The sequence below is a fragment of the Siniperca chuatsi genome, linkage group LG4 (assembly GCF_020085105.1).
Source record: "Siniperca chuatsi isolate FFG_IHB_CAS linkage group LG4, ASM2008510v1, whole genome shotgun sequence".
Lineage (NCBI taxonomy): Eukaryota > Metazoa > Chordata > Actinopteri > Centrarchiformes > Sinipercidae > Siniperca > Siniperca chuatsi.
In genome coordinates this window covers 30,651,909-30,796,087 of record NC_058045.1, presented here as the reverse complement: position 1 = coordinate 30,796,087, position 144,179 = coordinate 30,651,909, and the positions used below count along the sequence as shown (strand labels likewise).

Here is a 144,179-nt window from a genome sequence, read left to right as displayed (position 1 = left end):
GGGACCGCTTGTATAGCGACAAGGGCTGTCACTTGTCATTTTTTTATTCTAAATTTGAACTATAGTTCGAAGGTAGGAAAACATTAAATATTCAATGTGTAATGATCTGTTTGAATTAAAAAATTCAAACAGGCCGTGCCCTTATACACTGTCCGTCTGACCCACTGCAATGTTAGCGCAAAATGGAGAACACTTAGCAGATAATCATGACACCAAACCATCTGAGGAGTAATGTGAGGAAATATTTTGGGTTTGAAACCACGGATGGAAAAACTGTGGATTAAGGAAAGGCTGTAAGCAGACTTTCCAATAACGTCAGCTTGTCTCTCGGTCGGCGGAGGTACCACAAATGAAGAGAACAGCATCAATTCTACAGCGAATCGAAGTATTAGGTTAAGTGGGCTGCGTTCCAGCGGTGGAATGAAACTAAGTACATTTACGTGCAAAATGAGGTACTTGTACTTTACTTGAGTATTTCAGTGTTATGCACCTGTATACTTCTACTCCGCTACATCCCAGAGGGAAATATTGTACTTTTTACTGCACTACATTTAGGACGGTGTCGTCCCTCATTCGTCCAGGAGTGTTCCATCGTAGAAAAGGTTTCAGTCGTAGTCATCTGGACACAGACCGGACACATCTGGCCTTATCAGTAATCAGGCCTATTGTTTTTATTGTTTATGCAGATGCATGATAGATGCAGCCAGAAAACAATAGGCCTGATTACTGATCACTGGGCCATCTTGGAAACTATTAGGTCAGTTTCAGGTGAAACTAGCTATTAACAGATACTCAGGTAGACTCCTTCCTGAGGGCGGGGCTTATGTAACTCAGAGTAGCTTAAATTTCCAGTTCCTGTCCAATTTTTTCACAATTGAGAATGACTTCCGGATGGGAGCCGAAACGTCTTGATTCTGAAAACAGTGTCCAGATGACTACGACTGAAACCTTTTCTACGATGCACTACATTTACTTTTCAGATTACAAACCTTCGTACGCTTCCTGTCCATACGTTTCCTTCATGTGCTGAGGAAACTCCTCCTCCTCCTGAAGCTGAATAAACTCTTTAACCCCCCCTCGAATCAGCTGGGAAACGTATCGTCACGAAGCTGAAAACAGGCTGTTTTTCTCTTGAAAAGTCGATTTTGTAGAGATACGTGGTTCTCCCAGGACAGCGACGCTACAAACATATGATGATCTTATAGACCATGATGCATTGCTGCAGATTAAACTACCCAACAGTATATAAAGTAGTTAAAATGAGCTCAACCTTAAACCTCTGCAGCAGTAAAATGCAACAGACACTGACAGGGAACATATTGCTGATAATACTCACATACTTTTACTTCAGTGAGGTTTTGAATGCAGGACTTTTACTTGCAGTGAAGTATTTTCAGTGTGGTATTAGTACTTTCACTGAAGTATCTGAATACTTGTTCCACCACTGTTGCGTTAGTTTGAATGAATTCTATCTTGACTTTTTGTAAAAGTGACAGCCATGGTGGCTACAGACTTTGAGGTTTTGGATTGAACATGTGTTTTGAACTCTACATATTTACTTTTTGGATTACAATATTAAAAATAATGACACAAATCCTGATGTGGGGTTTACTAGTAGCCTAAGGGTTTCACAATAGAGAGCTTTGTTGCATGTCATCCCTTCTCTCTCTCCCCTCTATCTGTCTCTACTGAACTAAAGTCAGAAAATGCCCCAAAAATACTTTAAAACATCATAATCTGAATTCACATCAGTGACTCTGTGTTAATGTGGTCTGCTGAAACCCCTCCTCCAGTCCTGATGGTGGTTTTTCCTGGTCAGTGACTCAGCCGGGTCAGAAGCTCGTTTTGTTTGTGTATCTGAATTCCCAGCTGGCTCTGAAGTATCAACTCCGTAAAGCCAAACAGAGGAAATGGTCAGAAAGGTCGTGACCTTTCAGCCGTCGGGTTCATGTCCAATCAGAAGGTCACGGACACCGAGGAGAGATTCCGTGTTTCCGAGTCCGTCGATTAACTAGTCTGTTAGTGAGTTAAAAAAACCTTAAACTCAATAGAGTCAAACAAGCATGGTGGCATTTTATAACAGCAAGTGACGTCAGTATCTAAACCCAATATCCGAGAGCTGAAACAGTCGGTTGATTAATTGTTTGACTGGTTGTTCTGATTAGTTTGTCGATTCAATCTTTACAATGATACAATACGATTCAAGTACACACACTGAAATAACTTTAAAGTGAATGCCTTTGGGGGGGTTTTGGACTGTTGGTCAGACTTAACCTATTTGAAGACATGAGTTTGGGCTAATGATGATGGGTGTTTCTCATTATTTTGATATTGCACAAACAAATCAGTGCTCCTCAATTATCACATTTCAAAAAGTATTCAGTTCAGTTTCACCTTTTTTGACATTTGAATATTTGACATTTGAATCCTAAAATAATCAAGTCATGAAACCATTAAGATGTCGAACAGCCGGTGATTCGATGGTACAATGAATTTACAAAATGAAGGTTGAGATGCAAAGGTCAAAATTCACTTTTAGGCATACATTTTGCAGTTGTTAAAAGTAAAAACAATCCTGTTATCGGTTGCTTTCATTCTCAACATTTGTTTCAGTGTTAAAATCCTATTATTATTTTCTAAACAAAAAAACGTGATGAAAGCTAACTCTGCAGCTGCAGCCTGCCTCGTTTGGTGAGATCAGGCCCTGAAAATCTTCCAAAATCAGTTTTGAGAGCCGTTCTCCCGAGTTGGTACGAAGCTGTAAACACCACATTGAGAGTTATTTGCTGCTGGTGTGTTTTGGCATTGAACTTGGCGTCCTCCTGCACGTCTCTAGTCCACTGTTTGACACTAAACTATCACATTTCCAAAACAGCGGCGACTCTCCGCGCGGCCGATGAAATATTCAATGATTCTTGGGTTTCAGATCTTCACCGGCCTGAATCCTGCGGCTCGTACTGCGGCGTCCCCCGGGTGCCCCGCCCGCCGGAGCCAGCAGCCACCTCAGCAGAGTTTGGACCTCGTCAGTCGGAAGCGGGCCCCTGGGAGCCATTTATAACCCGACCCCGAGCTCGCGGGGCAGCACTCGTTCTCCTGCACTTCTCTGCCAAGTGTTAAAAGAAAGATTCTTAAAAATGGAGCAGCCATATGTACCGCACCCCGGAGCTTTAAATGAGCTTTTCATCGAGGAGGGGGTTGGGTTTTCTCCTCTTACAGCCCAAAGCACTCAGAGCCAAGGCCAGCCGCCTGCTGACAGGTCGGCCATCTTGGAGGATTTTTCTGTGGTGGTGTTAGAAAGTTACCAATCCACTGGATGTTCATTTTACCGTTGTTGTTTTTAAATAGGTTCAACGTTAAGTTAATTTGTGAAGCATACCGCGTCACACTAAAGGTGTGCTGGTATACTGGTTTTACTACTATATATATATATATATATGGTGAAACAAAGTGATGGTAACAACACCGCCAACAATTTTCAATTATGGTCATTACCATAACTACCATCCTTTTCAGAGGGCACCATGAACACATCAGCTCTCCTGCCTTCAATAGCAGTTTTACTTTGATTAGCCATAAAGATGCGCCTTTCTACCGGTCAAACAGAGGCAGAGCAGCCACAGTAGGACCAGCAAACCAGGCTCCTGGCACTCACTACTGTGGCCATCTTGATATGCAAACATTAGCTAGTCGACCTACAGAAGCGAGGCTCGTTTATGGGTGCTGAGTTGAAACGTTAAGTGACTGACGAAAAGGAAACTTGCTGCCTCAAGATAATACACATTACACTCAGCTTCAGTTCTGCTGTCAGTAGTGGAGTGGAGGTAGTGTTCTTAGAGTCCAATATAATTGCGCCACTAGCATGTCCTGTGCACATTTAAAAATAACTAACTATTAACACTCAAAAGAAATCAGAGCATGTAAGAAAACATGAATGGGTGCATCGAATCTAAGAGAAACAAAGTGTATTTAATGTAATTCCGGTCAACTGTCTTAAAACCAACCTGGTTTTGTTTATGTTGTTTTAAGTGAATTTGATGGTAGTTCAAAGACCAGTGTGTAACATTTAGGAGGAGCTATTGGCAGAAATAGAGCACAGGTCGTTTTTATCTACAGAGGGAGCGGGTCCCCTCTCCACGGAAGTCGCCATGTTGCACCGCCATGTTTCTACAGAAACCAAACATTCGCGTTTTCGCAAGTTTCGCGGCCACCGTAGTTTCTCCTACACGCTTGGAAGGGGAGGGTGAGGTGAGCGGTATTCAAATGGTTGCAATCTACAATTTCACCACTAGATGCCACTAAATCCTACGCACTGCTCCTTTATTAGTCCGAGAAAGTTGCAGTATACGGTTAATTGTTTTTGGTGTATTTTAGCATCAATAGTAATATTTCAGGAACGTTCACAGCATGGTTGTGAGTAAAACCCTTTCAGATTCAAAAGACTGCAAGTGACACAGACTATGACTGAGTTGAAAACATGCAAACCTCATTCATTTTAGCAAAAAGAAATACAGCTGTGTGAAGTGAAGCTGTAAACAAACCTAATGACTATGTCCACCAACATACACAGATTTTTTTAGTCTTGAAGAAGCATATTGAAAGACAGAGTAAATACAGAGGATGACGAACTGAACGACAATTAGACTACGATTAGAGCTGCATCAGTAAGAAACCCCTGAAATCCAGTGAGACGGTGAATTCCCGCATGTGACTGTACCAAAGCAGAAATCGCCATTTATCAAAAAAAAAAATAAATCAGTTAGCGTTCCTCATTTATGCTGCTATTTGTGTGGCAACGGTGAAGAAACAGAGTTACAAAAAAATAAAAATCTAGCTTTGTATGAAAATGGAGGTAACACAGACTGCAGGTGAGTGAACTCTGTAAGAGCCAGATGAACTGACACCTGTGTCTGCTGGCTCGGTAGTAAACTATTTTCAGTGGTGAAAGTGGACTGCAGCTGGTTGTATCATAAGGTTTGGTGGATACTCAAACACATATTGTACATACAGTACATATAGGCAATATAATAACACACAAGCTAAACGCTAACGCTGACAATAAATGTTGCTGTAGTTACACTGTGAACCTGCCAGACTATCTGATCAGGGTGAAGGCAGGTGGAGCTACGATGGGAGTTAGAGGTGACAGAAGTGTCCTGGCTCTTACGCTACCAGCAGCCAACTGCTACTAGTCAAACTATCAACCGTCAACGGTCAAGTTTCCATCCAAACGTACAGCAAATTTTAACCGATTTTCTAGAAAAGCAGCAAAAAAAATGTGAATATTAGGAGTTGGTGCATGGATATAAACAGTTGGTGACAGTCGGGTGCCATTAAACCATTGCAGAAGAAGGAGTAAGTAAAAGAGTGCCAGTCAAAGCTTAAACGATGTAAAAAAAAAAAAAATTTAATAAACACGATGGAAATATGGCATTTGTGTTTGGACACACCTATGAAAATAAGACCCAAGCTGTAATAAACCAGAATCATCCTTTAAGAATAGCTGAATTATTATTTGCAGCCTGTACAGCACTAAGCTTAATATTAACCAACGATAAATGACATAACAACAGGAAGTGTGGGAGAGTTGCTTCACTGAAACAAGAGTCAGAGCGCTGCAACGAGGAGTCGTGTGTTCCCAAAATAAAGCCTGAAGACTTGAGCGCCTCTGGTCGGGAATGCGAGTTATGGACGCTCTCTAAGCCCCTGGACCAGATTCCATCTTAAAATAGCGTCCTGGGTGAAGAGAGACGTCCTGAGGCCCCGGAGCTGCTTTCTGCAGGAATTTACACTTCAGTTAATTGGCGTTTTCTTCATAGCATCGGTGGACCGGATGGAGACCCAGGAATATCTAAATATCTGTGCTATCTGTAAAAGGCGGTGAGGCTCTGACCTTTGACCTGCTTACTGTTGGACCCTCATAACGTTGGTGATGGTGTCGCTTTACCTGCAGGAGTTTGATGGCTTAATAGACTCGGTTGTAAAATTTGCATCACAAAAGCAACAGAAGACTGTTTTAATTTGGCTCTTTTGTCTATAAAATGAAGATTTTGTCCAGGCGGGAGGTGCAAGTGTCTTGTAGCTAACTGTACTACAGTCCATCACTGTTTGGGTCTGTATGTGTTTAAAAGCGTTCAGGCTTTTAAATAAGATATAAAAACTGAAAATTAGAAACTTTGATGTACTGTCAGTAAGTTACCTTGCTTGAAAACGACCAGTCACATCACAGAATGGACGGCCCACTTCTTAGACACAGCGGAGTTGGCTGAGTTAGCTGAACGCACCACATGCTATTGTTATGCTAGCAAACGGACAGAACGATGGAACAGAAACTTCCGGTGTCGGCACAGAAAACGACAGCTCAACAGTCACAACAGCCTGAAACGTAATGAACTGTTGTGGATAAACGAGGTAGCAGCACGTCGGTGGCAATGGCGACACTTTGGCTACCTAAAGCCGCGTAAGCACATAAAGTGGACGAGAGAGTCCCAAACAGGGCTTCGGCTACTTAAAGTCAAACAGGCTGGTGATGTATACTGTTTGCTAAGCCGGAAAACCTGTCGACAGGAACAGGAAACGCCAGCACACCAAGTATATCACCTGAAGCAACACCATCTAATAAAGCACACACAGTGCAAACGTTTACAGTCTCAAACACCAGCAATTAGACCCATCCCACCCATGGATCAAGCAGCAGACCCCAGCAACGATGCACAGTGGGAAAAAAGCATTTAACCTTTTAAATAATCTGTGATAAAAACATTTCTCTTAAAGTTATTTACTCTGTGGTGGTTCAAGTATGAAAAAAAAAGCTAAATTTGATGGAAAACATGCGTATAGAGGTATAGAGGAGCGGCTAAACAGGAGAAAATTAAGTGGCCAGAAAGTGGTGGCATTACGTATTTCTTCACAATTTTCCAAAATCAACCGGAATATCCATGGAAAAAGGGCACTGTCACGACTGTACGGTGGGCAGCCTCCCACTGCGGAAGGATTAATACTGACAAATGTTTTGTTTATTAAAGAAATAAAACAAAAATAGATTTTCTGTTAGCTCATACAATCCTTATTTGTAAGGTTAGGAACCCATTGCCATAACATTGTAGGTTTAAAAGGAAACAGAAATAGTGACTTTATATTGTGATAAATAACAATACCCAACTGATATGAAAAAAAAATTACCATGATAACATGTTTTGCCACATCACCCAGCCTTACATGGCCTTTCAACAACAATCCTGGTCAACTGTCCTAAATTTCTAACAACCAACCCCGCTCATGTTTTTAAATGTGTACTTTATGTTAATGCTTTTGCAATATACTGTCCCCTATTCAGAGTTCGCTGGGTTTGATCAAATCCAAGGCAACCGTGGTGTGAAGAGGTTTTACTGTATTTTAGCTGTAATAGCAGCATTTCAGGTTCAAGATAAAGCCTGAACCTGAAGCCCGTGGCACTGTGATGATTGGGGGAATTACAGCTGTTACTCACAGAAAGGGCTGGGGGGGGGCACAGGAAGTAACCTGTAACTTAAGGTCCAACCCCCCCCCCACCCCTCCCGTTAGCCTGAAACAGCAGAGACAAAACATCATCAATGTATGATTTATAACGCTGAATTTGTCCGTGTGGAAACGCTGCGTCTCAGCGATGAAGACGAATGAGTCGTGGTAAGAGACGTCACTTTAAACAGGGGAGTGATTTAACCGGAGGATCATTAGAGGAGCTCCACACGCTTCTCACGAGAGAAACTTATACACTGGAGTTCAACAAAAACACTGACTAATAAAACTAGACAACCTGAAAAATGTATCTGCGATACCTGAAAACTACAAAACTGTATTCAACCTATACTCCGATACAAGGTGCAAATCACTAGTGAATACAGACACGCAATCATTCATTCAGTTAAAAGCTCACGTTCACATCACAAATATCAAATACATGGCATACACACTCCTTTTATCCATATGCTTAGCATGCAAAAATGGCCGACAAGTAAGCACAGCGGAAAGGCAGCTGCTCCCTCGAAAGAATATAAAATTTTCCCCTTTTTTCAATTCTTTTGTTTTTGTCTAAAAAGTGAACTTAAACAAGGTTAATTCATAGTCAAAATAACTGATAATTGTAACTGTTAAAATGCATTTCATCAAAATAAACAACCCCAGTTTTGGTTGGTAGCCGAAAGCTCGTCGGAGCGTCGGAGAAAGAAAGTTTGGCTGCATTAGCTAAGTGTTAGATTATATGAAAGAAATGTTTCAGCGCTCCGCCTGATGTGTGGCTGTGGTTCGAGTTGTGCACATTCAGTAATGCATTTGAATTTCTTTGTGTAGTTTCTGCATAGTGTTGTGTCTAACAGCACTCAGCGCTGTACGGCTGTCTGTACAGTCTAACAGCGAGGCATTTAATACACAATCAATCTTGCATGCTCAGAGGAAAAACACCACGTCAGTGTACGTCGCATAAAAACACACAACTCTTTACAATTCTTTGTAAATTTAGTTATTTATTTAGCACTTTCTGTTACTAATTCAGCTCTTTTTGGCTCCATCAGCCACAATTATCAGCCGTTGCTTCCGCCTAATAAAACCTACAGTAATCCACTTGCATATTATTTTAAAAAAGTACAACAGAACAACACATAACGACAACAAACTAAAGAAATCTTACTGGAACTAGATGACCTTCGGAACAGGCAAACAAACAAACAAATCACAAACTCCACACTGTCAAAAACAGAAATTACAAAATTACATTGAAGGATCAGACAAGCTCAGTACAACCTCCATAACCAGTGGTGGAAAGTAACTACATTTACTCAAGTACTGTACTTAAGTACAATTATGAGGTTCTTATACTGAGTAATACTATTTTCTGTTACTTTGTACTTCGACTCCACTACATTTATTTTAAAGCGTTGGTTACTTTACAGATTTAGATTAATAATACAAAATATAAAATCAACAAATAAATTACAATGTATTATTATTGATTAAACTACCCAGCTGTATAATAAAGTAGTTACAATTAGCCCCACTTTTACTGGCTGCAACATTAAAGTGATGTAGTTTCACATCATTAATTATAAACCAGTTCTGAAATGAGCCAATCTGCATAATGAGTACTTAAAAGTATATTTTGATGCTAAAATTGTGTTTTACTTGTAACAGAGTGTTTCTACACTGTGGTATTGCCACTGACATCAGCTACCACACAGCCGGTAAGTAGACGGAGCCAGTAAATAGACGGAGCCAATAAGTAGACGTAGACGGAGCCAGCAAGTAGACGGAGCCAGCAAGTAGACGGAGCCAGTAAATAGACGGAGCCAGTAAGTAGACGAAGCCAGTAAGTAGACAGATCCGTGGCGGGACATTTAACCAGCAGGAAAGAAACCAGCCATCAAAGAGGCAGAAACAGACAGACAGAGGCTTGTATTTGACTCACCTTCTCCTCCCCCTCATGGAGGTTTTCTGGCCCGCATCCACATCATAATGTCCCGCTGAACTTGCTGCTTTTCGGCGGTTGGAGCTCCAGTTGCTGCTAGTCTTCCTAGCTAGCTAAAGCGCATAGCTGATGTTAGCTAGCTAGTTAACTCTCCCGGTTGTTTTATTTGATAACTTGCTAGAGTTTGTTTGTTTGTTTGTTTGTTGTAAGGCTATACTGCAGCAGCGACCACATCCTACTTGTTTTATTAATCAACTGACGTCAACTTCACCTGGCTTCTTGTCCAATAATCTGGACTTGATTATACACCTGAACCGGAGGAGTGCACTACCCTTTTTTGACCGCTCACATTGACCGACGTTTACCAGCCGTTACAACCCAGAGAGGCGCTGTTTCACCCACTTGAAGAACTCGGTGAAAAGTGGGGAAGAGATGGAAACAACTGTTAATTGACAAAGCAAGCAAATATTTAAAAATCATTTGTGTTACCAACAGTGGTGGAAGAAATACTGAGATGTTTTACTTAAGTAAAAGTAGCAATATAACCTCATAAAAATACTCCATTATAAGTAAAAGCCCTGCATTCAAACATGTAAGAAGCACTGTTGTCAATGTGGAGGTTATTTTAACAACCTTTTTGGCTGTTGGGTAACTTTTCTATAACAATGCATCATATTTTATAAACTAGTCTTGTGTTTTATTTGTAAAATCTTCATCTAAAGTGCAACTAGTAACTACAGCTGTGAAATAAATGTAGTGGAGTAAAATATTTCCCTACTGAAATGTAGTGGAGGAGAAGTATAAAGTAGCATAAAATCTATATAGTAAAGTATAAGTACCTCAAATATGTAGTTAAGTACAGTACTTGAGTAAATGTACTTAGTTACATTCCACCACTGGTTACCAATAACTGATCTAATTTAATTTGATGATCCCTTAATGACGACAGATAATAAACGATCATATTGCAGATTAAATGAGTCATATACTTGTTTTATTATTATCTTAACAAGTGGACTTTTCCAGTTTCCCATATTCTCTGCTGTAATATCAAATACATTATCAGGTATTATTTAAGATACCTAACATTTAATAACGAGGCTGCAACTAACAATAATGTTTTATTAATCTGTTATATTCGATTACTTGACAAATCGTTGAAAATGCCCACTGCAATGTCCCGGAGCCCGAGGTGACATATTTAAATTTCTTGTTTTGTCTGATCCGCAGTCCAAAATAATAAAATATTATTCAGTTTTATAATCACAGAAGACTAAGAAAACCAGCAAGTATTTGAGACGCTGGAACCAGAGGAATTTTGGCATTTTTGCTTTACAACATTAATCTATTATCAAAATTGTTGCAGATTAATTTTTTGTTGGTTTAATCATTTTAGCACTATTTAATACAGTAAAGTGAATCTTTACTGTCTTTTTGACATAAAGTAGACATTATTTAGCATGTTGCTTTACGCCATAAAGTTTAGTGAGGACGACATTGTTGCTTACTTTGACCCCTGTTCCAAAAGTTAATTTGATTATATTTTTGGGCAATATGTTGTTGTTTTTTGTATGAATTATTATAAATTCATTAACTGAAAGCAATAACCAGTAAATACAAAATTAAAAAAGGAAAATGTCTCAATAGCATTCAACTTTATTTATGTATTTAGTCATTTATTTATCTTTTTTTATTCATTCATTTATTGTCTTGTAATATTTTGCTTGTATCATTATATGTATTTGTAATCACTACAGTAATATGTAATTGCCTGTGATGTGTGATGGTTGTACATCAGTTTTGTTAGTAAAATGTTTTTTAAGTGTTAAATATTCTTCATAAAATAACAAAGAGGAAAGGCTACTACATATCTATCTATCTATCTATCGATCGATCGATCGAGCTATCAGGAAGAGTTGAGGCTGTAAACAGTAAAGGAGTGCTTCCTGAGCTCAGAGTGGATCCGAGCTGTTATGTCTTTCACAGATGGACAGACACCTGTCGCACTGAGACAATGACCCCCAGTCAGCAGGTCAAAGGTCACAGGGAAGCACAAACACCGGCCTACTTCAGAAAAGTATAGACAGAGAGATCATGTAGACTTGCATCCGTTTGATACACCCAGAACACAAATACACTTACAGATAGTTCACTCACTTTTCAGTTGAAGTTTGACTTTCTCCACATCAACATGATGCAAGAGGACAACACTAACATTAACGATAATAGACACAGAGGAAAATGTTAACTATACAGGCATACACTAAGCATTTTGTCATCAATTATTAATTTGAGGGAACGGATTTAGTTTGAAGATTAATCAGCATCAGTTCTGATAGTCCGTTAAACAGTTCAACTTTATTCATATAATGAAGCAAGAAAACAGTATTAAAACAGAGCAGCACTAAAAGAAAAACGATTCAAAACAAAAATGATAAAACAAGGAAAAATTGTATATACACATACAGTATATACATACATAGACGAGTACATACACAAACTGTGTTTATTATAAATGTAGCCTACACATACACACGCACATATACACATACAGACATACTGTATATACATATATGCATATAATATATATATATTTCTATATTATATAACATATATATATATATATATATATATATATATATATATATATATATATATATATATATATATATATATATATATATATACCATTTTAAACTGAACATCTGTGGGTTTTTGGACGGTTGGTCAAACAAACAAATCATCTGAAAACAACACCTTGGGTTCTTATTTTAACTATTTTCTGACATTTTATTAAGTAAACGATTCATCAGTTCGTCAAAAAATAATAATCAACAGCTTAATAGATAATTTAAAAAGTGTTGGTTGCAGCCGTAACATACACGTACGGACTGTTTACACATGTATACACATCATAGACTGTATATAAAGATGGACGACATGACAGCTCCCCAAAAGTAAGTGAAGCCACAACATCTGGATCGGCCCCTGGTGGCTGGCTGCAGTATAGGTCATAAACCCCGCCCCCTCCATGTTAGCGGATGCGACATGAGCCAAACTAAAATCTCAAAGTACACGTCAAATACATTTTTCCCAAAGATGGTTTCTGTCGGTTTAGGTAGTTCTTACCACGCTGATGTTTGTTCAAGTGTTTGTTTTTCTGATAAGTTTGGTTTTAATTAATTACTTATACCGACCTGATACTTAATTTATTTTCTGACCTGTTTTTATAGTGTTTTATAGTGCATCATATTGTTTGCTAGTACTTTCTCCTGTGTGCACTGACGTAAAGGCGAGCTACTGTAACAAAGAGTTTCCCTTCGGGGATCAATAAAGTATTTCTGATTCTGATTCTGATTTGATGCTATAAAAAAGGGGGTTTCACGTCATGCCAGGTGTGTGGGCGGGACCTCGATACCGCGGCTCCACCCCCGATCACTACTGGCTCCAAATGACGTCACCAGCGCAAGATGGCTGCTCCCGTATCCGGGACATTTTGGCTTCATTACAGTCTACAGGGAGGAAGTGGAGACGCGTCGTCCATCTGTACATACAGTCTATGATACACATGCAGACACAGTGACGCACATACAGTGTGTTGTAACTTTACAGGAATTTAAATGTTTTTATTAAAAACTGCCGCTGCTGTTGATAACCTTTACAGGAAGTGCATTTCAGAGGTTGGAGGTCGTGACAGCCTGATCCCCTCTGGTTATTAAGTTGGACTGTTGAGACCATGATCTGGCTCGTAGTTTGTTAAGAGGTAATTTATTGGTCAAAAACACCAAATATTCTCTGGCTTCAGTTTCTAAAATGTGAGGGTTTGGTGTTTTATATCAGTGTAAACTGAACATCTTTGGGTTTCAGACTGTTTGGTGACGTCACTTTGGGCTCTGGGAAATAGTGACGGGCTATTTTCACAGTTTTATGGATTTAACAATTGCTTGATTGAAAAAAACAATCAAGAAATTAATTGATGATGAAAGTAACTACGAGGTGCAGCCCAGGTATGTCATTACATGAAGCTACATCAAAACCAAACAACACCAGAGAATCTAAAAAGGTCCAGATGAGAACAGGTGACCGCAGGATAAAAATAAAAAGGTGAATGATGACGTCCTGAAGTCGAACCAGCACAATAAACCGTAAATCGTGGACTTAAGTGCACACATACAGACCGGAGCTGCAGTGTCAGCAGTCCAAACACCGATGGAGCATCTGGAAACTTCATCCACTTCCACCTCTGACACTGCTTCCACCCTCCACCCCCCCCGCCCGCTGCAGGCTGGGACACTGCAGGGTCGAGGACCCGGAGGGGACAGCAGCCACCCTGAGGACCTGAGGGAAGTGTCCGGGGGGGAAGCTCCCACGGGGGACAAACGATCCTGCCATGTTACCGAACGGGACGCCGCGACCTGGAAGTCTTGTTTTCTACATCAGACTCAATATGGTAGACCAATCTCTCCACGGCCGCCCTGGGAACCCAAAACACTGGCAAAGTACGAGAGAAAGTGCGTGAGTGCTGCTGGGTAAAAACCACTGCAGAGACTGGGGAAAAGCTCCAGTTTTATACTTTAATGATGTTGACATGAAATGAACACTAAATTGAAAACTAGAATCAGAAAATTTACACTAAACTTGGAAAATAAAAATCTTAAAAAACGCAACGTAAACGAGAACACAATAATGGGTCAAAAGAGACAATGATTATAAAACAATTAAAATGACGTTAAACGAGGGAACAAGTGGGAGAAACCGATCCATCGCATGCGAGAAATCAAACGCTCCTACGCCTGTTTTAAGAGACTGGATGGACAACGCATCGCTGCACCTTTGTTCCTGAGTCTGGACTCGCAACATAACCTGCAGCAAACATCGAGCTATCGCGTACTGATCGGTCTGAGAGTGGTTTGATGTTGTTTCTACTGTTTTTTAAAAACAAATATGTGCAAAGAAAGCCGAGCACGAGAGCATGATGATTGTTGCTGTGAAAAAATTAGCTGTTTGTGTCCTTCTTGCTTTGAGTCATTTATATGAAACACTTCTTTTCCCTCTTCTTTGTCTGCTGGTAAAGTTTTACTACCTCCCCCCTGCTAAGACATTAATAAATGTCCAGCCCATCCATCACCATGTCATATCTGGCCAAGCATCTAAACTACTATCTTTATGCCCCTACATGTTGTTAAGATGCTCCACATTAATGGAGTGTTGCCATGTCAGTTCCCATTACATATCGTCAGTAAGGTCTTTTCATTTCCCGAAGCTCGTGACTGCAGGTGAGGGTTGGACTGGAGTTTCTCCTTCAGGCTCAGCTGCCTGTTCACAGTCAAGTGCATCGGCTGCATCGCCGCTGTGTCACAAAGAGACACTTTAACTGCGGCTTCGATCTGACTAACAGCCACATTTCAGGACGGCATCTACATTCATATGTTGCACAAAGCGGTCCAGTCCTTGAACACCGTAAGTAAATTTACCATGAATTCTGGGTGAATTAAGACTTTTTTCAAACTAAAAAACATGGCTGACTGCGCAGGTCTTCTTATGCACATTACCATACCATTTGCACTACCCTCATTCCCACTACTACCTAGTTTTTTTGCACTAAAACTTGTATATTACACAGATATTCTAAACATTGTACTTTTTTTTTGTGCGTATACACATAACTGTATACCTTCCTTGTGAATAAATTTAGTTTTCCTTTTTATTCCTTCCTTTAGCGCGACTTTTCCATACTTTGTTCTATTTTATTGCCTATTTTATGGTTTTATCATATTCTAATTTTAAATATTTGAATATTTGTTTATACATTTTCTGTGTGCAACCCTGTGTTGTATAATGACATTAAAGCTGAACCTTGAATTCAACAGTTACAAGGACGTTTTACTGTGAACATTTTGAGAGAGAGAGAGAGGGTAACAATACAAAAAATCTCAACACAGTGCAGAGCTGTGCTAACTGCTAACTGCTAACTCCTCCGTCAGATGTTAGCTGTATATTTCCAACAGGTTACTGCCGTCTCTAAAAACTCTTTCCCTTCTCATAACTTACTCCATAACAAACTAACCACTCACTATTGTTACTATGGAAACATGGCTCTCAGTTCAGAGGCAGCCTCAGGGTAGGGTGGCTAACTTTTTACGCTTAAAACAAATCCGTCTTTATTTTTATGAAATTGTCTAACTTGCATCAGACTAATCTAAGACTGGCCTAACTGTGCGTTCAGACCGCCGCCGGCGAGAGCTTCAAAGTTCGCTCTGGCTGTCCTGCCAACAACGCCGTAAAAAGATTTGTGGATGCTCTGCCGTAGGTGAAATAGGTGGCCAAGTTTGTTCGAATGCTTGGTGACAAAATACAAGTGCAGGACTTCTGAATTCTGATTGGTTGCCGCCGAACCGCGTCATAGCCCATTACCATAAAGTTGCCCAGACTTCAACTTCCTCTTGACGCCGACACCGCCCAGTAACACTACAGAGCAGTCCAAAATATCTTTGTGAAATCGGCACCTGAACTATGTCTGAGGTGTTGTGTTACACGTTTTCAACACCTGCCAGCCGGCCAATTAGAAATTTGTATTTTTTCTGTGGCCATGGAGTAAACTCTTCAATTTCCCTCTGAAATGTAACAGACTAAAATATGAAGTTTGACAAAATGGCCACTCAAGTAACGCTTCAGCCCACATACACATGTAAGCAGGATAAACTAATTCTTGGAGAAGTACGTTGTTTTCTTCTGTGCTGCCACAAACTGCTCTTTATCAGAACATTAGTGAGTGTTATTCTTCCTGTTTGAAGGTAAAAATCTTCATATTGAGGAGAAACCTGAATCAGCTTTGCTCCCGGTCTAAACCACACCTGCGCATGCAGCCTGATTCTCCACGCCCGCTCAGGTTACCCACCATGTGCCCTGCGGCCCCACCCGGCCCGCGGCTCCCCGAGGTGCAGTGAACGTGAGCTTCAGCAGGTTTGATATTAAACCTGATATCGGCTGGTGGTCGTAACATCCAGTGTATATATAAAACGACTAGCAGAACCAAGGCTGCGAAAGACATCAAGCTCTCAGGCTGCTGCAGCTCAAAGTCCACCTACTAACAGAGGAGAGAGGATTTCCTTCTCTCAGGCTGTAGTTTATGTACATGTACAATGTTCTGAGCAGGTTTGGGTCAGTGAAGGTGTTTGGAGGTTGATACCAGCTTATTCATACTTTTTATCAGCCTTTATTTAACCAGAATTAATGTTTTTTTTGAGATTTCTACTTTCCTTCTTTCTTCTGAGTTGTCGCCAAAATGGCCACATCATTATGTTGTACCAATGCAACCGATGCAGAACAAACTTTTACTGAGGGAAGAAACATAAAGAGAGTAGGAAAACGTAAAAAAGGCACTGAACCTAATTAAAAACAGAAAAGCAGGAAAAACACCGTTTCCACCAAAACAACACCAAAATTTAATGTATGTGTTAAAACACCCATTTAAGTCGTTAAAGGTCCAGTCTGCAGGATTTAGTGGCATCTAATTGCAGTTTGTAACCATTTGAATACTGCTCGCCTCACCCTCCCCTTCCAAGTGTGTAGGAGAAACTATGGTGGCCGCGAAACTTGCGAAAGGCCCAATCTAGTGCCAGTGTTTGGTTTGTCCGCTCTGGGCTACTGTAGAAACATGGCGGTGCAACATGGCGGCCTCCGTGGAAGGGGACCCGCTCCCTCTGTAGATATAAACGGCTTATTCTAAGGTAACACAAACACAACGATTCTTATTTTCAGGTGATTATACACTAATGAAAACATACTTATAAATATTATATTCCATTTCTGCCGACAGCTGCTCCTGAATGTTACACAATGGAGCTTTAAAACGTTTACTTTGATTGAAACCTCTGTTGATATTTGGTGCCAATATTCATGTTTATGTCCAACAATCTTCATGCAAAGATTCACATAAACGATTCAGTATTTTCATCACAGTTACTACAATAAGCTCAGACCATAGAAAACTCTGCCCTGAAACTACCTTGACTGTCACAAGGGAAACCTTTTCATTTTAAAACAAGATTCACAAATGAATCAGTTGTTCAGCTTTAATCATGGAGCCAACTATCACTCAGTTCGAACACGGCTGTCCACACACTTTTGTGTACTTTTGATCTCAAATGAAGGCAAATCTTAATGCTGCAGCACACAATTATATTTCAGACAACAGTGTTCTTCCAACTTTGAGTCAGCATTTTGCTTGTTCCTTTCCTGTTTCAACACGATAATGGCCCCGTGCACAAAGCCAGCTCTTTAAAGAAATGGTTTTCCCAGTTTGGTGTAGAGGAACTTGACTGGTCTGCACAGAGCTCTGACCTCAACCCCGTCCAACACCTTTGGGATGAACTGGAGCACCGACTGTGAGCCAGACCTCATCGCCCAACATCAGTTTAGCCCTCACTGATGCTCTTGTGTCCGAATGGGAGCAAATCCCAGCAGCCAGGCTCCAACGTCTGGTGGTGGAAAAGACTGAAAGCAGAAGAGTGGAGTCTGTTATAGCAGCACATTAATGCACCTGGCTATTACACACAGGTGCAATGTTCAGCTGTCCACATACTTATGGCTATGAACTGTATAAGATAACAATGTAGCATGAAGCATTTAGAGCTACAATCTATTAGTGACTTATGGATGATCCTGAATTCTTAGTTGTCCAAATATTCCTAAAACTTTCTGTATTCCAGCAGTCGGGCCAGTTCTCACAGCTTCTTCTTCTCTGTCATCATTTGGACCCCACACTGCTCTCTCTCTCTCTTGAACACACACTTACACACTCTCATATAACCTGATGGGTTTGTTCCTGCTGTTCCTGGTTGGTTCGAGCCGGGGACCCCCCACCCTGCCCTGGCTGAGTGCCGGGCTGCAGAGGGCAGGACGGCGCCTCCACTACTTAGAGGGCGAAATTCGCCGGGTTCACAGCTTCGTCTGTGAGTGGAAAATGGGATTATATCCTGCGGTTTGTCTAAATCCACTGGCCAGGGGAAAAGAAAAGCTCTCACTGCGGTTTTCTGAGGCTGATGTCTGATTAAGAGCCTGAAACACCATTACAGAACATTTGAGGTATTCAGCTGGCCAGAGAGCAGAGCGACAGCCACTGACTGCAGCAGGTGGAGCTTTATGAGGCAGAAACTCAAACGTTTTAATCATATAAACAGTTGAAAGTATCAATGAACTGAAGTCTGAAAAGATTTCACTGATAAAATAATAAAGCAGAAGCACTCTTTAATTTAAAAAATTCAAAAACGCTTGAATTGATAAAACGTGTTCAGTATTAAGCTACAGCATTGCAACAGCAATATTGAACATGTTGTTGTATCATGCTAACATGTAGCATTTTAGCTTGCTACTGTGTGTTAGCATGTTTAGCTGCTTGCATTTTGACACCTTGTGTCTTTGTTGTTCAGAGCTGAAAGGTGAGCAGAAGAAACCATCATGGCACTGTGATGTCCTTCCTGTCCAGCCATGTTACTGTCTCTGCTGTTTACACATTTATTACAAAAAAACAACTGGAAAACTAAGAGGAAAGGTTCTTGAGCTTCACATACATCAGAATTGTATCTTTGAATCATCACAATTTCATCTATTAGGTCCAACATAAGATTAAAAGCCACCAAGAGTTGCATCAAGATAATATTTAGGTTCTGTTCATTTGTGCAGGTTGTTAGTAGACATGATATCACTGTGTGAAAAAGCTTCCTGAGTCCCGACGCTCAAGGCTCCAGCAGAAAGTTGATGCCGTCAGGCGACACACCGTGTCGATCAATACGTGCAAGTGCACATGTTTGGATCGTATTTATCTTCTCGACTGTACGTGAAACTACGCGCCTCCACCACTGCATCGCTTTTTTTAAAAATGGGCTGCTGTGTTTTGATACCTGATCCACTGTTTAATACATCCTTTAGGTCTGCTGCTAATAAGCAGAATGGAGGAAAAGATGATTGTGTATGTGATGCTGTATAAGCAGGAGAAAATGTCAAAGAGCCACATCAGACTGCAACTGATACGTTTTTCTTTGTTACATGGATGATGGTATCAGCAAATGCCGTCGGCTTCACCAGCTAAGTGATGGACAGCTGCCGATTTTGAGATTGCCTAGCAAGAGCGACAGGAAGTAACCAGTTTTTGCCTGTGTAGCATGGCCAAAAACGCAGGCTGGTAATGTCAGTCGGTCATTAAACATTGTACAGACATTCCTGGTGCAGAGAGACTAAATAATCCTGACCTTGGGGATCCCCTGATTTTTCCCCCTAGCGCCACCTTAGGGTTAATGTTTGACTTTCGGTCAAATGTCTCCAAAACTATTCGATGGATTGCCGCGAAAGTTTTACAGACATTCGTGGTTCCCAAACGATATATCCTACTGACTCTGGTGATCCTCTGACTTTTCATCTAGCGCCACCAGCAGTTCAAAATTTCAGTTGTCTGATACTGTGACCAATGGTTTATAAAACTAATGACATTCCCAGCAGCCTCAGCTGTACTTTGTGTTTAGTGCTAATTAGCTAATGTTAGCATGCTAACACGCTAACCTAAGATGGTGAACATGGTGAACATTATACCTGTTTATCAGCATGTTGGCATTGACATTTTGAGAATGTTAGCATACTGACATTAGCATTTAGCTTAAAGCAGCACTGTGCCTAAGTACAGCCTCACAGAGATGCTAGCATGGCTGTCTATTGCAGCTTACACAGAGATATACACCACTTTTACGAACTTTAATTTCTTGTTGCTTTGAATGTGCTTACAGACTTGCTGGAACATTCTCCCTGTAACACAAGATGTGCTGCTGAAGTACATTTCCTGTGCGATGCACCTTGCAGTAGTTTAAGTGCAGTGTCTGCAGCCCCCGGTGGGAATCAAACCCTCGACCTCAGTGCCTTGCTCTGCCTGTCGCGCTGCACATGACACTCGATCCAAGTCATATCGGAGGGTTTAAATGGGTTTAAATGAGGGCTCAGGGGAGTGGTGAGGGGGTGAGGAGGGGTTTTGGGGGGGGGGGTGAGAGAGGGGATGAATGGCTGCCGTTGGGAACAACAGAGGGGCATTCTGGGAACTGGTCATGCTGAGGCCTTCCTTATGGCTCTCTATGAGAAATGGAGAGCGTGTGACAGGAGCCAAATGGAGCTGACAGCCAACTGGTTTGACTTCCTCTGCCATCCACGCACACACACACACACACACACACACACACACACACACACAGGGCCTCATCGCATCACATCTCTCTATTTTTTTTTTTTACTCTTCCATAATTTTGTTTTGGAAAAACACGAGCTCGTGTTTCGTCTCTCTGAGAGCCACCAGCGCTCTCGAACTTTCATGTGTCCACCCTGCTCCAACCCTCCGCTACTTAAAGACCTTTGTTTGGCCGCCGAGGGGCCAAAGGCAGATTTTGGCAGGCAGGCAGGTGCTGATAGGGACAAACTCCATAACGCAGAATGAACCGTGTGCCAAGAGGCTAATGGCAGCCTGAAAAAAAACAAAAAAAGCCAGAGGAACAGAGTGTGTTTGAGCGTTGGTTCTGGTGAGTCTGCCAGTGGAAAATATCCTCTGGACGCCGTTGTTCTTCAGAAGACTGATGAGCTCATGTGGGAGTTTCCTCTCTGGACAGCAGTCACAGGTTAAAACCAGAATAATGAAGCGTTACAGTCTCTCTGAGGGCTGTTATTACCGTGTGCTAACTCTGTGAACTGTGTCATATCAGCTTTCACTGTACAGAACATCATCACAGAACTTATATTAGAGATATCAAGGCATATCGGTTTGTTTACAACTCTCTCTCTGGGTGCATTTGGGTCAGAATATGTAAAGTTGTAAACTGAACGCGCTCCTCACTGTAGAAACTGCCTTTTATAATTACTCTAAAGCAAGCGGTGACCTGTGATGACCTTGGAGAACAGCGGCCACTGTGGCCACAAGTGGTAATTACAGCATGATGGCACACTGATTAAAGCAGGGCTGTCAAACTCAAATACACAGCGGGCCGAAATGTAAAACTTGAACAAAGTCGCTGGCCAACATTGAACAAATTAACCTTTTAATATGGATCCAAACAAGTTTTGCTTTAACATTGAATATGGAGCAAGCAACGCTTATTACCACACAATATACAGTCCCCGACAACATTATAGGGAAATGAAAATATTTGACATTTGCTTTGAACCAAATTTCAACGTAAAATATATTTATTTTTGATATTATTTTTATGTGTTTTTTAGTTTTCTATATGACGCAATTTCTTTTATAAAAAGATAAAAAATCCGACAAAAATATAGGGAAATTAATAATTTATTGACTTTCCGTGCCCAAGAATTACATCTGAACACCCATCTGGCACGCTAAAAGCAACACTTTTCACTGAAACTCACCGTTTCATAGTGTCGTCTAATGTTGTGCTCCTTAGTTAAAGCCACGTTGGCTCCACATACGAGACAAACAGATATTCTGCCGCCCACCTGTCCCAAAAGCTCCTGTTTCCTTTCTTTTCGCCATTTTTGGGAAGGGATAGCACGGTGACAGTTGTAGCATGAGGTCGCTATGACTGCTGTCACAGAGGAGAGGGCGTTTCTGGGTCCTGTCTATGATTGACGCGCCAAAACAAACAGCAGAGCATTATGGGATTTGTAGTATTAGCGCTGTATAATACCGGCGGGCCAGCTAGGTATTGCCTCGCGGGCCAAATATAATTACACTGCGGGCCAAATTTGGCCCGCGGGCCAGAGTTTGACACCTTAAAGAGTAACACTAAATTCACTTAAGTAAATTACACGTAGCCTACTGTCACTGTTTATTGCAAAAGCAGTTCTTTGATGTTCTTTGCATGTTATCATGCCCCCCCCCAGTTTGCATGTTATCATGCCCCCGCTTTGCATGTTATTATGCCCCCGTTTGCATGTTATCATGCCCCCAGTTTGCATGTTATCATGGCGCCCCAGTTTGCATGTTATCATGCCCCCTAGTTTGCATGTTATTATGGCGCCCCAGTTTGCATGTTATCATGGCGCCCCCGTTTGCATGTTATTATGCCCCCTAGTTTGCATGTTATTATGGCGCCCCAGTTTGCATGTTATCATGCCCCCAGTTTGCATGTTATTATGGCGCCCCAGTTTGCATGTTATCATGGCGCCCCCCGTTTGCATGTTATTATGCCCCTAGTTTGCATGTTATTATGGCGCCCCAGTTTGCATGTTATCATGCCCCGTTTGCATGTTATTATGGCGCCCCCAGTTTGCATGTTATTATGATGCCCCCAGTTTGCATGTTATTATGCCCCTAGTTTGCATGTTATTATGACGCGCCCCAGTTTGCATGTTATTATGCCCCCAGTTTGCATGTTATTATGGCGCCCCAGTTTGCATGTTATTATGCCCCCAGTTTGCATGTTATTATGCCCCCAGTTTGCATGTTATTATGCCCCCTAGTTTGCATGTTATTATGACGCCCCCAGTTTGCATGTTATCATGGCGCCCCAGTTTGCATGTTATTATGATGCCCCCAGTTTGCATGTTATTATGCCCCCTAGTTTGCATGTTATTATGACGCCCCCGTTTGCATGTTATCATGGCGCCCCAGTTTGCATGTTATTATGACGCCCCCAGTTTGCATGTTATCATGCCCCCAGTTTGCATGTTATCATGGCTCCCAGTTTGCATGTAATCATGCAGCTATAATCTTGACCATTTACATAATCACAGTTTGCATGTTATTATGGCGCCCCCAGTTTGCATGTTATCATGGCTCCCCAGTTTGCATGTTATGATGGCTCCCAGTTTGCATGTAATCATGCAGCTATAATCTTGACCATTTACATAATCACAGTTTGGATGATCACTGAATCCATCGCTGCAGGTGCCGCCTCCTCCTAAATAAATCCAGTCACTTCATTTTCAGAAAGTTTTTAAAATTCCTGCCCATTCCTTCTGCCGCTGGTTTATTTGCTGCTAACAGCAGTTTGTGTCTCCATTTGTGAACCTCGGGATGTAAAATTCTTCATGGTGCGCTGAAACCTGATCGCTGTTGGTTCCTGGGGGCCTCCCTCGCCCTCACCGCTCAGCGTTTATGGCCAGCGTGCTACAGTTACAGCGCTCAGGCCGAGGGCCAGACGGCTCTTTACTGCGGCCAACCCCAGCATTCCTCTGCTTTTGTCACAGCCACGCTCCACGCTGCTGCTCCACGCTGACCGAGGAAACAGAAGAAGAAGAAGAGGGCAGGAAGCTGGAGGATTTCAGGAGCTGGATCAGACTCGGGTTCAGTTTCCATGACTGAGGACATTCTCCAGCCGTGTAAAAGATTATAAACAGCTCTGCTGACTCGCACGTCCAGCTCACTGAGCGATGAGAGCAACATGTCGGCCTGCAGATGATCACGTTTTACATTTTAGGCAGCATGTTGTGCAGCCAAGCATTATTTAAACTCACAGAACTTTATTTGTTATTCCAGTGGAGGTCAATACGTTTCCAGAGATACTAAATGTGTCAGGCTGAATGTTGGGGAAATGTGTTTAAGATGAACGTTTCCATGTGTGTATTTATTTTAATATCAGTGTGATGCAGAAGCACAGATACAGGATATATACTGTATCTGTGTACTGTGAGTCCGGCCCGAGACAAAGAGTGCAAGCACTGCGTTTCTCATGTTTGATATTTTCTGTTTGTCACTATTCGTAGTTGTTTTGCAAAGTAAACATTCAGACGCAAACATATTCTTAAAGTTCCTCCCTGTGAGGAGGAGGGCAGCAGTTAGTGTACCTGTGTGAAATGACAGATTTGTGTGTTTGTCCAGATGTAGGTTCAAAAGATATATAACATAATAGATATTTCTGACTTCTTAACCAAATCGAATCTTAAAATGACTTGCCCATAGCCTGCATTTTCTGAAGATGGTTTTCAACATATTGGACAAACCAAAATCAGTAAGCAAAATGGACACAAGAATTGATAAAAATCTCTCCTGTGTGATACAGCATGGTTGCATGCTGGGGCAGCAGGCTGAGGGTAGCGGACGCCAACAGACTCAACAAACTGATCCGTAAGGCCAGTGGCATTGTGGGGGTGGAGCTGGACTCTCTGGCGGTGGTGTCAGAGAGGAGGATGCTGGCCAAACTACACGCCATCTTGGACAGTGTCTCCCACCCGCTCCATGACGTGCTGGGCAAACTAAGGAGCACCTTCAACGGAAGACTCATCCCCCCACAATGCACCACAGAGCGCCACAGGAAGTCATTCCTGCCTGTGGCCATCAGACTCTTTAACTCCTCCCTCTAAGTGTCAGTCTGTATGACCCGAAGTCACTAAACTGGACATTGATCATTAACATCTCTGCAACACTTGAATAACTGTGCAATATCCGTGTAATACTCATGTGCAATATTTAGTTTTTTTTGTCCTATTTATTATTCATACCTCCATTACTGCTGCTGCAATACGACTTATTACTTATATTATTACATTGCATTTATACCGTATTATCATCATCAACCGGTAAACCCACTTGGTACTTCACACTTTTTATACTTATACCCACCTGGTACTTAATTATTTTCTGACCTGTTTTTTATAGTTTTATAGTGTATTGTATTATATTTTTTGCTAGTACTTTCTCCTGTGTGCACTGACGTAAAGACGAGCTGCTGTAACAAAGAGTTTCCCCTCGGGGATCAATAAAGGATTTCTGATTCTGATTCTGATACTGCATGTGAACAACGGCGCACACACAGAAAGCAGAATAAATCTTTTAAAGCAAACCAACAACTTCAGCAGACAGTTTGGGTTCAGTACATTCATTAATCTTCCGGCAGGGTTTTGAATCATGGTGGGCTTGCTGCTTCGGATGGAAATGACCAATGAGACGTCAGACGCTTCAGTGTGTCAAAGTGTCAAACAGGAAAGCAGCGGGGAGGTTCGGAGGTGCGATGAGTCCTAATTGCAGCAATTCAGAAGCAGTTAGACAGTTCGACCTCTGTCGGACACTCGGCAGAGGAAACCCTGTTCTCCACTTCTGCCAAATCGGTCATTTTCTACAAACGAAAGGAAAAGCCAGAGAAACACGACGAACACAGATGCTTCCATTCAGGACACAAGGTTCACTGAAGGATTCGATGAGCATGAAATATGACGTGAATCAAATGCTGTCAACAGAGCGCAACCCAACCGAACGCCTCTGGAAGTGTTCGACGGTGCTCCTCCCCACTATCATCATCGATGCAATATTTAGTTTTTCCTATTTTATTTTTTCCTATTTATTGATATTGATATTATTCATACCTCCATTACTGCTGTGCAATATCTTAATAATCTCAATAAGCTACACTTAACTCGACAGTACATGCACCACTACTTATTACTTATTTTATTACATTGTATTATTAAAGCGTATTATCATCATCAACCGGTAAACCCACTTGGTACTTCACACTTATTTTATCTTATACTTATACCCACCTGGTACTAAATTTATTTTCTGACCTGTTTTTATAGTTTTATAGTGTATTGTATCATATTGTTTGCTAGTACTTTCTCCTGTGTGCACTGACGTAAAGGCGAGCTGCTGTAACAAAGAGTTTCCCTTCGGGGATCAATAAAGTATTTCTGATTCTGAATATCTTCTCATCAGTATCGTCCCCCCCCCCACACCTGGAGAGCCTGTGACGAGGAGCACTAACGCACCTTACCAAGACACTTTCTCTAGGTTTTTCCTTTAACAGCAACCATGGCCACTTGGGATCTGAGTTCAAACCCTCCTCCATGTTTTAAAGTGTGTTTGTAGTCAGTTTAAGTCACGATCAGGTTAGTTTGCTGCTAATCAGTCCTGTTGCCATGAGCTCTAATGTTTAACTGCTGACGAGAGTTATAGTTGAGGCGTCAGGTGCCATTGAATCAGAAACACAAATATAAAACTATAAAAAAAAGTAGGACAATCCACAGCGACCCGTTCTCTTGTGAAAAAACTATTTGATAACTTCACGTCTCTTCACAGATCCTCATGATGCTCCGACATAATGCTAAAACAGTAGCACGCTCACAACAAATACAGAAACATTTTGCTCTAAAAACCCAATGTGGAAGAGCCAAAAACCTTCAACAGAAACAAGTCAATTCTCTTATTTATGCAACACTAAAGAGTGTGTGTAATCAACCTTACAAGACGTGTGTAATTCCTGTTTTATTGTATTCTCATGCCAAATATATTTGCCACAGCCCTTTTGTGATATTTAATGTGAAATCATTGTTTTCACATGTGAAATGTCCAAAAACCACATGTGAGAAACATGTAAAATCTGTTTTTTTGAGGATAAACTCAGGTGCTTTGTAAGGTTACTCATCTCACCTGAGAGTGGGCTTTCTCTGTTCCCACATGTGTTTGATAAATTCATCTACCATTTCTTTTCTGATTTGTCATTAGCTGATCAACAAAGTTTGTTATCTCCAGTTTAAATATGTGATTAATCATTCATATTTTTTGTGAAACATCTGCTGGTTACAGCTTCGTATTTATATATACACATATATATTTATTACATATACATTAAAATTGCAGTTTATTTTATCTCCAATGATTTGGAAACATCTGAAAACATCATGCGGAGCTTTGGTCAACTGTGATGGATATTTGTGATAATCTCTGCCATTTTATAAATGATTCAACAAATATTTAAACTATAATCCTTATTTTAAATGATAACGATAGTTGCAGCACTATATCCGCCGCTAAACAAATCCATCTTTCATATCATTTAGTGCGATATTCAGGCTTCAAGACTTATTTTTGATGAAGCAAGACACAATGCTGCCAGTTGTGTAATAACGCCACTTGTTCCCAATTAAGTTTTCCTTTTTTCTGGAATTTTCTAGAAATGAGTGTCAGTATATGAAGAAGACAGAATAATGTTGCACTGTACTATCAAGAAAATACCACTCGATTCCAGAAACGTTTGGAGTAGAAAATAATATTTAGGCCTGAATAAACAGTTTTAAAGTGAAATTTCTTGCAGTCTCTCTTTTTCTGGTTTTCCAGCCGTCCTCTTCAGTCCCAAACATCTCTGCCGAAGTTTGGTGGACAAAAAGTTTTTCTAACCACTTCAGGAATGTTTCGTCCAACTGTCGACGGTCAGCTCGTCAAATGGTCCCGCGGAGGCGTTGATGTTCGACAGATACTTCACCATTTGTACAGAAGAAGAATGTAACAAAGTGTGTGGACCACCAGAGGACAGGACACCTCTGAGCCATCGTTAGGATCTGACGTCCAGAGGCCGGTCCAGAATCTGTGTCTGTGTCTGGGTTGTTCTCAGCTGCTGGTCCTGTCAGAGCCGCCAGGCCGCCTCTCGCTGTGTGTTCTCCCCCCCCCCCCGGGAGCTCAGCTGGAAGTCTGAGAGGACGCAGGGAATCAAACGACCGGAGATGAAGGTAAACGCTGAGCTGCTGTGATCTTAGCTGAGGTCTGCTGATGTCCTGCAGGGCCGAGCAGGAGGGGGGACAGTGAGTCTGCAGGGTCCAGACCGGACCGAACATATACATATATATATATATATAAACATTACATTTATATATTACTAACTTGTTTTGCCAATTACATTGCATTGACAAACGTAGAGATTATGTTCACAGACGACGTTTTTAGAGTCAATGAAGTCAATTTTCTTTATGCAGCTCAAGATCACAAATCACAAATTTGCTTTATAATCTGTACAGCATACGACACCCTCTGTCCTTAGACCGTTGATTCAGATGAGGAAAAACTCAAAAAAAAAACCTTGAACAGGGAAATAATGGAAGAAAGCTCAGGAAGAGCAGCGGAGGAGGGATCTGTCTCCCAGGACGGACAGACGGGAAATAGATGTCATTACAGAAAAGACCAACATGGTAAAATTACAGTATGGACAACCAGGATGACAAAATTACGAATAGATTACAAACATTTATGAAGAATATGGATCCGAGAGGACGTTGAGCAACTTCCAGGTGCCGCCAAACAGCCCTGAGCCACGTGACCTCGTCTCCACCGCGGAGACCTGGACGAGGACGGACTGCACATCATTCACGCAGTGTGCTTGAAGCCAAAGTCACAGTGAGGTGGCCGCGGTGGGTGGTGGGCTTACAGAGTGCAAGACCAGAGGCCGGGGTTCACAGAGTAACATGTGATGAGGTTCAGTACATTTACGAACCAAACTTTAAACACAGGATCTTCAAACCGAGCGGACTGTAACGAATCGTCACGGTCACTGAATGAACCGGTGGCTTTCGGCAGCGGTGCTCCTCGCCGTCGTCAGCTCAGTAAGTTACTTCCTTGTTATCGTCAAGAGATCGTGAAAGCCACACAAACAATCACGATGTGAAAACTCTGCCACAGATAGTCGCCTGCTGAGCTATTAACCTTACGTGCTGGTAAAGGCTTTTTGAACTATGAACAGACTGAACTGAAGACAGTCAGAATCAGTGAACTGAACCGGACGAAATGATTCATTATTTCCACCTGCACAGGCAAACAAAAGCACTCTGGTTAATAAACTGTGAGTGCCTAAACATAACCATGAAAAAGTTTAATAACGGCGTAGTTGTGAGGAGTAGATACTGTATTGCAAGATCAGATATTTTGGTGGAGGACGCTGTCCCTGAACATTTTACTGAGATGTTCAGTATCAACATTTTGCGACTTTGTCAAATACGTTAATCACCGTTTCCTCATTATATTGATACCAATGTTATTACGTTTCCAACATATTTACGGTTGTGAATTAGTTGTATATGAACCCAATTTTTGCAGGACACAGGGTTGCTGCCGAAGTCTTAACAAACTCTGCCACTTCCTGTTCTGTGACTGCGAGCTAAAAGGTGAACGTGGACGTTTAAAGTGTGAAGAGCAGCAGCAGCAGCAGTGTGTTGACTCAGACTGTGGAGGCTCCTCGGGCCTGCAGGTTAAAGGGTGACAGACCACACAGAGAGGCCGGCCACTTCACGGCCACACACACACACACACACACACACACTCTGACATGACAAAAACTCACAAACATTCAGTGTAATCTGAGTCTCATTAGTCTGTGAGGGATTACTGTGATCTGCTCTGCTCATCACAACATTAACTGCTGTGTAACACACAACCAGCAGAGTGTGTTTGCTGCTACCTGTGTGTTAAGTTCTAGTTTACCTCCAACACAGATACACAGAATACGTCCTCGGGCCTCCTTTAAACAACGAGCGCCTCCGTGGATTATCAGTTTGTTGCTGTTTTGTGTTTCTTTGTTTAATTTGTCTTTCGTATAGTTTCTGTCACGGTTGCTTTAACAGTGAACATCGTGCGACATTCCTGTATAAATATGTCCCCTTCAGGCCACCGCAGATGAATAGATGAATGAATCTGCGGTCTTCGTGTGAATCTGTAAACAATGACGATGGCCAACTGCTTTGTTTTAAAAGATGGGATCAAATAAATCGGATTAATGTGTATTTCCTACTGCTCAAACCATCAGTTAATTTATCAATTAGTCTGTTTTCTGCATCTCAAATGTGACGATTTGCTGCTTTTCTCTGTCTTTTTAATATTGTAATGTACACTCAACATCTTTGGGTTTAATGACGTCACCTTGGACCCTGAGAAAAGCTGGGCATTTGTCATGATTTTTGACATTTTTAAACTAAACAATTAAGCAGTTAATTAATCAATTAATCGAAAAATAATTGTTACTCACAGTTACAGTCTTTCATTAAAATATTTCTACAGTCTTCTGTTGTAATTATTATTACGTGTGATTATTAGTCACTGAATCACCAAGAAAAACTGTAACAATCAACACCCATTGTAGATATTGTATTTTGTTATATGTATTTATATATTTGCACATTAACATATGTTCATATAGACTTATATTTGTATCCATTACCCTTTTCTGATTGTTTACATTATGTTAGCTTGTTAGCTAGCTATCATAGTATATAAACATCACTGTCTTTTTGCTAATACATGCTTGCTAACATAGCTAGCGATTATAGCTATTATTTGTTCATAGCCTACATTTAAAGTTGTATCCATTACGCTTTTAAAATTCTCATCTAAAGTTGCCTGATCTTACATTACGTTAGCTTTTCAGCTAACCATCACCGTTTTTTGTTAGCATATCTAAATTTGCACACTAGCATTAGCAAGGTAACATTCCCATCAGTATCTGCGCTAAATGAGACTCTTGGCAAGTTAGCTAGGTAAAAGCTTCTTTTTGGTTAACTGAACTGATCTGTCTTATTTCTTTATTCAGCTGCAGTGAAACCGACACCAAAACAAATTCTTTGTATTCATGTATTTGGTGATTAATGACCATGAGAGTGAGACAACGTGAGTGTAATGTCATAGTTCAGTATAAAGTCATTAATGCTGACAAATCGGATCAAGAGGACTATAACAAGTACATTAAATATATATATATTTAAATTTAGTTAGCTGTTTAATTTTTCCCAGTTGCAGTTTCCTTTTTTGAAGTGTTGCACTGTACTTGATGTAAAATGTATTAAAATGTTTCTATAAGTGTGATGAAAAATAAGATTTTAAAAAGACATGATTATTGCAATGTAAAGCACCCCAAAAAACGCGTGATTGAAAACAATTTTGAATATTATCATGTTACACAGACACAGTGTGAGGGTGGGCTGTGTGTGTTTTTAAAGAGCCCGAATTCGAAGGAGGTTTACGGGGAGGACGACACGAGACAGACAGGCCTCCCCGCAACACACACACACACACACACACACACAAACACACACAGATACAACGAAACAATTAGATCTACAGAAATACACATCGACTAACGAGCAACAACATTTTAATACAATCATACGCAGAGAAGAATACACATTTACAGTTGAAACACACACACACGTTTGTTTCACTGACACAATGCTTTCCCTAGCCCCTAACCTTAACCTAATCGAAACCTGAACCCTAAAACCAAGTCTTAACCCTCAAAAAGCCGTCTCTACACAAGTGACACAAGTCCCCGTGGGTTAGTGTGCATTCAGGTTAAAATCCCCACCGGGATATAAGAACATGAAACGCACACACACACACACACACACACACACACTCCATGCCCAGTCTTTTTAAAGCAGCTTTGGTTTCACTCTGTGATCTCATAGAGTTACAAACCGGCCTTTAAATGGACCAAACACACACCACTGACGAAACAGTGAGCAATCCCACAATCCCCTGCTGTCACTGCTCAGACCCTCTTATCTCTGCACCACAAGGCCCAAAGTCAGTGGTTCAAAATACAAAGGGCTAGAATTGGCTCTGACTACAGAGTACACAACCCATCCTAGCGTGTGAGCTAATATAGCATTTTTGTACTATGAACAACAACAACAAACAAAACTTCAGGTTAACCGTTCCAACTGACGTGGTGTGAAACTTAAACTACGCTTAATGAAAGTTTTGAAATAGTCACGGAGAGGCTGACATTGGTCTCACGATGTCTCAGCAGAGACGTGATTAGGTCATTTATAGCAGATCCAGAGTACATTTTCTGTAATAAGTAATCAAGCTGGTTCCATACAATTTCATGGAAAATATCTGAATTTTAAATTGTATAAACTCCTCCCAGTCACAAACCAAACTGGGATGAATTTGGAAACCAATGTTCCACTGCGGCCGACGGACAACACAAACAGAATTTCCTGATGTGTTTCACCGAGAATAGACTTGACAGACGTGTTGATGTGTGTTATCTGTTCTGGACAGAGAGAAGTGTGAGTGTAGCAGCCAGTGACGGGAAGTCTGGCTCTTTTTAATGAGCCAGATCATTTGGCTCAACTCAGCAATAAGAGCCGGCTCTTTCGGGTCCCAAACGGCTCTTCGTGTGGTGCCACTGCTGCTGGTCGCCGCGTCACTTACTTTCTTATTTGTTGCAAGAAATAAATATGCAAGATTCTTCATCTGCAATACATTGAAATATTCTTTCATGTTGTTAAAAAGTGGGATATGTCAAGAATAACTATCCAAGTTGTATAACAACAACAACAACACGCTAGTAATGAAACAGTACGGTTAAGAAACACAACTCTATACAGACACATACTATAGGACAGGCGATTTCAACTGGCGGCCCGCGGGCCACATCCGGCCCAGAAGCAACCTCCGAGTGGCCCAGCAGACATAAATCTGATATATGACGTAAATGGTAAATCATAAATAGACCTTAGCGCCTTTCTAGTCACACACAGCAAAGGCCTCAGTGTCTTACACTTCGACATGTGGGCTGGGGGAAGCTGGGAGCGAACCGCCTACGTTCCGATTGGCGGGCGACCCGCTCTACCACTAAGCCTCCCCACCTAAACGAAGCACAAGTCAAAGTTTTCTAACGTGAGCTCCGACCAGCTGAGTAGCTTTTCAAAACATCTGGCTGTCGACAGTCACGAGTAGGGAAGTGCTCTACTGAAAATGTGTCTCTGTCAACCCTCAAACGTAAATGTGACAATGAAAACCGTCAGTTCAACGCTGCCTGGTCTGGGCAAGTGTTTGTTTATTTTACCGCCATCTCCAAACGCCTGCTATTTTTTACTACATTCATTTGCATTTGTTTAAAATCTGTCATTACCAAAAACAAAAAAAAAGGTTTTAAACAGGCTGCTGTTTAAAACTGCCCATCTACATTTCCTGGTTTTAAAATCTGGCCCAGTTGAGTTTGTAATTGAACAACCCTGCTGTAGGCTATGATTAAATTTCATTTATATGATATAATACGAAACAATTACTGAAACAACAATTTAAAAGTGCGGGAATATGTGGTGCAACATACAAAGGTTTCACCACGCTTGGCTTTTAATGTTATTACCAAAGTGAGATGTTTCTGAATCGTATTGAACAAATGTGATCGTCCTACGTCTTTTATTCATTTACAAAAAAAAAAAAAGACGCCCTCACTAGTAACAGCAGCAGGTTTAAGTGATGATGTTCAGTCAGTATGACAGTGATCATCTCTACACATGATATCTGGGTCATCGTCACTATTCCCACAATGTGGAGAAACACGAGACGTTAATCTGTGCAGGGATGAAGATCAACACAGCGTCCAACACAACCTGTCAAAAACAACCTGCTCACTGCAGAAAACATACACTTATTAAGTAGCTTCATCACTGAATAAACTCACATTCATTAAACCTTTAACTTGTAAAAGTAAAGTCGTACTCTTACCCATTTACTTTGACACTTTTGAGTCTGAATCTGCGTTGTGGTGTTCCACTTTAATGTTCGTGTCTGCCAATTGGCTTGTCTAAACCATATGTTTACATTTTATAAAGAACTTTACATTTTTTACGTTGTATTAGTAACAGTTTAAGTAGCTGCAGCAGCAGTAGTTGCTGTAATACACAGTATCTTCCTCAGGCTGGAGAAAAACAGGCCTGAAGGATTTTCCTTCATCACGGTGGTCAGATGACCCACAGACACCAAACGCCTCACATGTGTAAAGAATGTGTTTCTGCCGTCGCTGGAAATAGTCCTGTTTTTAACCTCCCCCTCCTTTAAGTATCATCGTTCGTCATTGTTTAATTTCTGCCACATAACACTGCGGCATCCATTTACCCTCCATCCCTCACTGGACCACACTGCGCTATATTTGTCTCTTTAATGAGGAAGGGGGATTCCAGAGGCTTTCTGGGTAATCACAGCGTCTGGCACAAAAGGCATCCAGGGGATCTCAGTGCCAAACACGGATTTACTTTCCTCCCATTTCAGAGGGCAACAACATCCTTCAAATGGCACGAGTTTGTTCGTCTGATGAAGTTTACAACAAAAAAAAGCGACCTAAAGCTCATGAACGCAGGAGCAGTGCTGTAATGGTGTTATGGGCCCCGTAACAAGGCACATTCTGGTGTCAGGTACCGGCTGTGAAACGGGGCACTGCTCCAGGCTCGGGTGTCCCGCGCTCTGATCAGTAATTGTATTTACCTTGTCTCTGTGGTCCCTCCATGAAGGGCGGTAATGAGGCGAGCTGTGAGCTGAGGAGTTTGCCGCTGATGACGATCCGGATGATTCTTAACAGACAGCTGTCTGTGCGGCGTAAAGGGAAGTCCTGCTGATCTGTTTGACAGCTGTGACCCGCTGCGGGCCGGGCCAACGCTGGCCCTGCTCGCTGATCATGTCAGACCTCAGAAATTAGACATAAAACAGATTTAATCCAGCAGGGTAAATTGTCCACGTAGGATCTTGTTTTGAGTTTGGAAGATAATAAGGGCAGTACCGAGAAAAACACAGTAACTTCCAGAAAGTTGGTGGAATGGTTATGTGAAATTGGGGTGATAGTTGTTTTGTGTATTTCAGCCATTAAAAAGTTACGAAGTTATATCAAGAATAGTTTGTATTATACACAAACACATAAATGCAACAAGTCCTCCAACCCATACCATCACATAGGTTGTTCTTACCCTCTAATACGACCCGCAGTTGAGGACGGGCTGTAAGGTGAGGGCGGCTGCAAGCATACGGTGTTAAACGTGGTTAACATTGTGAAACGGTCGCAATGTGGTTAGGTTTAGGAAAAGATCATGTTTTGGGTTAAAAAAGTACGTTGCGTAAGTTATGCAACTGAGTTAAGTTACATAAGTCACGTACGTAACGTTATGTAACTTAAAACTTGAAATATGTCAGCGTTGACCTTTGGTCTCACACGGGACAGGAACCCTGGGTGAAAGTCCTTTGTTTGTTGTACCATCTGTCCACACCACCACCTCCATAAGTGGACTTTGTAGCTCTTTATACCACGGCACCTGACTTCCTGGTTTGTTCCCGTCATAATTACCACGAACGCTAGAGGTCGCATCCTACAATAAACGCAAACATGGGTCAAATAAGCTGCTTGCACGGACGACCTATACGGACGTTTTTCTGGTGAGGACAGTCTGCATAAATGAATGGCAGTAAAGGAGAAATAAGAAGTGCTGAGTCTTGCCATGATGACCTTTAATTAAGTTGGGTTTCGGTTGCTGGTTCCATTTGGGATCCATTTCCTGGTTTGCAAAATACCTGGATTCGATGAGTTCTGATCAAACTATTTCTCCTGGCTGTTTTGTATTAGCAAAGTAGGAATGTAGGAAACATTTAAGCAGCAGGTCTCTCACTTTAAGCCGGTGCTGAGCGTCACTTTCAGTTTTCCTAAGGTGCATGCAAAGTCAAAGGGCAGTGGATGCAAACAGATGGGAGTTCTCTCAGGGAAACACAAAGACATGTCTGAGTGAGTTGAAAATGCTTTGACTTGAGTGAAATTTTTTTAAATTTATCCCGAAGCCGTTTGACTCCACATAATGAACGTACACAGACAACAGCAAAAAGGGGGAGAAACTGGAGGGAAATAACAGAAAGAACTGGAGCTGCTGGTGAGTCTGAGCTGTCACACAAACACACCCGGTGCGTCGCTGTTAGCAAGCTAACAGCCACAGCTGATATCTGTATCTGCTGTTTGTCGTGAAGAAACACAGACTGGTCACAAATAAAGCAAGACAGAAATTGTGTGTTGATTGTGTATTAAGCTCTAAAGTTTTCCAAAACGCAGGTGACCTATACTGCAGTATTGAACCTGAACGCATCCTGTGTAATACTGATGGAGGACTGAAGCTGCTGCTGCTGTGTTGCTTTCAGTACAAGGCCGGTGTAGACGGCGCCTAAATCAGAGATAACCCCAACAACTCATACAGTTACTGAAACTTAATGCACAACGTGGCCATCACATGACGAGCCGGCCAGCGTGTTCATTTACAATCAACAATGTTTAACGAGGTTTTTTCTGCAGACATGACTGAAGAACATTTATTTACATGAGCTCGTTGAACATGGAGGATCGTGTTTGTTCATCTTCCGAGTTTTTGTTGTGCCGCAAAAAAGTAAATTATAGGTCCCAGATGTTGGTCTTCTCCACCACTAAGTGTACTTTGTTTTGACGTTAACATGCAGCCACATTTCTGCATAAATTAGCTCAATCTCAAGTGATTCAATGTTTTATAACCTGAGAAGATATTAAAGGAGATCTCCACTCATTTTACACATCAAAAACTATTTGATGTGTCTATTCCCAGCGATGGCAGAAACACATTCTTTACACATGCGAGGCGTTTGGTGTCTGTGGGTCATCTGACCACCGTGATGGAGGAAAATCCTTCAGGCCTGTTTTTCAGGCCTGAAGGATTTTATAGTTTTAATATTCAGAAACTCCAGCCTGAGGAAGATACTGTGTATTTGGTTTTATCTGATGCTCACAGAGGTTGTGGATCACCACCGCTACTGTTACTAATACTACCGACATCATTACTGATACCTGTATTACACCTGTGACTACAGCAACTACTGCTGCTGCAGCTACTTATACTGTTATTAATGCCAATGTAACGTTCTTTATAACATGTAAACATACGGTTTAGACAAGCCAATTGGCAGACAAGAACATTAAAGGGGAACTCCACTGAATTTACACGTCAAAATCTGTTTCCAGGTGTTGGGGAGTAACTACTGCATGTGTGAAAAAAGTCATATAAAGCCTCCAGTGTCTCCAGGGGGAGCTGTGTGGAGTCTGATAAATGTCCTCAGGTGATGTCACTTGAGTCGGCGTCGGTCGGGGCTGAAGACTACAAGTTTGAAGATGAAACAAATCTGTTGGTGTGGCGTTAGAAAGCAGTGAGCTCACCAGACCTCTGCAGCCCGCTGCTCGTCTCTGCTGCAGGCTCCAGGCTGCATTAGCCGCTACTAGCATAACACACCCGAATCTCCAACCAAACTGTTGGTGATCAAGTTGCATTGTGGGTAATGTAGGTGCCAGGTTTTGACAAGGACGATATCTCTGGTTGTGCTTGATACTTTAAAAAAAAAAAAACAACTACATGACTACATAAGACCTAAGTTATCATCTATAATATCAAGTGATATTCATTATCATTCTGCAAAACTGCATTAAACAGAAGCATAAATTATATTTCAAAGCAGCACTATATTTGAAACTGGCAGATTCACGCAGACCAGATGATACTCTGCGCTCACAGCATTCATATCAGATTTTAAGATGTTGAAATCACAAGAACAAGATCAGTTAGTGTCTCCGGTTTCCTGCGTTAATATGAAGCTACACAGCACATGTTGCAAACAGCAGGAACATTTTTAAAATTCTTCAGTACTTCAGTTGTATGGTGACATGATATTCAACTGACAATAAGATGAACTTGTAATAGATAACATTTCAAGGTCAAACCTGTTTAAGAAGATGTGAGTGTAAATGATTAACTGATGTCTTTCGTGACTTTAGGATTGCATGAACCGATCCATAAAACAGTAAATATCGGATCCTGAGCAGCGTGCAGTCTGGAGGAGTCTTTGATTCCCTGCAGGCGTCAGACGATCTGTTTTTGTTCTGTTTAGTGCACCAGCTGTTCTGTCTGAAGCACGAAGACATGAGGCCCGACATGAGCCCCGAGCAGGGATGCATCTATAAACTGGGTCATGTGATGAGAGACAGGAATTCAAAATGAGAGGCGGCGTTCCTGAGTGGCGTACGGAGCCGTGAACGAACGCCGGCTTCGTTTTCTCTTCTCTGTCTGTGGAAAGAAGCTGCAGCAGCCCTGAGAGCCAAACATGTTTTACACAAGGTCACTCTACGATCTGTTGACCACTGCTGTTTTTACATGATTATTTGGTTCACTGCTTGTTATTTTTCTGGACTTTGGTGACACCATGTTCATGTTTGGGAGGGTTATTTTGCTGTAATCAGTCATCACTGACTGATGCATCTGTCCTGTTGACGTGATTTTCAGGTGACAAAGAAGCTGTGGTCGTGGTTACAGGTGACTTAACCTTTGTCATGTCGAAGAAATATGTTGATTATGTCCATCTTGTCTGTTTTTGAATAATTCTGGCTCTGTCATAAATGATGTCCTTGTTCTTAATCCCACCATTGAAGCTCTAATTGGCTCCGTTGTTTCTCCAACCGGGGAAACAGCCATCAGTGAGCACAACACCAGACCTGTGTGAAGCGATTAAGATCTGGAACCATGCGATGGTGAAACACGAGCCTGCCTTTTCCGCAGCGTGGCTCTGAGGATGGCAACGACTGTCGGTCCACCACTTTGTTCCAGACTGAAATATCTCAACAACTATTGGATGGATTGTCATGAAATGTGCTTCATCATTCATGTTCCCCTCAGGATGAACTGTAATAACTCTGGTGATCCTCTGACTTTCCGTCTAGCGCCACCATCAGGTCAAAAGTTTAATGTGTCCAACACTTTAGTTTATGACCAAATACCTGCAAAACTAGTGACATTCCCGTGAGCCTCAGCTGTACTTTGCGTTTAGTGCTAATCAGTAAATTTTATCATGCTAACACGCTAAACTAAGATGGTGAACATGATACCTGAACATCAGCATGCTAGCATTGTCATTGTGAGCATAGCTTAGCATGCTGGTATTAGCATTTAGCAAAGTACAGCTTCCCAGCACTGCTAGCATGACCGTAGACTCAGACTAACACGGCGACGCGGGTCAAACCCTTGTCAGTGGTCTATCTGAACGGGTCGGTGCGCGTCAGCCGACTCTCCTCCAGACCAGGGCTGGACGTGGGTCCCACACTTTATGTAACCGAAGCGCTGAAAAAAAGAGTTTAAAAAAGTAAGGAGGAGAGAGAAAAAGAAATCAAAGCCTGCGTGTGCGTGTGTGCAATCAACAGATGGGTATGTGGACAGAAAGGGAGGTGAAACTGATTCTCTGGTTAATCAGTGTATGAACTACTAATAGTCTCTGCCAACAGTTGTGTCCAACATCGGTTGAATGTATGGCAAGTAGACTTGTTGTCGTCGTCCGCCGTCTCCTGTATGAAAGGGCTGTGAGTGTGAAGTGGGTGTTGATCCCCTGACTTTTTATCTAGCACCACCAGCAAGGTCAGGGGAAAAAGACAATTTTCTGGAGTTTTTAGAGAGTAGAGAAGGTCAGAGGGGGGGTGGAGGTTGATACTGAGCAGCGATCGAATCCACAACATCAGTGTTTTACTGTAAATCCACTGAAACATCCGTCCACAGTATGAAGCTCCTGTCATTACAGAGCAGAGACGCCACAACTGTGTGCAGAGCAGTAAATCTGCTGCCGCGAGATGATACAGCCCAGTGTGTGTGTGCGTGTGTGTGCGCGTGTGTGTGTGTGTGTGTGTGTGTGTGTGTGTGTGTGTGTGTAAAGTAATCTGCCACCAGTGTGAGACAAAGCAGTCGTTGTAGTGTTGGTGGTTTACAGCAGGCAGCAGGTGTGAAGGCTGACACCTCTCCTGTCAGTCTGCACATTTTGGGTTTATTAAGTGCTTTGTGTGTGTGTGTGTGTGTGTGTGTGTGTGTGTGTGTGTGTGTGTGTGTGTGTGTGTGTGTGTGTGCGTGTGTCTCCTACAGTAAAGTATTTATGAGTCCTGTCTCGTTATTATCTTGTGTTTATCTGTATTTGTCTCTTTGCTGCTCTGTTAAGTTTTTTATGACAAACCTGTTTTCTTTAAAAAGAACTTGACATGACTTCACATCACATATTGGGAATTACTCTGAACAAAACGTTATAATATAATATATAAATATAATATACATACTTCGTATGTTTTGTTTTATATGTCATATTTATTGCACACTGGTTTAATGTTATTTAACAACTTATTTTTCTTTAGTTTCATACTGTGGATATGACTGATTGACAAGTCAACCAAAAATGGTTAATCAGGTAAAGGTGGAAATATGAACTCACCTGTACTTATGTACAAGAAGACAATAAACCCATCTTTATATACATTTATTTAGCAAAAGGCCCCGTGTGCATATCACATGCTATTCTGTAAAATATGTAACTAAAAATCACTACAAATTGTCTTATTACTTTACTGTACTTGTGACTTTATCAGACCCTGTAAAACTGTGAATTTGGTTTTTGTATCAATTAAACAAACAATATATAACATATTAATTAGTGAGCTATAGCGGTGCTGATAGGCCTTTGCACAGAGCCGGGCTAGCTGTTTCCCCTCTGTTTCCAGTCTTTGTGCTAAGCTAAGCTAACCGGTTGCTGGCTGTAGCTGCATATTTATTATACGCACTGACATGAGAGTGGTGTCGGTCTTATATAGAGACATTATTAGATCGTTAATACTGATGCATCAGTGTCAGAGCAGCATTTTACTGTTGTAGCTGCTCGAGGTGGAGCTCGTTTTAACTGCTTTGTATACAGTTAGCTAGTTTTAACCTAGCGGTCGGCCCCTCCAAAGGGTCACCAGATAAATCTGAGGGGTCGTGAGATGATTAATGGAAGTTCTGATACATAAATCTGTGTTACATTTTTGGACTTCTGTGTAATCTTTGCTGTTTTAGTGAAATATTGATGACTTTACCTCTTTGAGCCTCTAACAGTTATTGAAATAAAACCATGCGAGAAGTTTAGAGGGGAAATGTCTCTTTGGTGGAACTGCTAACAACTTACAGACGTCTGAAACGTGACGAGGAGCCACGACTAAACGCAGTCTCTACACATTTTCCTGTCCCTTTTTCTAGATGTTGGTCATGAAGTCCTGCAGATACTGAGCTCGACGTGGCTCGAGGTGGATAATCGGCAGTGAAGGTCGGAGCAGTGACACAGATGGGTGTATTGCAGCGTCCAGGCCTCTGTCGGGCCTCCTGCTGTGCTGCATCACCTGGTGGAAGCTGACCGACTTCCTGCCTGTAATCTGTTACAGTGAGGCCCAGAGTTTACTGAGGTGTCTGGGGGTCATGGGGGTTGGGTGGGGTGGGGTCGTGTCAAGGGTGCGGGTCCTGTTGACCCCGGGGGTGCTCCGGGCTGAGAGCCGGCCTTTCTTCCCTCCTCGACCAGCTGACCCCCGGGGAGCAGCCAGTCCCTCCCGTCACTCATCCTGCCCCGAGGAGCTGAGCTGAAACAGGAGAGGAGGAAGAACCAGGGGGGTCGACTCTGAACCAGGAGAAACAGCTAATGATGGTCAGCTCATCGCTGGACTACGTGACCTATGATCTACAGTATATCACAATATGGTGCAGCATGCTCAGTTAAACTGGACTGTAACCTCATTGGTTGGTTGAACATCTGGTCAGATATCATTGGTTCTTGTAGCTTTTCTCAGTTTCAGACAATGTGTTAAAAGTAAATTAGTAAATATAGGTTGATACGATATTCGCAAGGTTTGTAATTTAATTTGGTTTAGTCTTATTCAAAAGATCTCCTTGACATAATTGAGCTTCTTTTAACATCAGTATGAGCTTATGTTCTTGAACCACTAAAAGACTGAGAAGACAGAAGCTCCTAAAATAAACTTTAATGACTTACAAATAAGTCTTTGCAATATCAGAAATGTATCTTACTCATGACCTCCCAGTGTTTCCAGACACTTCCTGAACATGAATGCACTTTTTCTACAACAACAATAGTGAATAACTAACAAACACAAAAATCTCTAATCCATCTAAACTATTAAAGCAAAGTGCTAATTGTTGTTCGGGTCTTCTGTACATTTGACTGAAAGTAACTAAGTGCAGTTACTACTTTGCAGATTAAGATTTCACATAAAAACATATGAGATAAGATTTTTAAAAACCTTTTTGACTTGTGAAAAAAAATAATCTGTGTCTGTTGCTATCAGAGTTGTTATCAGTTCATGACATTTCCCCTCTAAATTTATCACATGGTTTCATATAAATAATTATTAGAGGTTCAAAGTGGTAAAATTATTCAATATTTCACAAAAAATGAAAGATTAGAGAAAAGACAAATTTATATATCAGAACTTTGTTTTTTCTTCTTTTCTCTCCCATTAATCATCTCAAGCAGTTAAAACTAGCTAACTGTATATAAAGTAGTTAAAACCAGCTCCACCTCGAGAAGCTACAACAGTAAAATGCAACTTATTTAACTTAACATTGATGATATAAACAATCTCATATTGTCAGATAGAAACGTATCATCAGTCAGAGGGAATATTTTGTTGTGAATACTTGTGTACTTTTACTTAACTAGGGATTTGGATGCAGGACTAGTATTTCTACATTGTGGTATTGTTACTTTTTCTTATTTAATGCATCTGAGTACTTCTTCCACCACTGTGCTTTACCCATATTTAGGCTGCAGGGAACCTCTCTGTTATTTAAGCCCTAATTAGAGCCTCATTAGGAGCTTAATGCAGAAGATCCTTCAGTTAAAAAGACTCAGTGGACTCATGAGTCATCATGATAAAGAGGAAAATATTGTGTCTCTTATTTTACAAAAAAATAAAGTGACTCCTGCATCTGGAAACAGCAGAAAAGTAGAAATCAATAAAGGAAATGAAGCTTTCATTTGATCTGACTCCATCACTGGGCCACAGTCAGCCTGCACTCATGTTGATATGATTATAATTCCGTTATATAACTGTTGTTGGTTTGTTGTTGCTGCAGCTCAAACACACCGGATGAACTTGAGCAGCTGACCGGGAAACAGTTGATCCATGCGGGCTAAATTTATCCTGTGTTGACGGGTCAGGTCAGCTGGAAGTAGGCGCGTTTGAGAAGCTGAGGTTATCAGGGAGTCGAGTTTATCACCTGTAATTTACCTCTGCGGTCGCTTGTTGTGTCAGAGTACAGTGTCCGGGCGGTGACATGGCTGAGCCCGCAGGAAAGAGGTTAAAGAGCAGCCTGCCGCTGTGCAGAGCGCACCGGAGCTCCGCGGGCAGCCGGGCCAGACACAACCTGCCGGCCGCCGTGGAGGAGGCTCTGTGCGGGGCGAGCAGCCTGCTGTGGGACGGAGCGTACCGGCTGCAGGCTCTGGTAGGAGACACAAGCAGCATCCAGCATGGAGGTCTGCTCTGTGTGACTGACACATCACCAGTGGTGGAAAGTAACTAAGTACATTTACTCAAGTAGCCTACTGTAGGCCCACTTAACTACAAATTTTAGGTACTTTACTTGAGTATTTCCACTTTATGCACCTGTATACTTCTACTCCACCACAGCTCAGAGGCAGATATTGCACTTTTTTACTAAACTACATTTTGTCTGACAGCTTTAGTCACTTATTTCTGTTATTTTTCATCCCCTTCCTGTCCAGTGAAAACCACGTATCTCCAAATTTGGTGAATGTTTGTGATAAACTGAAGGATGTTTCCAGAAACATCTGATATAATAGGAAAACACTGACCTGATGCATTTTACTGCACAATAAGTACTTTTACTTTTCATACTTTAAGTACATTTTGCTGATAATACTCACATACTTTTACTTAAGTAAAGTTTTGAATGTAGGGCTTTTACTTGTGGAGTAATTTCACAGTGTGGTATTAGTACTTTTATGTAGGATCTCAATACTTCTTCCACCACTGGACATCACTAACTAAAGTATAGAAACTAAAACTCAAGACTCAGACTATTTCAGGAATATTTACAATTTTTCATCCATTAAGGCTGTAGCGTCCATTGAAAAATCTGGTGGAAATACAAAATTAAAAAACTAACACATGTTCGATACGTTATAGGCTGATAAGGGATTTTTATACTTAACATGTTTAAATTTGAACTTTATACAAAAATTACATTTTTGTTGGCCTTAAAGTTCAAATTTAATTGTGTTAATTATAAAAAATCCCTTATCAGCCTATAATATATCAAACATGTGTTACTTAAATAAATAAATATGCAAATATAAAATTCTTGTTGGCCATATTTATTTATTTAAATCCTTGCTAGGCAATGTTTGTCATTATATTACAAAAAACACAAATAGCCTTCAACAATGTCACTATAAGGCAGAAATTAGAAGGAAAATCAAACAGGCTAAAAAAATACAGTAAGTAAATTAAAAACACAGCATAAGAGTTCAGATGTACTGCGAGGATTTAAATTAGTAATATTAATGCCACAAGAGATCGTACACTTTAAGGGTACAACCTTCACGTCCATTTTTTACTACTGTACACATAAAGTATCAGTGTAAAATAAAGATTTAAATATTAGAAAATGAGATAAGGCCACACTAAACTCTATATTGAGTACCACAAATACAAATGCACGCCGTTCATCAAGTACTCCATCTGACAGTTTAACCTACACTTGACTTCGGCACATTAGGAGAGCGACTGCCTCCCTGTAGTGATGAACATGTCTCGTCTACTATATGATTGATTCAGTCTTGAAATGCAAAAATTGAAAATGAGGCAGAACCTGGGCTGAAACCAGTGTCTTGTGTTTTAAACCAAGAGCGTAACTTTCTCCGAGCCCAGAAAAGCTGTTTTTGTGTGTGAGATGTCATCACGTTTCCTTTCATAGCAAATGTTTGTCCATGTAAAATTTTAAATCAATTAAGATATTTTTTAAAAACAAAACAATGTAAACTGTGTGTGGGCCAAGTGGGACAGAGGGGCCACAAAATGTTTTCAGAATCAGAATCAGAAAGACTTTATTGATCCCCGAGGGGAAACTATCGGGGATCACTGTCACGTCAGTGCACACAGGAATAGAAGTACTAATAGAATAAAAATAGAAATAATAATAAAATAAGTCCGCAACAAGACAATTATTTCTAATAAGAAATAAGAGATGTGCAAATCAAAATATAAGACACTATAATACAGGCAAGATAAATTAAGTACAAAGTGGATATAAAGTATAAAATTAAAATAAGTGTAAAGTACAAAGGTGGATTTAGAGGTTGATAAGTATAGTACGGTATAATGTACCGTACTATATATTACTTATATTATTAATACAATGTAATAATATAAGTAATAAGTAGTAAGTAAGAACTGCAGGTATTTCTGCACCGCATCTATCAAGCTTTCATTCTTATGAAAATCAAACCCTGAAAACACGTCGCCTCATTGTTTCATGACATATTGGCATAATTCTGTTTGTTCTACATGAGGCTCCTGTCTTCTCAGACTTCCCAATGTTTTTAGAAATCCAAAATAAGTAAAAACTCACCTGATTATTTTAAGATTCTTGAAATCACTCCTCCTAATCAGAATCAGAAATACTTTATTGATCCCCGAGGGGAAACTCTTTTGTTACAGCAGCTCACTGTCACGTCAGTGCACACAGGAATAGATCTAAGCAAATCAAAGTATATAATACACTATAATACAGGCAAGATAAATTACAAAGTACAAAGTGGATATAAGTATAAAATTAAAATAAGTGTAAAGTACAAAAGTGGATTTACAGGTTGATAAGTATAGTATGGTATAATAATACAATGTAAATATATAAGTAATAGTGCAATAATGAGTACTGTCAAGTTAAGTGTAGCTTATTAAGATGATTATGAGACGGTGGATATTGCACAGCAGTAATATAAGTATGAATAAATATCAATAAACAGGGAATATTAAACTGAAAGCAGAGTATATTGCACAGGAGTATTAAACAGAGAATATTGCACAATATTTCAAGTATCGCAGTGATGTTAATGATGAGGTTTAGTGACTTAACACTCACAGTTTATAGTAGAGTTTGGGGGCAGTATAACACGTCATGATGAGGTGTTTCAGTGTGTCTTCTTCATGTACACTCGGGCTGTGTCATCAGTGTAAAGCCTTTGTTTTGTCTCCTGCAGGCCAGTGTGTTTGAGCGAGACGATGTCGCTCTGCCCCGCGTCGCTTCTTTCTTCCACCAGGAGGCGCTGAAGCAGGTAGAGGAGGCCGAGGCCATGCTGGGCTACCTGGCTGAGAGGGGGGGCAACTTCTGTGGCAAGGACATCCAGGTAAAATCTGTCAGGAAGTTGTTTTGTTATTATTGCATTATTATTATTTTTTATTATTTGTTCACTGTTATTATTATTTTCTGCTGTTCGTTTTTAAGTTTAAACACGTTGTTTTCTTCGTAAAACACTTTCCATGTTTCCAAATATAATGGGTTTTTGACAACACGGCCAAAAGTATGTGGACACTCATGCATTCCACCCACATGATGGGTGAACATGTCATTACACTGATATGATCATATGACTTCAGCAAGGTCAAGTATCACAACAGCTTGTAATCACTCAAATCATCTGACATGAGATGTTTTGAGGTGCTATTAACATTATGGTGCTGAAAGTTGAAATCCTTAATATTTCAGTCCTGGTTGATTTGGCGACGCCTGTGGTTACCATGGTAACAGTTGTTGCGGTTGAATACTACAGCAAACACTCGTCGAGCAGCTACTTTTTCTGAAATACAACCGAAGAGCAGCTGGTTGGATCCGTTTACAGTGCAGCCAAACAAACGATGATTTTGATGAAAAATCAAATAGATTGCATTTCCTGCGGCTTCACAATAAAAGCCACTTTATGTTCGTCCAATTGAACACTATTAATGTGAAGCAGCGGCAGTAAGAAATGTTGGGTTAGCATTAGCAGTAGCTTAATCCAGCTCTGATACGGCTCCAGGAGAGTGGACAGTAAACAGTGAGGCTGATAGCAATCAGATCAAATTGTGCAGGATTACATGCTGCTTGCTGACTCCGCCATTATCAATAACTACTACTATATAGAGAGATAATCACAGAATGTAAATACATTCAACGGGTATTGCTGAAAAAATGCCGACCATAACTAGTATCAAAAGTGGGGTTTAACTTTAGAGGATTATAACTCTAATGTAACTATAACATCAGTATTTTTTATGGCACAGCATAACTTGTCTTCACAGAACAGCGGTGGAAGAAGTATTCAGATCCTTCACTTGAGTCAAAGTTGCAGTATCACAATGTAAAAATGCTTTGTCACAAGCAAAAGTCCTGCAGTCAAAAATGTAAAGAAAAAGTATGCAGGTATTATCAGCAAAATGTACTTGTTATGCATCAAAAGTACATACAGAAATATGCAGAAGGGCCCCTTTTCATCGTGCTGTATTATTGGACTATGGGTTATGTTTTAGTTGGTTGAGATGGAGCTAATTTTAACTACTTTCTATACTGTTGGGTTGTAATCTACAACAATGCGTCATATATTTTAAGATAAACATGTTTTGTGTGTAAAATCCAAAACTGAAAAGTAACCAGTAATTCCAGCTGTCGGATAAAAGTAGTGGAGTGAAAAGTACAATATTCCCCAGTGTAGTAGAGGTATAAGCAAATACAAGTGCAGTACTTGAGTAAATGCACTTTGTTACTTTCCACCACTGTCACACAGACAAACAGAAGTCAGTCAGAGGTCAGGGTTAAGAGCGTTTGTTGCCCAAAGACATTTCAGCAGGGTGGGGGAGGGTTGTTGGACCCTGCTCCTCAGGTTGAATCCTCGTGGGTCCTGAGGAGCGTTTAGATGATCCGGTATGAAGAGTTGATTTGTGGATCCATTTTGAAACTAAATTTATGATCTGAACTTTATCTGTGAGACAGAGAAGCTTCAGTCTGTAACAGCGTTCTCGTTTTACTCTGCCAGCGACCTCGCCTTCCTCCCAAAAAGGATTTATTTTTCCTTCTGCGCTATCCTTCATTTTGTCAGAGCAGGTGTCTTCTCTCCCCATGTTTCTTTTTTCCCCCCCAACGGGCAGAGATCTCATTTTGGAACGAAGCTCTTCATTTGGGCCAGGCGTTAGCGATAGGACGCAGGGGGGTTAATGTACCAAGAGGCTGGAGAAGGAGGGAGGGAGGTTAAACCCCTGGAGACCTGCCCCTGGATCTGGCCTAAAGCCTCTCAGGGTGTACATTCCCCCCCTCCTGAGTTCCGGAAAATTGGCGAGATTAATGCTGCGGCAGAGGGACGGTGGTGCTGATGGTGTTTCCAGATGGCCAACGGCATCGGCGGCAGTGGCGTTGGCGCGTCGCAGCGTGGCCTCCGACCGCCAGCCCGGGTTTATGAGTCGTGTAAAATCGTTTCAGGACTGAGGCCCGGGAACAGTCAGCAGCAGTTTGGGACACCTTGTTATCCGTCTCTCAAGTGTCGTGTACCTCAACGAGACAACAGAGTCGTTTGCTTTTCACCTCAGTTTGATTTAGTTTTTGCGGGTTGTGGACGATTTTGTTTGTAAGATAGTTTCAAAGTAAACCAAGTACATGTCACCCCATCTTATACTGCTTCAAATACAACATGGAGACAAAATAACATCATGGAGAAGGACTTTTATTCTGAAGAAACTTAAGAAACAGCTACAAAAGTGGGTCAAATAGTTTAGTGTCAAGTTTAAAGTATGTCTGGCAATCAGCACTTTGATATGAAAGTTTTCAATGCTACATGAGACAGCTAACTGTCTCAGGATGAAGCTGCTAAGTAAAATACAAGAGTTAAAGTCTGCTAGCATCGCCACAATATGAAAATGTTGAACAGAACGAAGAACATATTGATGATCGTCATTGTGTGAATGATTCAGCTCTTCTTACTTCTGGTAAGAAGAGCTGAATCATTCACACGTCGACGTAGTGACTACTTGCGGGGATATTTGGCGAGCTACTGTGGTTGGAGAGCTAACTGGTAGTATGCTAGCTATCTGGGAACGTGCTATTGCTAGCTATCATCAGTAGCCCACCAAGCTAGCTGGTCGCTAACCAGACAATAACTAAAGAAAGTTTGTTCAAGAGAAGTATTTGTATCATTCACTGCTACCTCACGACTGACTGCATCTAATTTTGTGGTACAGTTTATTTAAAATTAGATGTTGCAACAAAATTAATAATAGTTTCCTTTATTTTTTGACACTTTCCAGACCTTCAAAGTTCGTGAAAAATTAATGAAAAGCGCAGATTTACTTGCCCTCGGAAGTGAATCAACCGATCGCAGCGTTTCCATTGAAATTAATTGATTTTGAAATTTTGCTGACATAAGTGCTGGTCTGACTAAGCCCTAAGTGCTGATTAAAATATTTGGTTCAGTTGAGTCTGAAACAGACCAATTAAGCATTGTTTATTAGGTTAATAGCTCAGCAACCACCAGTCTACAACAGCGTTATCACATCATGATAGTTTCTGTGGCTTCTCTGTCTTTCAGTGAGCTTTTAATCATAAGTAACACTGATGCAAAATACTACCGATCTGTCAGTGACACAAATGTTCCGTTTTAAGATTTATTTGTTCAGGTACTAAACACTTCTACCGAAGCGTTTGACCTACGGGCCGCTGATCTCGCCATCCTGCCACCAGCAGGTCAAGTTTTGGTGTGTCTTTGATTTTCAGAAGCCGGGCTGTGAGGGAGTCTGCGCAGTGTTACCGGCTCTGGAGCTGCTGCTGCTCCAGCTGAAGGAGGAAGTTGGCGCCCTGGTTGAGCTGAGCCAGCTGGCCCGCAACCAAGGAGACCCGCACACCGCCAGCGTTGTGAAGAGCCACTTCCTGACGCCACGGGTGGACCGCCTCAAACTGCTGGGAGACCTGCTCACCAGCGCCCGCCGGGTGGGCTGCACCAACGACCAGACGGGGGGGTTCGGAGAGTACATCCTGAACGAGCTGCAGGAGGAGCTGACCAGATAATCAATGTGTCAATCAGTCAAAAAGACGTCTTAATTGATATAAAAGATTGGAAACGAGAGAACAAAAAGTTAAATTTCCTCTGTGAAAGATAAAAAATCAGATTTTCTCCAACGGACCAGGGTGACATTTTGGGAAATTTGCTTGTTAGCCATCTTCCCCAGAGTTAAGATAGATATTAGTGTCATCTCTCTGCCTCCTGTACAGAGATATGTCCAGGCTGTGTTTAGCCTAGCTTAGCACAAAGACTGGAAGCAGAGGTAAACTGCTAGCCAAGCTCTAAAAGACAAAAAAACAACAACCTTCCAGCAACTCCAAAGCTGTCTGATTTACATTCTGAACTGTTGAAAGTTATGTTTTCTTTTAGATTATTTTTCTGGGCATTTTGCCTTTATTGGACAGTGACAGCTGTAGATAGAGACAGGTAAGGCAGGTGAGAGAGAGGGGATGACAAGCAGCAAAGGGCCGCAGGTTGGAATCGAAATACCTTACCATTAAATATATATATATATATATAAACACTGTCAAAACTGTTAACTGAAAAGTTAGAACCTGTTCACACCATGCAATGTGTTTCCTTTCTTTTATACTTACTATATAAGTGAATAGTCCATGCGACTGGAGAAGCACGTTTTTGAAATTAAGGCGATTGAGGCTGTCCAGGCTGTGTTCAGCTTAGCACGAAGAGGGAGGAACCTGCTAGCTATCATAACTAAAAAAAATGCACCTTCAAACAACTCCAGAGCTGTCGGATTTACATTTCTCCATTAAGTTTTCCATTAAATACTCTAATCTCATGATCCTCCTTGACTTAGCGTAGCTTTCAAAACACGGTCAAGCTAACTAGCGAGTTGCCGCCTGTTCACTATTGTTGTCTGTTTGTTGCGTGTGTGTTTGCTCTCTTTTGTAATTAGTGAATAATGGAAGGGTTAGTGTGATTGGAGAAACTTTTTTTTTTGATAAACAGGAAGTAAATGAAACAAATTTAGAAGGGAGATAAACGTTGTCCAGCCTAGCTTAGCACAAAGACTGAAAGCAGGGGGAAACTGCTAGCCTAGCTCCATCAAAAGAAAAAGAAATCCACCTTCCAACGCCTGCAAAGCTGTCTGATTTACATGTTGTATCTTGTTAGCTAACAAGCTAGTCACCAGTCCACCCTGTAGCCAGCTGATAGAGTTAGCACAGAGTTTAAATCTGGCAACCTGACAGGACAAACGGCTCCAACTGCTGTTAATGTTAATTAAAATGCTATTTTTTAAGACCTTCCTTTGAAGAATTTAAACACGTTTTTCTTTAACATTTTTTCCAGTAGCCAACAAATCAATCGATGCATTCAATGCCAGCTTTCGGGAGCCTACCTGATCGTTTTTGATTCTCTGATCTGACGGAAGTGTTTTTGTTCAGTAACCAGCCCCGTATACAACAGCAAGGAAATGTAGTGACTAAATACTTTTTAAAAAACTATGAATGTTTCCTAAATGTAAATGAAGCAGTTGTAAACGTATATATACACTTTATGCAAGTATATATTTATTACGGCTACTCTGCACCTTCTGTTTGTGAACACATAAACACATAAATGTCATTTTATTTCTTATTATTTATTCACCATGTATTTCAGTATTTAAATCATATATTCTTGTTTTGTGACTTTTATTGGCCGGACAGAGCTCCACTGTGAAGGAGAAGCCACGAGCTGTTTGACAGCTGTATGAAATAGTTTGTAGTTTGTTTGTTATGTTGCTGAGGTTTGTTTGTTTTTTTTTTTGTTTTTTTGTGACTATTAAAAACACAAGTCTGGGTTTGTTGTGCACTATGTAATAAAGTTAAAGTTAGAAGAATTGTTTTGCGGCAATGTTTTGCACTCTGAAAATTACTGAAAAATAATAATATATCGGTCAAAATCAGTGAATTTAAAGGATCATTCTGCATTTTTTGACCATATAAATTACAGGTAAATTTACATATACAGCATTAAGTTTACACTTTTTAAGTGTGTTTAACTCGTGTTTGGAAACATTCAACTTCTATACACAAACCGTTAATAGCAGCAAAAAAAAATTAGGTCCTGTATTAAAAGACCTGTCAATCATTTTTGGAGTGATAGTGATAATCCTGTGAGCAGAGGGTTTGAATATTTCCTCAAACACTTAAAGCATCCTCGGAGTACAGCTTCTAACCATCTGTCGCCGTTTGACTGGCAGAGGTTGATGGGTAGTTAGTTCACAGCCTGCAAGACTCAGCTCAGGGCGGAGAAAAGGGGGCCGGTGGTCCTGAGGTAGACTGTTGGCTGCAGGATCTGCTCTGCAGCGCCATCCAGCTGCAGCACCTGTGTACTGCAGCCGCACAGCACTTAACGCGAAACTGCTGCATGTTTTGTGAAAATCAACAATGCGCATTTGAAAGGTTTGTGGACGGCAGCCGGGAGGAGATCTGCAGGCAGAGAGGAGGAGGTCAGCTCCCACTGCAGACTAAAAATACACTCTGACATTTAACTTCAGTTCACACTTTCATGCAGTATTTACACTCTTTACAAATGCAGTTCAGCTCACGTGAAACATGAGTGAAGCCGTTTTCTGCTAATTTTGGAAGTGACACATCTCTTGATGAGTTTTCCAGAAAAATGGTTTGGGGGGGGGGGGGGGGTTGTTTCAGCTGACTTGATTTATTTTGTAGTTGTTGTTGTTGTTTCTTCATCGGATGTCAGACCTGATTCAAGTCCAGCCTGAAGCTGCTTCATCACCAACATTACAAAACAGCCAGTAGAGGAGGTCAAAGGTCAGACTTTTGAATTATCTTTTTTTTTTGCCCAAATTTGATAACTAAATTATAAAATTCTAGCTGCTGAAATAAAGACTCAAACTTGTTTTCTGCTTTGATTTAGAAAATTCCTCTTTTTAAAATGATACTTTCTCTTTATAAATGTAAATAAATGAGAGAAATTTGGTTTTCTTATAAATCAGATTGGCTTTTATTTCCCTCTTATTCTTATTCCCCTCTTTAGATCTTTATTCTTATCAGGTTTGTGAATTATTTAATCAGGCCTTCAGTTACTTTGTTTAACGTATTTGTTTCCTTTTAAGTCTCTTTTTCTTTTTTAAAAATTATTTTATTCTGTGGGCCAATAGATCAGATTAGGCCTCGTAATTACATTTTTACTTTCTCTTTTTTTGTTAATATTATACTCTGTTTTTTTTTTCAAACCAGTCCCATGTTGCAAGGCAAGACCACATTTCATTACAAGTGTGCTTTACATTAAAATGTCAACAAGTAGACTAACACGTACAGAAGAATATAACGAATAAAATGCAAGAAAATGCAAAAGATGAAACATCCATCCAGCCGCAGGTCTAAAATATTATTATAATAAATATAATATTATAAAATAAATGATATTCCTCTGACTGTACACGTGTGCACGCCCCCCCTGTGTTCAGCAGTATATTACCCTGCTGTTAGTGCTCTGTTAGGGGTAATTGTACACTAATTACCGTGAAGTTGTAAACCCCTCCTGCTGCCAGCTGATTGGTCAGGCCTCCGCGGACATCGCCATCCTGACCCCGCCCCCTGCTGGTGTCCCAGGTATAAGAAGATCCAGGTCAACAGCGGAGACCAGAACAGTTTGTGACAGGACTCCACATTCCCCTCCCCCCCCTCTCCCTCGAAAACACAGAAACCGCTTCACGTCAGAGTCCCTCTCCTCTGTTCCCCCGTGAGAAGTTTTTGGTTTTGTCTCTTTCACTGGATTTGTCTTGTTTGGCGCGTTTGGGGCTGAACCATGGAGCTGTCGGATATCTCCTTCCCCATCCCTGCCGCAGATGATTTCTATGACGACCCCTGCTTCAACACCAGCGACATGCACTTCTTCGAGGACCTGGACCCGCGGCTGGTCCATGTGGGCCTACTGAAGCCGGACGACTCCTCCTCTTCGGCCTCACCCTCCCCTTCCTCCTCCTCTTCCTCCTCCCCGTCCTCCCTCCTGCACCTCCATCACCACGCCGAGGTGGAGGACGATGAACACGTCCGCGCCCCCAGCGGGCACCACCAGGCGGGCCGCTGCCTGCTCTGGGCCTGCAAGGCCTGCAAGCGGAAGACCACCAACGCGGACCGGCGGAAGGCGGCCACGCTGCGGGAGCGCCGGCGGCTCAGCAAGGTGAACGACGCCTTCGAGACCCTGAAGCGCTGCACGTCGGCCAACCCCAACCAGCGGCTGCCCAAAGTGGAGATCCTGCGCAACGCCATCAGCTACATCGAGTCCCTGCAGGCGCTGCTGCGCGGCGGGCAGGACGACGGCTTCTACCCGGTGCTGGAGCACTACAACGGGGACTCAGACGCCTCCAGCCCCCGCTCCAACTGCTCCGACGGCATGGTGAGTTCAGGGACTGACAGGTGTTAAAGAGGAGGGGGGGGGGGATCTGTCTGAGCGCGCGGCGTTTTTATGTGTCCAAGAGTTTCTCCAGTGCGTCTTTACGCACGTTCATTTTTCACTTAACAGACTTTTCGTTTAGTTTATTGTTTTATTTTAAATTTGAGCTCATTTTTTTTTTTTAATCTTAGATCCATTCTCGTGACTCCAACCCTGAAACCAGACTTTAGATTGGTTATAGTTTTGGTTTCTGATCGATTCTGTTCTCCTTTTTAATGTCGCGCTTTAAATTTCATTTGTTTAGGCACAAAAATTAGTTTTTGTGCCTAAACAGTTTGAAGAGCCGCAGTCGCAGGCCTTAAATCTAACAGTGATGGTCCTGTCTGTCGTTTAGTGTCAGAAGGAAAAAACAGCTAAGTAGTTCACGTTTTTCCTCAGTGAAGCGTCATCTAGATTTTATTGCGACATCATTTTTATTTATTTTTTAGTGGAAACTAATAAAGTGTATTTAGATCACATTAGTTCTGTCCTTAAATAAGTAGTTAATGTTTTAAAAAAGCAACATGTTTTGTGTTTTTAAGGATCAGAAACATGTCGGAAAGCGACGCAGATCGAAAACATATTTTGATTTTAACGAATGTGTCGAAACTAATTCATCGTATAATTTCGCGTTGTGCCGTAAGTCTGTTGTATTCCGATGAGACACAGTTGTGTTGTGAATTAGTTTTAAATATAAATGTGGCTTTTTCTCCAGTTTTTTGTTATTTTCCGCTCCTTTTTTTTAAAAATTTTTAATTAATTGCTGCAACATTAAGTATAAGATCGCGACTTTCTGTGACTGGTTTAATGAGTAATGCAGAAACGTCCCTGTTGCATGTTGTAAAATCAAATTTCTGAATTAATTGATTGATTTCTTTCTGTCTGCAGACGGATTTTAACGGCCCGACCTGTCACTCAAACAGAAGAGGAAGTTATGAGAGGAGCTCTTATTTCTCAGAGGCTCCAAACGGTAAGAAACCTTAAAGCTCTTAATAAACAGATTAACGATGGTGTTACCAGGCAACAGGCCAATTAGGCTGCTAATTCAGATAATAAAACGACCTGGTAGCAAAACAAAGACAAGTTAGCAGGGAAAGACAAACAGAACAAGCAGTAAAAAGCTGATGAGGCCAATAAAACAATAGCATTTTTCTTTAAACTGACTTCTGTAAATTATAAATAATAGAAATAGCTTTTGCATTAAAAAAAACTATGTATATATGTTATATTATTGGCAAAAACGAAAATATGAGAAGAATCTCATTAGTCGAGTCCAGATTTAATTCATGTTAAATGGTGTAAATTGTTCCATGGGAATCTCTTTGGCCCGTTTTACTGAAACATCTCATTAGTTTAATCCAGACATGAATAACACTTTTGTAAAAAAAAAAAAAAAAAAAAAAGTACAACAGTTTGCAAACATTTATTTACTGTTAATCCATAGTTTTCTTTTAAAATATCAAACAGATGGAGTCAAAAACCATCCCACCATAGGCATGAGAAAGAGTTCCTGATAACAGTTAAATCACATTTTGTATCTAAGAAGGAAAATAATGAAACATCAAGCTTTAGCTAAACTTAAGCTGTATGATTAAACTCATTTAAAATTAAAATAACTGAGCAACTGAGACTTCCACTTCCTTTTGTTGTTGTCGTCTTTTGATGATGTTCGACCACGCTGTTTGTCTCCAGCTCCAGTTGCCGTTTCTTCATGATCGTTTTGTCACTTAGTAAAAAAATGTCTTTAAAAAAAAAAACCCCATTAACTAAAACGTTTATGAGAGCAGTAATTTAATTACTAACTCTGATGTTTTGTCTCATGCAGGCGGTCTGAAGAGCGACCGGAGCTCGGTGGTCTCCAGTCTGGACTGTCTGTCCAGCATCGTGGAGCGGATCTCCACCGACAACAGCAGCCTGCTGCCGGCCGCCGACAGCCCCGAGCCCCTGCCAGCAGCACACCCGGCCGGTGAGGCGGCGGCCCCCGGGCCGGTCCAGACCCCCTCCCCGACCACCAGCCAGGACCCCAACGTGATCTATCAAGTCCTATAGACCTTCACAACCTGGGACTTTAAAATCCAGTCGCACCGTCATACAACACAGATCCACACACAGTGAAAGTTACTGGGCTGAACTGAGTCTTCACAACCTGTTTCTCAACTGTAAAGTTTTATCTTTTAGAGCCGAAGTATCTTGAGTTTTACCAACGTCAACACCTGTTTTTATTTCCGTAAGTTGAAACGTATGGAAGCTCATTCCCGCCAGGGGAAAAAAACCAAAATCAGTGTAAAAGATCATTCGTAACCTTTGAGTTTGTCAAAAAATGTAAAAATCTTAAGGCCCACTTACTGGCCTTTTACTGAGCTCTCAACCTTATCGCACTGTCTTCAATCTATGGATGGAGTTTGATATTTTATATAAAATTTTATAGTTACAGAACAAACTCCATGTGCTGAGGAAGACAGTGAGATACAGTCAAAAACTCTGGAAGTGTGCTAGTACTCGGGGCTCCACCTAAACAAGAAGTTTCTATCTCAATCTTCACTCAATCTCAATTCAGTAGCCGTAAAAATAAAAAGATTCTCAGTGTATCAAATAATATCTGTAAATAATAATTACAATTTTGACCTTCTTTTCTTTAATGTCAGAATTGAAATTTTGAATTTCTTATTTTGAAAAAATATCAGGATACATTTAAACTGATAAAAGGGGGAAATTGAAATACAAATACGAATGACCGTAATAGTCAGAGTCAGAATTTGGACCTTGTATGTCATGTGAATGAAAAGTTAATCATTCCAAAATTTCCATACATTAAATAAATTTTCGTGGCATGAATGACCTTCCATATGTCAGCGCATCAGACCCTCAGATTCCCCTTCCTGTAAATTTTAGATTTAGTTAAAACCACTTGAATGCTGGGAAATGTAGTTTTTGCAACATTAAAAAAACCAAAAAAAAACAGGTTTACTGATGAATAGTAATACGTTCAGTTCTTGCTGTATTTTTATTTTGTTTTAATTTATGAAAAAATATTTTAAAGGTTCAGCTGAGTCATTCAGATGGATTTTTCTTCCTTTCTGTGTAAAGTCTATTTGATGAAGGACGGAGGCAAAAAAAAAAAAAAAACCAAAACAAAAAAAAACATCCATTTACATTCCTCCACTTTCGTCCATCTGAAGTCGTAAAAGCCCCAGCTGTTCAGTTCCCTCAGGAAAAGAGCCGCAGTAATCCTGCGATATACAAAACGAACGATTTCTGTAGGAAAACTGCAGAAATAAGTAACAGAACCCAACACAGACACAAACACAACTGTGGGAGTATTGTAGTGACTTCGGCTCAGGCCGCCTTCCTGTCCAAGTAACTAAAAAAAAGTTATTTCATTTGTCGTTTTCATTCACTGCAGCGGAGGACCATTTTTCTGTTTCTGTACATATGTAAATAAGAGCTGATTTGTTCCAACTGAAAGTATTAATTATGTATTTAATGTTTCTGTCTGTATGTGCTTTTGTTTGTTGTGAAAATGTTAAACTTTATATTTATACATCTGAAAACTGAGTGACAGTCTAATGACAAATAAATGCTTATTTATACAAAAAAAAAAAGACTCTGCTTTAATTTTATTTTTGATGTAAGAACTTATTTTATGATTATTTGTTATTTAGGCCTCGGGACAATTTTATTCAGGGTCATTTTTGTGGGAAAAGCTACAAGGAAATATGTAATGTTTTGCACAAAAAAACCCAACAGAACATTTAAATATAGTTTATTTTAGCCGAATAGAAGATAACTGTAGGTTTTATAAACATTTAAATTATAAAACTCAAAAATAATGATCTTTTATGCAACAAATTTTCTAAATAATGTTATTTTTTAACATAAATGTTCTTACCAGTCTTTTCAGAACAACCCCGCTTTTAATATACATGTCTAATTTTGTTTACTTATATTTTTTAATTGAATATATTTTTTCTAAATGGTTTAAATATCTGGCTTTTAAAAACAGCTGCACAAATGACGTTTATGATTTGAGTTTTGCATCTGTGTCACCAAGAAAACATTTTCACATATACTGCGAGTGAAGAGGCGAAACTTTAATATTATGAATATTATGATAACCCTCACACTAAGTCTGTACAAAATACATGTTGAGATATTTGTCTGAATAAATACAGAACATTCAACCTGTTGACATGTTTGACTCACTGGGCAGCAGCGCCATCATGTGGCTGCACAGAAGAACTGCAGGCATTTCTGCACCGCATCTATCAAGCTTTCATTCTTATGAAAATCAAACCCTGAAAACACGTCGCCTCATTGTTTCATGACATATTGGCATAATTCTGTTTGTTCTACATGAGGCTCCTGTCTTCTGAGACTTCCCATGTTTTTACAAATCCAAAACAAGTAAAAACTCACCTGATAATTTTAAGATTCTTGAAATCACTCCTCCTAATCAGAATCAGAAATACTTTATTGATCCCCGAGGGGAAACTCTTTTGTTACAGCAGCTCACTGTCACGTCAGTGCACACAGGAATAGAAGTACTAAGCAAATCAAAGTATAATACACTATAATACAGGCAAGATAAATTAAGTACAAAGTGGATATAAGTATAAAATTAAACTAAGTGTAAAGTACAAAGTGGATTTACCGGTTGATGATAAGTATGTACGGTATAATAATACAGTGTAATAAAATAAGTAATAAGTAATAGTGCAATAATGAGTACTGTCAAGTTAAGTGTAGCTTATTAAGATGATTATGAGTCGGTGGACATTGCACAGCAGTAATAGAAGTATGAATAAATATCTAAAACAGAGTATATTGCACAGCAATATTAAACGCAGAATATTGCAGAATTATCTCAAGTATTGCAGAGATGTTAATGATCAATGTCCAGTTTAGTGACTTAGGGTCATACAGACTGACACTCAGAGGGAGGAGTTAAAGAGTCTGATGGCCACAGGCAGGAATGACTTCCTGTGGCGCTCTGTGGTGCATTGTGGGGGGATGAGTCTTCCGCTGAAGGTGCTCCTCTGTTTGACCAGAGGAGCACCTTCAGGGGGACATTATAATAAAACATTGCTTGTTGGAGTGCCCATATGGAGTTGTTTCAAATGAGTTTAACACACAACATGCACTTGGTGAAAATGTTGTGAATCATATGTTACGGCCTTCGGTCACCAGATCTCAACTCATCTGAAAACCTGTGAGATGTTTTGGAGCGAGATGTTAGATAGTGCTCTCCACCGTCGTCATCATCCAAATACCAAATGAGGGAATCTTTTAAAAGAAGGGGTTTATTTTGACTGATTATAGTAGGTGATAGTGTGTTTGGATCCACTTGTTTTTAATGCACATTTTCAATTTGTGCCTAAAGAACAAAAAAACTGAGTGGAAATTCAAACAAGTCAAAATATAAAAGAGAGTTTTGTTGTTTTTTTACACTTGGCTGAGGTGGAAAAGTTGGTGTATTGATACAAAGAAAGTGGAAACAGAGTGAATAAATGATGGCATGTGACTTATTTGTCCCTCGAGCTTCCAGTGAAGAGCTGAAGACGTCAGATCTGTGTGGAGCGATGAGGAGGCTGTAACCTTCCTCACATCAATACTTAAAAAACAGGCTAAACGACATGTTTCCGTCATGTTTCAGTCCCATGTTCCCCAGTTCCAGGGTTAGGGTTAGGGAACTTAGGTCCCTGAGAACATAGATATGCTCCCATGAAACCAGCTACACGGAATTCAAGCATCGCTCATTTGATTATTTACACATGTGCTTTACCTAACGACATAACAAAATGTCAGCCGAGGAAAAGAGCACTGAAGCTCAAACACCTTCCTAAGACACTTTCTGTTGGTTTTTACTTTCATTTCCATCTGGACAACTTGGTAAAGACCAACCTGAATAAATGTTTTCCTGAAATAAAAACTCAGAAGCTGGTGTTAAGTCATGATAGGCAGTAAGACTAAGAGGTGAGTATAAAGTATAAAGCCCCAGAGGGATTCTTTATTTTAAAACCTTCTTTCTAAAATTTCTAATTCTTTAAATTTTTAAATCCGGCCTCAACTTAAATCATCACAGCCACCAAACTGATGTGACACCAACTCGACGTTCAGAGGTTTCTGTCACACTGCAGTCTGCTGGCCTTTATAGACCTGCACCCACACACAGATGTTCACAATCAACAACCAAACCTGTTTCCAGTTCTCCCAATCAGATGGTGAATAATCAGTGACAATATTTAGAAAGATCATTGGATTCAAGCCTCTAAAAACACATAAAGAATGATGATGACATCTCGCACGTATTAATCAGTCCATGAAGCAAGAGTTTCTGACCCAGAACTGGTGGATCTTGTTAGTCTGTCACAGTTTTTGTACAAAACTTTTTAATTAAGTTACTTGTTTCCTAAAGATGTATTTTTCCGAAACACGCGCTGCTTTCGCAGAGACCCTAACACAGTATTTGTACATTTTAAAACTGCAAATAATGCTACTAAAGCCCTAAAAACTTTCCCCTGCACTGAATCATTCCTTGATCCAACAATGTAAAAAATAAACCATACTGTTGACAGCATTTGGATAAAATGAAGGCATTTTAACACTTTGTGGTAATCACTTGGCCGGTGGTGAAGATGCAGAGCCTCCACATCCTGCTGACTACGTCTTTAAAAGTTAAATTCAACTCTGCACTTAGAAAACACAGAACGACTTTAAAATTACACGGCTAAAAACACTGAACTTTATTGATTTCTGAATAACAACAGATCTACAGACATGGCTTGAAGAGTCAAACTTTATTTACAAAAATACTGAGAACCAAACAGTGGAGGGCGAGGAAGCGTGATGGCGAACACGTTTTTATTCCTATTGAACAGCAGCTAAAGGCTCCTGGTTGCATGTATCAGGACAGGGGTTGATAACTGCAAAGTAAACCTCAGCGTTACTGGCTGCTTCTGAGCTACGACCTTCGCCACAGTGTGCGTTGTTTCATCAGGCGTGAGTCCGAGACGATCGCAGTTTGGTTTCTGAGCAGCGGCGGGGCGCGCCGATCTACTTTCTGCGGCGGGCGGCGGCTCCCTTCTTGCTGCTGTAATACGCAACACACACAAAAAAAGGGGAAACATGTCAGAACTCTGGGATGTATTTAACAATTTTTAAACCTTTGTTCAAAAAGAGACAGTTGACGGCTTTAAAAGCTGAGTTTCAGCTTCACACAAATTCACCCTTCAGAGTTTTCTACAGAACAGCTAGACTATCAGGGTCCGGTGCCTTGCTCAAAGGCTCCAGCAGTAGCCAAGCAATAGAAAAGTGTTTTTTTTTTTGGATCTGGCAACATTTAAACTACACATGAAAATGGTGGTGGATATTTTGCCTCATCTTGTAAGCAGTCGATTAGCTGCCAGCACGTCACCCGAAATCCCTTCAGATAATATACTTTTTTTAAAAGACGCCAAAAATAAACCCTAAACTTAAACACCACTGAGTTCGAGGGGTTAAAACTTGGTTAGTGTGCTTTTATCGCAGACTTTTGCTAAATGCTAATCAACACGGAAAGCAGCCTACACTACAACTAATTCTACTTCCTGTTCACATATTTTTTTGCCAAAGTGCAATCTGATGACTATAAGCATTCAAATTCTTCAGCTGTCCGTCCTGTTTGTCGTTGTTTGTATATTTATCTGATTGTTCGGGTAGCTAACGTAGCTAATGACTGTTTTAGTCCTCTTTCCCAAATTATTAGCAGTTCCCTGACACAATCAATTTAATTTAAAGTAACTGAAGGATGAAAATGTGTTTTATTTGAAAGAACAAAATATAGCTCACAAGGAACGGAAGAACGGAGGGAATGCTTTCATGTTTTGTGATAAACTGAGGCTGCTTGATTAGAGAGAAAAAACTGTCTAGATCACAAAATACTAAGCCAAACTAAATAAATAATGCTTTTTTGTGATCATGAAACAAACTCCCGCTCAAACCCTAAAACAACTTCTGTTTTGCATACATACAATTGTCAAAGGGATCTTGCGCCACATGCAAAATTGCAAAAATGCAACATTTCCGGCGTCAGACGTCTCTGTTGACATGAAGTCCTTGTTCAAACAGAAGTCCCAAACTCATGCAGCACTTACCTGCGCAGACCGAATCATTACTGAGTCCAACAGTTAACTAATGCGAATACCTTTACAGTTACTGTAACGGCTGTCACACACAATGAGGTATGACGGGAAGGACGCTGACCTTCACACTGAAAAAGGATGCACCATTCTCTGTCACACTTGTACTTTTTTAACATTATATAATGGCTGTTGGTGTGTCTGTGAGTATCTTCCTTTTGGTTCCTGTATTTGCTGAAGACAGCTCTGTGAGGCTGGTGCAACCTCGCCGGATAAGAAAAACAACGTATATATTTATCAATTTTAAAAGTCAGTTTGTGTGTTGCTGCTATCATGCATTACGCTGACCAGTATAACAGCTGAAAGGTTTATTCATCCTTTTTCAGAGGACACCAGGGAACACTCCTCACACACTGACACCGGATGATACCTGTATGTTTGCATTTATAATGAAATGGAACATACGATAAATAACACACAGACTGTTTCGGACATCAGAGACGCAACACAGAAACAAATAAATACGGAGCCCACCAGGGGCCATGTAGAAAACAAACTGCTGTAGGAAGCTATGCGCACAGTTCGCTAAACCAAGCTAACGCATTAAAGTCTTTGCCTGATTTAGCAAACCAGTTGCACGGCCTCCGTAAAGACGGACGAAAGCAGCAGCTTGCTCTTTTGAATAACTAACATCCACAGCAGATTGGCATTTTATTTGAGTCAGACACAAATAACCAGTTTTTCAGGAAAGAGAAAAGCACAAGAGGTTAAAGACAGACCCTACTATTAGCTGTAAACAATTCAGTTTAGTCATGTTAAGTTTTCTAACTAGCTAGTTAGTCTAGCTGACTTTTCTTGATCCATCTAACCATATTAGCCTGCAGCTATATTAGCTGGTTTGCTAGCCTGCTAAATTTTCAAAATGGTATTAGCTTTTCTTCAAAATAAACAAAAAGTAAAATGTTTGTTTTAACTTTCTAATGACTAAAATTTCAACCTGCTGAAGGAATATAATATTTCCAAATAGTTATAGTTCCATGTTAGCTCATGGCATCACAGTCGCGATGACAAACTGCTGCTGCCGTGTCTCTTTGGACAAACACGTGACACAACATGTATGACCTGTGAGGTGGGTAGAGGCCGGTCCTCTACCTCGATGCTGACTTCCAGACAGTTTTCCAGACAGGCCGGTGTCGGGCCTGGATTTGGGCCTGAACACTCACTGGTGATGTTAGTCAGGATTTGATGTGTTTATGGCTTTTCTGGCTCAACAAATTGCCACAAAAACTGTTAGAAAAGTATCTGAAAGAAGTCCTCATCCTGAGATTTAGGAATGGAAACGTTAAAAGTTCAGATCTGGGCTGCTATTTTTTTTTAACGTACTTTAAAACTTCAGAGCAAAACAGGTTTTTGGACTGAAGCTGTAAATCTTCTTCATCATGAAAAACACTGCCTTGCCTATATCCAACTTATATTAAAGGGAAAACACTGACCTGATGTAGGCCCATCGTCTAGCCCTACTAAGCAACAGTTTTCTGCCATAAACTGACATAAACTGTCCTGAATGGTCATGACAGTTATGTCTGGCTAAGGGAAGGGTTCACGCAGACAACAGTTGTCAGTTAACACAGCAATGACAGTACTTACTGCTTCTGCAACTCATCAATGCGGTTCCTGTACGTGAGCACCTGCAAAACGACACAGCAGCAGCTTTAACACACACCAGGACACGTTTACCTCCGAGGAGAAGGACTTCCCTCTGCTGTCCTCAACGGGCTCCGTGGGCTGAAAGCTGCAGGCTGAGGCATCATGGGAAACCAAGACGGGCTCATGCACGTGATCAGTGTTTCCTCTGTATTCACTTTTATTTGATTTGAACTATAACTCTTGTTTCTGTAATGGAAGAGTGTCCCGAAAGAGACATTATTTCATATTCATCAGGGACGTATGTTGATCTCCTGACACAGAAGAAACCACAGAGGAAGAAACACGGTGTAACTTCCTGATCAAACACTTGCTGATCATAATAATCTGATCAGTGTTGCGTTCAGACGCCCGTTTTGGTTTCCCAAAAACAAAACGCGGACAGCTTAGAGAGATTCTGCTTCAGCTCGGCTCTGAAGCCTCTACAGGCTCTGACTTACCTGTTCGGCCGCTCGCTCACACACCTGACCGAAGCTCTGGGATGCTAAAACTAACATCCAGACCGGGACAGGATGTGGAGGAGCTCAGTCACCCAACACCACCTTTACATCCACTTTAGATGATTTATCTGCTTAAAACTGAAGAGTTTGATTCCAAAATGACATAGCTGATCAAATGATCGTTACCATTAAACCACTGGAACGGATGCAAGGTAACTTGTAACTGTCTCATATCAAAAGTCCAACGAGTATCCAGTATTGTGAGTCTTTACATTCATTCAAGTTAAGTTTGTTTAACTTTCGTACGGCAGCTCAGAACTGCCATCGTAGGACGAAATATTCTGATATTTTTGTCGTTATAAGTATCTCATCACGACGAATCTCATTATAACGGAACCGTTTTTATTAAGAGAAACATCTTTGTTTCTCAAGCCTAATTAATGAAATACTGTGAGAATGATATATTTTTCACTGTGTGAGAATAGTTAGAATATAACTGACTCATATTTGGCTTTAACCCTGTTGAGTCTGAATAATGAATTAAATGACCTACAAAATAAAAGCTGTGGTGCCTTCTAAAACAATAAAATTGAACTCTCTGGCTAGCTTCACAGCTGAATCCTGAACTTGTCCATGGTGGATGTTCAGTAAGCAGACGTCACTTTTGGAAACAAACTCTTCAGTTCTCTCCTTCGGTTTTTTCCCCCGTGGTGTGTCGTCTCCTCTCTCGGGCCAGCGGGGGACGCTCTGGTCCTCTGTCCTTCCTTCATGCTAACATGCAGCTAGCTTAAAGCCAGCAGGCAAACACCCTGCTCAGCTCTACTCACAATTTACTGAGCTCCTCAACTCTCTTACGCAGGGTTGTAACCTGGAGGGAATCAAAGAGCACATCGAGGGTTCAAACCCGGAGGTACGCTCAGCTGGACGGTCACCTCAGGACACCAGCAGCAGCAACAACATGTAGCTGGTGCAGTTTGAGAAAAGTGCTGATTTGTAGTTTTTAGCCACAAACGTCTGTGTAATTTACTGTACAGGGTTTACTGTGATGTTATGGGTGGTTTAATATTGAACGCTAGTTTTAAATGTGTAGAAGTCTGAGAGTACATACCGAGGACAAACCTGTGGGTAAATATGTTAACTGTTATCTGCACTGACTTTCAGGACAGATACCAGAGCAGTGTACCTTATTTTGAGAAATGTTTTTCTACAAAAACGTTTTTTTAAATTTAGCAAAAGAAACCAAATTTGTCAAAAAATGTTAAATGTTGTATAACACAGGCAGCAGTTCAAGAACGATTTCTAAATAAAATACATGATTTCAAAATCATGATTATCAGGAACTATCTGATTAAAGAATAAATAAATACAAAAATTACAAATTATAACCATAAATGTAATATAAACTTTCTGTAACTGACCTTGACATTTCAATTTGTACCAAAACAGCATTGAGTTCAGCTCTATCTGCATTGTTATATACTTTCTCAAAAAGGCTTTTAATCATCCATAAAAACAGCATCTGATTTTGCTCGATGACCTTTAGGCTTAAATAATAAGTCAATGAACCGCTATAAGTCACAATTCCCCCTTAATTTTATATCCAGTAAATCGAGCCAAAATGACTCAAAGAAAACATTTAAAATCAAAATACAGTAAACACACAGTCCATGGCAGATTTACTGAAGAATTTAAAAATCACAACATCAAAAGTAGTGAAATATAAAAACTTAAATTAAAATGCATCATTTGCACTCGATGAGCTGCTGTTTTCATGTCATAACATGACATTATGTTTCACTAAATATCTGTAATGGGGAAGTTCATCAGCAGCTGAACCTGGTATTATTAAAATAAAGTGTTTATAGTTGTTTGTATTCACACTAAATGAAGGTATTTTCCTCATTCTGTTCGCCAGAGTTTCTCAACCTTTTCTAACGCACGACTTTGTTTATATATTTTAAACCTGTCTTTATCTTTTAACAACAAATCTATATATAAGACATAACAGAAACAAACTCAATCTATCAGGCATAGAAATCTCTGTCAGGTGACCCAGTGTGGGATCTTAACCTCAGGTTTCGAAGCTCTGGCAACAATAACAAATAGTAAGCAAAGTGAGTAAACAAAGTTATTGATCGCTGATTGTGAGTGACGGGGGCAGGATCTCACCTCGTACTTCTGCCTCTTCAGTCTCTCCATGTGGTCGAACTTCTCAGACTCCAGCTGGGTCATCCATTCATGCAGCTCGTTGATCTTATCCCTGCAGGAAACACAAGAACACACAAGTCAACATAAGTTGAGAAAAAACTCCTTTCAAACACGACGGCTGACGGTTTCAAGTTAAAATATATCATCAGGCTGATCTGAGTGGAGAGTTTTAGTGTCCTGATGCTCTAAATTATGGTTTTAAGAGTCTTCTTTCACCCTGACAAGACAGAAATGTGAATGCTGAGAAATGTTTAGGTGTGTGTGTGTGTGTGTGTGTGAGAGCCGTGAGAGTCAAGTGTTGGGTCGTACTTCAGCTTGTCTTCGTTCAGATGGTCGATGTTCAGCTGCTTGCGTCTGGCGGCCAGGATCTTCTTCTTCTTCTCTCTCTCAGTCTCTTTCTTTCCTCCTCTCTTCTGGTCGGCCTGTTCGGCGTCGTTGTACAGATGCAGGTTAACAGCCATCCAGCAGTATTCAGATATTTCACTTAAGTAAACGTAGCAATACCACGATTTAAAAATACTCTGTTACTACTAAAAGCCCTGCATTCCAAACTAAATAAAGGTATTATCAGCAAAATGTACTTAAAGTATAAAAGTAAAAGTACTAATTCCACACCCAAATGGGCTCTGTCAGTGCTACATTTTTATATGTTATACTGTTGGATTATTATTATTGATGCATTAACATGCAAGCAGTATTTAAATATTGTCGCGAAGGAGATAGAGCTAATTTTACTCATTTTATTTACTGTCAGGTGGCTTAATTTACTCTGTAACAATGCATTCTGTTTCATAGGATCATTATAGATTTTTGAAATCCTGCAAAGCGGCTAGAAACTATAGCTGTCAGATAAATGTAGTGGAGTAAAAAGTACAATATTTACCACCTGAAATGTAGTGTGGAGTTGAAGTACAAAGTAACATAAACTTGAAATACTTAAAATTGTACGTAAATGTATTACTAAATTTACTTAATTACTTTACACCACTGCTATCCAGATAACAAGACACTCCTACTGTTGACAGCATCAGGTGTGTGTACTGACCCTCTGCAGGTGGCTGCTGTAGTTGGAGCCCATGCTGGACAGAGCCGACTTCTTCTTGGCCTCTTCATCCGCCTTCTTCTTGGCGTCAATCTCCTCCCTCTGCCGCCTCTCCTCCTGGTTCACGCAAACAAATCAGAGTGAGACCTCCGCGTCAGATCCACCATTCATTCTCCAGTGCTCAAAGTAACACAGGAACATTAATACGGAACGGAAACGTTTGATAAAACGCAGACTGACAAAAAATTTTCATTAAATTATATTTTAAAATTACAATTTTGTAACGTGTTAATTAGAAATATGAGAATAAAAAGAATGAAACCATGAATTGCAGTATGTATTCGGGGTGTACAAAGTGTAGATACAGAAATACAGATGGAGAAAAAAAAGGACCCAAAAAAATTATCACTGCAAACTGAATCTTAAAACTTTATTTTTAACTGTCAAGGATGACACACTCCTCTATCCAAAATTAAATCACAATTTAAAAACCGAGAGAACAAGACTCTTTTTCTTAGCTCCTGAACAGTGAGAAATAAAATTAAACATCTGATTTAAGATACGTCACATTTTAGTGGTTAAAGAAGAGCTCCTAATGAACTGAAATAATGAATAAAGATGAAAGCACGAACCTCACGTCTGATCTGGCGCTCCTTCTCCTTCTCAGCGCGGACCCTCTGCTGCTCAGCCCTCTCGGCACGACGCTTCTCCTGCAGCACAGCAGCAAACACAGCGTCACGCGCTTTATTCTACACGATTCAACGCAATTTCACCCACACCAGACGAGAAGGTTGAGACCACTCTCGTGTTTCTACGCTAAATATGAAGCTAGAGCCAGCAGCTGGCTAACTTAGCTTAGCATAAAGACTGGTTTTATTACCTGAAACATCGAATTGTTGTTTTTACACTTGGGTTTTTGTACAGATTGCACAAACGAGACATAACGTATCGATTAAAGAGCTTTACTTGTGATGGTAGGGGGATTTTGTTGCCTTAGCACAGAGCCAGGCTAGCCGTTTCCCCCTGTTTCCAGTCTTTGTGCTAAGCTAAGCTAACCAGCTGCTTCATATCAGGCGTACAGACATGAGAGTGGTATCAGTCTTCCCATATATCTCTCTGCAAGAAAGCACATCATTTCCCAAAAAGTGAAACTTTACTTTTAAGGATACTGTCCTCATTTCTTAATCCTTAAACACATCTCTTAATATAAACTGAGGGTCCCTTAAATCACTTCATTTCATACCACAGCATTATTGTGCAGCTGAAGTAGAACTGAACTCTTTGACCACTTGGGGGCAGGAAACAAGCTGTGAACACAATATTGACATGTCATCACCTTTTAAGTTGATATGGTGAACTTGTTAGCAAACAGTTGCTCATTTCCACATCCAGCAGCTACGGAGCGACATGATCGTTCATCAGGAGGCGTGTTTGTGTCTCCTGATGGACGTCAGTCCGGTCTTCTCTCTGTCAGCTCTGTGTTTGGTCTCCAGCAGCTGCTGAGGGAAACATCTGGCTCTTTAGCTGCTAGATGCTCCGCTACGTTCACCGGCTGCTCTCTGACTGCGTCTGTCTGCTGTTTGCAGCTGGTGTTCAGCGGCTTTTCACAGCTTTTTCTCTGAAAACGACGCTCTGAGAGCCGAGAGGGAACCAGGACAGTGAAGTTGTGGGTCAGACAGATAAACACTGAGCTGAAACTCACTGTAAAGCTCCGTAAAGCCGAGGGGAGCTGCAGATTCAGCTGATGATTCTCTGGACGTTCATCGCCACGAGAGACTACTTTTGTTATTTGATACGTTGTTAGCGTAGAATATCGGTTATAGCCGCTTTAAGGGACAGGCTGCTGAAATAAACCTTGAATTAAGTGGTTAATCCCAGCCTTCGTGATCCCTCGGCACAGGTTATGGCCGTATTGTAGACGTGATTTGTGGGAAGTTCAACCGAAGAGTGAAGTTTACTTTTCACAGTTTCATTTAAAGGAAATGTTTCTTTTCCTTTAATCATCTGGTGATCCCTCAAATGTATTTGTTCATTTCAATAATGTGGGGACAGAATGATGAGCACAGAGTAAATTCAGTTACCAGTATCTGTATGAAAAGCTTAATGGGGTTTACAGGTGTTTTCTCCCTCAGTGTGATTCATTGGCTCTGGCTGAAAACTCACAATCCTGTCCTTGAGAGCGATCAGCTCCTCCTCCTCCTTCTTCCTGCACTCAAAGTGAGCATCGATCAGACCCTGCAGCTCGACCAGGTCCTTGTTCTGACGTTTCTTCTGGATGTCCTGCAGGCCAGGAGTACAGAAAACAACGCTCAGCCAAACAGAAACACTCAACATCAACAGAAATCCTTCATGTCGTCACTTCAGGTCTGCTTACATCAAAGTCCACTTTCTCACCATCGGGGATCTTTGGAGCGCTGGGCCTAGGAGAGAGTGTTTTGGTCTTAAGTGCACTGGCGCTGATTATAATGTTGTTTTTTTAATGCTTTTATTCTCTCTTTTCAGCCTCATGGCTCAGCTCGAAATGTCTACAGAAATCATTTGAAGTCAGATTACGTGAGAAGGAGACTTACTTGAACTTTGGCTTCTCCTCTGCAGGTTAGGAAATGAAGAGGGAACAAGTACATGTCATCGGGTTAGAAACGAAGCAGATTATTTCACTTCTCTCAGGCATTACAAGGATGAAACTGTATGGTTTGGGCTCTATATAACACATTAGATTAAGGTTAAAAATTCTAATTGTAGCCTTGTTTATCAACGTTTAAGTTAGGGTTAGAACAACGGGTAAATACTGTAAGAGCAAACTAATGAAAACATCACATATTACAAAACAAAACTGTTTTGAACAGAAGCTTTGTGAATATCAGAGAACCATCTTGCTGTGAGTTCAGTTACAGTAAATGTGAATTGTTAACAGTGTTTTAAAATTGACATAATTTTTTCTTAAAAAAAAGCCTCAGTTTATTGCTTTTTGTGCCACAATATGTGCCATGTTGTTTTTGGCTTGACCCCAAAATCATTTTTACACAAGCAAGACAAAGTCATTTCCCCCACTTCTTTCTTTTCTTTTAACCCAGATGCTGGCGGCTCCATGCCATGCAGATGACGAGGTACATAGCAAGAGTGTAACGGTGGGGTTGCTGCGCAGTGAAGCACGTGTTAGCATTTCATATTCTTTCACCCTTTTTCCTCCACTAGCAGTTTTAATTTTTCTCCAAACCCGTTCAATGAGCATTTTTTCAGAATTTGGACCTCAAACTCTCAGCGCTCCTGGATTTTGACAGACAGATAAAATTTGGACAGACATTTTGTGAACTGCAGGCGTTCCTCCGAGTACAGACGTCAGACCTGGACACTGTGGTCCTTCCAAAACCAGAATGACAGATTTCATATTCGTCAGAAGTTTTTAAATCAACATACCTTCCTCTTCAACGGCCTCTGCATGCAGCAAGCATCCAAAACAAAAGCAGAACAGACAACAGCGTTAGCCGGTGCACAGAGAGCAGCAAACTGTTCATCCAGTCAGCTGAACACAGTGAAACTAAACAAACTATGGCAGACAGTCAATCTGCTGCAGCTTCAGCACCTCTAGTAACTCACTCAAAGATGAAGAGGAATTTTCTATTACGATAAATTCTCAAATAATAGTTGAGTCTAAAATATTAACGGCCAGCATGAACAAATAGAGGCTAGTTGCTTATAAAGGTGGGAATAAAACGCTTAGGGCACGTGGAATTACCTGTACTCTAACGCCTGTTGCTGTTTCATCTTAGCTTAACGGCTAATTGGAAGCGATTGGGAAACACAGGGAGGCTGCTCACTAAAATATGATGTTTTTAAATAAAAGCCTGTCTGTAATATCATTTCAAATAAAGGGAAATATAGGCCAGTATTTGAGAATTTACGATCGGCCAAATAAAGTCTTGGTTTGCAGAAGCCACAGTTTGACCTTCAAGCAGCTCAAAGTACGGTTAACATTTAACCCTGCATTCACATGCCGTTGGACATTTCAGAAATATCAAAGTAAAATGTAGAAGTTGGAAAGTCAGGGCAGATTTAGGTACACATGTATAGTTTTTTAACTTCATCAACATGGCAGAAAATCACAGTTTGTTTAGCAATACATGTCAAGCTTTTCATAGCTTTGGGTTTGGTGTTAAATCATTAATCATAAATCCTCAGTTAAATGGCATTAAATCAAAAGGACAGTTTCTTTCTGGAATTTCATTTTACAACAAAATAGCACGTGAATGCAACTTGGAGGACTTTCCCACCAGCGTGTTAGCATAATATAAGATGGCACAGTGATATCCATTAGGCAAAATTTGAAAAAGATGAAATCTGAGACACCATCTTTTTCTCTTCTTTTTATTGAATGGAAACGTTTATTTTCATGCTTAGCAGTAAACGTTATTCCCGTAAAAGAAGCAGCTCAAGATATAGTATGTATTTAATCTGATGTTTACCTTCATCAGATGTCAAAATAATGAAAAAGCACCCATGTACGCCAAATACAAGTACTTATTAGAGTACATGTGGTACAGTGGTATAAGTAGGGTTAGACTGACAAAAGAAGCCTTTTTTAGAATTTAAGCCCTCAAATAATCTCTTCATAAAATATTCCCTGTGTTTGCTGTAGATATCTTTTTCCACTCCCACCGCTAACATTTTAGCATCCAGTATGGTAGGCTAAGCCGCTAATTAACAAGCACTCTCCGTGTGTATTTGCAGGTTTCCTGAAGGTTTCCTCAATGACTTGTAAAATTGACAAAAAGTTTATTTTCTTGTAAATTTGTGAAGTAAACTTAATTTGTTTACTTGACATATAAAGTAAGTTACATTAGCCAGGAAGCTTTGACAACTGACATTTTTATTTTCAGAAGTTGTGAATCTACAATTCCCAGAATGAAAATTATAAAAACTTTGGATTTCTAAAAGGATTTATACTGTAGGATACTAACAGCCTCTAATATACTTACTGTTTCGTACTGTATGCTAACGTGTTCATCGGACAGATGTATCTACCTAGTCGGAGACGTAAGTTTGGTGTTTAAGTTTTTACTGCCCACAAAAGTTGTAGATGCAAATTTACCTCAGAGTTTTGACAGAAATCCCCCATGTCAAAGAATGTTTAATGAATGAATGAAGGAATTAATTCATTTTTACAAACTTGGAATGAAATGGAAAGCTAACGGAGCAGAAGCTAACCCAGATGTGGTGCAAGACTTTGGCTCTTTATATCAGCCTAAAGCATGAGCAGTGCATAGATATCGGCCTTCAGATATTAGTCACAGTAACTGTAAAGTGCTTTGGGTAAGATCATCTCAGCATATGTTTACTCATATATAAAAAGTCTTCACATCCCAACTTGGGCCCTTTGAGTGCTGCATAAATGGGCCATGTGGACTTTTTCCAGAGGTGAAAGGAAGGTAGCGTTAGCATTAGCTGACATGGTGAACATGTGTGGGGATCAGGATTAGTGGGGTCTGTCTGGCTGGCTGTAGCCCATGGAGCGCACCTGTTGCCTGGGAAAGGATGATAGAATACCCCCTTCCCCCCTCCATGCCACATACCTTCAAGCTCAGGCTCAGGCTCAGGCTCTGGTTCTGGTTCTGGCTCTGGTTCTACCACTGGTTCTGGCTCTGGCTCTGGCTCTGGTTCTGGCTCTGGCTCAGGGGCCGCCTCAGGGGCCACCTCTACTTCCTCTACTACCTCCTCTTCTACAGCTACACAACATGCAGCGAGTCACCAGGGGAGAGGAAGGGCGGTGAGAGGGTTAATGGAAGCAGGAGAGGGAAAAGGGAAAGAGGTGGTCGTGGTGAGTAGATGAAAGGAGAAATGTGAGGTATGAGGAGGTTCATGACGGGGCAGTTTGGGGAAACTGCCACCAGATGGCGCTAAAGCAGGTGAGACAGCAAGCAGTTACAGGAGGGAAAAGGTCAGTCATTGATGGTCAGTCATTGATGGATGAAATGTGATTGATTCCTGAAAATACCTGCACCGCCGCTCGGTGAGGTCGGAGACAAAAAGAGACAAATTCTGTCCTGACGCGAATCTACTTTTTTTTAAACCTGTGTCTATTCATTTATCTCAGATAGCGTTAGTGTTAACCAGCATGCCACAAAAAGTACATGGGGAAGTAAGAACACACGCTTTCAAAAGTGACTGACAAATTAGTATCAGTGACATGAGACTTATCCGGAGTCTGCGTCTTACCATCGTATTCTTCACGTCCGTCCGAGAAAGAAAGGAGCAGAAGAACATTATCAAAAGATCCCATTTGTACCCATTTTTGACAGAATACAAAATGTGGGTACACTGGGGATCCATGCTAAGCATACACAACACAGTCCTCCTGGGCTGATCAGACCTCACAGGCGGGACTTCAAAGTGGCATTAAACTTCACGAATGTCACTGTTCCTTTTCTCTGAAAGAGTGTTCGGCTTAGGAGGACTGTTCAGCTGCAGATGGTCATGCAGAGCTGCAGGACTTGTTGCCAACAGGTCAGTGCAGGCTTGTGCAATTTCGATTTTATAAGTTTAGATTTTGATTTCACACAGCATATTTGACACTGTCCTGGTGCCAGAATTGGTGCCTGCAACCATGTTACAGCGAGAGGATAAAATGTGTACAGATTTTCTTAAAAAAAGAGAGAGCATTGTTGCACAACTTGAATCTGGAGGAGTCAAGCCAAACCTGAGAATGTACGAATTTGTCCAGTGCAAATAACTCTCTACAGGGATGGAAAATCAGTTAGGCAAGATTCAGAAATAATCCTGGGATTTAGCATGGAACTCCGGACTGTACCTGGACCTAATTTTGGGGATTTTATTAAAAAAAAAAAAAGGGAAAATGGTTCTACTTACCCTCGACCCCACTGCAAGACAGAAGGGAAAGAAATTCTGATTTAGAGTTAAAGCTAATCATCAAAATTTCGGGAAAATACATGTTCGACCATGGATACAGGAGTTTAACAAAATAATCTTAACTCATAAAGTCCGCTTAGTAGCTTCTTCCAGAGCTTTCAACTGCATAGAACATAGAGATCGACGTTAACATGCGGTTGAAATCTCTCTGACAAGCAAAACGCCAGTAAACTGACATTGAGTTAAGATTATTTTGTCAAACTACTCACCAAAACGTTTTTAATTTGTGAATGAAAATGTGAGTTGACTTACACTTCCTCAGTGTCAGACATGGTGACAGTGGACTTTGCAACCTGGAGGCAAGAGAGAAGAGAGAAACTTAAAGTCTGTCTGCAAGGAGCGACTGAGCGGCCTGCTGTATTTATAGCTCAGGATTAAGTTGCAGATGTCTTAAATATCTGCTGCGGGCCCCACCCTGACCAAACCCCATCTGCTTGCTTACACATATTTCACCACCGCCCTAAAAACTAAAAATGACTTTATGTAGATTAATTTTGAAAGGTTTAGTTCCTCATCATTAGAAATGTTTTACGGGGATCTTGTATTTCAAACATTCCCAAAATTTGTCAGATCCAAACATCTTCGGTGTATAATTAGCGTTAGACTTTGGAGTGAAATTCGAGCCTCAGTCCTGAATCTGCTTCTCTGATGATAAGTGAGAAGGGGAGCCAAACATAGATTTACGTGAATGGTCAGTTTTCAACTGCTGAGAGAAGAGATTAATGTTGCGGTTGGAAGAAAAAAATGATTCATCCTGGATTCATGGTAAAGGTCAACCTGCTCTCTCCCATCACTCTATCACTCTGCATCCATTTGGCATCCTAGGTGTTAAAGACTTTTTATCTTTAGAAACAGCTTCTAGCAAATTCTGTCAAATCTAAAATCATTCTCAGCATACGATCCTGTTGGAATTCAGTTGTAAAAGTATCTGATCAAACCCTGCAATGATAAACACGCATGACCTGAGTGTATTCATAATTTAATCTATCAGTGATTAGATGTCGGATTATTTTGGCATTAGCCTCATTAGCGTGAGGCCACCATGAAGGCGTCCCGACATCACAACTATTTCCTACAGACAGCTGCACGGGTCCCAGATCCGGTTTCAGTGGACCCAGTGTTGAAGATTGGGTTCCGTTGGACCACCACTCCATAATTCCACCTTCATCTCCTTATCTGGCTGTCTCGCTCTCACATGGTTCCTTCAATCATCTTCCTGAGGCTCCCTGCTGACTTTGCTCAAGAATTAAAATAAACCCCGAAAGGGAGCCGTGAAGGTTAGAGGTCTAATGCCTGGATTCCTTCTACGTGTTCTGTTATCCTTATAAATTCCAAACAAATTTGTTTTCAAAGTGCTTACACCATGATGTGATATTGGTAGTCAGGATAAAACAGTGCAAATTTAGATGATTCCTTTACATCCAGTCTGGAGGTTCTTGGCTCCTGTTCAAGATGTTAAAGTGTTTATCCTCAAGCTATGTGCGTTTTAATGTACACACATGCCACACCAATTCACAGCTTCACTAATTGACAGCAACAACTACATTTGAAATAGGAATTAAACCTATAAGCCAAGAAAACCTGCAATCCAAAAAAAGTTAGAGCAATGTCCCTGACTTAAAATATCAAAAATAACAACACGATTCGGCGCCGCTGATGTTACATAACTCATTACTTTCATCTTCTGTCTCCTGAAGCGGAAAGATGCTTCAAAGGCTTTAAGCCATCTGTAAATCCCTCAGGTATGAACCTCCGCTGGGTCACTGGACTCAGACCAAACGGGCACAAAAACAACAACAAAGTCCTTTAAGATAACAGCACATGTCCTGCAAGAACCTTTAAACCTCTGAGAGTTTCATATTTTAAACTCAGCTAAAGGTTTTACAAACTCCAAAGAATAACCTCATTTCTCAGCTCATTCTGGAGATACAGAGATACAAGAAGAAAACCACTGCTTGTCAGTTTCTCAGGCACACAGCTGCAATCAAACACCAACTAAAAACTAGATTTCAGTGCCACTGAACTCAAACACAAAAGCATCACACTCTCTGGGCTTCAATAGGAGGCCTGTTTCCTCTGTGATCCACTATCTGACCGCTCCCGTCTCACCCCTGACCTCGGCAGCAGCCTCTACTAGTCGTGGCAGTGATTTTTAACACATGTGGACTCAGCTGTCCTCAGTTTGGGTGATGTTTGGGGACTTTGCGCTTGAGCTCCCTCTCTACCACTCACACTCTCACGCCCTCCCCTCTTCCTTACCTCAGAAAAGCTGAAAGAAGTGAGCTCCCTGCTGGCCGAGACAGGCTGTAAGGTTCTGCAAACTTACCGCGCTGATTATGTCCTTCTGTTATAGTGACACACGATCCGCTCGGCCTCCCCATTGGCCGAGGAGTCGGCCTGGAGGCGAGGCCGGGCCTGCGTGGGGCAGGGTCCACGACTTCGGCCCCCCCCTCCCACCGCAGGCACTCAATAAGGAGATGGAAGGGTTGAGTGCTAAGGAGGGACGCTCAAGTTTGGAGAAGGGGGCAGCCAAGACGCCCCCAGGTTGCTATTCTGGGGCAGCTGCATTAGGCAAGCAAATTTAATCTGAGAGTGAGAAGAGAGCTGGACGTCAGGGAAGCGAGGCAGGTGGTGTTCCTGAACCTCTTAAAGAAGTCTGAGACACATAAACATAATGTACAGCATGGTCACAGAAAGACAAGAACCTGAATAATTTGTCTACCCAAGCTGTGAATCCTACATGTTGATCCATCTTTTGCTCGGGGTCTTGTGTTCTATGACTCCCTGGTTTGCAAGAATCAACCAGAAGGGCAAAAGTAGTGCCATCAGAAATCACTGGATGTACCTCAGACAGTTTCAGCCTATGCAGGTCCTAAAAACATGCAAAAATAACATTAGATGACAACTGCGATGCCACATTGAAGATTTAGTATTAGTCTTTTTATAAGTCACATTGTATTGGATGGGCAGCATTTAATTATCTGACAGAAAATGAGTGATAGTGAGTGTAGGCTTGTATTTCCAGTGTGAATTTCTATATAAATATGTGAATCAATTACCTAATCTCGTATAAATCCTCTGCACAATCAGTTTGATCTGTTACTAATGTCTTTCAGTTTAGCTGTAAGTCTAAACAAGCTGCAGCATGAATCATTCAGCAAACTCCTCAGCTTGATTTATAAGCTGGATCTGTGACATGGGTGTCAGTCTCAACCGTCTCAGGGGTCCTTCATGATCTTCTAATTTCCTCCAGGGGGTGCTACAATGACAGAATAAAGAACAGTGACTCTTGGTCACCTCCATGTGGGAGTGTCAAATGTTTTCATGTTACAGAAACACAAATAGACAAACCTCAGGCCAAGGACCTCCTGTTTGATTTTGTTGTTGGTGGTTTACAGTTGAACTGAGCTGTCTACATATACAGTCAAATTAAATGTACTTACTGCACAAGGTATTCCTTACACCTCCGGAAATATTATTGGATCCCCATTAAGGACCATCCTGTCCAAGACTGTCATGCCATCACAAACCATTAGAACCTGCTGTGACACCATTTTAACCCCATTAATGACCCCTAAAATCCTCTTGAGGAGACCTGGAACTCACTCAAGGGCCCTCTCGAAAGCTCTCCTGAATCACACAAAAACCCACAAACCATCTAAAGGACTCTTGGGACCTTCATAAATAAAGGACCATTAGGAACACCCAAAGATCTTCATAACCCCATGAAAGATCCCTAAAACCCTCTGTAGGAGTGCTGGAACATCTCAGGGACCACATACCCCCCTACAAGGACCTAAAGAACAAAAGGACTCTTTGGGCCTGTTCAAAGAATCCAGGAACCTCCTCAATATATCAATACAATGTTGTACAATGTACAACTACCAGCACCCTAAGTTTCCTCTTTCAAGGGTCACATATTCCCCCTTAAGGATGCCCTGGAACTTTCTCAAGGACTCATGGAACCGCAACCTAAAAACCCCATAAGGACACTCCTGGATCCCCCCCCTTAAGAACCCCTGTAATCCCCCGACGCCCTTACAAAGATTCCTGGATCTTGGATCCCTGGGTGTCATAGACTCAGTTCAGATAGGGAGGTTTCTAGTGAGAAATCAGTTTATGAGAACCCCTTAAACTCCCTTAAGGAACCCTAGAACCCATGGAGACTTGCAAAAACTGCAAGAATACCCCAAGGAGCCTAATGCTGTGTTCAGGTCATATAGGATGGATGGTAGAGATGGGAAATATAATCAAATTTTAACGATTTGCCAGTGTTCACGTGGTTGTATGATGACAGAGTTGGTCATGTGAGGATTACTGTGCATTGCCAACATAACACCATAACAATTAAATTTGGGTTTAATTACAGTTGTGTAAGTGTGCCAAGTTGGATATATTTTCCCAGTTGTAATTACGACTTGGACTTTTATGCCAAAGGCCGCTGTTCAATGTAATTAAACCCCAATTTAATTGATACGGTGGTATATTGTCAGTGCACAGTATTTTAATCCTCACACGGCCGACTCTTCTCCTAACTCTCCATCCCATCGGACGTGAACGTGGCATTGGAACCCTTGCAACACTCAGAACCCCTCTGGGACCTTTAGGATCACATCAGCGATGCCTGCCGCTCCCTCTGGAACTTCCCTGAGACCCTAAGAGCACCACCAAAACCGCTTAGAACCCACTCAAATATCCTTGGAACTCCTTGAAGGACCCCTAACCACCGTCATGAACCCCTGTATTCCCACCAAGCAACTCTAAAACCTCTCCAGAGTGTTTACAACCCACCTGTGAGGGTGCTTAGAACCCCCTCAAAAACCCCTAATTCCACGAACCCCTTTTTCTATAGAATTCAAATCGTGAAATTATGTGAATAATTTTTCTGAGCACACTGATGAGCCCCCTGCCGGACCTAGTACATCCTTGAAGGACCCCTGGGTGGCCCTCGGACCCCACTTTTAGAGCCCTGAGGTGGTGAAACCTAAGGTCCTGTGGCCTGTCCGTGCTGCGTCTCGCCTCACCTCTCTCTGCTGTCACGACGACGCTGCTGTCACTCTGAGCAGCTCACAGGGCTCAGGATTTATTTTTGGACTGCCATGGCGTCTGTTCCTTCCATTTGTAGGAAGGGGGGTCGAGTTGGGCTCAACATGAACCTGCTGCTCTGACACTCTGGGCTGGGACAAGCAGGCAGCAACCGGCCGGCCGCCCCCCGAGCTGCAGTCGCACAGGTAAACACACCATATTTACACCTTTTATTCTCCAGATAGTGCGCAGGAAAGCTGTTAGCAGTGTTAGGGAGGCAGCTGCTGTCGAATGCAGAACCCCCCACCTCTGCAGCCACAGATCAGACATGTGTTTGGAGAGCTCAGGGTGTTTTTTCCTTGTCCTCAGTGCAACATTAAAGCACCAGCAGGGCTGAGCTAAGAGTTAGCCTCGCACTGTTTCTACTGTGGCTTCAAAACACACTCCTGCCATTTATCTGTCCTGGCTGCAATGAGGCATGATTGAATAATGATCACATTTTAACCTTGAGTTGTAATATTCCTGTTGTGTAATTGTGGGGAATAAAGTTAAGTTTGATATTTTACATTAAACCTGAATCACTGTTCTCTCCTGCTCTGTCAAGGGGAACCTGCCTGGAGCGCTTTGAACATCAGCAACAAGTTTTTACCTGGTATGTTCCTTCTTTATCCATCTAAACTCACTGTTTGCTGTGTTTGTGTGTGAAGCCTCATAACTTCAATGGAGGTAAATGACTTTTTGGGGTGGATTCATTTACTTAAGGAGGCTATTGTGGACCAGCTTGGTTTTTATTACACAGCTATTATTACCCTTTCCTCTTTTGAACTTGCATCCTGAAGGCGCTCCAAATACCGAACCTACTAGAGCCTTAAAAGGAGGAGTGAGCTCTCATGTGTCAGGCAGGCAGCAGGTTCAGGGAGTGAGGTGGGGGGTGGTGGTGGTGGTGGTGAAGGGGGTTAAAACACAACTAGCTCTGGCCTACATTTCACTGAAGTGACACACAGTAAACTGAGGATATTAAACTCTTGTTTTTGTACAGACTGCATGATGTCAGGGATCCTTCATTTGCAAAGCAAACCTTCTGGATAGTCTTATTATAAACTTATCTGACTCTTAAGTTCAAATTGATTGCACTAATGTTACATTGTGCAGTGTTATTTTTAAAGAAAGAACCTTTTTGAGGGGTTAGAAATAACCCCCCCCCCCTGCAGAAGAAAAGACAGTTCAACCAAATTTCTCCAAACTCATTTATCCATCCTTTTATGTTAAATTCTTGTCCTCTCCTTGTGATTGGGTATTCTCAGTGACAATATATTTCTGAAGCCTTACCCAGTGTTGTTGGGCTGTGATGTCATGAGGTCAGATGCTCTGCATTCACTTTCACCCTTCAGCAGATATATAAAAAACATCTATATGTGTGTATTTATGTGGTATATGTGAGAGGATCCTGACGCGACTGATGGGAGATCAAATATTACTTGTAAAACAATTAACTCAACACAAGCACAAGGTAATATCTAACGTTTAGGAATTTCAGGCAAAGGATGGCGAGGATAGAGATATCTCACCAAATACTAGCCAGATTTCCATTATATTAACTCTGGATATTTATGAATTCTGCTGATTTTGACCTTTCTTCTAGCGCCACCATCAGGACAAAATTTTCTCTTGAATGCAAGAAATATCAGCAACCAACCTGGCCAGATTTTCATGAAATCTTCTGTGGATGTTCATGGTCCCCAGAGGATGAATCCTAATGATTTTTTTTTTTACCTCCTACCCTTTCCTCTAGCACCATCATCTCCACTTGTACACAAGAAACGTCAAATAAAAACATGCAGATTGCCTTGAAATTTTCTAATCATATTCCAGCTCCCCAGGGGATGAATCATTTTCAAACAATAGCTAAATCATCAGTATGTTCTTTGTTCATTTTTTTATTTGTGTGTAATGAAAATTGTAGCTTCTATGGGGCTCGATCGTAACTGCCGACCTTTAGTTGTGCTATACGGAAAGAGGCTCCATCTGATCTGCACCGCAGCTCTCTGATTTGTTGTTTTTGGGAAAGTGATGCAGCCTGTAAAAAGCCAGGGGTCCTAAAAAAGAAAAGCAGGTGATTGGCTGGCCTCCTCTCTGCCTTCAAACTAAAATTAGGCCAAGTAAAAGCTTCCACGATCAGCTGTGAGGCAGTAACATCATCCAGGAAGAGTTCAGCTCGATTCTCCTGCAGCATTGATCGCTGGCTTATATAAACAGCACTCACGCAAACATGATGAGTCATCCTTAATACATCTGTGTGTGTGGAGTTTAGGACACATGTATTTTTAACTGCATGAAAACCTCTTAAACCCAAATTCCAAATTTTTATGTTTACACCTCAGTTTACAGATTACAGGCTCCTTTGTAGGAGAAAATTTCACAGACTTCTTGGGGCTGATGAAAACTTTCCATCAGACTTAAAATCTATGCTAAAAAATACATAATTTTATATTAGCATTTTCTTAATTTGTTTTTATTCTGTACTTCTACAGCATTAGTTTGTTTTTTAAATTTCATTTGTGAAATTTCATTTATTTAAATCTTTATACTTTATACTCTGATCTATAAACTCTTGGTTTTAACATCTTATGCAAAGCACTTTATTTATATAGCATTTCAAAAACAGATTATAAAGTTATTACTTTTATTAAATTTCAGCATCATCGTCTTGTGTGTTAGTTCCAAAGGATTTTTACTCAGTAACACATATAACATTAAAAATCTCCTTTAGACGATCTTAATATTTTCCCTTCTCAACTTGTTGAGCTATTTTAGCCCTTCACATTCTGCTTAATAAATAAAAATGTTTGCTATTCTTAAAGTTTTACCTGTATTGGAACTAAAATACAAGGTTTGTCCTGCAGGTGGCACTGGAGAAAAGGTCGTAGAGTCATTCCAACACGTTCTCATTCCCAGGGCGTCAAATACAGACGTTTTGTCACGCCCCTCTGTGTCGTATAAACACGCACAAGGTGCCTTTTGGCGTTAGTAGGAGACGATGTAACGTCGCTTAAAAGTGGGGTTAGGTTTAGGGGAAAAACCACTTGGTCAGGCAGTAGGAAGTCAAATGAAAAAAAGCTTAACGACATATAACGTAACTTCAAAGTCAACGTTAACTTTGGTTTCACACGGGACACGAACCCTGGCCAGGGTGAAAGTCCTGGGTTTGTTTGACCCACCCCACCACCACCTCTTTGAGTGGACTTTGTCGCTCTTTACATTACGTCACCTGATTTCATGAAGGCTTTCTGGCAGCCCTGTGCGTCTAATACAGACGCTAAAGGGTACCTTGTGTGTGTTTATATGACGCTGAGGTGCGGGACAAAACATCGGTATTTGATGCCCTGGGAATGAGAACGGGCTGGTCATTCAAATCAGAAGAGTTCATCCTCTGTGGAACAGGAATAATATCAGGAAATTTCATTTTGATATTTCTTGTGTAGCAAAAGTAAATTTTGGCCTTATGTCGGCGCTACAGGAAAGTTCAAGGGGTCACAGAAATCATTAGTAATCATCATTTAGCCAGTAGTTTTTGAGGTATCTTGCTTCGGACCAAAGTGGACGGACCAACAACATTTGTGCACATTTCAGATGTTAAAGGATATATGTTGTGCTTAAGCTGCAGTAGTTTGATAATTTAACAATAAATAAAAACAAAAATCAGATAAAAATGGAGGGCACTCCAAAAGGTAGAAAATTATTTTAATTTATTTAAGAAAAGGGGTTATAAACACATACAATCAGAAATCTCAGTTAATGGATATCAAAGGTGAAAAATGTCTGCAGTAGTACAGAGACAGAGCCGATAAAAACTCACACAGGAAATAGAGTTTGATTGTATAGATCAGGTGTCTGCATGCTAAAAGGTTATTGAGAAGTAACAGATACCAAATAAATGTCATTTTGGGTACATGGCTGCACCAAGTGAGCCAAGAGATGATAAACTCAGTTTTCATACTTTCAGTGTTATTTTTTATCATCTGTATAAACTTTAAAACTTTTACAGTTTTTGACAAAGTATGTCCCTCCCGAGCTCAACTGTTTCCGATTGTTCTTTAGCCAAACACAACACAACATAGTGTGATCCATTAATTCTACATGATTGGAAAATGTAAACCTTTTCTATTCAAAAGACTTTTAAGTTTCCCTACACACCATCACACAAGGATCAACCAGACATTGGGAATGATTCACTTAAACACTGCAGTGGAGAAGAATACAGAAACATTGAGGCTCACAGTCAGATATATACATAATAATAGAAACAGAAAATACAAAAGGAAAGAGGAAATTGAACAAATATAAACATTTGATGATCCAATTTTTTGGGCTTGAGCTGTTGGCTTGTACTTGTCCAACCGAGAGTCAGAAAAGTGATTTATTGGATATAAATGAAATATTGAGTCAGTAACTGCAGCTTCTGTTTGACGTCTTTGTAGCCAGCAGATGTTTTTGTGAGACCAAGGTGGAAACCACCTGAAGAGACGACACCTCCTCAGTAATCACCATGATATGAATCTGCAAAAGACACAAAAAGAAAATGTTAAATATGCAGATATTATAAAGTGGTTGAACTAACAACAGAGTTCATAAAGGTTGCATCAACTTAGATTTTAGACTTTTTAGGCCTTTTGAAAGATCTAATGAAATGGAGTATTGATGCATTTCCTGTTGTAACCTTTGGTTTACTATAAACCAATGGGATATCAGTTAAGGACAGACAGGCCGTTTGATTTGATAGGATGAGAAGAGAAGGCAGGATTATAATAATTGTGATGATTTTATTGGTTGGATTTTTTTTTTTTTGCCTTCTTGTTCAGGATGAAGTTACTACTAAAGATTCATAGTTATCTAGGAAGTTAAAGTGTCCATTTCACTGGGTTTTTAATGTGAATCAGAATCAACAACCAGACCAATTTCATTTTAAAAAACTCACAAAGATGCGTCAATATTTTACAACCTTTTGAAACTAAATTCAAAATTAATTTCACTTAATTAAAAACTGACGATGAAGAACCAAAAGACTTTAATTGAACAAGAAGTAGACTCATTGCTACTTAAACTATGTCTAATGTGACATGCAAAGACAAAAATGTAAAAAACGCTGCAAAATATATGTAGTACAGGTGCAGAAATCTTGGCAACAAAGATCATGAACAGGTCCAGAGTTTTAGTCTCGGTTATTCAGAGAATTCGGCCCGAACTTGACAAATGCTTTTATCATGACTCGGTATGAATCTCCCTTTTCTGACAGTTTTTGATTTTTTCTCCACAGGGTGCTGAAGCGCTCATGGCTGTCGCTTACGATGCTGTCACCCAGCCGGGCCTGCTTTCCCAGCAGTACCCCCCACCCCTGCTGCCCAAGCCTGGAAAGGACAACGTTCGGCTTCAGAAACTCCTCAAGAGAACTGCCAAGAAAAAGGCCTCCACTCAGGCATCGCAGTCCGCCGCACTTTTCCGCTCCAGCCTTTCCCCTGTGAACGAAGCAAGCCCTGACCTCGAGCACAGTGACCACTCCACACCACCCAGGACTCCAGAGACACCGTTCAACCTCTACAGCAGCCAGCAGCCTCCACGGTTCACCGTCAGGCCATTGTATCAACATGTGGCGTCCCCTTACCCGCAGCGTGCAGCTTATGGCAGAGCAGCAAGGTTCTCAACTCAGACAGTGGCAATCCCGTCGTACTCTTACTCGCAGCATGTTACCACAGTTTCTTCATTTTCTGCATCGGCCCACCTTTCTGGTGTCTCACCAGCTCCAGGGCCAATCGTCCAGCTGGCGGTACCCAACATCTCTCTGCCAGCTTTATCTGTGACTGAGGCAACAGTACCAGCTGCTGAGGTGAAAAAACCAGCTTTAAGCACATTTGCTGAAACTCATGCCGGTCTTAGACCTGCTGCAGCTGTAGCAACCCCACAGCCAAAACCCACAAGTCCAGGTCCGACTCCTTATCCAGCAACAGGGGGTCAAGCTTTGATTCGTCCTCTCACTGTGTTGAGCCCGCTCGTAAAATCCAAAAGTCCACGTCCAACATTCAAAGCAACCGAACCTTCAAGATCGCCCAAACCGATGTTTGAAGTCCCTCAAATTAGGATGTACACAGCGAGCACATCGTACTACGAGACATCTAGGACCCCACCAGTGTATGACTCAGTGGGATTAACTGCTATTGGCAGCACAGTACCTCAAAGCAAAACACCAACAGAAGCAAAACAAGATTTGACTCCAGCATCTGAGGTCAGAAGAGCTACGACACCGACGGCTCAGCCTCCTTTATTGGGCACAGATTCCCAGGTAAAAACACCAACTTCAGAAACTAAAAGAGGCACTACACCAACAGCAGATATAAATACAAGCCTAACTCCTACATCTGAAATCAAAAGAACCACTCCAACAGCTGAAATAAAAAGAGCAACCCCAACAGCTGAAATCAAAAGAGCAACCCCAACAGCTGAAATAAAAAGAGCAACCCCAACATCTGAAATCAAAAGAGCTACTCCAACAGCTGAAATCAAAAGAGCAACCCCAACATCTGAAATCAAAAGAGCTACTCCAACAGCTGAAATCAAAAGAGCAACCCCAACAGCTGAAATAAAAAGAGCAACCCCAACATCTGAAATCAAAAGAGCTACTCCAAAATCTGAAATCAAACGAGCAACCCCAACATCTGAAATCAGAGTTAAAACACCAACTTATGAATTCCAAACATTAAGAACTTCAGCAGGACGGCCTAAAACCCCAGCATACCATATGACTCGGGCTACAACGCCCGTCTTTGAAATCTCAAGACCCAATCCTCTCTTGTTTGCAGTGTCGCCAATCACAGTAGAGCCAGAGAGGTCAAGGACACCCAAAACAGTTTCTGCTGCAAGCAGTTCATCTGCTTCCCAAAGTGTGAAGATTACTGAGCCTAAGCCTACTGAAACAATACTGAATGGGGACATTCATTCAGACATGACACCTGCTGCTAAACCAGTCCAACAAAGTATTACAAAGTCAAAATCAGAGCCTGATCTGACAAGAGAAAAGATCCCAACTGCTCCAGCTGCCTCCCAAACACTTAAAACGTCTACATCTGAGCCAACAACACCAGCAGTGACTTCTTATGGTTATCAGAGGTCTACAACTCCAACATACGAGGCATCCCGACTTATGACCACATCACCTGGCTATAAAAGACCAAAGACACCTACATATGGGACATCATCTTCTGGTGTATCACCTGTAGCCCTTCAGAGACCTAAAACCCCAACCCAAGTGGCTCAAAAATCTAAGTCTGCCTACCGTGGACTGACACCGGCTGAATATGCTGCTTACGGCGGAATCAGAACTTTCTCTCCAGCATTTGGTATTTCCAGTTTTAAGACGCCAACTGAAGAGGAGGTTAAAGCTACAAAAGAGGAATCAGCAGAATGTAAAACATCTAGCCACGAACCATCCGTGAAGGCACAAGTTACAGCAGAGGTTTCTGAAGTCAAAGAAACCCCCAAAGACGTAGATAAAACCCATCTGAGAGACGAGAAGGTTGCCGCCACCCCCTCAGTCCCTATTATTATTGTTTCACAAGCATCTGACACCTCAGGAACAACGTTAAGACAAGAAACAAGTACGGTATCCAGTCAGGTTGCAGCAAAACAAGAAAAAACGATGATTCAAGAAACACCAAAGGCTAAACCTCCAACAGTGGAGGGGAAAACACCTGTTCAAGAAGTCGCCAAACCAAAGGCAAAAACTCCTGAAGCCAAACATCCTCAGCCCAAAGGTGACAAACAGGATCCTCTGAAGGCAGTAAGAAAACTTTTAGGCAAAGATAAATTGCAGCCTGCCCAGCAGAAATCAGGAACTGAGACAAAAAATGAGGTCTCAGATCAAAAAGAGCAAGCGAAACCTGTAGCTGCCATCAAGACTAAAGCAGAAGGCTCAAAGCCAAGCACTGCAGCGCCTGCTCTGCCTGTTAAGACATCTGCTGCTGAGTCAACAGGAAGTGAAGACAAAGGAAACGATAAGAAAGCAGAATCAGCAGTTAAATCTGCAACTGAGAAAAAGGAAGGTGACGAATCCTTCCCAGCAGCAGAGCCCCTTCTTAAAGTCATACAAAAGCCAAAGGGAGTGAAATCTAAAGTGAGCGGTTGGTCCCGACTCAAGAAGCACATGGTGGTGGAGCAGGAGGAGCCTAAATTTCCAGAGATAGGCTCTCAGAAGGAGGCCACTGGGCAGGACCAGAGTGAGGTGAAAAAGGCCGACGAGAAGGCCGACGACAAACCTGGCACTCAGGTCGAGAACCAAACTAAAGACGCTCCCAAGGCAACAAAGATGTGGGATGCTGTCCTCTTCCAAATGTTTTCCACTAAAGAGAACATCATGCACCAGATCGAGTTAAACAAAAGCGAGAAGGAGAAGGAAGAAGAGATAAAGGACGAGCTGAAAGAGATCCCTTCATTTGCACACCGACTGCCTGTGCTGCTTTTTAGTCCAAAGTTTGACGCTAAAAGGCTTAAAGAGGCGGCATCGAGGCCGGTGACGAAAATTTCAACTGTTTTTGAAATGGGTCTGATTGGGCGGAAAGGTAAAGACGAGGAACCAAAAGACTTTAATAGAACAGCGAGGGGGTTCACTGCTACTTAAGCTAATATAATATATATAATATAAATTGCCAATATGAAAATGTAAAGAAAAAAGTTATATGTGTTTAATGTACAGGTGCAGAAATCTTAGCAACAGAAATAATGTACAGGTCTGGAATCTTAGTCTCTGTGTTAAACGAATGTAGTTTGTGGCAGTGTTGTAGAAAACTCAGCCGGAAATTTATACTTGACAAATGCTTTGTGTTGTCTGGATGTTAAATGTTTGTATTTGTGGATTAGCTGGAAGGAGAGAGCTACATTCGTCTTAAAGTCATTCAGACATCACATCAGATTAAAGCGTTTATGTTTTAAGTAATTTCAGAGCTTCTCATTTATTCCTTTCATCACATGTTCACAATAAATATAGATTGTGGATTTGTATACGCAGTAGTTCACTCTAGATTTAGAATCATATTTAAGCTAAATAGTTAATAGAAAAGTCAACTTCTAGTGAATGACGGATAGATATATTATTTAAATATCTGTATTCTTATAGACAGATTAAAATGTAATGATTTTAAGACAAATCATTTGTGACAGAGGAAAATGTGTTTCTCTTTAATGATCATTCAAATATCCAGTTTTATTCAAAATGGTGCTACTTGCCTCAGGGTAAGACCTCTCACTAGATAATGTATGTGTATACATACATTAGTATAACATGCTTTTTTTTTTTAGGATATAGGTGGTTATGTTTTGTGATTGAACTTTCTTAAAGTCACAATTAAACAATATTTAAGAGCATCTTAATTTCGGGACATAATACTGGGACGGATCAATTAAAGGAATGCACCAATTGGATAGGCCCAAAAAGACAGTTTGATTGGATGGGAGGTGCAGAGAGGAGGGAAATTAGACAAAAGACTTCTTTATTTATTGTTTAATTTATTATCAAAATAGTAAAGAGCAATTGCAACATGAACAGATGAATGTACGGTATATTAGTGAAATCTTCCTCAGTCCCATTTACACAATCTCATCCATTTTAAAGCTTAAAAATGTGCCTCTTCTCATCTCCATCTGCTCCTCTGTGATTGGTTGGGATGTAATAACAGGAAAAAAGTACGAGATGAAAAGAAAAAACACATTACATTACATTAACAAACTTCATAAAGTCTAATACCCTGTCTACACTGGATGTGATTCAGCTGCAATCCAAGAGCTGTGTCCGAAATCACTCCCTCACTCACTCATTCTACTCGCTATACAATCGACACGCAATACTTTACTTAATAGTGAGCAGTAAATTGAGATTGCGGACACTTATCATTTTGCAAGTAGAGCTGCACAATGATACATTTTGCATCTATAAAATGCGGCACATTGCATTGTGGGACTGTTAGGGCACTATATAGTAGATCAAATTCACACAGTAAATATAGTAATATATAGTAAATAAGCAGTGATTTCGGACACAGCTAAGGTAGAAACCGGTACATACGTGTCCCTAATACTTCTCCAATTTAAAATTACTTTGACTGCTAACAAAATGTTTGATTTCATTGTGACTTGAAAGATAGCTGCTGAGCTAAAAGCTTATGTAAGTTGATAAAGAGCAGCCTCCACCAGGATGGAGATCAGTGGGATAGTGAACGGTGGGGTCAAAGGTCAAGAGACATAGGAGGGTTTTAGATGACTGATGCAGCGCGCGCAATCCAAACTTTATTCTTCTGGTGTTATTTTTGAACCTGCCGGGTGACATTTTTTTCTAATGTTCTAATGATTTCTAATGTGTGTGCTGGAGTTACTGATTCATTTAGGTACAGCTCTATGTAAATGTAAACCTTAGCGTTTCTTCTCTGTGAGGGAACCAGAACCTGTTGACACTTTCAAAATAAATAAGCAGAGTTTCCCTCATCTTGACTTCACCTGTGTTTTTGTGGAGCTCTAATGTCGAACACTAAGCAGCAGTTACAAAATCATTTCTGTTTGGGGATAAATTATTTTTCCCGTCCATATGACGGCACCTGAATGGGACGTTATTGAAGATTTTTCAGTCATTCATGGTCCATGTAACGCTTATGGATTTAATTTTCCAAGTACAAAAAAAAAAACAAATTGAAAAATATGTCAGATCAATGTAAAATTAAGATTTTGGATTAGTTTTTGGTTTGTTTGTTTTTTTCCAGTTTTTCATCTTTGGACTGAAAAATTTGGAAAACATTGATTCAGTCCACTGGTCCAGAAGTAGAACATTTAGTTTAACTAGTTTAAAATCTTAACTGGCAAAAAAAAGAAACGTTTATTAAAAACTTAATTACATTTTCTAATTTTCTATTAATTTTGAAAATGAAAAATAAAACTGATCAGCATTACAGGCACCAGTCTGCACTTTGTAAAAGAGGCTTTTAAAAAGGAAAAAAATGACAAATACAGAAAAATATATACTATATATATATATATGATTAAGTAGGCTACTGCTTATTTCACAGCTTAGCATTTACATAGTACAACCAACTGTGACTAATGTGCTGCAGATCATCTACTTCATTGTGTTTTACTATCACTGATCTTTAATTCCCAGTGAAGCACTTTGACCTGTATTGTTTTTTGCGAAGCACTCTGTACTGCCACCCTGCTCGAAAGGTGCTGCAAATAAACTCTGCCTTGATTCAACATTTCTACTTTCTGACAGCGAATTCATGTCAGTTTCACCTTCAGTTAAAACATTAAAAACTGGAGTCATTAAGAAACAGACACAGCTGATTCACCAGTTGAATGATTTGAGCAGTCAAGTACTGTACTTAAGTGCAAATTCGAGGTACCTGTACGTAAATGTACGTATTTCCATTTTATGCAGCTTTATACTTCCACTCCGCTACATCTCAGAGGCAAATATTGTACTTTTTTTCCCACGACATTACTACAGCAGGAAAATGCAACATTCACGTTAATGCAGCAGTAATATTTTATTTCCCTCTTTAATTTTATTTATTATATTTAAAAACTAGTTGTGCCAGTTAATGTCATACACTAAAGCATTACTTTGTTTTTTCCCCCCATATCGTTCCATATTTTAGTACATTAAACAAAATAAAGCTACACCAGTTTGCTCTCACTCACATTACAGTCATATAAATATATTAAAGGTCCAGTCTGCAGGATTTAGTGGCATCTAATTGCAGTTTGCAACCATTTGAATACTGCTCGCCTCACCCTCCCCTTCCAAGCGTGCAGGAGAAACTACGGTGGCCGCGAAACTCGTGAAAGGTCCTATCTAGAGCCAGTGACTGGTTTGTCCATTCTGGGCTACTGTAGAAACATGGCGGTGCAACATGGCGGCCTCCGTGGAAGGGGGCCCGCTCCCTCTGTAGATAAAAACGGCTTATTCTAAGGTAATGAAAACACAACGATTCTTATTTTCAGGTGATTATACACTAATGAAAACATACTTATAAATATTATATTCCATTTCTGCTGACAGCTCCTCCTAAATGTTACACACTGGACCTTTAAGTGTTGAACCAATACTCCATCTCTTCTTTCCACTTTGCTTTGATTCAGCCAGTATCTCTTCTTAAAATATCCTAATCAGCAGGACCAGAAGATTAAAAAGTTAATACTCTTAATTTATTGGTCTGTTGTATTATGTCTAAATGGAAACATAACCCTCAGCAGTGTTTTTCTTTACCCACAGAACCCCACAAGAGGAATAAAACTTAATATATTCAAGCGTTAATATGATTTCACACATGAAAACAGCCATGTTTTCACATGTTGGGACTTTAACACTGAATCACAGAGGGACAAAAACTGCTCTTAAACTTTTCAGCACTTCCTGTCCGTGTTCTTACCAGACTCTCCTCCGTTCTCGTCGTCCACGGGTATCTTCTCATATTTGCCGTGACCAGTGACGATAAATTTGTACTTTTTACCAGCTGCCGAGCCCTGAAGAGAGACGAGACAAAGTTTGTTCACTTTGATGTGTATAAGAGTAAAACTCTGTATTAACCATGCCTTTAACATTTCATATGAAAAACATCAACATAAATAAAAACCTTCAGCAGCTGAAAAAATATATATTTTGCCAAAATGGGCCGGGAGAAGTTTTTTGGCATAAAAACTGTATTCTGACTATTCAAATTTCTAACATCATATACAATAAAAGGCAACATTTAAATAAGAAAAAGACTGAATTAAAAGAAGTAAAAGAGGAAACTAACAATACATATTTTTAGGGATAGTAAAAATAAGTTTTTGTTTTATTTTCATCTGTATTTGTGTGTGTGTGTGCTCACCTTGGCCCTTTGCTGCCCTGATGAGTCTCCAATCACTTCCCACATGTTCTTTTTCTGCATCACATCTCCAGCCTTCACATCCTGACAAATCAATCAGTAATCAATACAAACATGTCGATATTCTGTGTTCAGAAGATGCATCAAAATCTTAAAGGAATAGTTTGGGAAACATGCTTAGTGACTGTCTGTCGATCAAATAACAGTCAGGACGTGGTTAGCGTAGCTTAGCATAAAGACTGGAAACATGGGGGAAACAGCGAGCCTGGTTCTGTCCAAAGTTCAGAAATACGCCTACCAACAACTCGAAAGCTCACTAATTAAGTAATTGTTGAACATCAGTCGGTGATGTGACTGTGTACAGCTTCCTGAAGTCTCATCGTCACAGTGAGGTTGACAGGTTTGGTATCATCGTCATCAGAGTAACTTGACTTTTTAATTTTCCAATGGTTTCTAAATATTCTTTCCATTAATTTGAAACAAATAGAAGTTTGTTTCATATCCACTTTATTCCATAGATAAAATAGTTTTCAAATAGAATAAATTAAGAGAAATCCTTCAAAAGGAAGAAACTGTTTTGACATTGTTGTATGTTGTTTCTCCACAAGAGGGAAACCTCACATAACAAACTTTTAAGCTGCACCTGAACACATCACATCACATCAGTCAGGACGTTGAGGCTGTTACAGGAGTTTAGTGTTTAAGTACTCAGATCCTTTACTTAAGTAAAAGTACCAATACAACAATGTTAAAACACTTGGTTACTAATAAAAGTCAGCAATTCATAATCTATCTTAAGTAAAAGTACAGACGTTTTATCAGCAAAATGTACTTACAGTATCAAAAAAGTACTCATTCTGTGATGTGACTGATCTGATTTGATCTGACATTATTACATTATTATTACTGATTCATCAATGTTAGAGCAGCATTTTACTGCTGTAGCTCGTTTGGAGGTGGGGCTTGTTTTAACTGCTTTATATACAGTTAGCTAGTTTAGTCCAGTGGTTCCCAACCTAGGGGTCGGACCCCTCCAAACGGTCACCAGATACATCTGAGGGGTCGTGAGATTATTACTGGGACAGGAAACAAGAAAAACAACGTTCTGATATATAAATATATTTTCATTTTTTGTACTTGTCTCTAATATTTGCTTTTTGTAAAACATCAAATAATTTTACCTCTTTGGACTAAAAACAATAATTGAAATGAAACCATGTGAGAAATGTAGAGGGGAAATATCTCTTTTTGCTATATACTCATAGACTGAAAGTTGACAAGGACCCATAACTACACACTGATTTTTGTGCAAGCCAAAAAAGGTTGGGAACAAATGGTTTAAACTTTAAAAATGTGTTTTATAAGCTTGTCATGTGTGTTTTTATTTAAAATCCGAATCTGAAAAGTAACTATAGCTGGTTAAATAAATGTAGTGGAGTAGAAATATAAAGTATCATAAAAAAGAAATCAAGTAAAGTACAAGTACCTCAAAACTGTACTTGACCACATTACTTGAGTAAATGTTTTTGTACTGTGATGTTACTTTCCACCACTGCTGTCAGTTCAGTTTCTACACTCAGGTTGTGTTTTTCCTGCAGCTGCTCTGTTACTTTAACTCAAAACCAGAAACTCTGTGAAGAAAAATGTCCCTTCACTATGTTCTTGTGTTTGTTTTTTGATAAGTTATACATAAAAAACATAAAAGATCATTTTCATGGTATTCACATCTTGTGAAACACCAGCCTTCATCCAGTTTCTTTATGAATCACAGCTCAGAGTTCAGTCGAGGCCAAAGAGGAAGAAGACAGGCAGAGGAAAGAAACATGTCTGAGCTGAAAAAGGAGAATTAAACATGTTCATGTTTTGTTTGGGACTTACTGTCGGTCTGCAGAGCGACTGTCTGCTGCCGTCAGACGGACCCTTCACCCACTGAGTGATCAGGTTGGCCACGCCCACCTTCAACCCCTCAGTGTCCTGATGCAGAAAAAACAAAAAGGATGAGGTGTTTTGTTAATGCTGGGAAGTGGTTTGAAGCAGTTTGGTGAGTTTTCAGTCTGACACTGAATGAAATCAGCTCCCAGTTAACTGCCTGCTTAGATTAATTAATTATCATCGATTAATTATCTCATCAGTTGATTGACAGAAATATACCAGTTAAGCAATTTTGATTTGTGTTTGAAAGTTGTGAACATTATCTGGTGCAAGCTTCACTAATGTAAACAGACCCTCTTTGAATTTTAGTCAGACTTCATGTTTAATTATTGCAGACAGACCACAGTAATGATAGTTTCTTTCGTCTGTCCACACAGTGTCACAGTGATGCTTTCCATGTCCTCAGTACAGTATTCATCACACACACACACACACACACACACACTCACATGTAAAAACATGGTTAGAAACTGAAGAAACAGCAAAGACATCAGGTTTCTTTCAGCAGAAATCTGACTAGTTTTCTCTTGATCCCTAAACCTGATTAAAGCAACTATGTGTAGAATTTTTACGTGATTATAACACCTTATCTACTCCTCTTAAAATGGCTTCTTCATTACATGAAGAAGTACAATGCTTCAAGCGCAAATTAGCTCTTCGTCATGTCGGGAGGAATGAAAAATCACATTGTTTTGGATGATTTAAAAAAAAAAAAAAACGTTTTGATTCCTCTGCACCTGATGCTTAAAATGTTGTATTTCAACGGGAGCACAGTCCATATTCTGATGGCATAACCTTTGTTTGTAGAAACACAACACAATCCTTGTGAAATTTTGTTGTTTTAGCGTGTTACTTTCCGCCAGTTCGTCTCATTGTCTCAGGTGTTTAGTGCCACAAATTTGCGATACGAGCACTGGGACACTCAGGGGGCTTAAAGGACGCCAGGTTTTTAAGACTTGGTGCAGGAGCACAAAGTGAACCAGGTCTCTGAGTGTTTTCTCACCTTGCAGGTCACTCCCTTGGTGGGACTCTGGCTCCAGGCTTCTCCGGCCTCAAACAGGTTTTTCTTGGAGGCGACGACCTCAGGTGAGCTGGGCAGATCGGTCAGCGATGCCTTCACTGCCCGGGCCTCCTGGGAGTTCTGCACAACAACAACAACAACAACAACCCTGAGTTAGTGTACAGTAATACTGTCATATGACAACCTCGTAATTTTCATGACTTTAGCAATACCATTGCCACGGAGACTTCTGATTGGACAGAGGGTGTCTGGTACATTCAAGTACTACGCACTTCTGATGTCTTGTCATATTAATGATAAATCTCCATCTTATCAAGTCATTTCTTTCTATAATTCAGACCTTAAAACTATTTTCCTAAAAGTGAAATGATACGTTCGGTACAGTGAGAATATTTCAACCTGTTTTTAATTACAAATCACTTTGTCTCAAGAAGAATTTCTAAAAAATTAGCGTCAGTATCTTGAAACAGGAGAGAATAAGTCGCTGCACTAGACTCTTTATAGAAACTCGATATCAGAAAATACTTGAGAGAAGCTGATTTTGCACTTGAAAGAGGTTGAAATACACTGAAATTTAGTTTCACTTGTTTAAAGAAAATAAGACTTTAATGACTTTGATTTTGGTCTCAGGTTTTCTACAGCGTTTAGTACAAAGTTAAAGAATACAGGGACAATAATGTTTACATTTAAGGACTGAAATATGAATAAACATTTTGATTTCATCCAAGAGGCCACAGGGAAAGTGGGATAATCCACTCCCAAAAAAATTATTATTATTACTTATTGTGGATGATCCCTAACTTTAGAGTTTCTATGTGCACGCTGGATTGAGATTGTTTTTCAGTCACTTCCAAACCCAGCTGGACAAACTTAAACATACATGATGTTCCAGCTGATATTAAGGCTGATTTTCACATTTTGTTATTAAAAGAACAAAGACATATTTTAATGCTGAACCCTTAAACCTTGTCAGTATCTAATATCACATATTTGTTGATGAAATATTAATCAGTCTGATGTTTCTGTTAATGTTCAGACTGGCAGTTTAAAGGGAAGTTTAGTCTCAAATGTTCAGTATTTGAAATGGCTTCCAAATAAACTGGACTTTTCATGATTTCTGTTTTCTCTTGAATAATATAATCATTTCTTCTAAGTCTCTTCTAAGGTATTTATATACCATGTTTCTCTTCATGGATCTTTCTGTTGTATTATTGAACTTTGTCGTGTTTATCTTTCTTGACTGTGAAGCCCTTTCTTTCTTCTTCATGATTCTTATGAATATGACCATTTCAAAGGCAGTTTAGAAACAAAAGCAGACAAAATTCAAATTTAAAATTCAAATTTGCAATTTCATTTTCAGGTCTACGTTGCACATTGCTGCATTCTCTGTCAGGAATGCGCTCGAGTACACTCAAAATGATTTGTCAATTCAGATTTCATTTTGGCACTAATGATGCATTTTCAAACATGAAAATAAAAACTGGACATTTACATTTAAATTTTGCCATACATAATGTGCTCACAAATAGAAAAAATGAAATCTCAGTTTAATTAAATTATTTAATTTTAATATTGGCAGCTTTGGACTTTCATATTTAAATACATATATATATATGTATATGAAGAGCATCTCAACACTGGTTTATGGTGAAAATATTATTTCTTCTTCACAGCTGTAATTTCTGTCCTTTATTGCACTTTGTGTCAAACCTGTTATTTTTTAAAGCTCTCGATAAATAAGAGTGTCTTGAGTTAACTGTTAATCAGCCTGGGAACCGCCTGAGGTGAAGAGCGAAAACAGGGAACGGAAGGATAAAAATACAGAGCTCTGAACGTCGGGTATTCCCGTCGTATATCTGTCAGACACATGCAGAAATAAAAACAGAGAGCTGTGAAGTCATCGCCCAGCTGCTGCAGTGATTTGTGAACGCAGCACAAAAAGGGTCAGCGCTGCTTTCTGCCCCTCAGCTGCTTTAAAACAAAGAGAGTCCAAAGGTTCATCAGCAGCTTCTGAGTGTGCAGAAAACACCAGCGGGTTTAGAGGGAATAGTTCCACATTTTTGGAAACACTCTCATTAATTTTCAACTCCATGACTTTATCTGCAATCGTTCAGCTGCAACATTTTGCTTTGCATTCTTTCTGAACGCACCTTAAAGGGTAATTCCGGTTATTTTTGACGGGTGCAATTGCTCCCAAGGATTACGTTGCAGCCCGTTTCGCGGCTGCCGGCTGAGGAGATCTACTGGACCAGTTCCAAAACTTTTTGTACATATTAGTCATTTAGACCCCAAAATATGTAAAAATACAGATCAGGTTTAAAAATACTGCAATTACCCTTTAACACTGTCTGTGTGTGTGTGTGTGTGTGTGTGTGAGCTGACCTCCACAGCGTGAGCGTACTGCTCCAGCTTGTCGTCGATCTTGGGCAGCAGGACGAGAGGCTGCGTCTTCTTAAAGCTGTTACTGATTCAAACAAAACAACGTAAAACACAACCAGTTAAAACAAGAGACACAGATTTGGGATTAGTCACTGTCATAACTTCATGCATCATAGGGTTAATGAGTTTCTTACCCTCATGAACCCTAATTTCTCCTTAAATTCCACCTTAAGTCACTCTGTGGGTTAGGTAACACACTCTGTATGTTACCTAATATACAGTAAACTGTGTATTGTGTATCATCTTGTTTCAGCTGAGTGATTAAATGGAAGTATTATTGGAGATGTAATGTGCTTCATTTCATACGCGTTTCCCCTAAATTCAGCTGGACATATCTGGTATTTTTGGAAACTTTGGGATCTGCACTAGAATATAAAATACAGTTGAGAAAATTCTTTGTAATTCTTTAAAATGTATTTAGTTTGTTCTCATAGCACAAAATCTATGAACTTGTGGTTCTCAGACTCGGGTCCACAGTCCTCCAGGTGTCTTTGAAGAAGCTCCAGGCGTCTCCAAAAAAAAAAAAAACTTTCCTAATTTAATGATGTATAATAAGGAATTCTGTGGTGTTTCTCTCTCTTCACTATTATTTCCTTAAGTTCACAAATTTAAAACTAAATCAAAACCAGGAGAAGTCACATGTCAGAGCAGCACCTGTGGACTCCAGGAACTGACGTCTTGCGAGTTTGTGGATCAATGAATGAAGGTTTACATGAACGTCTGTCCAGGAGGGTTTCATTCTTTCGTCCAGCTGTCCAAACTCAACCTCCGCCATCTTCCCCAAACACTAAATCCTCCACCCTCAGATTTCATTTTTTTTTACATCTCCAGATACGAGCTGCTGGATGATGTCATTTCTTCACAGCGGGGGGAGGAAACCTCATTCATCATCTGTTCCAACATGTCTGACCTGGCAGGGCGACGCCCACTTTTAAAAGGAAGTTTACACCTGATGATGTCATGACTGATGGAGCAGAACAGCAGAGGCGCCGCTGATCTCACGCGTTTGGATCGAGACATTCAAGTTTTTATGAGCTGCTTCCTTCACTGCTGGAAGGTGTGACTCAGTCGAGTTTTGTATTTTTACCTTCGGCAATCAGTCAATGAGTATGAATTCTGAAAAAGCAATGTAGTCTATGTTCAAGTCAATTAAAATGTTGACCTGATGATGACGCTAGATGAAAAGTCAGAGGATCACCAAAGTTATTAAAATTCATCCTGACGGGAACCTGAATGTCTGAACCAAAGCTCATGATAATCCATCAAATAGTTGTTGAGAAATTTCACTCAAAACCACGAATGTCAACCTCACGGTGGCGCTAGAGGAAAAGTCAGAGGATATCGACATAGCCATCCCTAGAGACATGCATGACTAAAAACATTTAAGATATTATCACTTTATAAAGTAGTTGTGGATAACATGTTAGCAAACAGCTGCCTGCTTTTACATGCAGCAGACACACAGCAACATAATCTTATTTGTGTCCATCTGATGAATATAAGTCCAATATTCAGTCTTTTATCTCTGTCTCTACTGTTTTTGGTCTCCACCAACTCCTGAGAAAAATATCTGGTTCTTTAGATGCTCCACTCTCTTCACCAGCTGGTCTCTAACTGTTTGCTGCTGAGCAGGTAGTTTGAAGTGTTCACCGATGGTTGTTTCCTCCAGTTGGAGAAGCAGTCGACCAATCGAAGCTTTGCAGATGGGGATAAAAATGGGGACGTCATCTTATAGCTAGCTAGCTACATCCAAACATGCACTGGCAATAACGAGTCAAAGGTTCAGCTGCCTGCTGACATCATGCCTCCTCTGAACAACGTCCCTGCTCCTGGTACAGTTCTTTTAAAATAAAAGCATCCACACAGAGGCTTCACTCCTGCTGAGAGCTCCTCAGAGCCGATAACTTCCTGCTGCAGACTGCCTGGAGCCGCCATACCTCACCAACCAGAGAAAACACAGCCGCCTGCATCTGGACGGCGTTAAGCAGAGCCATAAATCACGGCTGAGGAGGGTGATGCACTGAGAGAGGTGGAGAGGTCACACCTCCGACCCTCTTCAGTGTTCACCTTCAGGCAAAAATGGACTGAGAGAAACACAGAGCTGCAAGCGAGAGCTGAAACCATTAGATGATTGACAGAAAATTAATAAACAACAACTGTGATAATCGTTTATCAAGTCAAGTCATTCATCAATCCAAATCCAGACATCTGAAGACGTCACCTCTGTGAAAGTGTGAACGGCATTTTTCACTGTTTTCTGACATTTTGTAGACTAAACAATTAACCAAAGAATAAGGAGATCAGTCGAGAATGAAAATGGTTGTCAGCTGCAGCTCTATTAAACAATCTAATGGATCAATAAGAGCTTCGGTGCCCGCGGGAAGGTTTTTGAGATAATGACATTTAAAGGCCTCAGTTCTGAAGGGTATTTGGTCTTTGCCTAATTCTTAATCTTTCAACGTGTCAGATCAATATTAAAACTATGTAAGGCAACAAAAACACTTTTTTGTTGAATTGATTAAAGGCAGTCTGCAGCTCCGTTTCAGTCCTCAGCAGTTAATAGTCATTTAGAACAAATGTACACAACTTTATTTCAAAGAGGAGATCTCAAAATTTCTAAAGCAACCAAATATGTCATGCTGAACTGTTTCTAAAACGATGCACAAAACCCCCAGAATATTTCCATTTGATGGATTGATGCAGCCATAAAAGCACTTACAGAATGAGCACTGTTAAACTGATCAGGATATTGATGAGGATATTCACCTTTTCTTCAGTGAGCGGTTCAGCGACTCCGTTCTCTCCGTGATCTGAAAAAGAAGAAGTCTGAGGTCATTTTTCGGAGGAACACAGGAAGTTTTCCACGTCGCTGCCACGGTTCAGAAGTGTGTTAACTACAGCTCGGCTGTGCTCTGACCGCCGTCGTCACAGCAGCTTCACCGCTCGCTCAGAGGAGACTGAAGGCACGAGCAGAGGATGATGGATAATAATCCCATTGTTGCATTTTGAATTTCTGCTAAAACTTTCTGTTCATTTTCTTTTTCCGACCTACAGCTCTCGTGTCTCTTTGAATTTCCTGTTCTGAGTTTCCTTCTAATTTTATCCTCTTTAAGTTTGTCTGTGACTTGTTTTCTCAAAACCTCAGGACTAAAATACTGTCATGGTTAAGACCACTAAGGGTAAGTAAGAAAATGTGTTTCGGGGATTGTTGTGAACAAACTCTTTAAAACGTTTGGGCCCTAAACCCAGTGGTGGAAAGTAACTAAGTACATTTACTCTACTGTACTTCAAACTATTTTAAGGTACATGTACTCTACTTGAGTGCTTCCATTTCATGCTACTTTGATTATCTTATAAAATATAATGCACTGTTATTGATGAAGCTACTACTAACAGTAAATAAAATAATAGAATTGACCAACTTTAACAGTAAAATGCTGCTTACTCATTAATGCATCAGCAATGATAATCTATAATAATAATAATATTATTATTATTTTAAAGTAGTTTTTTTATGCATTGAACTTTACTTCTGTACTTTTACTTAATTATCAAAGCAGGACTTTTACTTGTAATGGAGTATTTTTACACTGTGGGTTTGCCAACTGTTAACGCTTATTTTCTGATGCTGCAGTCTTAATTTCTTTTTAGCATTAGCAGCTCTTTGAGGCAGTGCGCTGTATAGGAAACGCTGTAAACAGACTTGTACCGCAGCTGCAGCTGTCACATGTTTGTCACGTTAGAGAAGCTTTGTTTCATCAGAAGACTGATGTTCAGAACAGGATCAGTGTTTTCTCTGACCTCAGAGGTCAAACATCAAAGTCAGAACAGCAGGCTCTCAACAACCCCCTGCATGAACACACACACACACACAAAGGAAACCCTTGTGCTGAGGTATGTTGTGAAGCGTAATCTCCACAGGCAGCCGTTCAAATCACACAAATACATGTGGTGAACATTTTAACTATATCTACAGATTTATTCATATTCCATCATCTTGTGTGAAACCCTGTTGGGTGTAAAAATGTGACTTCTTTGAGGTAAAAAGTAACCAACTGGACTCGTAACATGCAGCAAAAATGCATCAAGACACGTCATGGATGAGACCGTGCGGAGACAAAGAAGGCATCAATACCCTGAACAGCTGAACACAATTAAAGCACTATGTTTCACACAAAGTCTTACTTTTTTATATACTTACATTTCTAGTTTGAATCACTGATAAAATTTTGAGTTTTAGTTGTCGAATGTCTGTTTATTCTTTTTTCTGTTCTTCCTTAAACCCTCTCTGTAAACATTCAGTTCGACGAGGAAAAAGAAAAACCAGAAAGTGCAGAGGTGCAGAACACACATGCAGTGTCATGCACGTGGACATTTCCATCAAACATCACTGATTTAACATCCAAATACAGAGGCCCCCGAAGTCGTTTTTCTTTCCCCTTAAATCTTGTGCACACAAGATACATACAAGATCATAACTTGTTATTAGCCTGCGCCCAAAATGTATTAACATGTGGGCTCAACACAGAATTGTTCAGGACTTTGGTGGCTCTGTATTCGACAGTGAAGTAGGAAGTAGAAGGCCATCTCCGTGGTCACTGTTCACACATCAAACTCAAACACCAAAAACATTTCAAGTATCAGTGAGTTCTCTGATAACACAACATGCTTCTCCTTTCAAACACACACACAAACACACACACACATGCAACTTACAAGCTGAGCCTGAACCCATCGGCTGTGAAGATAACACAGTTATTTGTCACTGAGTTTGTTTACAAAAGTGAAATCATTCTACACAAGTCAAATCAGTAATCTGTATTGATCAATGGTACTTAATGGATTACCAACTCGAAGGGCAGTTCACCCAAAAAAGAATAAAACCTATTTTTCCAGAGTCCTGTTCGTCTCTGTGTGAGCTGAAGTTATCAGCTGTAGCTCACCCAAACACACAAAAACCAAACACATTCAAAGCTGCCAACTCGCCTGGAGTTTCACCAGCTGTTCATAAATCCATCACTACATTTGTCCAGTTTGAAACCAGTGATTACCTAAATCAGGTTGTTTCATTAAGACTTAAGAAGCGTCTTAGCTAGTAAAGAATTACGTAAAGTGTAAAATGGTTGCTAGGAAACATCTGTCTTCATCATCTTTGCCGTCACTTCACGGGCTCTAATAGACTCCTAACACTCACAACAGAGGACGACTCTTATTTAAAAGATGACAGAAACCGTTTTCATCTTGCTAGAACGACGATGTTAACTTGTGTGAACAAGATCTGTGTTTGCATAATATAATCGAGTTTCCATAAACTTTTTCTACTTGATAAATAAATACTACCAGCTTTTGGGACTTTGGGGATTGCAGACAGATGACAGCTAACACCAACAAATAAACAATTTGCCTGTTCAACACCTTGTAGATGCAAACTGCTAACATACATGTAGTTGGAGCTTCTTTTGGTCAGAATAGAGTGAAGTTGCCTGCAGTGTCATAATATTTACCTTGTGTGTGGGAGCTTTGGGACTGAAGGGACTGAACATCTCGTCTCCGTCCACACTGGACGTACTCAGGCTCTTCATCCTCTCTGCTGCCTCCATCCTCCTCCTCTCGATGTCCTCCTTCATCCGCCTCCTCTCCTCCTGCGAGTGCCATGTCACAAACACTGTTAAACCACACATTTCTACATCAACTGCATGGGTCGGGTTAGCTGTCAATGTTGTCGAAAAGGCTCCTTATCATTTTTTTTAACAAATCTGTTCACACTGCACACGACTGTCTCACCTTTAAAGATAAAATGAGTATTCTCATCAGTTCAAAGAAACTAACTAAGCATTCACACAAAGGCACAGCCGTCGAGAGCAATTTGGGGTTCAGTATCTTGCCCAAGGACACTTCGACACGTGGGGCCGGGGGAAGCCGGCGTCGAACCGCCGACCTTCCGATTGGTGGACGACCCGCTCTACTACTAAGCCACAGCCGCCCTAAACGACTCCATATCTCATATCTAAAAAATGCACATCTGACACGTTATCTCCTGACAAGCTTGTTTCGGGCTAACATGCTAGCAAACAGTTGACATTCAGCAGACACTGAGCAGCGTTATCGTCCCATTAGAGTGGTGTTTGTGTCCACTTGATGAATGTAAGTCACTCTCCTTAAATCTCTGGTTTGGTCTCCACCAACTCCTGAGAAAAATATCTGGCTCGTTAGCTGCCGGATGTTCCACTTTCTTCCCTAACTGTGTCTGTTTGTCTTAAAACCAAAACTAGGAGCTAAAAGAGGCCAAAAAGGCTCTGTAGAGTTGCTGATAATTCTGTCATTATGACCCCTTTTTATATTACACGTTGTCATTTGATCAGTTGTTAATATAAAATATTGATTAGTGGAGCTTTATTGCTTAGCAACCTCAGGTTTGGTTAAAGACACACTATCCTAATTTTGTTACAGCACCCCCAAGCCTCTGAAAAACACCTCACAGCTCACTGTTGATGTTCTGAGTCTAGTTTGAAAGCTTTGGAGAATATTTTGGGATTTGGCGGAGCTGTCGGGAGCTTTAACAATTTATTGGAGTTTATCTTAACAGGCCATAAACTCTACTGTCACTAGTTAAGCAGCCAATAAGATTTTTTTTTTTTTTTACAGACAATATGACTCTAGAGGAAGCTTTTGTTCTGTTACATTTCACTCAAAATAAATCTGTGTTTGACTGGTGGTGGTTTTTCTGGTTTTTCCTTAATCCAGGGAGTCCTTCTAATAGTCATGTGTAAATATCTAAAACCTCCGCAAATATTTTAAGCCTTTAATGACGCACAGTCACCTCCTCTTTGGCCAGCCGTTGGTGCTCCTCCTCCTCCCTCCGACGCTCTTCTTCCTCCCGGACTCGACGCCTCTCCTCCCTTCTCCTCTTCAGCTCCTCCAGTTCCTGCTCGGCCTCGGCCTGTCGGTGTCTCAGCTGCTCTAGCCCCTGGCTCTCCTTCTGCTTGAGGCTCTGCCGGATCTTCTCCAGACGCTGCTCCGTCTCCAGGATGGCCTCCGCCTCCTCCGGCTCCATGGCTCTGCTACACACATCGGGGAAGTTTTAAATATTAACTGCTTTTATTATTGACCTGAGCTGAGTCTGCTGGCTTGGTGTACTGCCCAAACAAACTAAGCTTAGCAAAGCAACAAGTGTTTGGAGCTGGACTTACGGACAATGGAGAGTTTCTTTGTTTGATATGTTTTGACACTTTGTTTTGCCTTGACTCTGTGTTACCATTGGAATCTATTGTACATAATATGGCCAAAACTATGTGGACACCCCTGTTCACATACTTTAGTCAAAGTGGAAACAAATACTTTCTGTCTCTCTAAAAGCTGAAACTCAGATTTTCTGTCCATATTCTCAGATAAATGCACTGGGTGATAAAAGTTAAAAACTTGTCATTTTAACAAAGTTAAGCACTTCACTATAGCCACAAATAAAACACTCTACACACCTGGTGGACCTTTTTGTCTTGTTGTTCATGTATGACGTCACTTCCTCATTGGTTGCGTCTCCATTGGCGTTGCCGTGTTTCGGCTCTTGGTGAAGGAAAACCTTCGATGTGTAGGAGATTTTAACTTCTTTTCTTTTCTCCACCTCAACATAGAGAGTTCAACACAATTAATCTTCTTTTCATACATGCTGTGACCTTAAAGATCTGAACTAGCAATTTGCTTATAAGAATTATGACTTTATTTGGGCTTGCCCTGAACCTTACTTGGACTTTTTAGAATAATTTGAGACTAAACCAGAACTTTTCCCAAATGACTCGAGACTTGTTATGAATGACTTGAGACTTGACTTTTCTCAAATTACTTAAGACTTTAGTCTGACTTGTCTTGAATGATTTGAATTAATCAAAACATCACAGTTGTTCGTTGAGGAACGCTTACCTCTGTATTCGGCCTTTGAATCTCCTTCCTCCTGGTCATCACCTCCTCCCTCTTCCTCTTGTCTTCCTCCTCCCTCTCTTTCTCCCTCCTCACCCTCTCTGCTTGAATCGCCTCCTCCTCGTGTTCCTCTTTCCTCTCTATCTCCACGGTCCTGTCTACCTCTACCTGCTCCCGTCTCTGTAGTCGGCTGGAGGACGTGACCGAGGCCTGGACGGTCTTTACAGGTACAGCTTTGTTTATCATGACCTCCTCTTCGTCCTCGTCCTCCTCGCCACCCTGGCTGAGCTCCTGCAGGCGCTGCTGCCTCCGTCTCTCTCTGCGCTGAGTCCAGTCGCTGAAGCCTTCGTCCTCCTCCAGAGTTGGCGAGCTGCTCGGCTTCAGGCCGCCGTCGTACCTGAGGACGAGATGGGAAAGGAGAGTAAGGACGGCTTATTGACAGTAGCAGCAGGTGTTCAAGGTTTCAAACCATGTTTAACAAAAACAACAACCACAGCTCACTTCTACTTTTTGAACATGCATCAGCCAGACTTAATGAGCAACCATGTGTTCAATCTTCAAATAGCAAATATCTGCAGAATTCAATGCAATGTGCATTACGATGAATCCCAATGAACGCCGTCCGCGTTTATCCCTTCCTTCAGTTAGCCGGGATGGTGTTTGAGTACTTAGATGGCTTTAGTTTTTACAAGAATGCCTCTCTTGGTGGAGGTATAACTTGCTTATTTTACTCTTGAAAAGCTAAAGGGTCGTTACTCCTGACTCAGGCTCCTGAGAGCAGGTTTGATCTGGTCTGCAGGAGCAGAGCTCAGTTTCTGTCCATCAAAAGGCATTAAGTGATTTTAGTAATGAGCCTTCCAGTGCTTCAGTAAACAAGAGGCTTAGACCGGCTGCAGGGAGGCGTTCAGTGTGTAGACAAGGAAAGTGCTGAAAAAATAACACAGTAGAGTAAACATTAAAATATTCTGAAATCATCATCTCAGGATGACTGTATCAGTCTTCTAGCCGGTCCGTCCAACACTTTGGTCTTCACAACTACTTGCCAGATAATTACGACATTTGGTGTGGACATTCTTAATCCCCAGAGGATAGAAAGCTCCTCCAACGCCACCATCAAGAAAATATGTTTCACTTGTACATCAGATTGTCATTTCCACCCGTATGTTCTCCGAGTTTAACAGCTGAAATGTATCAGTGTAGTCTGTTGGATCCAAACACGTCTCTCGGAGTGGAGCGGAGTAGGGTAAAACATTTCTCCACTGATTAGCTTCTGTAATCACAGAGCTATTAGCAGCAGAGTACAGCTGACAAATGAATGATTAGCCTCCGCCACGGCTGAAATAACGACCAGTAAAAACAGGAAATGGAAACTGGCCGCTGCAGGGCTTCGTCACTTGAACGTAAACAGATGTCATTTTGTGGATTTGCTGAAACGAATGATGCTGTCAGAAAATCTCTTTACTTCATCCATTACTGACCATCAGTTCACCGGACTAATGCGATGTATTGATTACTCTCATTTGAAGGTTCTTGCACAAGAGACATGACTCAGATGATTTGAGTCAGAGATAGAAATTTCATAAATTACATTAGAAAATAACCAAACCTGAACAGGACCAGAACCCAACGCTTTATATAACAAAATGTCCCAACACAGAAACGCTGAAAATATATTTGTCGGATTCAGACCATTTTGGACCAGCGGCTCATTTCCAGTCGGGAACATTCGGACACATGGCATGTTAAATCTGCAGCTCGTCGGTGTTGACGGTGCTGTGGTCTGAACAGAGGATGTGTGGAGTAATCATCCATCAACACTGAAGCCTCTGCAGCTCCGCACCTGCTTCCCTCTGCACACGTCACCAAACACAACTGCAACAGGCAGTATCATCTAATTCATCGTTATTTGAGGTTTTATTTAAGTGTTAAATATTAATTAAGTGTTGACAAAGTGAACTTATCATTGGACACATTTTCAACAATTAGCACAGTGACTCCGGCTGTTCCCCCCACTGAATGAAAGTAATGAAAGTGTGTTTTTTGTTCCCAGGAACTGGCAGAAAGGAATTCACTCAGCATTCTCCAGATGATTAAGACGCCGGCGGAGCCCCCGCTGCATGATGGGAGTCTCCGCCTGATCTCTCAGCAGCTAATCAGCCATAACGAGCAGCGATGATTCTGTGTTTCGGCTGTTCGGGCTGTAAAATCGACACCTGGACAGATTCTTGACAGGAATGAGTCAGTAGAGGTTCTGACATGTGACACATCCATCAGGAAACACCTCCACCTCTCTGTTTGAACTTATTTTACTCCTCTTCTCACGGTCAGATTCTCTGTTGCAGGATTTCTTTTATCTCTTTGAAAAGGAAGTCAGAAAGTATTGACAAACACATTGTTGATTGATTGATGACCAGATGTAGTTGTGCAAAAAACCTCCCGGGCAGAAGCAGTTACTTCAACCAACAAGGGTGGATTCAGCACTTGATCATGAAGCAAACTTTGCAAAAGGGGATTTCAAAACAGCATTATATCACAGATGCGTCTTGTACAGAAAACCTTTCAATTACAGGCTGCAGCGGAGCTACCTCACGTCGAGCCACCGCAGCCTGAAACCAGCTGAGCCTGTGACGTGACCGAGGAGAAGGTGTTGGAGGTGCAAGCTGTATTTAAGAGTCTGAAATTTAAAGTTGGCTGAAACGCCACAAGCTTTGACATGGTGGTGGTTTTCCCTCAAGACGCTTTGTAGTAAACATTCTTTGGAGGTTGTGTAATGAGAAGGCAGCTGTGTGTTCGTCTTCACATCAACACGACGGGAGGGAAGAGGTTGTTTGCAGCTTTTCCCAATGGAAACATTTGTTTTATGTAACCAGGCATCCGTGAAACCCTGTAAACCTGCGAGCTTGCGACGAGGAGCAAGGAGCAACGTGTTTTGAGTTTCACAGCTGGGAAACATGACGACAGACTCTTTAAACTCGCAGTTATCACCAGAAAAAATAACACAGTCACACAGTTAGCAGCTTGTACAGGAAGTCGTTAGACACAAGGGAAGTGAATGAATAATGTTCTGCACTTAATAACTTCCTGGGTTCCCATGATTACATGGACAAGGAATTCAACGAATGTCTGATGTTATATTTGCATTTTTCCTCATTTCCTTAAAAAAACACGATATCTTTTAAAATCACTTATCTTTAAAAATATAAAAAACGTCATTAATGCTAGCACATTTCCAACAACTGTTTTAATCCTGGCTCCACTATGTAAAGCACTTTGTAACTTTGTTTTGAAAAGTGCTGTATAAATACAGTTTATTATTAGAATTATTAATATTATGTGGACTGTAAAACAGTGAAAAGGTTTGTTCTGAATTAACTTACATGCTCTCCTCTGCCGGCGTCTCGTTCTCCGGTGAAGACTCTCCGGGCAGCGAGCCGCCGTTCGTCCAGCGCGAAGCCTCACGAGCTCTTCGGCGACGCTCCCTCTCCACCTCCTCAGCATCCTCGATGCTCCTCTGAGCCGTCAGCCTGGAGGCGAGGGAGCACACAGTACAGTTAGCAAAGGTGGGAAGTCAGAGTACCTTTACTCCAGGTTTGTACTTAAGTAAAACTCAAAATGCAGCAGTACTTTACTTGAGTACTTTCATTTTCCTATTACATTTTTGTGATTTAACAGATTTGAAGGGAAAGATCACTGTTGTTCGGACATTCTGCTCCACTACCATGTACTGTATATACTCCAAAACTTCTGCTCCATCCAGTTAGCATTCTCCCAGTTCTTCCCTGCTCCCACAGTGACAGATTATCCTACTAGCAATCAAATTAAGGCCTAACAGCCAATCAGAAATTACCTACTCAAATCCTCCAATTGCAAATGAGCCAAACTGAGTGAGAGTGTATTATTGTGAGCTTATATGGATTATTGCAAACATGATATCGTTTGATAACTTGGCCTGCAGCTAATGATCGATTAACCTAAATATTTTACTGTAAGTTGACATCTTCACGTTGCTGGTTTTGTAAACAGTTCGAAACCCTAATATATTCAGTTTATGATATAAAACAGAAAAGCAGCAATAATAACATTTAAGAAGCTGGAAATAGAAAATGTTCTTCTTGAAAACTGACTTAAAGGATTCATCAATTATCAAAATAGTTGCAGATAAATTTTCTGTTGATCGACTAATTTTCTAAGTTCTAGTGGAAATATTTTTTCTACAAAATGTAATTTACGTGCTGAAAAAACCCCTTTTTAAAAATGTCCCACCGTGCGCTCAGAAACTAATCAAATCTATTTCAATACAAGACATGGACTTGTCAGGAACTCTTAAAAGCAGCCATTTTTTTCAGCTTGACGACAGCTTTAGAAAGGGAAAACCTCATATCTACAATTTTGGGGATGGAATTAGTGGACTCAGTGAAAATACTCAGAACTGGAAATACAAAATAAGAAAATCCCCCAGATTTCTGGAAACTTCCAGAAGTAATCACTTAGATGCTGACTTTAAGACATAATGAGTACTTTTCCACTGTGGTATTATTGCTGCTCAGTCTTTCATCACTGGTGGTTGGGAAACAATAAAAGCTTAAATGAAAAACATTTGTCATGTATCACACACACGACACAGAGTTCTGACTCATCGCCGTCGCTCAGGCCTCCTCGCTTTCTTAACAAAGAGTCTGTTAAGTCGTGACGAGGCCGAGATCCGGCCAAGAGGAACATCTGCCGGGCGGCGGATGAGGAACGACGCCGGCTGTTTATCTGCAGGATAAACACACATGCTCTTCGCCTCCTTTCAGCGTGACATCACAGCATTTATTACAAACACTGTTAGCCTTTATTTATCCAGAGACGACGTGCAATACACGAACACTCACACATGCGTGAATCCTCTTCTCAACGCCCTTCACAGCGACACTGGGAGCTGTGATCCCAGTACCTCACTTCAGCTGTACGAGGTTTCTTGTTCACTTTGAATGCTGTTAAACATTTTCTTGTTGGTTTGATAATGAGCAAGTTAGAATCTGCTTTAGGAGCTGTGATTTAAGGAACTTCTGGATCTATAATAATTTTTGGTTCGGTTTTGTGTCACTTAAGAATTTGAATGCAGGACTTTTACTATTTTTGCGACTGGTAGATTGAGTTTGAGGAGCAAATGTGTTGATTTCTGTGTGTTAACTTTTCCAAGAAGCTTTTACTCTGAAATTCTGAGTGTATCAGAAACCTTTAGATCCACGAAACCTGGTCTAGCTTGTGTTGATGCTGATCCTGTGTCAGCCCCAGCGGAGATGGTTTGAGGACTAACAGGTCAATAGGTGGCTGCTCAGGTGTCAAGTTACTAAACTCACATTTGGCTTTCACTAATAGATCCCTAATGGCTCCAATCTGTTCCTCCACTTTCTCGAACAGATGGATGGATGTAGGTGGGGCACGCTGTGACCTCTGACCCTCAGCATCATCACAGATAAAACTTATCTCTTTACACCTTCTCAGCTTCAGTTTACAAACTGCAGTGTCGTCTCCTGTCTGACTCGTCACCAGCTACAACGAGAACAAACTCAAGCTCGTCTTTGTTGTCCGCTCTGGTTTGTGTTTAGCACTTTGGGAGATTCAGGGATAAAAAAAACCTATTCAGAAATGATGACATTAATAATCTTGAGTGGTTTGGTTTCAGTGTGATTGTCATTCCTGCACCTTCATCACTGTAGACAGCTTTCCAGTTTTATTCACATTTGATTTTTGTGAGTTCCTCTTTATCTCTGTTGTAAATATTCTGAACACAGAGAGAAGACTGGACTGACGTCCATCAGGAGACACAAACACGCCTCCTGATGAACGAGCATGTTGCTCCGTAGCTGCTGGATGTGTAAATAAGCAACTGTTTGCTAACAAGTTCAAGGATATGTCAAATATGTCCGTTATTGCAGGTTTAAAGCACTTATTTCAGCTTCTTGTAGCGGACTCCAAATGGAAAATGTACTGAACTGTCTCCATCTCAAAGGCTGTGAAAAACAGCATCTACCTGCTGCTATTACAATATCAGTAATAGCAGCCATTTTTCTGATTCTGGCACAACAAACCCCATTCTTAATCCTGCCTCTAAGCCCTGATTGACTCGTTGTGTTTTCAACCGCCGGAAAAATACCCGACCTATTGGAATCACTGAACGAAACTCTATACTCGTCAGCTTCTGCATCACATCCTCCTCCTCCATTTTTCTCTCTGTCCTTCCTGTGGGCAGGTGGGGGATGAGCAGAGAGGAAATGAATGAAGGGACGGAGGTGGAGAGGCCGGTGGACAGCTGGATGTGGGTCAGCTGGGTGTTTTACTGAAGTGACTCAGAAACTCTCTGATAGAAGTTGGGTGGTGAAAAGAGAAAATTCAGGGCAAACAGTGTTTGTTTTAGAGGTGCTGGAAGCAGCAGATAGGGAAGCGTCACCGTGTCAGGACGCTTGGCAGGGTGGCTGTTACAGAAACAGTTGACTTTCAAAATAAAAGCTTCCTGATACTTATTGTTTAATGTTTAAAATCCATCAATGTGGTACTCAGAACGTATTGAAGCCAGCCAAAGCCTTTGCACTGTGGCCACAAATGGTAATTACGGTACAGTGCTAAATGCTAAAATGTAGCGTAACAGTAGCACAAGTGGAGAAGAGTTATAAAGTTACACAGCAGTATCTTAAGTTTGCTAACATCAGCTAACATTTAATGTGGTTCCAGACCAAAAAGCGTTTTTTTTTTTTTTGCAGCAAGTCCGCCCTACTGTGCTGTGATTGGCTAGTACTCGCTACCTTGACACGTCCTTGTGTTTGGATGCGAGGATGATAGAGATCATTGGTGCTCCCTCCCCTGTAACTTATTGCCTTAATTTTCTATTTAAATCTGATTTAAGTTAATTTACCACACTGACACTAAAACTTCTGAGGCATACATTAAGATAATAAGCAGAGCCTTTTCCCTAGAGAAAATAACAAATGTCATTTTAACTGAAATGCTTTAGTTTGCAAATCATTTTGCCTATTTTGTTGTCTTATATAGTTCTCTAACCCTTTGTTTTACTCAGTGGCAACACATGGTTCGTTGAGTGTAATATGTTTATTGAATAGTTATGGTTTGCTGAGAAGCAAATGTTATATGAACAAGGGATTAAATTGCGTTGAGTTAAATTGAGTTGCATCCCCTCTGTAGATATAAAGATTTAAAATATAGTTATATTTGTATTATTATTACATTATCGTCAGCGTCAGGAGTGTCACTAGTGTTGCTAGCGACAGAGCTAGCATCCAATGACAAGGATGCATCGAAGTAACGAGCTAGCCAATCACAGCACAGTGGGGCGGGGCTTTACGTGGGGAACAAATAAAGCGCTGCACGCATCTCAGATTTGTTTAGTGATGGAAGAAGTACTCAGATCTTTTACTCAAGTAAAAGTACCACAGTGTAGAAATACTCTGTTACAAGCAAAAGTCCTGCATTCAAGATTTTACTTTTACAAAATATACTTAAAGTGCCAAAAGTAAAAGTACTTGTTATGGAGAATGGCTCCTTTAAGAATAATATTATATTACTGGATTATAATTATTGATGCATTAATGTGTCCATCACTTTAATGCTGCGGCTGGTGAAGGTGGAGCTGATTTTAATCACTTTATAAACTGCTGGGTAGCTTGTGAATTTCCCCCCAGCATCAATAAAGTTTTATCTTTACCTATAATACGTCATAATTTATTTGTTGATTATATGTTAGATTATTAATCTAAATCTGCAAAGGAACTAGTAATTTAAGTTAAGTCAAATACATGTAGCGGAGTAAAAAGTACAATATTTGCCTCTCAATTGTAGTGGTATACAAGTATAAAGTATTATGTCCAAATTGTACTCAAGTACAGTACTTGAGTAAATTAGTTAGTTGTCTCCCCTGTCTAGCTTTCCAACTCCAACAAGAAGAATGTTTTCAAGGAAAGTTAAGAAACTTTCCAACAGAATGTGGCATAAAAATTTAAACACATTACTGTTAATATATATTTTTATTGGCAGCTTCATACCTAAATATTAATTCTGACCTACAACGGCCGAAGAATTATTCTGTGTTCCTGTGTGAGTCCTGACAGCGGAGCGTAGGTGGTGTATAAAAACTGGCTCTGGTTGCTGGTTTGTCAGTTTATTCTGTGTTGTCAGCAGTTTGGGTGTTGAAAGCTGCAGCAGACTGTTGGAGCTAAACTCTCCCTCCTCTGCCTCCTCGTCACGTCTCCTTTCTGTAATCAGCGCTGTGGGATTCTGTCATGCTTGGCACCGGCTCAAACATCTGATTCAGACTAAATGATTAATCCCCCCTCAGAGTGATTTTAAAGTACCGGGATTACCGGCAGCTTTACTTCCTCCTTCTCGTCCTGTGTTTGATCAAAAACCAAATCTTTCTCTCTCGCTCGTGTCATCTCATCATCGCAGCAGGGCAGAAATCTTCCCCCTCGTCCAAAACCCCCGAGAGCCGGTCTGGACTGTGTTGGGCTAATGTTGCCTCTCCAGACAATTACAACAACATGCACAGAGCACTTTCACTACCTCAGCGGGAGTCGAGCAGGTTTTATGTGTTGTTGTCTCTCTGTAAACTGACACCAGAGGCAAGACTGAGCACACTGCCTCCACGAACGTTTCCTCAGATAAAGGCTGACAAAGTGCCCTTGAACCCTGGAGGTCAGTGTTATTGGCAGGACGGCACACCTGAGCTGAGAAGTCAACATGAGGGAGCGGTGAGACTGGAGAAGTGCTGGGAAAATCGGGGAAAGTAATTAGATATAAAGACAGAGATGTGGTTCCTGTAGAACCTTAAAAAGTCTTTAAACATATTTTGTTTTCTGAAAAATGTGTTTAAATGGGATTTTGGAAAGGAAGGCGTTGATTTAGTATGTTTTAATACTGAAGCTTTGTCTCACAATGACTGTGACCGAGAAACATTTGTATTTAACCTCAAAGAAGAAGAAGAAAACTAAACAAGGGCACATAGGAGAAGAACAAAGAGTTATAAACTAGAAAAGAGCAACTGAAAAAGGGCACACGGAGGAAAAAGAATAAAAAGAAGTGAACTGAAAAAAGAAATGTAGAAGACGAAGAGAAAGAAAGTAATGGATTCCTGGTGCATTTACAGCAACGTTTATCAATCTGGACTGTCCCTGTTGAATCAACCCTGTCTCCTAGAAATTACTAACTAACAAATATATTTTCATTCTCAATTAGTCTACCTGTTATTTTCTTCCATTTATTGTTTAGTCCGTGAAATGTCAAAAAGAAACCCAAAGATATTCAATTCACCATCACATATGACAAAGAAAAACGGAAAATCCTCACATTTAAAAAGCTGGAACCAGAGAATATTTGGCATCTTTGCTTGAAAAATTACTGAGACGATTAATCTATTAACAAAATAGTTTCAGATTAATTTACTGTCAATTGACTAATCGATTAATCGACTACTAATTTGCAAATATGTTTTGGAGGAAACGTAATGCTGCCTGGATTAGGTTTCTTATCAACATAATGAGGAAATTGTTGATGGAGGTTAGCTAAAAGGCTACATCCATCCTGTAGTCAGCTGGGTTTAGCTGACAGTAGAGTTCGGACAGAGCTCAAACCAACATCCTCACTATGAGGACAGGACTCTTCAGTGCTAACACTGCTAAAACCACAATGTCTCCTTTTTATATTTCTATTTCTACACCCGTTCAAAGAAACAACATATAAATCTGACAGACTTGGGAGTTTGTTGGAAGGTGTATTTTTTTCTCTTTTGATGGAGCTAGGCTAGAATTTTCCTCCTGCATCCAGTCTTTGTGCTAAGCTAGGCTAGCATGTCAACTGGTGGGACTGTTTCTTTAAGTAACAAACCAGTGTTTTGGAGACACAGCTCGTAAAAGACTTAGTAAAAGAAAAAGACACCATCAGTTCTGTGATCACCAACATTAAAAGAATCCAACGGCAACAACCAGAAACACGACACACAAACCAGATAAAAGCTCCACCACCTGCCAACAGACCACCTAAACCACATTTTGTTGGTCTCTATCTGTCTGCACTTGTTCAGGCTTCAGCTTTATTGTCCACCAACGTTTCACCGGAATGAGAGTGAAAGAGGGATTCACTGTCAGGAGGAAAAAGGTTAAAAGTATTAAGGCCTCAGCTGCTCTTTTGTAAGCACACATGCTGTCATCGGCGGGATGACTCGGTTGAATGATACAATAATGACACGGTTTCCTTTCAGCCTGAAAGCCTGCCAGACTCCGCGGGACAGACGAGGACGGTGGGAAGACGCTTGTGAGATGAAGTCACTGTTGTGTTGAAACAAGTCAGGGCAGCGGAGGGCACTGAATCACTCTGACACAACAACAAAAAGACGCCACTTCCCAGAAAAAAGAGTCGCTGGAGTCACTGGACGAGTTGTGAAGAAGGAGCCGGGGGCTTCAACCTGCCCAGAACAGACTTGCAGAGTCAAACTGCTGTTAGTCTTGTTTTAATATGTCTCACAGTTACTGCTTTACCACAGCTTCTGTAGCTTCAGCATCACTGTCTAGTTGTTTATAGATGGACAGGAACTTTGCCATATCGCTTCATTTTTCCTGGTAACATTTGGTGCATTGAAAACCTTTTATATATTTTTAGAAATATTACAAGTGGCCATCAAAATTTAGGAATGGCAATGTCTGTTGGTCGGTCCACCACTTTGGTCCGGACTGAAATATCTCAGCATCTACTTGAAGGATTGGCACACGATTTTGTACAGACATTCATGGTTCCCAGAGGATGCATCCTAATGATTCTGGACATCCCCTGAAGAAACTTGGTTCAGACGTTCCTTTTGGGATGAATTGTAATCACTTTGGTCGCCTCTTAACATTGCATCTAGCGCCATCATCAGGTCAAAATTGTAATTTGTCCATTACTTTAATTTAATACTAAGTACTTGCCAAGGTAATAACATTCCCATCAGTCTAAGCTGTACTTTATGTTAGTGCTAATCAGCAAATGTTAGTAGGATTACACACTAAACTAAGACTATGGTGAACATTATAACTGCCAAACATCAACATGTTAGCATTAGGATTGTGGGCATGTTAGCATGCTGATTTTAGCATTTAGCTCATAGCACCACTCACAGAGCTGCTAGCATGGCTGTAGACTAGTAGGCTGTAGGTTGTAGACTTGTTTCAGACATGTTTCCAACTCTTAGTCTTAGTTATTTTTTATTAATTCCTCTCCAAAAACTGATCTCAAGTTGTATTACCCAAAAACCAGATTTTTTCGGGGCTCAGTCTAGGATCAGTTTCCTCTGCTGTCAGGGATCAAGAGGGAAAACCAGGGAAAGAAACTTGGCTTGTGTTTCTCTCTGCTTCACAGGAGTATTCCAGAAAAGTGGCAAAGGCGCTGCTAGAAAATGTGCTCACCCTGACGACAGCCCAAGAACAGCTCTGACACAATAAATGTCTGATATGCCAGACATGTTCCAGGTCCACCTCTGGACCCCTTAAATCATTCAACCCAGGATGTCAGTATCCCTGAATGAGATTATTAAACAGGCTAAACCGAGCAGACGTTTTTTTTCACTGAATGACTGGACAAGAAAAAAGAAGGTTTTACATTCTGATTCAAGTGTTTGATAATTTGTACAGCAAAATCGGCCCAATTGAGGCTGAATGCCGGCACACTCTGCTCTGTTCTGGGAGCTGTTCACATCTAGAAATGTTAAATCAAAGACACCTGGACTTACTGTAGATTTCTTGGAGACTTTTAAAGAACTTCTTTGGTTCGGAATTGAAGAAGCTTTTTCAAAAAGTTTTCAAGAAATCTACAGAAAGACCAGTTGCCTTTGACTTGGTAATAATTTGATTCAAGGATACTATAAGTCCCGGTCTGAATGATTTTAGGTGTCCAGACTGGACCTGGAACATAGCAGGCATTACAGATATTTATGTGTCAGAGCTGTTATTGAGCTTTTGTCAGGGTGAACAAAACCTCTGTGGTGCCTCTGCTTGAGCTACTTTTCTTCAATACTCCTCTGAAACAGAAAGAAACACAGCAAAGCGTCTTTCTCTGGTTCGAAGTTTTCCCTCTTCTCTGATTTTCAGACATTTTGGTCATACATGGTGTATTTTCCTTATCAGTGACAGCAGAGGAAACTGATCCTGGAATTAAAGGAAAGAGAAAGAAATGATGATCACCGTGACAAGGACAGATTATATTCCTACATTGCAGGAAAAAGCTGAACACTAGCTGTATGTAAAGTGGACACAGCAATGACCGGCAAGCAGTCAGACACCAGTTGTCAGGACCAGAAGTCCAACAACCGCCCCCCCCGAGACATCGAGCAGACAGTAATCACCCTGTTATGGCTGCATGTCTGTCCCCCATGCAGAGCACAAATAGGCTGCAGCACATTTCCTACAGATCCCTGAAGTCTGGGAACCCTGCAGGTTTGTTTGCACACAGGCTTTAACTGGAGGACATGCAGTCATTTTCCAGCACGTCAGACTGACCTGACAAACATGAACCCGCAAGAAAAACCTCATCCCGAAGGACTGCAAACAATTCAGGGTTTTTGGACCATGAGAAGTTTAAAAGAAGTTGACGAGGACATCAGGAAAGAAAATACCGTCATGTGATCGCTCAACGTGAACTTAAATAAACCAAAATCCAAAAAATGCAGCAAGGGCATCTTTCTCTGTGTAGTAAAGAGACCAAAGAAAACAAACTTTGTATATGATTGCGCCTGAAGCTTTATTTTATTTGCCCTGAAAGTGTTCCTGAGACCAGAGAAGCTGGGAAAGTATTCTGGTTCATACTGGGGCAGAAACGTTTGATATAGTTCCCACATTAGTAATTAATGCCCTTAAGTTACTTCATTTGTTCCTATAAATTAATAGTTGGTGCCTTTGAATTACTGAACCATGTTACTCTCTTCTGTTTAAATGATTTCTAAATGTTTCTCATCAGCATATCGATTTATTTGTCCTTCTTGCGCAACACTACGACGTTAGTCGTTTAGAAAACCTTAACCAAGCCAAAACAAAAAAAAGATATATTGTTGTTGAAATATATTCAGAATGCCAAAACAAAACAAAACAGAATCCGACTCGAAGGAAACTCCATCAGCTGATCTGCTGCGACTTTCCTGTTTCTAACTTCTGCTCTTTGAGTAATGAACATTAAATCTTAATTAAATCAACAATACACGCAATCAATGTAATTGGACGTTATTAGTCAGCTGATGAATGAGCCAGTGATTGTGAAGCATGAATGAAGCAGCTGATGCCAATCAGTTGATGAAAGCTCAACTTCAGTGCTTTGCCTGAACTGACACTGTGCTCCATACAGTACATTTTACATTAACATTATGCTCCCCATGAATCTGAATAGATTTCACATGGAATAGACAGTACAGTCATACCAACATGTACTTTCTAAGATAAAAGCCACATGTGGTGCAGCTGCTGGTTCAGAGTATTGGAACCTTTTTCTTAAACGTCCAGTCTGCAGGATTTAGTGGCATCTAGCAGTGAAATTGCAGTTTGCAACCATTTGAATCCCGCTCGCCTCACCCTCCCCTTCCAAGCGTGCAGGAGAAACTACGGTGGCCGCGAAGCTCGGAAAAAACGCGAACAGCCCTATCTAGAGGGCTACTCTCTGGGCTACTGTAGAAACATGGCGGTGCAACATGGCGGCCTCCGTGGAAGGGGACCCGCTCCCTCTGTAGATATAAATGGCTTATTCTAAGGTAACGAAAACACAATGATTCTTGTTTTCAGGTGATTAAACACTAATGAAAACACATTATATTCCATTTCTGCCAATAGCTCCTAAATGTTACACACTGGACCTTTAAAGAACACCACCGATTGAGTGTTTCCAGGTGTTGGGGAGTTCTCAGGGGGAGCTGTGTGGAGTCTGATAAATGTCCTCAGGGGATGTCACTTGAGTCGGCGTCGGTCGGGGCTGAAGACTACAAATTTGAAGATGAAACAAATGTGTTGGTGTGGAGTCAGAAAGAAGTGAGCTCACCAGACCTCTGCAGCCCGCTGCTCATCTCTGCTGCAGGCTGGAGGCTCCAAGCTACATTAGCCGCTACTAGCTTATCACACCTGAATCTCCAACCAAACTGTCAGGGCTTGTTGCATTGTGGGTAATGTGGGCGCCAGATTTTGACAAGGAAGAAGAATGTGTGGAATAAAGAAGATGATATCGTTGATTCTGCTGCATCGATTTTGACCCTTTTTTAAAAACTGTCCATTGTGAGTCTGACAACGTTATTGAAGTGCAACGCTAAATCAATGGATTAGTCGTTGTATGCAAATTCCTAAATTGAGAAATCAATTAATCAAAAATGTACATTATACATTATAGGAGAGGAGTTTCTGCTGTCTGTGTTCACGTCATCATACTGAAGTTACTGATGTTCACTGAGGTGAGACAGATAAAAACCTGTCATCTGCTCTCACAGATACGACTCCTGGAAACAGGAAACCCCACTCTGTTTACTTTGCCTCTGTCCATTTAATGCAGACAACCTGGGGAGGAAGGGAGAGTTCAGCGCCCCCATCACTCATCAGCTAACCTCACCCTCCCCCTAAAAACATTCCTCAGTCTCTTATCTCCCCTTATCGTAAACACTGAGGACACCCACCCATGTGTGGGGGATTCAGGGGTTAGAGGTTCCATCAGTCAGTATGTTTTGAAGCAGGTATGCCTCCTGGATGACATCACCACTGAGCGCTAAGCCGGGCCGGGTGGGGGGGTGGTTTGTCTCCCAGAAAGAGCTGATTAAAAACAGCCCTGCTGCATACCTGCTGCGATGAACGGCACACAGTTTGATAAAAACATGTTCTGAACTCGAGTCAGCGACACTTTCCAATGATGTTCAGTCTGTGTTTAACATTTGAGTGATGTCACAGCAGATACTGTGACACTGTAAAGACGATATGGAAATACCCCCTCACTGAAAACAGCAGTATCAGTCTGAAATACAGCCAGTGTTGTAGTTTGTTCGCAGTGTTCAGCATCAACCTGTTACAAACAAAACTGGTCAGGTGACTTGGCCACAACCAAAAATATTGTCAAAACAAAGGCAGGTGACGCGACAAAAGTAATGCACTTCTTGAAAAAGCTAACTAGCCGTTTAATGCCAGTATACAGGGAAAACAGAGATAAATCAACAGGTGGAGCAAATTAGCACAAATAAAGGAAGCGCGACAACCCATAAAAGCTCCAAGGACGAGAAAATCAAACGCCCCTCAGGTGGGGCTTGAATGCTGCTCCACACACAGTCAGTGTCACTATTTTAAATACTTTTGGGTAGTTTAATCTGCAATAATGATCATATGTTTGGCGAGTAAAATCTTAATCTAAAAAGTAACTATAGCTGTGAAATAAATGTACTGGAGTAGAAGTATAAAGTCATAGAAAATGGAAATACTCAAATAAAGTACAAATACCTCAAAATTGTACTTGAGTAAATGTACTTTGTTACTTTCCACCACTGTTTTTAGGTAAACCACAGCTGGATCCAGACTAAACTGTCAGTGCTGAAGCGCCATTAAGTGGGATGCATACTAATAAATGCATCCCACTTCCTCCTCTCATTTTCTGTCTACCCCAGAAGAAAATAAATACCAAAAACAAATCATTCAACTTTTTCACCGGATTATCTCTCCATAACTTTATATTATTTACCAGAAAGCTCTCAAATAAAAGGTTCAAAACAACCTATAAATATACAGATGTACAACTCATATAAAGACTGAACTTTCCATCTCAACATGGACAAGAAGTCCTTACAGTGCTCAGAAAAAAATGGAAACGTCTTCAACATATTCCATGACGACTGAGCAAACTCCATCTGCTGAAGGATGGACCTTGTGGTGAGATTGCTTTGCCGATGGCTGTTTCCAAGGTCAAGAATGAACTTTCTCAGCCTATAAACCATATGAATACTTATGAAACGACAATAAACCAAACAAATGATGGTCTGTGGTTCACGTCGAAGAAAACAGCAGCACGTTTACAAGCAGCGTAGCTCAAAACACGGTCTGGATAAAACCAAACTCCTTCGCAGCTCAACGTCTATGATGGATGTAAAGCAGGTGAGCTAAGATGCCTACGTCATGCGAGTGGTTTTGGAGTGATGTCACGGCTGCTGTCAGCCAGACTGATGCCATCTGCTGAGTGGACTGAATCACAGCAAGACGCCGCCTCCTCCAGCTGTTATCTGCTTCATAAACATACAGCCCGACCTCTGCTCTCACTGTGACTCAGAGGATTACATCGAGCTCATTGATTATAACACCTCCAGACTCACCGAGACACCCCGACCTGGCTCACAGGTCAATAACTCAAAGGCTGTAATACAGTCTGTGACAAATCCATGCATCAGGAACTCTTGAGTAAATGGAAAGTCACAGTTTGCAATGAGAGGGACGAGTCCACACAGATTCACACACTTGTCAAGCATCTGATGAATCACCCTGACTGGAACTTTGCCTTTGAACAAAATCTTTTTCCGATGAGTCAATTTCGACTAGTTACGGACCGGACCTAAAACAGAACAAACAACCTACCCGAACATGACGTTCATAAACTAATTCTCAAAATAAGAGAGACCAGAGGACAGTTGGAATTACACCCAAGGACACGCCCAAAACACGATCAACCCGAACAGACCCAACAAAAGCAACAATTCGCCATGGCTGAACCTCATTTTTATTCCTGATGGCGTGATCGTGAAGTCTGTGTCAAAGTGCCGCTGAGGCTGATGGAAATTCAGTCATTGGTTTTAGAGGACTCCTGTCATGATCCAAAGTGCCGAACAAGTGGAAATTTTGACTTGCGAGATGAAAGATCAGGAGGATTATCAAAGTCATTAAGATTCATCCTCTGGGCACCACGAATGTCTGTACACACTTTAATGGCAATCCATCCAACAGCTGTTGAGATATTTCACTAAAAACAGCTACTACTATCACTGAAGTTATTCCATTTATGATTATATGATTAATGACAAATTTGGTCCTTTAACACTTTCCTAATCCAGACATTTAAACCATTTTTAAAGGTAATCTGAACAGTGATCAAAGAATGTATGAAGAGCTGACAGATGAGTATTAATCCCCAAACTAGTTTGAGCTCTAATGCACAGTAAAAAACAAGAGACCAGTCAGACATGTCTTTATGTTTTGTTCAAACCAATGAGTGGCGAGTGGTATATTCATCCCACTGATGTAAATGTCAGTCGTCACTGAAGCTGTGGTGGCAGTTAACTTAACGTTTGTCATGTTGACCAAAGAAATATATTTCAGAGTTGTTATTTCTGTAAGTCAACTTACAGCAACCTGTACAGCTGCTCATCTGCACTTGAACGTCAACATTTTTAGGTAGCTAGCTACATTCGTGATGGAAGACGATGTCCCCATTCTTAATCCCGTCTACAAAGTTCTGATTGGATGATTATTTTCCCAACTGGCTGAAACCGCTGTTAATCAGCACAACATCAGACCTATTTGATCACTAAAGAAAAGTGATTCAGGTGGAACCAAGCTAGGATATTGAGTCAAATGACTAAAGTCCAACGAAGCCACTGCTGTTAAAGGAATAGTTTGACATTTTGGGAAATACACTAGAATTAAATGAGAAGAATCTTTTGCACGGATTAAACTAACAAGATATAATGTGTTAATTAGTGAACTTTAGAGGCGCTGGTTGCGGATTTTGTTATGGTTGGACAGAGCCAGGCTAGCTGTTTCCCCGTTTCCAGTTTTTGTGCTAAGCTAAGCTAACTGGTTGCTACCTGGAGCTTCACATTTAATAGACGGATGTGAGCGTGGTATTGTCATCTTGTCATTTAACGCCCTGCCAGAAAGCATACAATGTTGTTGGTGCTGTGAGGTGGAACAGCAAAGTCAGTCCCCGATCACCTCTACGTCACACAAGTCATAAAAGACGTACTGCTCTGATTGGTCGGGGTCCAACGTGTAGTCTGCGGTAACTCTCGCCCAAGTCATGGCAAGAGTTTATGACTCTACGATCGTCTCATATCTGACACAATGACCATCTCGAAAGACAAAAAATATCCACGTTACACTGCGAGTACAACAGCAGAATGAGCTCCTATCTCCTCTGTTACAAACCACAGAGGAGTCAAACTGGAAACTGACACAGGATGAAAAAAAAATCTTCTTCAAAAGACAGGACAGGCCGCCACCCGAAATCATCCAGAAAACAAAAGACTGACTCAGGTGACCTTTCACCTCTGACACAGGTCACCGACACCACTTCCCCTCTCTGTGAAACTGAGAAGCCTCGGGCATCCAGCTCGCCTCAAACCTCCCAGTTAGTCTGGACTCGGACGAGAGGCGACTAAGATCCTTTTCACAGAAAATTAAGTCTTACATTTCCTGCCTGATGTAGCTTATTTTTGCCAATAATTTTTGCCAATAATTAAACATGACTGTAACTGTGTTTTAAAAGGAAAATAATAAATACTGAGCAAAATGCATTTTTAATATGGTTCCTTTGTTATGATTAATTCATGTGAGTGGAGGTAAGTCGATTCAAAACCCCCAAATCCCCCCAAAACCCTGCGTGACCCAAAACACTCCCAGTAATCCCACTGTTCCCATTTAGACAGACATGTTTACCACACAAACACACACTCAAAATATGAAAACACTCCTCTTTTTCACCTTTAGATGGTTAGTGATTTCTATTCCGAGCCAAATAAAGATTCAGATTTTTGTCCTGATCTTTAACCAAACTGAATCAGTGTGTGTGTGTGTGTGTGTGATGAAGTGTGTGTTTTTAAGTGTGTGTGTGGTGATTAAATATTAACCTGAGCTGCTTCTTTCTGTGTGTCACAACAGAAACAAACAGAAACCAGCAGCAGCAGAAAAAGATCGACCACATACCTCATCAGGTTTTGTAAACCCTGTTTGCTGGAGTTTCTCCTCAGCAGAGCGTGGGACATGTTGGCCTCTTTTCTTCTTCTGCTACTTTTAATTCTTCTTCTTGTCTCCCTGTGGTAGAAATGAAACAGATCAGACACCAGCCACTGAGAGCAACTTTCTCCTCTTCTTCTTTTCAGTTTCCACCTCGACACTGAAGGCAGCTTTCTGTCCTGCAGCCGCACCGAAGCCCAGAGCTCAGAGTTGTGTGTGTGAGTGTGTGTGTGTTACACTCTTAAAGCCTCTTTCACACACACACACCCTCACTTTTTTTTTTTTTGTTGTTGCTGTATATCACACACACAGTTTTCTCCCCTGCAATGCTTGTTGGGAATGTCAGCGGAGCTCGGAGTGACTCCCTCCTCTCTCTCACTCGGAGGCTGGGTTTTTAGTCATTAGACCGCCCCCCCCTCCTCTGTCCTACATGTGGTTTTCATTGAAGAGCTCAGAGCAGCGGGGCCCAACATCTCTCTCTCTTTTTCTGTCTTTCTTTGCTGCCTTTCTCTGTTATGCCGGGTCATGTGGTCTTCCCTGAGGGCGAATGAAAGACGAGGACCCCCCAAGAAAAAATACCACTACTGAACAATCCCTGTCCCCTACTAAACATTTCAATCTTCCTCCAGTAGATTAGCAGAAAACTGCCGGAGCAAAACAAAGTGAAAGGAGGTTGTTTGTTATTTCTCTCTATTGCAGGTGCGGAGAACATCTAGTCCTTCGTTAAAGTAAAAGTTTGAATGTCACAATGTAAAATACTCCGATACAAGTAAAGTCCTGCATTAACTTTATGTAAAAGTATAGAAACAACAGCAGTAGAATGTATTTAAGCAGAAATACACGGGAGCTACGGGGAGCTCGGCTCCCCTGAAAGAGACATGAGCTCCCCAGAAAGCCTCATTTGAGAAATTTAGGGGTGCCACCGTTTTTTCCCAGCCCGTTCTCACCAGAAAAACGCACGTTTAGGTTGAATGTGCAAGTAGCTTATTATATTATGACCCATGTTTCCGTTTATTGTTAGGCGGCAACCTCTAGTGGCCGCAGTAATTAAGACTGGAGCGGTATAAAGAGCGACAAAGTCCATGTATGGAGGTGGATGGGTCAAACAAACACAGGACTTTCACCCAGGAGGCCGGGGTTCGTGTCCTGTGTGAAACCAAAAGTCCACGTCGACTTATTTAAAGACTTACGTTACGTTACGTTAAGTGACGATACATACTTATGTTAACCCAAACCATGATCTTTTCCTACACCGAACGAAGTAGTTTTATTGGCTAAACCTAACCAAACTGTTACCGTTTCACAACGTTAACCACACGCCGCGTGACTTATGCTACGTACTTGAGACGCCTGTCGCTGGTACTCTTCACCGGTCATTTTGGGGAACGGTCGTATATGTCGTTTTGGGAGTCATTGGAAATCGACCTATTCTGTTGTTTCGGTATGAGGATGTGTTGATTTTTTCTGTACAAATGTATATTTTCCTGTATATTTAGATTCCTGAACTAAATAATAGGGTAATAGTAAAGCACTTGTCAATGTGCGTGGTTGTTTGTGCAAAAAAATTTTTTTCCGATAATTTTTGCTAATAAACACAATGCTGTCTATTTTGTTTATTTTTTTGGGGGGGGGGATTTTTTTCGGAGAGTGAGATGTTCAGATGTATATAATCTCATGTCTGTGTGTTAAGATGGATTCAGGATGTGGTTAGCCTAGTTTAGCATAAAGACTGGAAGCAGGGGAAACAGCTAGCCTGTTCAAAGTCCAAAATTTTAAACACACCTACCAACACATCAGAGCTCACTAATTAGCTTGCATCTCATTTGTTTAATCTGTACACAATCACAAATAAGACTTAAAAAATATAATTGGGTTAGTAACAGGTTGTCCTGTTACCCCCGAAGACAATCCGCTGTTTTTCCAGCCAGCGTGTCGATGTCTTTCCTCTGCTCTTCTGTCTTCCCATGCCCTGTATATTTTTGACAGAGCAACTCGCCATTCTGAAACAGGAAATGTACTTTTAAAAGTATACAAAAAATATATATATTTATTGACAATTGACCAGAAGTGAACATTTAATTATACGTTTCAACTGTTACTTTAAGTACATACAGCAAAATTAGTTTTGAGTCTGTAAAACAATATTGGAAATACGCCTTGAAGACACTGTTTCTGAGATGCTTAGAGTGAACATATGAACCGTGACAAAGCCGCTTCCAGTCATGACGGGGTTATACAATTGTGACTTGTAACGTCATTTAACAGATGCTGAAAAAAACAACGCCACTCTTTCCCACTGTACGTAGTTACATTACATTTCTGAACCAAAGAGTTTAGCTTACAGGTGAGCAGTGACAGAAGAAGTACTTAGATTCTCTGAAACCTGCAGAACTTTATTAAAAACTTTAGTGAGGAACTTCAAGTTTCCAAAGACACCAAATAGCCTGTGTCAGGCTGAAGTGTGGAAAGTAATTCAGTACATTTACTCAGGGAAATATTGTACTTTTTACTCCACTACATGTATTTGATTACTAATTACTTTGCAGATTCAGATTAAAAATACAAAATATAATCAACAAATAAAAATATGATGTATTAAACTGGATAAAGACTTTATTGATCCCTTGGTGAAATTTACAAGTTACCCAGCAGTATATAAAGTCAAAAATTAGTTCCACCAGTTTACCAGCTGCAATTACTAATTTTACTTGAGTAAAAGATCTGAGTTCTTCTTCTACCACTGGAGTCTTTTCTCTTCTCGAAGGCTTCACCTTTTCTACATCACAAATTTGTCTTGCAATGATGTAAAAGGACAGAAAAACTGGTACAATTGCTGATTTTGAAAGAATTTATTTTGACCTTGGAACAGTAGAAATCACATATGATATCCAGCTCGGCTGAATCCGCTGTTTGCTGAGCGCTCGCAGGTCATGAAACCTTCTCTTCACACTTTGACAAACGAACTCTGCGTCTTTGTCTTCGACCCACCCAATCCCAGAAACCCTCACGCTCACATATTCAACACGCCGCCGTTGCTGCGGTAACCCACTCATCACCATTCACCCCTGGAGTGTTTGTAAGTCTTGCTTTGTGGCATGTCAGACAAAAGGGCATTCTGGGAAGTGAAGCGCTGTTCGTAACACAAAGCTGCGGTTTCCAACGAACACTGGCTGACCTGAACACAACCTCGACGCTCATACGCTCTAAAACAAACAGAACAAAATAAGTAAAAGGCTGGGCAGCTTTTTCCAGATTCATTTCATCACATCAACATACGTTTGCAATAATCCTGTGACATCCTGTGATTAGATGGAGAGAAACAGCCAACCTGCCATCAGGTGAAAACTGTGACGCTGCTACAGGAGTGAAGAAAACAATGCCTGCCTTTCGAAGGTGGAGCTTTTTTCGTGACCTCTGGGAACATTATGTAACACAATAATGACCTTAAAAGGTCCATTTAAATGGATTTTCATGGATTTTAATGTTCATCTAGATGTACATATGAAATAATAACATGGCAAAGTTCTGCAATACAAAATAGTCCTTAACTTGTTTACAATGAAAATATCATAGATCGCTGTCGTGGCCTTAATATTTTGTTTGTGCTGTATTTATTTATTTATTTATTTATCTTCCGTTTATGCATTTGTTCACTTGAACTGCTGTCACTGTTAAGTGTTCTGTTATAGTTGACATGTGACTGAAATTAAAATGTCACACATGAAATGTTTTCCATTTCTGTCGTCCGGATTGATTGATTGACTCTTCGGCTGACAGCACCACGCAGGAGACGCTCTATGACCAGAAACAAAGATTTTTTTTTAATCTCTCTGTGTGGAAATGTGATGTTTTCACATCACAGATGACGAACAAAAGCATTAAACACGAGTCTTACAGGTAAAACACGAGGCTTGACACGTAAGGTGTTGTAGAAGTTATAATGTTCCGTTCGCAACTTCAATCACAACATATAAGAAATGTATTAAAACATCACAGTGTGAGCGTTGGCAGCCCTTCATCAGCCCAGTGGATCTGACTGTGATGGTATGAGTCGAACTGATTGGTCAGCTCAGTCTGGACAACAGCAGAGTTTATTGGAAGAAGAGGAGGCTTCAATAAAACTGCAGTGTGGCGTTCACTGACCTGTCCAAGTGTTTGCCAACATGACGCAGTGGATTTCCACTTCAGTTTCAATCAAGAAGCATGTTCCCTCCAGCTTGCATGTTAGTGTTGGTCTGCGGTGTGTGGATTAGCGGTCAGGGCTGCAGATTAACTGTCCCGGTGGTGGAGAAACATCTTAGTCCATTTTTTAATCTCCAAACTTTCTTGGCTGAGAAAAGACAGCTCGCTGTGTTTCACTTCAAAGCAGGATGTTTGGCTGAACATTTGTGGTTTCTGTAGATGCTCGTGTGAATGAAACATCCAGCCATGACTCAAACATTTATTCTTCAAGTCCTGTTCTGATTAAAGCAGAGTGCGATAGCTTAAACCACTGCAAAACAGTTTCTTGAAGTGACTTGAAGCATTCAGCTGTTGAAAGCAGTATCAGTGTCTGCAGACAAGGGCTTCACTTTGGGTTGAAAAGTGGTGGGGACATAAGGGCGCTGATAAAAACAACATTTTTAAAAGATCTTCAACACATGCGATTTTAGGCAATGTACTGGGGGGATCGGTATGAGGTCAGACTAGATAATTACAGTAGGTCGGGAAAATAATTGCATAGCGACGCATCAAAAGGGCATAGACAATATGAACATTATACGAACAGTCATTCACATCCACAGCTGCAACACATCAATTGAACAATGCCAATATCACGTCTACTGTAGAAAGCACCAGTGCATGTCAGTCAGTCTCCCCAGTGACAAAAATATCCCTGCCCTAAAACATGACAGAGTAGAAACAACTGAAGGAATAACTCGAGCAACGTTAGCTAAAGATAATAAATCAACCTTACCTTTAGATGTTAAGTTGAACTGCCTTGTTATTTAGATGCTGCATACTTTTTTAACATTAGAGAGTTCACGAGAGTTCGTGAGTCAAGTTCATCCAATCATGACTCATTCTAAGCATAAGGTTTAAATATCGACATGAATTAAACTGGAGCAGATTATTTCTAGTTATTTATCCATATTCATTTTTAAACAAACCCAAATCAGTGATTTGACTTTTTATTCACTGGCTTCGAACCCGAGCCTCTGCGGTAAGTATTCAGCCTTGTACATGGGGCGCGTGCTCTACCAGGTGAGCTACTGGGGCACCGCCCATCAACCACCCATTGTGAGGGATGCATTGCAGGGGACCCATGAGCCGGGGTGCTTGTTTGGGCAGTCAGGCAAATTTAAGACCATTTTCAAGTCTGTTGCAAAGTCCACATGTGCTACATTACACTCAAACCTTTGCGCCCAACACGATGGACAGTGCGCACCCCAGTCATTCACTCCGTTCTCCATATGAGGCAGTCTTGGCTGCATTGGAAGAGATGGCTTCGTCCAGCACGTCCGACACAGCTTCTAGAGCTGATGGCCTTCGTGAGCGGTTCCAAAAGGGTAACACGGTCCTTGGCCTGCGTCTGGCAAAAGTGGTGATGATGGGGTTAGAGGACCTGAACACTTCACTGCAGGGAAGAGGGAAAACAGTGTGTGAAAAAACACAAACAGAAGAAGCATTCTACACCAGTGCAACTGAGCTGGCTGCATCTTTGGACATCGAACCAATGAAGACGCCACACTTATGAAAGCCACAGAGGACACATGCTTGTCCATCCACAGATCAGGAGTACTACTGTGTACAGTCCTTCCATGTCCTTGACACTGTAACAACACAACTCACAAAGCGGTTTGAACAGGAAAGGCTACAGCACCCGGTCAAGCTGGAGAAAGTCCTAATCTCTGGACAAATCGACGTGGTTGACCTGCATCCAGAGCTGCAGTTCGAGTCCCTAAAGGTGCAGCTGGCCACTAATTACACCTACGAAACCTGCTCAGAAGTGTCATCATGAGGAGCATGGTACCCGAGGTCTGTGGTCATCAATCAAGTTGAGGCGCTTGTGCGTTTGCTGCTCGTTGTCCCTGCCTCGTCTTCTGAGGTGGAGAGAAGCTTCATTGCCTTAAGACGCCTGAAGACCTGGCTTCGCTCTTCAATGCCACAAACCCGACTCAAACAGCGTGGCTGTTTGTCATGTTCACAGAGAGAGAACGGAAAACTGTAAAGAATTTGTTAAAGTTGCTGATCTGCACATGCACGTATTTGGGTCATTTTAGAATCAGCAGGCTAGAAGAAACAAATGCACATTGTCCCAAAAATGTAACGTTTTGGACAATGTGCATTTGTTACTTCTATATTTACATTGTATGTTTTCCTATTGTGCAAAAAAAACTTTCTCAAAGCGTTCTCATTTGTTAGTTAACATTTCTTGGCGCAAGCTATTTTTTAGAACATTTCTAACAAATTATGCTTTTAAAAAGTGACAAAATCGGCCATTTCAAAAAGTGGTGTGGACGTATACAGCTGCTTGTGGTGAAGAAGTGGTTTAAGATGTTTCTGTGGGCGTTTTTTTTTCATACTTTTGTGCTGTGAAAAACTTGCAATCATTATAAAACAGACTATTAGGGCCTCTTTCACTCACGTTTGCTTTCACGAATAAGTCGTACTTTGAGAAAAATGTTCTAAAAAGTCCTAAATTCAAGAAAAAAATATGAGAAATTAATATGAGAATTAAATTGCAGTTGCTAAGAGAGAAAGGCACAATGATATATGATAAAAAAAATGTATGAAAAGATTAAACAATCAAAATGTCATATCATAACTGGGTAGGTTAGATTACATGTATACATTTACTGTTCTAAAAATGTTAAAACTTTATTTTCAAAATATTACAGCTTTTTTTCTCTTGACATTTTTCTCATGAAAGTATTACTTTATTTCCAGGAAAATGACTTAAAATCAAGACTTTATTCTGTAAATTTCCGATTACACGCCTTCCTGCTGTAGTATTGGAAGGGCACTAAAGCTGAATATTTTATCGACTAGACACTTTTATAGCTTCGTTAATAATGAAAATAATGATTAGTTGCTGCCCTGGACCCTCGTAATTTACGGACATCAGTGGAAACCCACTGACAGACACACATGTCACTGTTTTATCTCCTCCACCTTCTCTGCTGTAAAACAAACGCTTCCACCCATCAGCAGAGAAGCTCTGTTGGTTCACTCGGCTCAAAGCAAACAGCCAGGGCTCCTGTGTTTGGCTTTCTGCTGCTGGAGGTTATCTGCTGATGTCAGGCATCGATGGAAAACCGCACTCCAGCCACCCTCAGTCCGCCGCTGTTTAAGACTTAAGATGTGAAGTGTCTCTTTCTAATGCCTTTGAGTGTCAGAAGCTGTTTTCACAGCTGTATTTTGAACTTTTTGTCTTTTCTTCTTTCCTCTCCCATTAATCATCTCACAACCCCCTCAAATTTTTCTGGTGACCCTTCGGAGGGGCCCGACCCCTAGGTTGGAAACCACTGGACCTCGAGGGGCTACAACAGTAAAATGCTGCTTACACATTGATGCATCAGTATTAACGATGTATCACGTAATATGCAATAATATGCCCACCAAGGGCCATTTTTCTGTATAAATAGTACTTTTACTACATTTTGCTGATAATACTTTTGTACTTTTACTTGAGTGAGATTGTAATAGAGCATTTTCACATTATTGTATTGGCATGTTTATGTAAGTAAAGGATCTCCTTCCTCTGTCTAAAAGGTAAAAAGTGTTTCTACCTGCTCTGAATGGCCGCACGAGGAGACGGGGTAAAAGCAGCTGCCATCACAGCCTCCTCCTGGCTGCATCCCACTGACAATTCTTGTCCAGCCCCGATCTCTGTACGCCCTTTGCCAAGCCTTGCTGCATTTAGTAAAAGTTAAGCTTTCCATTCTGTCATGGCAGTATGCAAGTTACCATAACATGGCATCAAAATTCGTAGTACTAGTAAAAGCAGCATATCTTCAATTTCAGAGGTAAACAACAACAGCTTCCCATTTCTAGCTGACAAATGCTAATTTTATCGTCTGTAGCTAGCTAGCTAATAAAGAATACCTCCACGAGTTGGTTAAAAACTGGCTCTAGCTTACTTCTTAATGTTTAGCAGACAAAGAAAGTAACTCTGTAAAAGGGTCTTAAATATGCACTTGATGGCTGTATACACGATATGCTAAGCGACTGACGCTAAAGCTGCACGTCCCAGGTAGGAAGCCATCATCCTCGCCAGTTAATTATCCATTTATAAGACATGGAAACAGAAGAGCACCGCTGGTCTCATACTGCAGGGTAGATTTAGTTAGCCCCAGTGTTACAGTCCAGTATTATAAATGAAAATGTAACTAAAATGTTATTCGCTCTAACATAATCCTGTTTAGATGCTTACTATAGAAAATTGGGCAAGCTACACTTTATTGTTTGAACTTCAGTGTTGCAAGAGATCAGCTCTGAAGATAAGGACTACCTGATGTGAAGGGCAAACGTAACACTACGTCCGATAACAAGTTTAAATACAGAGCGGGAGCGGAGCGGTTAACGTTCCTCTGATAATGAAGCATCCAGGACTGACACACGGTGGATGTGTCAGCCATGAATGGGGCTTTTCTTACTGTTAGCTGTAACCCCAAACAGTACTGTTAGTGAATGATGCGCTCCTTGGCATTGGAAGTAATGCTAAATTCCTACAGTAGGTGGTAAACTACGGTAGTTAGCCAGCTTTGCTAACGTATTTCCAGTTTACGTTCGCACAGATATACACGCTGTTTAATCCCTACACTGTTGCTCTTGAATGTTTTTGTATATAGAGTATTACAGCTTCATACACACCACTTCACCAGGTAGCGAAATACGGACTGACTGATGCTCAGGTATGATTGTTGTTTATGTCTTTGGCACGTCTTTGTAGTCTTTACACAATAATTCGTACGAACAGGGTTCACTGCAAGTGATGAAAGTAGTTTTATGAAGAATGAAACAAAGAGCGCCTACTTTCCCACGTCCGCACACTTTACTGCGTATTGTGGATACGTGTGATTGTCGAATTGTCTGTTTTGGAAAGTAACTGTCGAGCGCAGCCGCCCTGATTCCCCCCTGTTAGATGATCCAAAAGGCCTTTGTTTGAAACTCATTGAGACCTTTATTTTGTGATGTCAACATGAACTGTTCACAATCACAAATGTATTTCAGAAAGTTAGCTGGTGAGAAAAATGACAGGAATGAGGGCCAAAACTATAATAACAGTAATAAGGTTATCAAAAATGTAACATTTCCTTGAAGTATAATCCTGGAGGCTCAGTTTGTCCTGAATTTCAGCAGTTCTCCAGGTTAAAAAAAGAAGAAGTCTGTTTTGCTTATTTGGCTAAAGCAGGATTAAAGATCCAGGTCGTCTGGAACAAAAGAGCAGTTCAGTGCTGCAGATCTCTTCCAGAGGAGAGGTCAGAGCGAGGAGTGCTGTTGATCCATTAGCGGGCTCAGGGAGTGTTGACCTGCAACCCAGAATGTGTTCCTGCCTCTCCTCTTATTCGATGCCAGAGCTGCTCTCATCACCTCCCACTCAGAGAGGCTCCTCTCAGGGCTCAGCAGCGTCTCCGCAGCCAGAGATCTCCTCGCCTGACACCAAGAGCCGAGCAACACCGAGCTCTGCTCTCCCCCGACGGATGAATTTACACGCTGGAATTCAGTCACAAGTTATTCGAGAATAGGAATTAACCCGTCAGCAGGAGCTTTGGAAGTAATATCAGAAAGATATCACACGTGTCCGGGTAGAGTCTTCACAGCAGGCCCTCATGCAAGATCCACTCACAGACATTTACAAGTCATATAAGAACATTTATGACATTCATAAATATTTAAGTTAATATATAAGTTTTTTTATTTTTGAGATTAGATTCAACTTTATTGTCATTACACGCACAAGTACGAGGCAACGAAATGCAGTTTAGGTCTAACCAGAAGTGCAATAAGCAAGTGCAGGATATAAAGTGTGTGCATAAATGCAGGATGGAGCAGTATTATGAAAATATTCTACAAGTGATGCTATGGACATTATATACAGATGGCATTATTATAAAAAGTATACTGATGGATATGTACAATAATGAATTGGACTGGGCAGAGCAGTAGTGCAATGAATATAAAGTAGTGCAAATTATGGAAATAGTTAACAGTGCAGTAGAGTCATGTACAATCTGCCTTTCTCTATCGGAAGAAAAAAACATTACAAGGAACATCGACATGCTTGAGCAGGCGATCCCGTGGGAAGAGAGGATGGAGGAAGCTCTCAGGATACCAGGCAGTGGTGGAGGAATGCACCGACAGCAGATGGATGCGTCTACCTGTAGAGGTCAGAGGTCAAGAGGTTTTCCAGGCCAGTCACCGTGGAGTAGATCTGCAGCGATTAATCGACAGAAAGAAAGTGAAATCGGCAGCTATTATGATAATCGATTAATCGTTTAAGTAATTTTTCATGCAAAAAAGCCAAACATTTAATGGTTCCAGGTTCTCAAATGTGTTGTGTCGTTCGCGAACGTTTCAATCAAAAGAGTGAATGACTTCCTGAAGCGATCCGTTCTCTCAGTCAGTTGCGAGTGAACGTGCAGGGACGCGCTGAGTGATTCAAGCCATTCGTTCGCAGGAGGAATGGGGGTGCGTTCAAGACAGCAAATACACAGCTGATTCCGGTTGCTAACATTTAGCTGCAATGATTCAACAACATTGGTCTTGGACTGCAATCCAGATGTACGACATTATCTAGATTGATGTTATATGCATATGCTAACAGCCTAACGTTACTGTTTTGAAAAGACGACGGCTATGAGGATTTATAGAATTCGATTTTTTATCCAGTACCTTCAGTGTTGTTTATAGAGTTTATGAAGTGAAGCCTGAAACCAAGTTGTGACACAATATGAGAGATGGGATAATATCATAGAGTGCATAAACAAAATTGCTGAGTAAATGTACTTTATGTACAATTTTGAGGTACTTTACTTGAGTATTTCCATTTTATGTAACCTTATACTTCTACTCCACTACATCTCAGAGGCAAATATTGTACTTTTTACTCCCTTTCCCTACATTTATTTGATGAATTTAGTTATGAAGTTTAGTTATAAATGATCTGAGTACTTCTTCATCACTGGCTGAGAACATCCTGAATAAGATCTAAACTGGGTAAAACTCAAAATCGACCTTCTACGTTTTTCTTTTTTAATGTCTGTAATAATCATCATCTCACGATTTACAGTAGCACACTCGAGACCAAACTGCCTTACAGTGCATAAATGTTCAGTGGGAATCGAACCCCCGACCCTGGCAGAGGAAGAGCAACACATTAAGCAGCCACAGGGCCTCATTGTGCCGCTGTGAATATCTGTGGAGGGATCGAGTTTCAGATTCTCCAGATGATTAAAGCTGACGAGGGGAAAGCTGATCCGAAGAGAAAGATCTGAGGCCGAAGATGACAGAGCGAACGTCTGCTGCTGGATGAACCCGGCTGTGTACTGTAAACAGTTTGTGTGAGGGTAACGCTGCTCCGGCCTGAACACAATCACATAAACTTGTATTTTATGCTGCTGATGTCCTTCAGGGCTTTTCTTCCAGTTCATAACCACTTTGTTTTTTTTCTGCTTGTGGTGGTAAATAAAGACGGGTTTCCATGCCAGCGCAGATCTGCTGACACCCGGCTCATAATGAAACCTTTCTCTGTAATAACTGTAGAAACTGTAGTACTTACTGTAAACACTTTCTCCAACTGTCTATGGCTCAGAAATCCTCTGTATGTTGCAGATATTAATGATGAAGTGCAGGTCATTTTGTTTTGTTATATTTAGTAATGCCACCGTAGAGTTTTGACCATTGGCGAGTACCAGCGTCAGGCGTACTGTCATGCCTCGCGTCATGTGACTTACGATCACAGTTTGGTTAGGTTAAGGCACCAAAACTACTTGGTTAGGTTTAGGAAAAGATCGTGGTTTTGGTTAAAATAAGTACGTTACGTACGTAAGTTAAGTACGTACGTTACTTAAGTAAAAATAACCTGACTTCCCTCCTTTGCTCCCGTCATAATAACTGCGGCCACTAGAGGTCGTCGCCTAACAATTAACGTAAATATGCTTTATGCTTCATGCTGCGTGCACAGACGACCTATACAGTCGTGTTTTTGGGGAGGACGGTCTGGGTTTGACAGATGACTGCCAGTGTTAAAAAAGAAAATTAAAACATGTTTAAAATTTGTTACATCTAACCTGCAAATATTTTTTAGATTAGATTTTTATTCTAGAGTAATCGTTAAAATTTCTAGCAAGACTGCAAATTTGGAGCGTATATCAAATATGCCATCAGCTGTCAACATTCAATATCAATTTTCAGACAGTTCTGTATGTGCAATATTTTATATTACTCAGGAACTAATAAATGCTTTAACATTGGCCAGAATTATACACAGTGAAAATGTATTTATACATTTTTAAAACATGCTTTGTGCTCAACAGTTAATTTAATTACCTGGACACACTGTACTTATACCGTACTACTACGTTTGAACTCAGATCCCTCGGAGGGGCCATTAAACTGATGTACTAACCATAAGAAGATCTGCAGAAGAAGAAACGTCCGCCTCTTGGAGTCTCTGAACATTATAATCAACTCGATGGCAGACGTGAAGCTAAATGAATGGGCAGGAGCTCAGTTTATGGCCTCTTCATACTCCCGGCCGCACCTGCAGTTCGGTGCATAATGTACTGACAGCAGCTTACGATGAAGTTAAATCCTTTTCATATCAATCTTGTTTAGAGTTTTCTCTGCAGCTGGGGTGGGCACCAGGACCCAGCATCACCAAAGCTCCGACTGAACGAAGCACCTGTGTGAGCTGGTCTATCGAACACAGGTGTGCACTGATAGAGGGTATCACACCCCTGGCTCATAATTAAACTCCTCTTTTTCTGTTTTTATGTTTGTCACTGTAATTTCCTTCTTGAGTGTCTGGACGTCTCTGTCTTGGAAATCCTCTAAACATAAGTGTGTGTTGCTGGTATAGAGGGTATTTTGTTCATTCTGTCCAACAAAACCTGATTATTATGTGCTCTCTCATTGGTCCCACACTGTCTCCAAATACCTTCATTTAAAATCCAGAAACATTTCATTCCCTCCCACAGCGTAAGAACTGCACTTCGAAATGATGTATTTAATTTCCCCCTTCAATGAATATCTGACACTTACATTTAGAGTTAGCTGTGAGATCCGCACCCTGTCATGTTTTTCATTAGAATATGTCAAGTTTTGATAAGTGATGTTAAATTTCTTGAGTTCTTCATTCACAAATGCAAAATGTTGTAGAGTGCAGCATTCAAGGATTAATGTATACACGTCTCTGAGATGTCTGTATTGTAAAGGAGTAAAGTTTTTTTCCGTTTATTTCATATTATTAATTTATTTTGTTGTTTTTCGTTTTATTTGTAATATAACATGTTGTCTGCTCATTCTTTTGTTTGGATTTGAAAGAGTAACTAAACCCCCAAACCCCTTTTTTTTTTCAGCTAAAAACCCATATATATGGGCATTTAGTAGTGTTGTTGATGGATTCAGGTAAAAATCTTGACATTTTAGTGCAACGTTTTTGAATTCTACATATTCATGTTCAAAATATGCATAGCGACTGCCGTCTACAGGTTGAAACCTGGCTATTGCAATTGAATGGCTGATTTGCTCCCCGTCTGCTGTAGAGAATGTCGTTCAGTTGTCGAGAATTATTCAATTTTGACGGAGCGTTTCTATTTTAACCGGCGCAGCTTTTCTAGCCTTCACGGCGCTGGTTTAGCGGCCCGCGAGTCGAGTCGGTGCGTGAGACAAACACACACACAGGGAGAGTAGACGAGACGAGAATAACGTCACATGGCGTGCTCTAAAATGAGAAAAGTAGACAGCGGAAACAGAGCTTTTAATCAAGAATGGACTCTTACATGTTCAATCTTCCCACAGGCAGCTCAAAACCAGTGTGTGTCAAATGATCCGAGACCGTGGCGATTATTAAAAGCAGCAAAGTGAAGCGCCGCCACGAGACAAAGCACAGAGCGTCTTTTGAGCAGGTTAACAAGGGGGACGGATTTTGGTCATTTTGCTAACAAGGGGGGTGGCCTCCCCCCTCTCGTCCCCCCTCATATCGCCTACTGGTTGCAGGTCTGGACCAGCCTGCAGGTCTGTCCAGCGCGACGCACCAGGCTCACGAAACTCAGATCAAACTGTCAAACTAGGCAGTGCTGATCAAATATGAATCCAGATTCTGTGACTGCATTTCAGTTTCCTGTTTAGCTGTAATTTGAGAAAGTTTGTGACCAGGCGGCCATTTTTTTAAAATCCTGCTTGAAAACGGATCGAGCACCGCCCCGTCGCTCAGCGCTGCTCTGATTGGTTGTAGGTCTATCCAACAATCCCCCTCCCAGCGCCGCCCACGTTGATACTTTCACGTTAAAGAGGCAATTTTTTATTTTATTTCCAGGGTCGAGGCATTTCAGCCAAAACTTTGGGGGTTTAGTTACTCTTTAAAGTCTGTTAATGCCGTACATGTTGGTTCAATAAAGAATAAAAGACACAAAAACACTTTTATATTGTGGCTGTAATGAACACTTTTTTCTTGTATAAAGATGTGAGACGAGTTTTTACTTTTTAACTCTTTATGTTTTACAAGTTTATGTGAACAGTTTGTGTTTTTAAGGATCCCAAAAAAAATCTATTATGTTTTTGTACTTAAATAGCTTCTGACAAGCCCTGATTCGCATATCCATGAGGTAAAATTATACATCTGCGACTCGATCACACCTCAGTAACGCACACACTATAATTAGATACTTGACTCCAGACAGACGGGGCTGCAGCGGTTTGAACAGTCACATCTGAATACTAAGCAGGATGAAAGCCTTGGATGAAAACGTAATGTTAACATTCAAAACCACAGAAAGTGCTTATGTAATCAGTTGGTAAGCAACATGTTTGTTTGCCTGGAGGTTAAGAGTGGACCACACAGAGTCAAGAGACCGATCCATCCTGATGCTGCGGAAGGCCGTGAATGGGTCAAACACAGGACAAGAAAAAGCAAATCCAGCATATCTAATGTACAGTAAGCAACTACATATATACATTAATAAAGTTAACTTGATCAATATTAATGAAAAACCAAATAATATCTGGATTCAACTGTGAGTGACTCCAAATATAGAATAGACTTACAGGTTCAGATTGTGATCATTTCATGTAATTTTTTAATGTAACGTTCAAGAAACTTTAGTTTTATTGTTCACATGTTTTCGCACGGTGAATAAAGGCATCAACCATCGAAGTCACGTCACAACTCCTAATGACAATGCAGATTGTGAGCATTTGGATGCTTTTTTTCTCATTTAATTGACAAGAAGCACTTGAAAACACACCCAGGGCTCCAAGGTGCAAAGTGCCACTAAACATTTTCATTGGTCGCACTAGTGCGCCTGAAATTCAGCAGGTCTGATTAAAAAAATTAAAAAATAGAATTTAAACTTCGCCAATCTGTGATCAATTTAACTAGTGGGCGCTCTCCCCTCGCTCTATCCCTCTCATGTAGCTGTTACAGTTTCTAAGTCTCAGATACTTTTAGGGCAGAAGAAGAATCATTTTGAAGGTGTTTTAATTTTTGGGTGCCATTAATCACAGGGTTGGTTGTTTGATCCTCGGCTCCCACACTGAGCCCCAAATTGCTCTCGATTGTTTGTGGACACATTTTTGGAGCGGTCAGCTGGTTTATCATCTGCTTTACGTTTACTTGACAGTCCTTTTTCAAACTTTGTTAGCAACATAGTAACAAAGCATTTGTATTCAGCCTTAAGGCCTTTACATACCAGGGCATTTTTTTCGTGCTATTAATTCGCACGTCAGTTTATTTTTTTCGAACTGTTGTTTTTGTCATGAGTACCTTCACACAGAACGTGAATATTACACAGTTTTCGCACGGTGAATAAAGGCATCAACCAATGAAGTCACGTCACAACTCCTAATGACAATGGCAGAACTGAACTTTGATTTTGTTTTTGTCCAAAGAAGTGCAGACAGTTTTGTAACTGTTAATGATCTAGAGAGGATTTCTGCAGCAGCGCAGTGAAAGCCTGAGCTCAGTGAGAGAGATTCCACCTGGATGTCTGATGTTGTGACAGCTCGGGCAGAGGCGTGTGATGGAGGTGGTGCTGCTGACCATCCTGTCCTGAGCGTCTGTGTGGGCGGAGGTGACGATCATATTTGACAGACAAGCTGCCTACAGGAACGGCTCCAACCCCAAGTGAGTTTTAATATTCGCAGGCGAGTACTTTGCATTTTCATGCCGTTTATTCGTCACGCCCCCGGTGTCTAAAGGCCTTAAAAGTAGCTCCTAACTGGCTGTGTTTGGAGAAACTAGAAATAAAAGTAATAAAAAATATAAAACGTTTTCATCCATGCAAGTTTATTGGATAGTTGTTAAATACTGACGCAAGCTAAACTGTTATTGTTGTAACTAATCTATTAAAGTGCGTGAGCCATTTTTTCTTTTGATGTGTTTTTAGCAGTTTAGGAACAGATGAATCCGCACATCAAATAGCTCCCGTAAAAGTTGCGAGCACAAGGCTCTTCCTCAGACTTCTGATACAAAACAGAGCGTCGCCATCTTAAATACGCCATCTGAACAACACATGTGTGACATACCTCACCTGTTGCAAATACTATACTGTTTTTAGCCGTTACCAAACAGCTTCAGGTGCATTACCGCCTCCCTCTGGACTGGAGTAGAGCCGACTTGATTTGATGTAGCCCATGAGGATTACAATCAGATTTGTGATCTGGATAACAGAGACGCGTATATCTGGATTTTTATACGAGACACTTATAATTACAAGTGTAAATGAGGCCAAAGCTGAAGTCATTTCATCGCTGGATTACCTGGTAAAATTAGTAAAAAAAGTCCCACAGTATCAACACACAGATGATTTTTGACATCTACTGGACAAGTCAATATTTCCTTGTTTCGTGTAAATTCTGCGACACAACATAACTAAAGTATTTGTCAAAAAACATCTTTTCTTGTTCCTCGATGTCCTGCCGTGTATTGATGAATATTTTATTTCTCTTTCAAACTGTAGATGTTCTTTGTTCTTCAGTTCACCTGACAAACGTCCTCGTTCTCATATTCTGCTCTCCTGTTCTTGAGAAAATAATTGTCATCATGAAAACCTGCAATTTACACCTGGCTATGAGAACGGAGAACAGTAAACTAAAACTGTGTTTGCGTATCGTTCCGTGTCCAGTCGTCGTTCCTTCACGCTCTGAGCCTCCTCCAGGTTTTATGAACTTTAGTCAGGATGGTTTTTATGGCAGCGTAGTTATTTTACAGCCCCCACCAGGAGCTTTACAGCGTGTAGCAGACTCACTCAGATGGAGGAATGCAGCCTCATTAAAGCAGCAGAGAGCAGGAACGATTCATTCCTGCTGAGTGAGGTAAACCAGGAAGAGACACAGGAGATACCACCAAACCTGGGGGGAACAAAAGCTGATATTAGTCAGGGAATTACAATAAAATACACTGTATGTACAATATGATTAAATCATAAATCACAGACTGATACATGACCGTAGAGTTCGGTAAACACCGGAAAACTGGAACACATGTTCATGATATTATTTAACCCCCCGTAGCTTATCAGTTTAAAGGAGATACTTTACATTGTAACTGCTTTATTTTAAAGGTGCATTAACTGACTTTTTTATGACTGGGGGAAGCAAAACAAGCTGAAAGCACAACATCTGACATATCCCATTATAATCTTTTTTCTTGCTAGCTTGTGCGAACATTTGTCTACTTCTAGATCCAGCAGACACAGAGCAACATCAGCCTCACTGTTCACTCCCCTACAGCCGTATCAGAGCTGGATTAAGTTATTGCTAAAGCTAACACAACATCTACTGCTGTTGCTTCACATTAAAAGCATTCAACCAGCGAAACACCGGGTGGCTTTTATTGTGCTGTCACAGGAAACGCAATGTTCGTTCATCAAAAAAGCATCAAGACAACAGTCATTTTCTCCGTTTTTCGTGAGCAGCTCATTTAAAATTTTTGCAAGGGAGTAAGGGAACAAGAACGACCAACCAGCTGTTGTGTGGAAAACAACTGGCAGCATGAAATCAGATCGCGGTTGTTCGTGTCATGATGGAAACAGATTATTGAGTTTGTTTGGCTGCACTGTAAACAGATCCACAAGCTGCTGTTCTGTTGTATTTCAGACAAAGTAGCTGCTGAGTGTTTGCTGTGTACTGCACTTGCTGTTAGCACGGTAAGCACAGGTGTTGCCAAATCAACCAGGACTGAAATCTTTAGCATTATAATTGTGTCCCGTTGTAGACCTGCAATTAATATTAGCTTTTTTTTTTTTTAAAACTTAACCACAATCTGAGATTTGTGTATTTGTGTACCGTGACGTCAACGTGACAGTCTGGGACAAACAATGTCTCGCAGCAACTCTAAGATTTTATAAGTCGTGTATTCTGCGGGAGGCTGTAAAACTGCTCAAAGCTTCAAAATACATCATCCATCATTGAGTCCATCCTCACCTCCCCCATCACCATCTGGTACGCTGCTGCCACTGCCAAGGACAAGGGCAGACTGCATTCGCTCCGCAGAGAAGGTGATCAGGACCAAAACCTCACGCCACAAGAACAGTTTCTTCCCGTCGGCAGCTGGCCTCATCAACAAGGCCCGGGACCCCCACTGACACTGACTCATACCCCCCTAACCCCCCACTGCATGTTACATTAACGTAAAGTCACGACACCTGACTCAATGCGTTACATGAACGCACATCTTCTGGACTACCATCTTGCACATTGCATTTATTAATATTATACTTCATACTGTGAACTTTTGCACATCCCTGCACAAAACTGTACAGCTCTTTCATTTAAATAACAGTCATATTGTACATATTTTTTATAATAATTTTTCTATTTATGCTTCTTGACTTGCAGTACTTGCTTTATCTTTCTTTATTTTCTTTCTTACTGTTTATTGTTACGCACCAAAAAGTCAAAAGACACATTCCAATAAAAAAATTCCTCTAAATATTTGTTACATCCCACTTTAATATATTTACAGACTTAACATTTGTTTTGGACAGCAGGATGCTTTTTCAGCCTTCCTTTGATCCAACTTGTTCTCTGTCGGGTCGACAAGGTCACCTCATTCACAGACCGAAAAAATCGAAATGACACAA

At 40.8% G+C, this 144,179-nt stretch overlaps 6 protein-coding genes and 1 long non-coding RNA gene across 20 annotated transcripts in view; 3 read left to right on the top strand and 4 right to left on the bottom strand.

Annotated features, from left to right (window-relative positions):
• The window catches only part of LOC122875593 (voltage-dependent calcium channel subunit alpha-2/delta-4-like), a 161,337-nt gene extending 151,181 nt beyond the window's left edge, over nucleotides 1-10,156 (bottom strand). Inside the window, exon 1 of the mRNA XM_044194945.1 lies at nucleotides 9,437-10,156. Within this exon, the coding sequence (XP_044050880.1) occupies nucleotides 9,437-9,453 (17 nt within the window). The 5' untranslated portion in view covers nucleotides 9,454-10,156. The remainder of the gene's footprint in view (nucleotides 1-9,436) is intronic.
• A 32,754-nt stretch (nucleotides 10,157-42,910) lies between these two features.
• Nucleotides 42,911-51,693, top strand: zgc:172145 (Ferritin light chain, oocyte isoform-like). Its single transcript, XM_044193467.1, has 3 exons — nucleotides 42,911-43,249; nucleotides 46,029-46,175; nucleotides 49,565-51,693. The coding sequence occupies exons 1-3, from the start codon at nucleotides 43,082-43,084 to the stop codon at nucleotides 49,853-49,855; spliced, it is 606 nt and encodes a 201-aa protein (XP_044049402.1). The 5' UTR covers nucleotides 42,911-43,081; the 3' UTR covers nucleotides 49,856-51,693.
• LOC122874923 lies at nucleotides 51,573-53,453 on the bottom strand. The gene is made up of 2 exons (XR_006377707.1): nucleotides 53,344-53,453; nucleotides 51,573-52,285 (listed from the first exon to the last, which is right to left on the bottom strand). It is a non-coding gene; the product is annotated as an uncharacterized LOC122874923 (long non-coding RNA).
• Nucleotides 53,454-53,484: 31 nt separating this feature from the next.
• On the top strand, nucleotides 53,485-57,859 carry myod1 (myogenic differentiation 1). Its single transcript, XM_044193465.1, has 3 exons — nucleotides 53,485-54,221; nucleotides 55,146-55,227; nucleotides 56,083-57,859. Exons 1-3 carry the CDS (start codon nucleotides 53,631-53,633, stop codon nucleotides 56,304-56,306), a joined length of 897 nt encoding a protein of 298 aa, XP_044049400.1. The 5' UTR covers nucleotides 53,485-53,630; the 3' UTR covers nucleotides 56,307-57,859.
• A 3,176-nt stretch (nucleotides 57,860-61,035) lies between these two features.
• tnnt3a (troponin T type 3a (skeletal, fast)) lies at nucleotides 61,036-77,062 on the bottom strand. 9 transcript variants are annotated; one of them, XM_044193456.1, is made up of 15 exons: nucleotides 76,952-77,062; nucleotides 74,945-74,985; nucleotides 74,633-74,643; nucleotides 73,982-73,990; nucleotides 73,339-73,491; nucleotides 71,186-71,203; nucleotides 70,339-70,357; nucleotides 70,143-70,188; nucleotides 69,932-70,048; nucleotides 68,401-68,478; nucleotides 67,772-67,885; nucleotides 67,036-67,148; nucleotides 66,688-66,778; nucleotides 64,022-64,062; nucleotides 61,036-61,347 (listed from the first exon to the last, which is right to left on the bottom strand). In XM_044193456.1, the coding sequence occupies exons 2-15, from the start codon at nucleotides 74,962-74,964 to the stop codon at nucleotides 61,311-61,313; spliced, it is 867 nt and encodes a 288-aa protein (XP_044049391.1). In that variant the 5' UTR covers nucleotides 74,965-74,985; nucleotides 76,952-77,062; the 3' UTR covers nucleotides 61,036-61,310. The 9 variants fall into 9 exon arrangements, with proteins under 9 accessions (XP_044049391.1, XP_044049389.1, XP_044049393.1 ...); XM_044193454.1 differs by lacking the exon at nucleotides 64,022-64,062 and adding an exon at nucleotides 65,346-65,386 and having other exon boundaries at nucleotides 76,952-77,060; XM_044193458.1 differs by lacking the exons at nucleotides 64,022-64,062; nucleotides 71,186-71,203 and adding an exon at nucleotides 65,346-65,386 and having other exon boundaries at nucleotides 76,952-77,060.
• Nucleotides 77,063-79,770: 2,708 nt separating this feature from the next.
• prr33 (proline rich 33) lies at nucleotides 79,771-88,697 on the top strand. Of its 2 annotated transcripts, XM_044193592.1 has the most exons (4): nucleotides 79,771-79,923; nucleotides 80,322-80,369; nucleotides 85,032-86,235; nucleotides 86,371-88,697. In XM_044193592.1, the coding sequence occupies exons 3-4, from the start codon at nucleotides 85,047-85,049 to the stop codon at nucleotides 88,380-88,382; spliced, it is 3,201 nt and encodes a 1,066-aa protein (XP_044049527.1). In that variant the 5' UTR covers nucleotides 79,771-79,923; nucleotides 80,322-80,369; nucleotides 85,032-85,046; the 3' UTR covers nucleotides 88,383-88,697. The 2 variants fall into 2 exon arrangements, with proteins under 2 accessions (XP_044049527.1, XP_044049526.1); XM_044193591.1 differs by having other exon boundaries at nucleotides 79,772-79,923; nucleotides 85,032-88,697.
• Nucleotides 83,447-125,279, bottom strand: lsp1a (lymphocyte specific protein 1 a). Of its 5 annotated transcripts, none has more exons than XM_044193596.1 (13): nucleotides 124,861-125,271; nucleotides 109,300-109,446; nucleotides 105,926-106,319; nucleotides 105,487-105,629; nucleotides 104,823-105,069; nucleotides 103,513-103,650; nucleotides 100,775-100,818; nucleotides 97,952-98,033; nucleotides 95,552-95,689; nucleotides 94,495-94,590; nucleotides 92,620-92,700; nucleotides 92,176-92,269; nucleotides 83,447-84,274 (listed from the first exon to the last, which is right to left on the bottom strand). In XM_044193596.1, the coding sequence occupies exons 1-13, from the start codon at nucleotides 124,917-124,919 to the stop codon at nucleotides 84,252-84,254; spliced, it is 1,686 nt and encodes a 561-aa protein (XP_044049531.1). In that variant the 5' UTR covers nucleotides 124,920-125,271; the 3' UTR covers nucleotides 83,447-84,251. The 5 variants fall into 5 exon arrangements, with proteins under 5 accessions (XP_044049531.1, XP_044049532.1, XP_044049529.1 ...); XM_044193597.1 differs by having other exon boundaries at nucleotides 104,829-105,069; XM_044193594.1 differs by lacking the exon at nucleotides 83,447-84,274 and adding an exon at nucleotides 88,847-89,409 and having other exon boundaries at nucleotides 104,823-105,066; nucleotides 124,861-125,279.
• Nucleotides 125,280-144,179: the final 18,900 nt, after the last annotated feature.

Coding starts and splice junctions, on each gene's coding strand:
- zgc:172145 (XM_044193467.1), top strand. CDS start 43,082: ATGGCTGAGCCCGCAGGAAAGAGGTTAAAGAGCAGCCTGCCGCTGTGC. Junction 43,250..46,028: donor CGTACCGGCTGCAGGCTCTG/GTAGGAGACACA, acceptor TGTCTCCTGCAG/GCCAGTGTGTTTGAGCGAGA. Junction 46,176..49,564: donor TCTGTGGCAAGGACATCCAG/GTAAAATCTGTC, acceptor TTTGATTTTCAG/AAGCCGGGCTGTGAGGGAGT.
- myod1 (XM_044193465.1), top strand. CDS start 53,631: ATGGAGCTGTCGGATATCTCCTTCCCCATCCCTGCCGCAGATGATTTC. Junction 54,222..55,145: donor CCAACTGCTCCGACGGCATG/GTGAGTTCAGGG, acceptor TTCTGTCTGCAG/ACGGATTTTAACGGCCCGAC. Junction 55,228..56,082: donor TTTCTCAGAGGCTCCAAACG/GTAAGAAACCTT, acceptor TGTCTCATGCAG/GCGGTCTGAAGAGCGACCGG.
- tnnt3a (XM_044193456.1), bottom strand. CDS start 74,964: ATGTCTGACACTGAGGAAGT. Junction 67,149..67,771: donor ACAGCAGCCACCTGCAGAGG/GTCAGTACACAC, acceptor GACGCCGAACAG/GCCGACCAGAAGAGAGGAGG. Junction 64,063..66,687: donor TGAAGAGGCAGAAGTACGAG/GTGAGATCCTGC, acceptor GTCGTTTTGCAG/GTGCTCACGTACAGGAACCG.
- prr33 (XM_044193591.1), top strand. CDS start 85,047: ATGGCTGTCGCTTACGATGCTGTCACCCAGCCGGGCCTGCTTTCCCAG.
- lsp1a (XM_044193593.1), bottom strand. CDS start 124,919: ATGTCCCACGCTCTGCTGAGGAGAAACTCCAGCAAACAGGGTTTACAA. Junction 109,447..124,860: donor GGTTTACAAAACCTGATGAG/GTATGTGGTCGA, acceptor CCTCGCCTCCAG/GCTGACGGCTCAGAGGAGCA. Junction 98,034..100,774: donor AACCGCTCACTGAAGAAAAG/GTGAATATCCTC, acceptor TGTTTGAATCAG/TAACAGCTTTAAGAAGACGC.